General features: G+C 42.8%; 2 protein-coding genes across 11 annotated transcripts; one reads left to right on the forward strand and one right to left on the reverse strand.

The window, feature by feature from the left end:
* Positions 1-3,211: 3,211 nt before the first annotated feature.
* On the forward strand, positions 3,212-83,263 carry RBM47 (RNA binding motif protein 47). 10 transcript variants are annotated; one of them, XM_061993748.1, is made up of 6 exons: positions 3,815-4,172; positions 72,658-72,798; positions 73,406-74,565; positions 76,090-76,296; positions 79,899-80,101; positions 80,494-83,263. In XM_061993748.1, exons 3-6 carry the CDS (start codon positions 73,437-73,439, stop codon positions 80,746-80,748), a joined length of 1,794 nt encoding a protein of 597 aa, XP_061849732.1. In that variant the 5' UTR covers positions 3,815-4,172; positions 72,658-72,798; positions 73,406-73,436; the 3' UTR covers positions 80,749-83,263. The 10 variants fall into 10 exon arrangements, with proteins under 10 accessions (XP_061849728.1, XP_061849732.1, XP_061849726.1 ...); XM_061993746.1 differs by lacking the exon at positions 3,815-4,172 and adding an exon at positions 62,385-62,471; XM_061993744.1 differs by lacking the exons at positions 3,815-4,172; positions 72,658-72,798 and adding an exon at positions 3,212-3,259.
* Positions 83,264-104,967: 21,704 nt separating this feature from the next.
* CHRNA9 (cholinergic receptor nicotinic alpha 9 subunit) lies at positions 104,968-110,988 on the reverse strand. The gene is made up of 5 exons (XM_010198373.1): positions 110,919-110,988; positions 109,736-109,881; positions 108,837-108,991; positions 107,662-108,194; positions 104,968-105,524 (listed from the first exon to the last, which is right to left on the reverse strand). Exons 1-5 carry the CDS (start codon positions 110,986-110,988, stop codon positions 104,968-104,970), a joined length of 1,461 nt encoding a protein of 486 aa, XP_010196675.1.
* Positions 110,989-142,424: the final 31,436 nt, after the last annotated feature.

Raw genomic sequence — 142,424 nt, forward strand, 5'->3', positions numbered from 1 at the left:
CAGTTTCTTGCTGCAGTAAAGTCAGCTCTTGGCAGTAGTGATAAACAACACAACAGGTATTGCACAATTGACACTACAGTAAGCCATATTCAGAAGGAGACATTACAAACTTTGAGACACACCTCCCACCAAAAAACCTCAACATTGCATGTTCATAGCCAGATATTTTTTTTTTATTGCAATTTTAACATTATATTTGGAAGATACCTTCCTTAATCAAATACTGTTGCCTTTAAAGATTAGTGTTCACAGCCTAATCATGCTGCACTTAGCTTAATTTGCTTTGCTATGGACTCATTAAATTATTTTCTTTTTGTTAGAAACCCTACCATGGCTTGGCAAAGGAACAGGAAATCTCTGCTCTGTACTACAAGGTTGTGACTGCTCTTTCATTTTAACCCATAGACGAGAGGGTGCTGCAGCAAATTATGTCTGGGGCATTCTTTCCTTCCTATATAAAGACCTCACAGCTCCTTTAAAACACTCTGTTGGATGAACAATTGGGACATAGAGAGGGAGGAAAAAATATTCTGATGTCAAAAAAAAAAGGCTCAGACTGCCATTAGAGCAACAAGAAATTAAAAATGAAAGTAAGATTTAGATGACCTGAACTCTCAATGGCAACAATCCCTACGACTGATCATACATTTTTGAGGATGCTTTCATCACTGCTCATCTTGCAATGGATCCAGCATTTGGCAGCCAAGAAGAGGCTTTCCCACATGCCACTGTCATCTGAATGGCTGCGGCACACTGAGAAAGGAAGGTGCCCTCCAGGAACAACCTGGCAGTATTGACCTGTTATTTGAACTGGAATCTGTGGATGAGAGAACAGTATGAAATACTCTATTTATTGCCACAAGCAATAGCAAAAGTAGCAAAAGTTTTGCACTACTCTTTTGCTGGCAGCTGTGCAGTGTAAAAATTGCTGTCTTCACCAGAGTTTGGAAATCCATTAAAAGACTGTGAGCACATTTGTCATGGTCATTCCTGTACTTGCAGGGGTGTGCAAGTACCTTGCTATCTCACCTGGGTCCATGGCAGGTGACAGACACAGCAAGCAGTAACGAGTATTTTAATTGTTGGATGATCTATGACCTATTGTTAGCTCTAAATAAAATCCCCACATGCTGTAACACTCCTCACCTGCCCTAAGAAAAATATCAAACTCAGTTTCCTCTCTTTGTTAACTTTCAAGAAAACCTATTTGAATCCTCCACCAGAAAGGCATGAACTGCCTTTCAGATGGGATGCTGAATCTAGTCTGACCAGCACTGACAAGGCTGTCTCATGGTGGGATAACTAGGACAGCTGTTATACGAAAAGAGGAATTTTTTGGTTTTCAATGATATGTCAGTCAGAGGTGAGACCCACAAGCAGATGTGAAGAGTCAGCACAACAGGTAGAGCTACACCTTTAGCAGCATAACTTAAAATAGTTGGCTTTAACACACTGCTGCGGCCACAGGCCTTGGTAGTATAGCTGTGTCCTGAGCACGCAGGACAGTACTTTCACATATGTCTTTGCGTTTTCTATTGTCTTATAGAGACTCTTATTTAGAAGAAGTAATCTTTATATGTTGGCCAAGAATCATTTCTGCCAATAACACCAGTTTTGTTCCTCTAAATGGAGCAAATGGAGCATAAGTGCTCTCTACATGATGTGTTTTTCCTGAGGAATTTATTGGCAAACTTATCAAATGAAGATGCTATGGAAAGGTCTCACCTTGGACAAATGGGCCATGATTTTGAAGAAGAGGATGCTAGAACTCTTAAGAGACTTTTGTATCACTGGGACCCTCATAATTTGTTTTTCTGGACTATTTTTCCTTGAAGACTTTAACTGCATAAAATGTTTGCAGCTAATGCTGAATTAACATTTTAGTTCAAGTGTTTGATGAAATTTTTTCCCCATGATTTTTTGCTTAGTAATACTGGTAAGTTCTGAAAGGTTTTTTATGCTTCGTGCATCCCTTTGTCAACTTTTGAATTATGATAGTTTGGAGGGAACACTCTGCTAACTTGAACTTTACAGCATTTGGCTGTGTGGCTTTATGGATTATCCCATTAGTAGCTTGATTCATTGGTTTCTGCTTGAAGCAAAATTCTCTCATGCAGTCAAGGTGGATTTGTTTAGGGAAAACCTGTGGGATTTTTCTCTACTCGAAAACTAATACAGTAAGATAAATACACTTTTAAAAGGACAAACTGCCTTCAAAAAGCATAGGTAATATAACAGTAAGAAAGCAGTGTGGTGTGTACTCAACTTTGAATAATTATTTTATGAATTAAGAAGAACTAAGAATTCTTCATTAAGAATTATAAAGAATTAATTAAGAATTAAAACAATTATTTTGAAAATTAGGAAGAATTATGAAGAATTAATTTAATAACATCCAATATTATTTATTCTTCAAAGATTTAACTTGCAAGACTACTGTTTGTGGGGGACTTGGTTTGTCAAGCAATCCTAGATGAAGCTCCTCTGTCTAGTCACCAATTACAGATGTTAATTTGGGGGTGCATTTCAGTTGCAGAAACATCCTGCACAGGGAAACAGATGAACAAGACTTTTACATCATTATTGATGGTAAATGTTGTCAAGTATTTGCATATACGTTATGAAACATCACCTGCATTAAGCTTTCCAGAAAAAAAAACCCAAACCAACCCAAACTGCATTTGAACAAAAATGACTGAGGGGAGAAGCTGAAACTTAATTTTTTAACTTTCTTTTTTAGCCTTTTTTTTCTGTTGCATGACAATGCAAGCGGGAATTACTACTTTAAAAAAAAATCTGCTGGTGTGTGCTTCCTGTTCCAGTTTGTTTAGTCACAAGTCTGAATTAGATCTCTCTGTTGGTTGGTTTCATTTACTATAAACAGGTCTTGTGCTTTGTTTCAATACATCAAAGCCCATAGCCAGGCACAGACAGGTAATGTAAAAGGGGGTGAGAAAGTTTACAATCTTGCTTCATTGTTTCTTTAAGCCTTAAGACAACGGTCAGAGGGATCACCCGGAGGTTAAAAGAAGGCTTGGCTCTTGGGGTTTTTTTGGTTGGCTTGTGTTTTGTTTCTTTTTTTTTTTTTTTTTTAATAAACCGGTTTCTCTTTTGTTCCTTTTCTAGAAACCACATGTAACTTTAGGGTAAAATGTGGCACTTCTTTAACCAGCGTTACCGCTGCCTTGGGGTAACTGCATCAGCCAAAGGTGTAGACTCCTCTCCCTGCTATAGTGACACCGGCAATGTTATCCTTCGGGTGAGTACCAGCAGTTTATTTTTTTGTTCCAAATCTCTATCCACCTGAAGGATGCAGATATGTGAGGAGGGTATTTTCTCATGCCTGATACTGCCAAAAAATATCATTGGTTTAGCCCTTTAAAGATAAAAGGAAATCATTCCCTTCCACAGAATTTTTAGTGAAGCTGCTCTAAAAGTTTCCTTCCTTCCAGCCTTTGCACCTCTCCAGGTTTCCCTCTCTTTTTTTTCCCTTTTTTTTTTCTTTTTTAATCTGCCCTCTTAAAACAACAGGAATGCTGTACTGGCCCTTGGCCAGCCAAGGCTCAGTGAGCAGGGTAAAATTTCAGTTCAGATTTACGGGAAGGTGTTGGGAGTAAAAATCTGGTTTGGTGAGTTTAAGGCAGGGAGTAGTCAAGAGACAACCTTGCTACTGTGAATGCAGAGAGAAAGGGAGGAGGAAGGGGGGGGAAGGATAAAAAAAACCTCCCAGGCTGGGGATGAGAGACCAATTTTTCCCCCGTCCGAGTTTCAGTGCCTGTTCTTGAGCTCCTGCAGCCTTATCGAGTTTGTAGGCAGAACGTCAGGTCTGGGAGTGGAAGAGCTGTGCAACACTGACGAGGAGCTCAGCGTCCCGCTCCGCTCAGCGCCCTGGAATGTGCGGCTTAGGGCAGGGGCGAGCAGGGGCTTTAGCTTAGCTGGTACTAATTGCAAGTTTTAGTGCTCAAAAACTCTGGTGAAAAAAAAAAAGAAAGAAAAAAGGAGCAAATAGCCGAAAGAGGGAGTTAAGGCTGGGAGAGCTGTTGCTCCAAGCAGCCGCGAGAAGTTGCTCAAGCCTTCACTTAGCAGCGTAGTAGAAAGGAAAATGTGTTAGGTCGCTGCCCCGAAACGTTGAGGCTGCCGCGAATGGTGCTGGGCGCTGAGGCGGGCTCCAGGTAGGTGCTGTCGCTCTTCGGTTTGCTCCGTCTTCCTCTGTCCTGACCTGAGGTTTTACTCTTCTGTGATTGGATTGACAACGGAAGAGGACAGAAGTTCTCTGAGAAAATACATTATGAAATATTTCTAAGGGAAAAGGGCAAATAGAGAGGACTGCAGAGATTCTCAGTGAAGCTTTGGTGACTCCTTCCAAGCGACGAGTTTGTGGAAAGCTAACAGATGAGAGGTAGAAGCAGGTCTTAAGGACAGAGCGGGCAGTGATCTGCAGATCTGAGAGTTTTAAACTAAAAGGTGTATGTTTCTCCATGTCAAAGAAAAACCACAGCGTGACATGCCTAATATCTTTGGAGTAAATTTTGGAAGGAGTATTTTGTTTGTACGGCCGTTTCTTCTTTCACAACATTTAAACTACTGTAGTTTGTGCAGAATGCAGAGCAATGGCACAAGTGACCGGGAGGTGACAAGAGGGCTCCAAGATAGGCTGCTGTCTGCCGGGCTGTTATAGACATTAGCATAAGAATGGATCTTGTCTGGGAAAAGTTTCAGATGATCCTTTAAAATAGATCAGGAGGTCAAACTCCTCATTCACTCTGAGGTATGTGTGATTAGATGGGAAGTATGAGGGAATCTTTATTGATGTTGAAAGAACAGATGATTTTATTTTTTTTGAGAGAGAAAGCTACACAGCTCATTTCTTCTTAGGAATTTAAAATAAAACTTTGAGCTAAAGCCAGAGTATTATAGTAGTTAAAGATGGGCTGGGACCTAACAGGTCGCAAACTCCCTCCTAAGTTTTATCAGCTCAACTGATAAACTTGACCTGGCAAAGGACAGAGCCTAAGACCAGACTGAAATGAGCCGCCTGAGGCTAACATGAATTGAATATTGGTGCTTTTATGTGCCTTCTAGACTTCACAAATGATAACTTGGACGAGCCTGCAATTACTCTTCCCTGGTCTAGCTGAGTTCACATGATACGAGGGGGGAAGCGGGAGTCTTTCGCAAGAGCGAGGCAGTGGGTGTAGGCAGGCTTCCAACGGCATCGCCGGCAGGCTGTGTGTCCAGTTTGGCCCAGCTTGGCTCGGCTCAGCTTGGTTTGGCTCAGCTTGGCTCGGCTCAGCTCACCTCGACGTGCAGAGCTGAGCCGCCGGTGCCAGGCCGCGGGGGTGAGAGGTCACCCACGGTGTTAAGTGGAGCCTGGTATACAGCTGGAGCACAGGAAGGCAACACAGAGGGGAAACAGAGATAAGGCCAGGAAGACGCTGCTGTGCTCTTCAGCATCCACCTAACTCCTAACTCATAGCACGAGTGCTGAAGGCTGACAAACTGCTGCCTGGGAGAGAAATGAAGAGACAAACACTTTCCTTGTAGATTTGCACTCTCTCCCCCAACTCCCCTGCACATTCCTGTCCCAGGAGAGGTTTTTCTCCTGGCTTGGTTTAAAGCCATGCATCGCACTGGGAGCTGAAGACAGGTGCTCCCTGTCCAGGGAGACTGCAGCTCCCTCCCCTGCTTTTGGGTACCCACCTCTTCTGAGACACAGGCTCTGGGCCCTAGGTGCTGTTAGGGAAGTATTTAGAGTTGGCTGGCATGTAAATACTGTTGCTAGTCATTTCTGTGTGTCCCTGCATGGGCCTGGGTGCGAAATCTTTAAAGTTTTAGAAAGTAAAGGAATGTGCTGCCATCAGTACACCAGATTAAAAGAACACAGAAAACCTTGGAATGAAAGTATTTAATATAAGCAGGAGAGATGACAGAGCCTTCCGGGAACCCTCTTTCAATGGCATTTTGATTCAAAACCTTGACCTTGCATGGCCTGTGCATGGCTGGCTTTGGCAGGGCTCTCTCCAGCACCAGAGCCTGATTTTGAGGCTGCCCACCTTTCGGGGTCTTGGCTTGGCTCCACATGGCAGAATCCTCTCACTCGTTTGCTAGCACTCTGAGAAATGCTACACTCTCTTCTGCAAAAGCTGTGAGACTATCTGACAGAAGACAGAGGGGCTTGTTTTGGCTTGTTAGGACAAATTTTTTTTTCCACTGTCAGCTGATTCCCCCCTGTGAAAATTAAGATTGCTTGGGTAAAAAAGATGGAAATTATGTGTTTTTTGATAGCTAATTACAAGTATTTAATCCCAGCAACATAGATGTCAATTGATGTTTTTACTACTGTAGACTTACTATTGTCTCTGACAATCAATGAAATTTATTTTTGTGTGGTTTTAAGTGTATATTGAAGTCCTAATCATCAGATTGGCAATGACATATTCAAAATGAATTAACATCCAACAGCTAAAGAAGACTGAGAGGTTACTCTGGAGTGGGTGTGCAAGTAACTGTTGGTTTACTCTAGGAGCCCACAGCGCTATTAGGGTGGCAAATTCCAGTGGATGTTACACTACACTTACAGGTGGAACAATAACATAATCTTGGCTTCTTCATTCAAACTATTGACCCTGATCATCTGCACATGGTTTCCTAAATCATCTCTTTCTCTGATTTATTGGTAGGGGGAAATGTGTGCTCTTTGTGAAGCAACAGCCAGATCCTGTTCCTGTTGAAATCAAGAAATCCATGACTTGGATTTGCTTTGTAGCAATGAAGCAGATCTGACTAGGAATGGACCATATCCATACCTGTATATGGGTGTATATAGTTGCCTGTTTTGTCAGGAAGTTGAGTTCTCTAAATTACTGATTACCTAAACCCACAAATCCTTTCTTATACTGTAGTCAAGTCACTTTGAATTTTGTTTCATATGGGGATTTTTAGCTGTAATTTCTCAGGTTGTAAAATGGATCCTTTGAACAAGATATTTTTGTGTGCTGCTTTAGCAGAAGGAAATCTTTCCAGTAAGAGGCCTAAAATAATATTTCTTTCTGCTGTTGTAATTTTTTTCAATAAAATGCTTCTGGGTACACCTAGCTCTTGCCAAGATCAGGAACATCTCAGTGGCCTTGCTGAGACAATGCAGGCTTTGTATAGCTATAACTGGTAGGGTTTTGGTGACATAGTAAACTCAATAGAGCAAAGCAACTTCTTAGTAACTGCAAAGCCGAGTACTTGATATTTGAGGGCATTTTTTGTCCTTTCCAGTCTTTCCTTTGATCACAAGCAAGATTACAATTGAAAAGAAGAGAGAAGTTTTGATATTTTTTAAAAGTGTGTTTTACAAAATATACTTGGAGTCTGGATGTTATCTTTTACCTATCTCAGTCATAAAGCTGAGACTAAATCAGCACAGATGGGCTTACTTGGCGTGAGATGCTAACAAATTACAAATGCATGAGAATCCTTGACCAAGAATCATGAGGCAACAGTACCTTTCAGCTGTTTCCAGAGTGGGCATGGCTTAACCAATCACTGACAACCAAAGTGCTCTCTGTTCTCTTCGCCAATGTGAGAGCCACTGGGAGATTTACTCTGGAGAAGCATCACCTCAGGTTATGTAGCTGATGGTTTGCATTCATGTTTTGGCTGAGTACCCAATGGGAGTGCTTTGAGTTCTACTTTTGAAATTAACTGAAGTACTGCCTCTGCATTTCCACCTTTAATGAGAGACACTTGGCAAGTTCCACCACAAGTCGAAGTGAAGGTTCAGCCTCAGCGAGTTGAGTTCTTGGTGGCATTAAAGATGTCATTAATTATTGCACTGTCATAGAGCTGGGATTCCTGACAGGGGTGTACCTGCACCGCCGGCAGAGCGGAAGGACTATCACCCACACGTGAGGTTTATGCATGAAACACCCGGTGAGAGGCAAGAGGTGGGTTAGACACGGGGTGGAGCACAAGGAAGTAGTGACAGGGGTCAGCTGGGTATTGGGCTGACACAGAAGGCCAGTCTGTTGCAGTATTTCAGCAGCAAGGAAGAGATTTTAGAAGCAACTTAGAAGTGAGTTTCTCTGCAATTGTGACCAGAGAGGCAGTCTTCAGGGAGACATTATGAGAGAAACCAGAAAGGTACTTGATGGGAAGCATAAAGTGGATGTTCAAAAGCTGGAAAAGGCACCCATTTGCCATCCAGCTCTGCCTATCTATGCAAACACTGTTTGTAAGGACAACTTTTATTTTATTTGTTAGAAAATGGAGAGCTGGTCAGCAGAAGCACAAAAAGGAGTGGCACACTAAAAGTATCAGGCTACAAAAATGACCCTTGTAACAGTATTTGGAAGATGAAACAGCAAATCAAGATTGCAATCCTGACAGCAGAGAAAAGGATGTCACTATTATTGAGCTAATGCAAGGGTGAAACCTCAGAGAAGTGTTTTAGCTATGAAGACAGACAGAATAGGCAGCATCTATCATGTGTAACTGGAAAGCATCAACAGATCTTAGTTGTACCTTGAAAACGAGGATGTCTAAGTAAAAACTGAGCCCTGCTTGCAAACTTAGCAGTAGCTGTCATTGCGGAAAAGAGATTTTAGATACCCCTCCCTTGAGAGTGGGGGTATTAGGGACTCTGTTTTATCCACATTGAGCTGGAAGTGATGGCTAGGCATTCAGCAGATAGTCTTTCAGAAGACAGCAGAAAAAGTGAGTCAGGGGCACCAGTTCAGCTCAACGTTATGGGAAAGCAAATTGAAGGAAACTGAAATATAGGCAGAATTTGCAGTCGAACTTGGTAGAAAGATGAGAGTTGAAAGCAAAAGAGAAGTCATCAGGACTGATGGAGCGGAAATGACAGAAAGGCTGATTGGTAGCATAGAATGGGGGAGGCTAATGAATGGTGCTGAATGGGACCACTTGAAGGTCAGCACGGGGAAAATTCAGCAGCACCTGGGGAGTAAGCAGTGCATGCCAAATAAATGGGGTTTATTTCGAAAAATAAAGAAATGAAAAATCGGGGCAGCAGAGGAATGGAATAGGTAAGTTGAACACAGCATGGCAAGGGGGTGACGTGGCTCATCAGCATAAGTCAGCATCAGTGAGATGAGGAAAACAGAGAATAAAAACTGGAGGAGCAAGGTGGTGAACTTGGGTGAAGGGAAGGTATCTGCAGAGCTGGAAAGGGAAGGGAGTAAATGAGAAATGAGGAATCCTTGTGAGGAGGAGGAGGAGGGAGAAAGGGGATAAAGGTCAACTCACTGCGTATAGTCTGATCTCAGTTAGGGAAAATCTGAGACACAGATGCTTCATTAGGGTTTGAAAGCCTTGCTGATGAAGCAACAAGATTTTAGGACATGGAGGGAAGGAAGTATGGAAAGACTGTGGCTAAGGTCTTTAAAGCTGGAGTGTGAGCTGGAGTGAGAAATAGAAGGCATGAGGACTGGGTAGGCAGCATGCAGGATGCAACTGCAGGAGCTCTCAAGTCTTGGGAAGGAGGAAGAGCCAGAGCTGGGAAAGAAAATCACTAAAGGCAAGGAGGGAAGACAGAGTTGAACACGAATGTGCACGCAGGGACATGTCCTCAAGATGTTTATACAACAAAAGAGCACGTTCAGTTCACCTTAATAAAATATTCACATTATTAACAATCACTTTAGGCCATGTCCATGTCATGTGCATGCTTCTGGCAGCAAAATTTCTGTTGGCTGTGGATACTGCAATTTCACCAGAGTTCATGCACTGGTACCCACATCCTAATGTGAGTGCTACTCCTCATAGGGAGCATTTCACTGTTGTTAGTATTCCCATTAAAAGTGGACTAATAAGGTCCCTGAAGCTCCCATGAGCACAGCAGCAGGTAAAGCTGCAAGCAGAGATAGATTTCATGGATTGGTGTACTCAGACTTTTGGGATTGCAGTACATTCAGTGGCTCTTGAAGACTAACTCTGTCCTCGGCTTCTTGAATGAGAAGCTGGAGACACCTCACCCTGGATCAAGGAGATCTGAACATGCCTATTGCTGCTGCCATGTGTGGTGTCTTACTCAATGTTTATGAAGTAAACAGGGTGAGGAGATGCTGCTGACAAGGTTGTCTGCTCACCCTCCTCACTCAGCTGCAGACATACCCAGTGGTACTACACAACCTCAAGGCCCAGGAGCAAGCTTTGACCTGGGGATGGTCCAAAAAGGCCACAGTTGTCCAGAGAGGAGGAAAAAACCTGTTATTGTAATAGAAGCTAGTTGTATTGAGCAATAATAAACAACAAGGCTTCTACGTGCTTCTTCCACATAGCAAAGTCTCAAGGCTCATCTCACCTGTGTGAGTCACGAGTCAGACTGTATGTGTGCAGAACAAACCGTCCCAAGCGCCACGCGGGTGGCAGGGGGTGTCTGGTGTGCTGAGAGGGTGCTCTGCCTCCCAAGGCCTCTGATCAGGGGAGCACAATCTGAGACAGACAGCGGGTCCTCAATGCATCTGTGGCTGCCACGTAGCCTGACAGCCTGCAGCCCCCAAAGCCCTTCCTGATATTGGAAAGTCTTTTCTTTGACCTGTGTTTTACCATAGGTGTTGGCAGGGCCTTCTCTGAGGTGCTGAGAAGATCAGAGATCATGGGTGTCCACAGCCAATTCTTATTTCTCTTGAAATTTCTGTTTTTCTGCAGGTATTTGCCTGCGAGCTTGCATTCCTGGTGAGCAGCAAGACACACTGACAAACAATTTATTTTTTACTGTCTGCTGACCTTACGAGTCTAAGTAAGAAAATTCCTGTTGAAATTCCTGTGCAAATTCCTGGCCATTCCCATGGTCACCTGCCTCCTGAAGGTTTATCAGCTCACTGTCTGGTTGATATATAGGGCACTGTATAAAACCTACAGCTCTGAGGGATGTGGAATGAACTGCCAGAAGCCCTGGCTAAAAGCAGTTAGGTATTGCTGAACGGAAGGCAATGGTGGCCTTTGCTGTTGGTGTTCTCATCAGAATGAAAAAAGCCCAGGGCAAAAGGCTGTTTTGGTCATGGAGCAATTTCAGGGCTTTTCCCCTTGAGCGTTATCTGGAGTTTTAACTGTGGGGTTTTGATTCCTGTCATCTCACACAGATGGGTTTGTGGTGGAATGCTAGCGGGGAAGAAGCACCATTAAAACAGGGCAGGGATTTGAGAGAGGTGTGTTACCTGGGATCATGCAAGCCCTGGGCCATGGGGTTGTTGTGAGCAGGCTGTTGGCACAGCTGTGTCCATCCAATCCATAAAGAAACTCAGCAGAGGCCTGAGCCTGTTCAACCAGGCTCAACTTGTGGCTTTATTGAGGAAACTGAAATCTGAGACAGATCCTGGGTTTTCCATCTGTTGGTCACTGAGCTTGGAGGGAGGGGGAGAAGTTCTTTATATTTGAATATTTATATAAATATGTAAACACGTATCATTAAAAAATATCTATTTACATGTTATTGCCCTCCTTGTGCAAATAGTGGCCACCTTTTACACTGATCTACAGTGATCTCCTACAGTGATCACCGACTTCAGTGAAGTCAGTAATATTGTTCTGTACCTCTGTAGGCTCAGAGAGCAAGGCTTTGGTAGGTCTAACTTTGCAATTGTTGAGGAAATACTTTGCTGCTTCTAAACAGATGTAGGCTTCTCCGTATATGCACAGTAGGTATTCCTTACAACAACATCAACAAAAATTAGTCTCAGTGCTAGATTTTTAATTCCCAAAGCACTGTCTATCAGCTGTCAGTGTTTAGTTACCATCTTTGTCTTTGGTTTAGGGGCATGATCTCAAAAGGATGCAAGTAGTGATAAGGGTGCAACTGCTTCTAGCATGAAGCATCTTTCTATCTTTATATCTCCCAATAGATACAACAGGTTTTTTTAAGTAACTAAGTTGTATAAAAAATACAGGGTGTCCAAATAAAACAAAAGCAAAACTGCTGATGGTACACCCACAGGCAGTGTGATAAATTGATTTTATGAAGAATGCCATGTATCCAGAAGCCTAGAAGGTTACACTTGCAATAAAGCTCCATACTGGACACAGTGAAAATCAGTTAAAGACCATAGGTCTCCATGAATGCTGTGGACACCCAAGGTGCAAACTCCCAAGGAGAGTTGTAAGCTGGGTTGTAAGTCTGTAGTATCTTTGGACACACCTTTGTGTTTTTAATGCTTAAGCAACTGTATGTTCTTTTTTTCTTGTACTCCAAAGTAATCAGAAAGGATCCTGCTGCAGTTTGTGAGCTGCAATTGTGCAACCACAGGGCAGATATGAGCCTATCTGTTCCCATGCATGTAGTCATGCCCTAGGAATACTCACAAATGGGTATACCCACAAACCCTTTCCAGAGCTAAGACCACTGCAAAGAGGATTAGATAAGGTTGGTAGTTGTTGTTGTGCAAGTTTCTTTCAGAGTTCTGGGTTCAAAACAATGCTTGGCCAAAACCACAGGAAAACTTGATGGCCGGGCTCCATCCCTGCGGTGCCACACAGCAGTCAGCGTGCAGCATCTACTACTGGATCTCTGCTTCCCATCCTACAATGTCCATCTTTGCCTTTCAGCATAGGTCACAGAATCACAGAATCTTAAGGATTGGAAGGGTCTCAGCTTCTGAGGCATCCGTACTCTCTGCTTGCTCTGTCTGTGTCCATCAGTGAGTTTGGGCCCATGGCTAGGGATGCCAGAGCAGAATGCGTGTTTGCAAGGATGCAAAGTGGGCTTGGCAGTGGGAGGCTAGTGATTGGACTTGATGATCTTAAAGGTCTTTTCCAACTAAAATGATTCTGTGATTCTATGAAAGTAAGGGGCTGCCGAGCAAGGAATCTGTGAGTGCCAGGGCATATGCAAGCCAGTTCAGAGTGCCACCATAGCTGCATACAGAGATGCTGGTACCATGGAAAAGCAAAAGGGATGAACCCCCTCACTACCAGCATCAGGAGCTCTGAATTACATGCAAGGTGAAGGAACCAGGTTTTCATTTTCACTGTGCTTTTACATTGTTCAAATCTGGGTGGCAGCCATGATGCTAAAATGCAGGAAGGGCTTAGCTTTTGCCTTACCTCTGACAAGGGGGCACTGCCTCTGTGCCTTCTAAAGCAAGCACTGTAGCATGAACAATGTTAGATGGACAGCATTTTTTAACTCACTCTAGAGATCCAAACTATTTCTATCACATTTCCTCTTCATTTAATTTTATCTGTTTTGTGTTGCAATCCTTGCTGTGCTTCCCTATTTCCAAATCAAAGCACAATCTTTCTGCAAAAAAATCTGAGAGCTGCCTCCATTTTGAAATGCAATCTATTTTTTTAAAAACTTGTAAGTTTGTTAATCCTTACCTGGAAAGTAACTGCTGCCAAAATGATTGCATTCCTAAAGCTCTTGGAAATATCTGTCACAAATAAAGTTTTCTTCTGAGTTCACATATACTATTGTATGCATGTGTGCAACAGGGTATAGAACAAGACAGGCAAGATGCAAAAAGCGTATGTATTACTGGTTTTGCAGGAAGAGCACCAGTATAAAGCTTAGGAAGCCTGGGTTCATGTCCCTGCCTTGCCACAGAAAATGACATGGACAGGTCAATGATGGTACAGGCAAGTGGGTTGTTCTTGGTTGCTGTGGATATGTTTTGTGGATATCGGTCTGTCAATAGCTAAACATCTTGTTGGGTTGTGAGGTCTTACAGCAGGATCTGCTACAGCTAATCTGTGGGGAGCTATGGCAGATCTCTGGAATTTTTGGAAAAGCAGTTTGAAATGCAGTGGTAAAGGACCTGTAGCTTTATTGTTAATAAATAGATGTAACTGTTGTAGCCTACTCCAAAAAAACTGTGCATGCAATGTAACTTTCAGTGATCTGGGTCTCTACTCCAAGTGCATCAGATTTTGCATCCCAAAGTTCACATTGTATGAGCAGATGTAAAAGGAAAACAATGGCAGCTCTGATTCATATGGATGCCCTGCATTTTCTAGTAGGAGACTATTTCATTTGCTCTTAATTTTACAAAGCTGGAAGTCTCTTCATTGGAACTTCAGGGCAAAATGCCTGAGGCATACAAATTGTTCTGCATTTGCTTGGATAGAGACTCAAGAGTTGTTCAACCTGAAGTGATTTGCCCGTTTCTGAAAATCAGTTTGAGAATTTTCTTACTTGACTTCAGGAGGGAAGTGGGTCTTGTGCAGAGGTACCCAGACTTAAGCAGGATGGAAATCTTTGAAAATCACAGTTTCCATTGTGTTGAGTGGCAACTTCGGATGTTAACATCCAAATCCCAGAAGCCACTGTTCACACTCCATGTGCTCCAGTCTTTAATTGTAGGTGTGATAGGAAGCTACTAAGCTCTTGGTGCCTGAGCTTGAGAGCAGGTTAGGGGGCACTTGAAGGTAAAAGGAGCAAAGGAACAGGCACTGGTATCTGACTAGGGTGGGGAGGGAGCTAGGGGACAGAGCCAAGCTGGAGTGGTTGGGGTTGTGAATCTGGGACTTTCCCTGGCACAACCTTTCCCTCCAGAAGCTAGAAGAAGCCCCTCTCCCCTGCCTCTTCCCACTCCTGCTGCTAGCAAAGGTTGAGCTATGCTGCTGCCCTGCCTCTGTGCTTTGCTCAGTAACTTCATGAAGCAGAAGTCTGTGCAGTAAATCTCATGTGCTACCCCTCCGGGTGACGCATGCATCAGTAGGGTGCCACATGATGGAATCTGGGGTTGAGTTTCAGTTTGCATTGAAAAACACAACCATAAAAGCTTAGGAAACAGTGCATAGACCCAGAAAAAATATGAAGGGTGTAATTCAGACATCCTACTCAGAAAAAATACGAAGTATGTAATTCAGGTAGTGCCAGATTTCTAGTCTGCGCAATCCTCACTTGCCTTCTGCTTGTATTATTATAGTATGATCCTGGTTTTTTGACACATTCAATTTGGTTGATTTTTTTTTGTAGGATCCTTCCCTTATACCATGTATGAAAAGGAGGATAGCCAGTGAGCAATTCAGGAGTTTTAGGGGTTCTTTTTCTTTTCTTTCTCTGAAGACAGATTTACTCCTCTTTGGGTTTTTAATAGTATTCATCTCCAGTATTTGAATATTTCATAAGCAGTAATGAGACAATAGACGTAACAAGCATTTGATATTTATTTACTAAAAAAAAAGGGATATGGAATTAAGAAGCTTACCATCGTTTTGAGTACAAGTTAGGCTGTCAGTGCCAGGCACAGCTGAACTTTTTTAGTTAGATCATCTTCACTGAAAAACGTGCTTGAGGATTACAAGCTCCAGCTATAGATTTATGTCAAGCTTAGCAGGTTATTTTGGGTAAACAGAAATAAATGTATTCAAAAAAGTTACAGAGTTATTTTAACATTTTCCAAATAATGCAACCATATTTTTTTTAAGGTTTAGAAATTAAATGTTTACCTTGAGGCAAAATACATTTTCTTTTTGTTTTCTTTTTTTTTTTGCACTTCAGCTAGCAGTGTGAATCAGCTGCACTGCCTGCCTTATGACTCTCCTTTCCAGAAAACTTGGTTTTGCTCAAGATCCACATTTTCAAAGTGTGTTTCCCAGTGAGTTCAGTTGCAGCTCTAAGTACTTTTTCCTCCTGCAAGCAAATTGCAGATCAGAAAATGTTCCTACCCCAAAATTTTCCTACCCCAAAATAAGGAATCTGTAGTTGATCTGTATGAAGCTTAGTTTAAATGAATTGGCCAGTGACAGCAGGATCCATGTGCAGAGCAAGGACAGAAAGCAACAATGAAAAGGCCATTTACTTGCCTTAGCTACAAGTTCCCCTTTCTCACAGTGAATCAAGCACTGTGTCTCCTCCAGCATCTCTAGGAGAATGGTGGAGACAGCAGTCACCTCCAGCGCCTAGAGCCAGGTTCTCAGCTGCAGCAGGGCCATCCTCTGCACCCCATGGGGAGCAAAGGAGGCCACCCTCTCCCAGGAAGGTATGGGCAGTGCAGGATTCAATTTGCAGCACCGAGGTCCCAAATATTGAGTGCTCCAGGGAACCTCTGACTCTTCTCAGGTGGAAGCAGCACATTGCAGTGTTCACTTTCCCATGCAGGAATCTGCAATATTCTTCCAGACCCCAGCTGGAAGACCTTTACCTAGTGAAACACAGGGCTGAGAGCAGTGGAACATCCTCACCATCAATAGATGACAGGGTTTGGGGCTGAGAAGGGGGAATCACAACATGTCACGTCTGTGCCATGGCCCATTTCTGAGTTTTATCCACATCCCTGCATGTCCATTAGGCAAAAGAGGTAGGAGCAATGTTCTGCTTCTCATGGGTGGGAGTCACTCATGCTCTGAATTGCACTGGTTTAGGAGCTGTTTTCAGTATGGTTCTGGATGCAATGACTCCACAAACATCCCCGCCGGCAGGCTGGAGAGCTGGTAAGCCCAGCCCAGCAGGGCAGGTAACCAGCATCTTGCAGGGCTAGCCTCTTTCACTGACACTGTCACAGCTGGAAAAACAGCCCACGGAAAAGATAAATGAGGCTGGTGGCCTTTGCATGGTAAGAAAAGATAGGAGGATAAAGAAGGAAGAGATTACAGGAGACAAATAGTGAGGAGGGTGCTGTGGACTGGGATATTGCTCTAGATCTTCTAGCGTTAAATGTTTTCTCGCTTGAGGAATATGTCCACCATGACTCCGACTGGCACATTGCACCTCCTCTAGAGATCTGTTTAACAAATGTGGTTTGTAAAAGCAGGAGTCCAAGGCAGCAATCTGTCCTGTGCTGCTAGGGTGTTTGTCTCTACTTTTCCGGCAAGGTGGTAACTGCAAGTGGTAGTTACCTGAAGTTAAGCTCTCTTCAGGCAAGGAATAGGACATTGGTAGAGAGTGAGATGATGGGACTGTGGACTAACTGATGAGTCTTTAGTCAGGCTAGGGCTGAGGCACAGCCATGCAGAGGCTGTTTCCTCTCCCCTGGAGCTACCCCAAAAGCCTCAATGACCTGAAAAGGTGCAGGATCAAGGCCTGCATGCATTAATGTCCCGGCCAGAATGAACTGGCAAAGACTTGGTTCTTTTAATGCATTGCTCTGAAGAAGAAGCAGACAAGTGAAATATGTCTGTTGCATTAAGTTCACAGAAAGGTAGGAGTTGGAAAGGATCTCTAAAGATCATCTAGTCCAACATCTCTACTAAAGCAGGTTCACCTCAATCAGGTCACACAGAAACACATGCAAGTGGGTTTTGAAAACCTCCAGAGAAGGAGACTCCACACTCTCCCTGGGCAGCCTGTGCCAGGGCTCCAGCACCATCACAGTAAAATAGTTTTTCCTTACGTTTAAATGGAACTTTTTGTGTTCCAGCTTCTTCCCATTACCCCTTGTCTGTCACTAGATACAACAGCAAAATTTGATGCCCCAACCTCCTGACACCCACCACTTATATACTTGTAAATATTAATGAGATCCTCCCCTCAATCTCCTCTTTTCTAGACTAAACAGCCCCAGTTCCCTCAGCCTTTCCTAATAAGAAGGATATTCCAGTCCTCTGATCATCTTGGTGACCCTGTGCTAGACTCTCTCCAGAAGTTCTCTGTCCCTCTTGAGCTGGGAAGCCCAGAACTGGACACAGTACTCCAGATGAGGCCTCATCAGGGCAGAGCAGAGGGGAGAAGAACCTCCCTCAACCTGCTGGCCACACTCTTCTTGATGCATCCCAGGATGCCATTGGCCTTCTTGGCCACAAGGGCACATTGCTGGCTCATGTTCAGTTTATTATCAATCAGGGCTCCCAGGTCTCTCTCTGCAGAGCTGCTCTCCAGCAGTTCGACCCCCAGCCTGTACTGGTGCATGGGGTTGTTCCTTCCCAGATGCAGGACTCTGCACTTGTCCTTGTTGAACCTCATGAGGTTCCTCTCTGCCCAACTCTCAAGCCGGTCAAGATCCCACTGAATGGCAGCACAGCCTTCTGGGGAATCAGCCAGTCCTCCCAGTTTGGTGTCATCAGCCAACTTGCTGAGGGTACACTCTGTCCCCTCATCCAGGTCGTTGATGGAGATGTTGAACAAGACTGACCCCAGAACTGATCCTTGTGGAACACCACTGGCCACAGGCCTCCAACTCGATTCTGTGCCATTGATCACCACCCTCTGGGCTCTGTCATTCAGCCAGCTCTCGATCCACCTCACCCTCCACTCATTCAACCCACACTGCCTGAGCTTTCCTATGAGGATGTAATGGGAGATGATGTCAAAAGCCTTGCTGAAGTTAAAGTAGATGATATCTGCTGTTCTCCCCTCATCTAGCCAGCTGGTTATGCACTCATAGAAGGCTATCAGGTTGGTCAAACAGGATTTCCCCTTGGTGAATCCATTGTTCAGTCCCCCTGATAACCATATTTTCCTTCATGTGTTTTGAGATGGCATTCAGGATGAATTGTCCCATCACCTTTCCAGGGATGGAGGTGACGCTGACTGGCCTGTAGTCTCCCAGCTCCTTCTTCTTGCCTTTTTTTAAGACTGTGATTCTATGATTCTGTGGGTTCCACAGACACAGGAGGAAAACGCAGCCCCTGGTCAACCAGTTTGAAATCCAGAGTCAGAAACAAAGCTTGCAGAGCAACCTCCCTCATGCACAGCAAATTGCTGAAGATAAGGATAAAATCTACTGTCTCAAGCAGGCTGAAACACAGTGGATCACGTGGTAGCCTTCATTGAAAAAGCCTACCTTATGAACATGGTTATGAAAACTAGTGGGTGGATGATTCACAGAGAAAAGGAACAGCAACAACAACAAGAATTTGCACCACTGTGATAGGGGATATAGTGTTTAAACTTTTAACCTAGTGTGGTAGTGGGACATCCCCTTTCACACACACGCACCCACAAACTTTAGCTCTTTCTCTATTCTTCTGAAAGGTCGCCAGCTTTGAGGAGGACTTGCAACACATGGCAATATCTTTGTAATACATGATGATAACTTTTCAAAAAGTGCAGGGCTGACATTATCATTTTGTATCTGCCTGTTCTTCTGTTTATTTAATGGTATGATCATAGAGAATGCAAGCTGCCTACTTTTCATCTTTAAAGCTTTGGTGAGGTCTACAGTTCAAGTGTTGGCTGCCCCAGCTCTGTCAGCCAGATCATATTTACTCTGTCAGCCAGATCATATTTACTCCTCCCTGTTCTTCCCGTAAAACAAACAAAATTGGGAGTCACACTTGAACACCTTACCAGGAAAACCACCTTGGGAGTCTGCAGTTGCACTGGCAAATGCCCTACCATGGAGAGAATTTATTCCACTTGGGAGTGTTGGTCCTGAACAAGCTCTGCTGGTCAGATTAGGCCTATATAGGCTGTACAATGGTAGACTGTACAGGGAAAACAACACCTATGTTTTCTGTGAGCCACCGTACCCTGCAGTAGTGACTTTCCAGCAGCAGCTCATGGCCACCTTGATTGTCCAATGGTGGCAAGGAAGAGCCTGTGTCTGCACTGCTTATGCCTGATTACTTGACACTAGTGAAAATCAGCACATGGTTTCCCATCTTTCAAAGCCAAATTGTCATCATCCTCCTTGGAGATAACGCGCATTATTATCATTGAACAGGTGTTTTTTCTTTTGTATTTAGTCTCTGTTCAGGTTTTGATTTCATATTCTTTCTCTCTCTCTATGTTTTGGTTATTCTGTGTCTTAGTGCTTAGAGATTTCCTGCCTGTATATTGAAAGTTTTTAATGAAGAATTTCAGCAACACTCAGAGTTACCAGTAAAAGCCCTCTGCAGATTTTATCAGAAGAATGAGTTATATGAAATTACTTCTAATCTCTTTATCCTTGTCACACCACTCTGCTATGCAGTAATACACCAAAGAATTTATGGAAAGCAAAGGCTGGTGACTTACAATACCAACCAACTTGGCTGGAATAAAAAAAAATAATGAAAGAACGAGGAGGTGAATTCAATCTGTTGCTGTGTTAGCCAGAGGGATAAAGGAGGAGGAAAAAGTTGAGAGAGAGAAGGCTGGAAAAAGGAAATGCTTTCCCAATTTAATTTTTTAAAAACCTTAAGGCCATTTCCCTCAATAGTTTAGGTCATGTTCTGAAAGTTAAAAAATGAGGCATTTTGGTTGACTTTATCATGGCAGCTATCAATGGCACATTGTTAATCCCTATTAGAGCAGCAAAGCTGCAAAACAAGTAACAGTATGTCCTTGAGTGCACCAGCTCTGTGCCTGACAGGTTTTCATTTTTCACCCCATTGCATAATGCTGGCACGCACATATGACACGTAACGTATGAAACTTTCTGGGTAGGGCTTGATCCTGCCCCCATTCAAGTCAAGGGCAATACTCTTCCAGTTCTCAAAGGAGGCAAGGTTATGGCATGTGCTGGAGCTGACCTTGGCCCAACTGGGAAGCCAGACAGCAGGATTTTAGAGCAGGTCAGCTGTCTCCCACTCTAGTCTAATCTAACAAGCACTTGTGCAAAGACTTACCTTTTGAAATCCCATGGCAACTAATGGCTTTCACCTCTTGCCTGCTATTTTCTCAAATTTATTTCCCTAAAAGAAGAAGAAAAAAAAAATAAGGTGAAAGAAACCCCAACTCTTACTTCCGTCTGAGATATACACACAGAAAAAACAATATATCGACTTTCTTGTTCTGTGTGTTTGTCAGTTTTAGCCAAACATTGTGTGTAGGTGTTATGTGATTAAAAAAAAAAAGATGAAATGTGGGTGGGACTGAAAATGAAGTTGCTATTATTCATCTATTTGTGCCATCATACACGTGTGATCGGGCTGTGATCTTGTGCAGCAAGCCTAGGGAGCTACGGATTTCTTGAATCATCCTTCTGTAAAAAGGCCAGGAGATGCGCTATTTAATCCTTCAACTAGATCAGTCAGGTCTGTATATACTAAACTTGTATTTCGTACCTCCAGAGGACATCAGCCCACACGTGATGAAACATCAGCAGAGAAATTCATACCTGCACTTTCTTCCTTACAATATGCAAGCTCAACAGGATTCCATCTGGGCAGAAAAAGAGTGTAAACAGCATACTTTCCAAAAAGTAAAGCTTTTGCAAAAGTGAAACTATTGATAAGTTTGGGTCGAATTTGCAAAACAATCAGATCTGTGCAAAAATAAAAATGCCAAGGAAAGTATTTCAGTTTCTTAATCGACAACCTTATGTGGAAACTGGGGGAAATTTTAAAGAAGCTTTATAGAAAAAAGATCAAATAGAAATTTTTGTTATTGTTTTTTCCAGGGTCGACTTATTGCAAAAAGCAAAAAGGTTGTTCTCACACCTCTGCTTTTGATACTTTCACCTTCCCAGAAGGGGTGAAGATGTGCTGCTGGCACTTGGTGGCCAAGCCATCCTCAGCTGGTTTGAGTAGGGAGATTTTACACAAGAGTTCAATCCTGAATGCTCTTCCACCTCTGTGGAAACTTACATGTGACGTACGTAGACTACCAAAAAATATTAAGTATAGATCTCTTATCGTGTTTCCACAGGTTCAACTGCATTCCTGCTTCCATAGAGAGCAGTTCTTCTAGCTGCAGGCAGTGCAAACTTGTTGCAGTGCTAATCATTTGGTCATCTGCCTCAGTATTTCCAGATGTAAAAGATTTCTTTGCTTTGGTTGTTAAAGAAGGGTTTTGGTTTTCCGTCTCTGTTCCTCATTAGCTACATCTCTGCTAGTAAAGTAAACGTGTCCAGAATTGCTCCTTGGCATGGAGGCTGATTGCCTCCAGAGGAGGATACTGTCTCACCAGGCTTCACCCAAACTGTATGTTAAAAATGATTCAGAGCTCATCCTAACCCCCAGCCTGTGCCTGGGCTAGTGGCATCTGTCCTCTGGTTTGGACAACTGGTATTTAAACGGTGTGAGTCCAAAGTGCACCTATAAGGCTGTAAGTGATTTCCAGCACTCAGGAACACCTGCTAATGTGGTTTAACTTAATTTACTTCTGTAGAGGTAGTTCTTACATCTCCCCCTTCCTTATTGGCACTGATCAGCACAAACAGCCTCTTTTCAGAGGCTCCAAAATCAGGTGTATGCTTATTATATCCCCAAGCAAAGTATTTACATTCGAATAAAAGTATAATTAGTGCTACCAGCTTTAGCAACTGTTCTAGAATGAGACTGGTAGGGGAGAATGGGGCCATCAAGATAAAACCCTGGGATCCATGGGATGCTTGCCCAGGAAGCAGCAGTGAAACAAGGCAAAATGACAGGTAGCAGCAGATGCTGATGGTGAGGGCTGCTGCCTAGCTCAACAGTCTCACTGGGAATAAAGTCAAGAATTTCTGAGCAGGCATAAGACAAGAGTTTATTTTCAGAGAGGGAGGAGGGATCTGGAGGATCTAGTGGCCTATTTTTTGGTGGGTTTTTTGGTAGGGAGGAAACATTTGTTCAGTGCAAATATGCTATCAATCTGAATTCTTTTTTCCCTAACCTGTCCTTACTAGGGATGTTATTGCAAGTAGTTTCTTCTCAGAGGAAGAAAACAATTGACTTCTGATTCCAATGGAAATGCAAAATAAGCTGATTCTTTATAACTAAGACCTCCCTGGAAGGACAAAAGGTGTAAAATCATTGAGAGCCATTGACTTCCCAACTGGTCAGTGCAACAGGAATGAGACTCACCTACTTTCTCAGTTTAGTAGCAGATAGTTCTACTGATTAAAGTTTGGAGTTACATTGTCCTTAGGCAGATTTTGGTGCTATTTGTATATACCTATGTATCCAATGGTCTGTGGTAGTAAACCTGTAGAATAATAGAAAATACCTATGCTTCCTTTACAAGCAAACTGGAGATCAAATGATTTTAATTAAAGCTGGTTTTGCCTTCTGTATGTAGAACAAAGCCTTCCCCTGTTTCATGGCAATATTGATTTCAAGGGAGACACTTTTTTTTTCTGTGGAATATACCCCGTTTACATGTCATCTGAGGCTTGTTTCACAGATTGTTTTGTTATCCACTCCTTTCACCGCACACACTAGGGTAGAAGTAAAGAAGAAGTAAAAGCAACAACCTTGTTTCTCAGTTATGTCTACTTTAACTAACATCTAATCCTCTTAGATTTTATACCTTCACAAACAAGGATTTGTTTGGCTAAAAACTTTTAATTAGCCCAATCATGTGGAGCAGGTATTTAACAACCCCAAGGCAAACCTGTTTCAGACATCAGAGGTGTCTCACCACCAGACTAGGAGAGCTAATTCTAGGAGACCTTTGCTGCAGGCTGCAAAACTTGAATAACAGGGTCAGTGAGCGGCTGGCACCCAGTTTTTCTACATAAGTGGGCAGCATTCTTTAATGGTAACTTGCTGCCTCCAAACAGTGTTTTGTGACCCTTTACTGCCTCCCTGCCTTTGCTCTCCTTCCAAAGCAGCCCCTTGGTTTGTGCTTGCACAAGACAGGCCAGCTCTGAAGAGAGCCAAGGATCTTCTCCTGGGTTTGGTTGGAGCACTGAAGACCTGGAACAAATAAACACATTAGCAGACTGAGCAATGAGTAATGAACCTGATGAACGTTTGATCCTAGTAGTCTGAATCCAGAAGAAAGACCACTCAAGAAGCATAAGGATCCTACCCCAGGAAGCACAGGGTGACTGCTGTGGGGCAGGAGAGACTGGGGAGAGAATGCTGATGCCCACGGACCCATCCTCCCGCAGCACATGAAACAGAACGAGGAAAGGAGTGGCCATCATGAAGCAGAAGATAGGACACTAGTGAAAAAGCAGAAGTGAATATTTGTGTAATTATTAACTTGAGACTAGAATGGCTGCCAGACCAGGGCTACGACCGTGCAAAGCCCTCCCATGAGTGTACATAAGTGATTCTTATGGCCATTCTCCGACAGTCTCTCTCAGCAGGGATTCTGTAGAGCCAAGTGAAGCATTTAGCACTGGCCCTCAGACAGGCCTTTGGGAAAAAGAAGAACAATTTGGTGATCAACTGAGACTGAAGGGAAAGATTATGAGGGATGGCTAACAGGGATACTGCTTTGTTGCACTTTTCCATCAGTCATATCTTCTTCTGCTGTGTCTGTCACTGTGGAGTTTTCAAAATGTCTATACCAGTGGTAGAGATGCTGACCAAGTCACTCCCCATTGAGTGTGCTACTGTGGAGTTATTTTTGGCCTATCTTCTCACCTTAAACTTACTTTGGAAAAATAGAGTAGATACAGATAAATAAGTAAGTGAGAAATAATATCAGCATCTTCTATTTAACATTGAAGTTGCAGAGAGGTGAACCGTCGGCATCTATCATTTTCAGCCCTGACTTTGCGACAGAGGAGGAGCTTGACTAGGCATCAGCTTTAATGATTGCCAACCAACCTGAGCTATTTGATATATTTATCCCAATTTACTTATATATTTATTAGTTCCTGGCTCCAGTCACTCCTCTTTAGGATGCTAGTGCTGACTCTCAGAGCCAGGAGAAAGGCCTGCATAGTGAGCAGGGCATGACATGCTCTTGGGATGCTTTAGCACACATAGACCTGTGAGGAGTATAGCTGCCCAAGCTGTTTTTCACAGAGGTGGTTACGATGAGCTGCCCCTACTGTACAGAATTAAAAATGTCCTTCTGTCCCAGTATGGGAGGAAAAACCAGGCAGCCATATGGTACACATGCAAACACATGTTTACGTTAAACCATCTTACCTGATTTTAACATCTTTGGTCATGTTCTAGCTAGACAGAAAGTTAATTTGTTAAAGCCAATCTTTTTGATGAATGGATGTAAAATCAATTGAAATATGTTGCCTGAACAAGATTGGGCAGAATTTCCATTACAGATCAGTCACTGAGAGAAGTTAAAATAGGAAAACCTTGAAGAATTAGAAGTTGTTCCTTAGTGAAGGCAGCTTTTTAAAAAGTCTACTGTCTGAGCTCATGCAGAGCTTTTGGCTTTCAGATAGCAACTGGAAAGCTCACAGAATCCAGTCACTTGGGTTCATAGAATCATAGAATGGTAGGGGTTGGAAGGGACCTCTAGAGATCATCTAGTCCAACCCCCCTGCAGAAGCAGGTTCATCTAGATCAGGTCACACAGGAACATTTCCAGGTGGGTCTTGAAGATCTCCAAGGAAGGAAACTCCACAACCCCTCTGGGCAGCCTGTGCCACTGCTCCGTCACCCTCACAGTGAAATAGTTTTTTCTTATGTTTAAGTGGAACTTTTTGTGTTATTTTTGGGTTATTTATCTCAGTAGCATCATAGGCAGACATTTGCAGATAGCAAAGTATATTAGTGCTCACAGTATTGATGATGTTCACATTATTAAAAAGCCCACTTTCTGGCTGATTCCTTTAGCCAACTGAAAGCAAGCTGCAAACCAAATGAAAATGTGGCAGAATGATGTGGTGGAAAGGAGTCATGACATTGGGTAGTATAATTAAAAGCTAATGAATGCATATAAATGATAAAGGAATCTTAGCTTTAACAGCCCAAATTTAGTACACCAAGCAAAGCAAAATCTTTGCTACTTCCCTGAGTATCAGGATGAGAGCAATTGTGTGAATTCAGTGCTCACACACTGGTAATTCAATATTTGGGATCATTGGCCCAAACCAAGCTTTGTGTGATTGTTACGCTCAGTATGTTCAATGTCCAAAGAGTGAGCGTGGAGTGCAGTTCTGCAGTAAGGATGTACAGGGAGCCTGGGCAACAAGAACATTTTAGTAAATTGTCTAATCCCTTAGAAATGAGCAGCCAAAACACAGGTGTGATAGCTTCTGATTGAGTAGGCTCAGGCAAAGAGACCACCATGCAGGTCTATAAAATCCCAGGTGGCATAGAGGGGAGGTGGGATGGGTATGAACTGCTCACTATGTCCTCCAATGCAAGAGGTAGCAATTGTTAGACAAAGTTATGGGAGCTGTTTTCAGGGGAAAAAAGATTTTTCTTCATGCAGCAAATACTAAATCAGTGAAACTCTTTGCCAAAGGGTGTGATAATTGCAGCAGTTTTTGCAGGTGTATAGCAGAAGACTGGGCAAGTACCTGAAAGGGATATCCACCTCTCGGCAAACTGTATCAGGCTTAAGTAGATCCCTCAGCTGAAAATGGTTGGAGGCTGGAAGATTACTCACGGAAAAGATGACATATGTTTGTCCTGCACTTGTTCTGTAAAGGGTCAGTTTGTGGTCACTGCTGCAGACAGGTTCCTCAGTCACATGAGCCCCCAAAAATTTGAAATAATAACACTGTTCCCATTTTTATTTTTTTGCATAGTGAACAAACCTTGTGGAGTTTTCTGATGTGTAAATGAATTCAGTGTGCTCTGTCATCCCATCTGTGCCTGAACTGGAGAACACCGCAGGGAGTATCGGTACCACAGTACCTATGGGAAAGGTGGTCACTCCCTCAGCTGTACCATGGCTGTAGGTACCGAATGCAGAGGAAGACAGTAGGGCTCGGTGGCAGGAACATTGCATGATGGTATGTGTTGGCTGGATGTCCAGTAAGATGCAGGCTAAGCTCTTTGAAGCCATGATGTCCACACGTGCTGTAGTGCTCACAGTTATTTATGCTAGGAAGACTTTTTTTAAATCCTGTTAAACTAGCGTGACAAGATCGACTTAGCCAAGGGCACCCTCTTCTCTGTGTCCTCTACCCTGTCTTGTCCTTCTTTCTCTGCACGGGAAGGCTCCAAATTGAGCTCTTTGCTTTCTTTTATGAAACTAAAATAAGATTTGCAAAGTTTCTGGATTAAAAAATGATCCAAAGTTGTTCCTTTATCCTCTAAATAACTAAAACACCCTTCACAGTAATATAACGAAACTTGTCCTTGCTCTGTTTCCTATAGCAGGAAACATTATACTCAATAGTTTAAATTAACTTGCTTATCTTCACACCACCAGAAAAAAAAAGTTCTATTTATCCTCCTCTTTTATATTGCAGTAATGATGAACACATTGTTAAAGTATATTACAACAGTGCAATGCCATCACCTTAAAGCCTGAAGCTGTGACGAGCAGACTCTGACCAGCTGATTCTGACACACTGTGTTCTGTAGGTTTACAATCTGACTGCTGATATGGCTCAGTATGAGAAATAGATGGTATGAAATTGGATCAAAAAAACCACTCTGATCTTTCTATTGGTTAGGATTTAAAAAAAAAAAACCAACCAGAAACAAAACTTTAAAAAATAATTTTTAAATTACCTTAGAATAATTTTTATAAGCAAGAAAATTGATGGTGGGTTGTTTTGTGCACAGATCCATTCACAAAAGCCTGAGAATTGTGTCAAATATGTGCACAAGTGCATGTCGTCACAAGCTGGAAGTTTCCTTTCTGTGGCTGCAGAGAGTTAGGCCATGTTTCCACATGGCCTTTTTTTGAGGTCTATACATATCTGTACTGCCTGCAATGAAGACTTTTAAAAGAGTTTTATAGATGGTATCTGTATTTTAAAAGTTGTATTAACTGCTATAGGACTTTTAGGGTTTGACTCAAAGGGGACCAAGCAACTTATTCCTGATATTAATCACATTGCTTGAAGCTCTGCTGTACAGCCCTCAAATGACAAGCATGGTATAAGAACATAACTGAAATAGTACAGCTACCTTGACTGTGGGGGAATTATGCTAATCTGATGTAACAAAGAATGCAGACTCATTAGGTTAAAAGAAGTTTTCTCAAATCATAATCTGATATCCCAGACAACTCAGTGGTTTCTGACTGATGTGTTAATTTGCAGGATTGAGCACTGTATCATTTTTCTTTAGGTTAGACATGCAGGCATTTAACTTGGATATTGCTTCTGCATCTTAGCCACAAGGCAAAAAAGACCTTGGAGATACAAGTTTCTAAAAGAATGTCACCAAGTAGTGAAAGCTCTATTTGAGTGGCTGCAGCAGTCCCACCATTTTCTTCTTCACTCAATAGGAATAAAAACAGTATAAAACTTAATTTCTAGAAATCCGTTTCCCTGAGATAAGTGTTTTTAATGAGACCATGCAGAGTTCCTTTCATCTTCTCTGGAACGCCGTTTATCTTCTTTCCTTTCTTGCATATAGGTCTTCATATGAATCTACAGATATCAGGGCGATCATTTTAGCAGAATTAAGGCAATACAAGCCCCTTGCCTCCATTTCCAATTCCAATGTGGAAGGAAAAGAGCCTCCAGAGCTAAACAGATATGTGCTGGCTTGTCCCATATGGCACCTCAGGGATGCTAACCTAGGGTATGGGACTATTTGCTTACTAAAAATGAATTCCCTCAGAATACACAGCAGCAGCTCTGCTGGCTGCAGAAGCCCAGAAGTTTGCAGAGCTCCTGATAACCAACAGGATCAGGGATGGAGGGTGCTTTGTTTAAATAATGATGATTCCTCAGTATAAATCTGCCTCTTCTTCACATCTCCCCCTGAGAGATACAGTAACATAGGTGGGAGATCTACATGCCAAAGGAGCTGTGAGCTTCCACTTTCTTTTCTGTTCCTTAGCAAAGGATGCAATCAACAAGACGCAAACACCCAGAATATTGACTAACACAGTGATGAAAATGAAGTTTCAGCAAGTGTTAATCCATGTGCCATTTTTACAAAAACTCGCTACAGGCTCTGCCCTACAATCCACAGGCTGATTCGTAGCCTGGAATTTCAGGCTCACACATGGTGTGATCCCAGAGGCTTCTATTCATTACTGGTCCCCCTGGTGTGCGTTTTTTGTGAGCTTAGCACCATAAGAAAACGTTGATTGATACTGGTGACTTACTTAAGCACAAGCAAATGAAATTTTATTCAACCTATCAATAAAGTGGCATCAGATAAGAACTAGAAACTGGCCTAGTAACTGCAATTTAATCAATAAGTGAACCCTAGCATTCATCGTAATAGCATCTAAATGTCAAATATGTATGTGAAGACTAGCAGCAAATCCAAAGGGTGCCATTTTTCTTCCATCTGTTATTTATTTGTACTGTCTGAGTTGCAATTGCTTTTTTGCATCTGGGAGTGTTGTTCTGATACAACATTACCTTTTTCCTGAGAGAAGCCTGGTGTGAAACAGAAACAGCTTACCTTTCTGTGAACTGTGCTGGGATTGGGGCTCAGCTTGGCCCAGGACAGTGCATAACTCCCCAGCTGCTGCCACTCTCCCAGCATCTTCCCAGCTGCACTGGATGTGCACACCGGGGCAGGGGAAGGACATCAGGAGAAGGACAGCAGGAGGTCTACCCTGGTGACAGGCTGTCAAACCCAGCTCTTGAACTGGTGCCCCAACCCAGAAAGGAGCTTACCGAGAGGAATGAGGTCAGCTGGAGGTGGTGCCAGCTGGAGGTGGTGCCAGCTGGTAGGGCAGGCTCTCACTGGCTGCCTGCCATAGTGTTGCAAGTGGCATGGCAATAGCGCTTCTTACCTCGCTTCAGACAGAGCCAGGATCTAGCAGGAGACAATTTGGGGTCTTTTTAGTGAAGGAAGTACCAGTGGCAAAATGGTAAATTTGCAGATGCAGCCTTGGCTGGCCCCAAACCAAACACAGCAGAGTTGTTGCTCTTTGTCATGTTGGACTTGTTCTCAGCCTCTGTAGTTCTTCATTTTTGAGCAGTCATGTGTCCCTACTTCCTACGTGGGCAACAAGTGAGGTTATGGAAACACTATTCATGATCTAGACCCCTTATTTATTTGCTGCTAATGCTCTTGGGAACTGTGTTGTAGTTTAGTAAGAAGCAAATCTTCCCTCCCTACGTTTTTAATGAGTAGCGAGCTACTGTGTGAGATCAGATAAATGTGTTCTAGCTCTCAAAACCATCCCAGTGGATGAAGTATTTAAAAAAAAAATCCAATTTTGATAATTTCACTTTGTGCTCTCCTTCAGAGCTGACTGTAAATCAAAGGAGGTGAAACTACTGTGTGAAAATGCTTCAGCAAGTGAGCTGGGATTCCTTCAAGGGAAAGGCTGTGCAAGCATAAGCAATTAATAGCATTTAAAAGCCCACAAGTACGTGACTGTAATATGAAATGCTCACTATCGCTGCACAATACTTTGGGATTATTCCAAAATACCAATCAAGTTTGGGTTTAGATTCAGATGATAAGTTGCAAAAGAAAAAGTAGAGTACAATCAATCATGAAAAAATCCTGTTTTCAGGTTTGCAATACCATTGCCACACTTCTCAGACATTGCCAGACTGATAATGGTTTGTTTGGTTTCAGAATCTAGTGTTTTATTAGTGTTGGGTGACTCTAGCAATCTTTCCTAAGGCCTGTCTCGTAATCTGTTGGGGCTTGGAGTGTTGGTAATCATTAAAATATGATTTGTCATCCCTCTTCACAGTGGTCCATAACATCCATTTAGTTCTCTGAATGCATGTTATCTCAGAGCAATGTTTTCCACACATCTATTTCCCTGTGTTTACCAAACAAAAAAATACAGCTGTCTAGTACGAATGTGCAGGACCATAAAAATGACCCAACTGGGAGTCCACAACACAGGTAAAACTTGACTATTCTTCATTATCCACATGGAATAAATGGAGCTATGTTGAATCAAATCCACCCTTTCAGTGTTCAAATCTTCACTGATTAGGGGATCATTTTGAATCTACAAAGCCAAAGATCTGTCTCGAGTACAGATGCAGCTCAACTCAAATGCAAACTGTTGTCCTCAGGAAGTTTTGTCCTAAGCAAAAGTTCTACAAGAACAAGCTGGCCATGAGAGTCTCTCTGCCTTGTGCAAAGGTTGATGAGAGCAAACTGTGTAATTCCAGTTTTAACATAAATCACATCTAAGCTTCAAATCTGAATTTCAGCCTATGGAAAAACTGGACTGAGACCCAGCCAACCACAAATAGTTGCACCTGTGCTTAAAAATAGACAGCACTTGTTTTTCACTGAAGTACGTGTATCCAAACCCTCTTAGTTGTGTAGTAGTGAGCAGAGTGGGGTTCTGTAGGTCAGATCACAAAATACAGTGTCTGCCTAAGCTGAAAGGTTACTATGTGAATTTTGCAGAATCCAGTGAAAGGTTTTTGCATCCTAAAATCATATTTAGGAGCAAGATGGATTTTATAACTTGAGAGTTTGAACCAGGCTTTTCCCACTAGCCTCAGGATGGCCAGGCTGTAGATCAATTTGCCACCAATCCCAGAAAATACATTGATCTGCTTGCCAGAGTAGACATTACAGATTTTCTCTTAAATTATTCCTTTGCATGGAAAAATAGATGTACTTTGAGCACTAATAGAAGATCTAAAAAATAGAAATACCGTAAAACCACTCTGGGAAACTGATACGCTGGCTAAATGCCGCAGTTTTCTAGTACAGAACATTGTGTTACTCAGTTCTCTAGCTCTTATACAATGGATGGGAACATTACAAGCATAAAGCATTACTGGTTGTGTGTGCATGGGGGGTAAATGGTATATGGTTTTAACCTTTACATAGGGGAAAAAAAAGAAACATAAAGAAACCTGAACAAGTTTAGCAACATACTTTATTTGTGTATGTGGTGTAGCTACTATGGAGAGGGTGTTGCTGGTTTTCCTAGGCTCCTTCTATGAGAAGAAAATCTGCTTGGGGCTATTTTTATCGTAAACAGGAAAAAGGTTCATTGTTTCATTTTTTGGTTTTGTTCAACCATTACCCCTCCAGTTCCCCCTCCTCCTTTCACTTCTGCCCCAGGACCAGCTCCACCACACAAGTAATTTTGGCCCTAATCTCCTTGTTTTTCTGTAGTTCAGTCTTCTTGCACTGTCACCTGTCACTCTTTTCCTCTTTTCTCTAGTTGAACTCTATCTCTTGCACCTTTGTGCCAGTGTGACTCCCCGTGGTCAGTACAGTGGTGACAAATACCTGAGTTGAAAGCACATGATCCGCCAATTCTTCCTTCATCCAGGGACTAGCCATCCTTTTAGATTTGTCCTTTTAGTACAATATTGTTTTGCCTGATTCATTCACATGTCTTTAGAGCCAGCATTGGTTAATTCTGTATTTACTGCTTCCTCTTTCCAACTCTACCCTTATGGATTATATCCTGTAGATCATACGTTTTGTCCTTTTTCACGGGCATTGCTGTATCTCATTACTTGTTCCTCCAAAAACACTTGAGCTCACCTCAGCAGCTGGATTACCCTATCTTTCTTTTTCACTTCACAAATTATGGATTTCCTCTCATCTCTTCTACATGCAAAATGCCTTTCAGCTCTGCCCCGATTTCCTTTCCAGTTATCATCCACCCTGTAAGCACAACTTCTGTTCCTCCTCAACCACACCTGTTAATTCCTGTGATTCTCTATTAATTTCTTTCCAGAAAAATTATCAGATCCGGTTTCATCCTAAGCACCCTCAGTCTTCCTGGCATTTTTGTGGCTGCATGTTTAGCTACAGCTATGTCATAGCCATGTTGCCACCTCCAGACATTCTCTTCACTTCAAGCTGTTTGTGTTTCAGGAAGCCTCCTTCTACCTCAGAGTTCCTCTAAAAGAGAGGAGTGAGAGACAGCCAGACACAATTCATGGGTACATGATAGGAGAATCACAAAGCAAGAGAGCCACTGTGTGGATCAGCCCTTCAGACCTTCATCCCACTCACCTACAAACATCTTTTCTTGTGCCTTAAATTTGATGATGAGGTAGAAAAGATGTCTGTGTTACTAAAGCTGACAGATATTTTTGGTTGTACAGAGATAATTAAGCAGTAAATAACAACTTCTGAATATTTAAGTGCAGTCCTCAGGAACTGAGCTCACAAAGATCCATATCAATATCTCCTCTGAGATTTCCAGTGAAGCAAGTAAGAACAAAAAATATTTAATTCATCTCCTTGGCAGTATCTGTTGGAAAGGCTGATTCAGTCCTAGCTTTTCCATTCAGCTGTAAAATCTCTGTATGTATTAGCTTCTTAAGAATCTTTTTTAAATAGAAATGTTACTTATCTCCTGGGGTTCATTCAAAGTAACTAGCTGCACTTGCAGAGTCTGATGAAGATGTTTCTTTCATGTCATCAAATGCCAGGCACTGAATTAGATGGCAAATGTTTTCTCAAGTTTAACATAAAGCGCTAGGGACCTTGCTAAGAAGACTGCTCATTGCTCAAACGGCTACAGGTTAGTTTCAGCTCCAATGTTAAAGGCCAAAAATATTAATTAAGGCATTGTTAGCAACACATGTATGTTCTTTTCTTAGAAATTTTTACTTTTTACAGCTCCACATACCCATTTGGATGTCCCAAAGCATTGTAAAACCTAATGTGTCTTGATAGAAAGATAGACAATGGATAAAGAGATAGATACAGTCACACAGCCCCTAGATGTTGATTCAAGTACTCTTGTATAAAATAATTGTATTTTTATCTTAAATGAACGTCAGGGAAAAAGAAAAAGTTGTATACCAAGCTGTGCTTATAACTGTTTAATAATTATGCATATTATATGTCTTTAATCAAATAATTAAAAAATCTTAACCGAAATGTTATGAAACCTCTTCCTAGAAATACCCCTTTAAAGGAGGAAATTAGTAAAAACATTATACTGGTCAAACGTTCACATTTTCTAAGTGACAGTCACCAAAACATATCAATATTTAATTTTAGTATATTTTCCACCTGCCTTTCATGGCTGGCAGCCCATTTGTGTAGCAAATATCACTGGCTGCAAGGGACTCCTTGCAGACCTGCCTGGCTGCTGCAGGTCACTTGGCCCTTGGGATGCCCTGGGTCGGTGCCTGCAGTGCTTGAGCATGTTCTGAAAGACAGTGGCTGCCAGGACAACCTCCCTGGGAAACGGTCTGATTTATACTCTTTGCAACGCCTCTTGTGACACCTGTGCCCAGGTAGCCTATGGGGCTCTGCTTTCAGCTAAGGCTTATTTTGATGTCTAAGTGAAAGGCAAGCTCACCTGAAAATAGGGTTCAATGTGTTGTTTTTCTCTCTGAAGCAGTAATCATCTTCCACTGCAACTGAAATCTCTCCAGCTTCACCAAGGTACCTTTCTGTCACATTCCCCAGTGCACTATGGGTGCTGTGATGTGTGCCCAGTGCCATCCCAATGGCAGGCCAGTCACTCCTAGTGCTACGGATGTTCCTGGGACCATCTGCCCTGGACCATTGCCATCCTGCCCGTTTGCTCTTCTGCTCCCAGTTGGCACAGGCTGACATAAGGAACCAGGGTCATGATGGGGATATTGCTCAGGTACCCAAATCGTGCAGACTCCATGGCTGTTTGGGGACAATCCTGACTAAACCAACACTGTCAAAGCTCAAGCCTGAAATTATCCCTGTTCAGTAATTGTCACATCAGGGAAATCCTAGAAACACCATAGCTGACGTACTTGTGCACTAAAACCAAACCCAAGGGGAATGTACATCTGTGATTTTAAACCACCACACTTCCAACACAATCCTTTCCTAAGTGTGACTGTGGGTGGCATCATGCAATGAAGCAATACATATAAAAGCAGTTGAACAGCTACCAAGAAGGGGACATTTGGAAATATTTGTCTGCAGTGAGAAGTTGCTAAATCACCAGCACAGTGTGGTCATACAAAACACAGATAAAGTCAAAATAGACAATTCTCAAGAAATATAGTGGATTTGGAAATGGATATAGTGGATTTGGAAATGGATAATAACGTTTAGAAATACTGCTTTTGCAAACAAAAATCTGCAAATAAGGGAGAGAACAAGAAAGGTAAGATGGACTTGTTTGGTTGTTTTGATTTAAGCCTCTTCTTTTAGGGAGCTTATAGCCTGGCATTGTATGTTTTCCCACCAGCATTACCCATTGTTTGCTGGCCAGATATTTACGAAATCAGCTCTAAAAAAACTACTTGCAAATATTCTTCACCATCAACACTCAGTTTCTCTGCGAATTGTGAGCTAGTCTTCTTGCATATCTCATGTATTATCCAAGGTCTTTTTCCTCTAAGGGGATAGAAATGACTGAAGCTCTACCCATTGAAACCACTAGCAAAATAGCTCTGGGATCTTCTAGTAGAGGCAGTTTGCAAATAATTCCTTTGTTATCTCTTTCCTCTTATCAGTCAGGGAAGCACTTTGTCCAGTGCTGAGAACTCATTCTGCAGTAGATGAAGACCTACAGGGCATTTTACCCTGAAATCTCAGCACAAGATAATAACTTATGGATTAAGAGGAAGAATAGGCATGACAAGGCTGTAGCTCGTGTGCTGCTGGTATGGCCGAGTGGGATTTCTCAGAGCCCAGACCTCCTGACAAAGCCACAGCTGGAGAGATGTCCTCATGTGTGCCACCTTCAGGCCACTGCTGAGCATTCATGTTTCACATCTCTGCTATTTTGCTGTACGATAACAATCTCCTGCGGCCCACAGCAATTATTTTTCCCCTCCCACCTGTTTCTTTTGTAGCAGGCAGTTACTAGTCCTCCTGCTCCAGAGTAGGGGATGTAGCTCCCATCAGAGGCGACCAGTGCTGTTCCAGTATTTCCTGGGAGGTGGTTTCAACACACTGCCTAGGGATGGATCTGAACATATTCCTGACAGCACCTTGTAATCAGATACAGTAGGTTCTTTACTGGGAATTCAAAGGGCCAAAGCAATAGCCCCTCTGAATCTGCCTGTACTATTTTCCAAAGCAAGTGTTGCCATGTAGGATAAAATACAAATGCATCAGTTTGAAAGAGAACAGGAACAAAATTAAACCAGAGATTAAATTCACAGAAATTTCCCCTTTTGTTACCTGATCCTCACTTTTTTTCTTTTATTTGAGCTACGTGTTGTTAAAGCTGCTAATACTTTGTGGGTAAATTGAAAGTTCTTTGCCCAAAAGCCTGTGAATTTTAGGTGCTTTCTCACTCTTAACATCCATATCTTTTACTTTATGTACTCCCAAACCAATCTGCAGTTACATAGTGTCTGTACCAAATTAATGTTTGACTTTGCAGCCCATGTGCTGTACAACCCAGCACCTTCTCCATTGGTGGTAAGTAAATACGCAAGCGTTACGTTGCCCTTGAAACTTGTGCTCTGTGGCAAAGGTTGTGCGCTGAGAAGAGCCGAATGCAAAGTTTCCCTGGGTCACAGTCCCTCCTGTTAGCCCTGAGTTAATCAGAAACCCACCCTTAGTTATCTGAGCAAGGAACTTTGGACCAGGTGATACAGGGGCATCTGTGTCTCTCTCAGCCCTTGACTGTGAAAAACTCATCTCTGAGAGCAGAAAATAAGGAAAGCTTGTGAAATTCAGGTTGTCTAGAAGACAGTCACTCTTGTTTCAGACACATGGGCAATGATATCTGCAGAGCTAACTGCAAGCATAAGACTGTCTTGCTGCGTGACCTTTGGGAAATTACTTTATCTCAGCCTGTGGAAGAACTGAAGGCATCAATACTTGAGGAAATGCCTTGCAATAGTACTAATCCAGTCATTCATGTTCACAACTTGCTTTCAGATGTAACACCATATAAAAATTACTACTTCTATCACTTTCCTACAAAGAAGGATAGAACTCATGGGTTTTGGATTATTTTCACTTAGAGCTTAATCTCAGAAAACCAGAGAGAAGGTTGCACAAGCTTGTGTGAATGAAAGACTGAGTTTTCACAAGGTGGCAGCTATCCAGAGGTATTTAGGGAACCTCTTGTTGCTTGTGTTGATGTTTGGTTTCTGATGCATTATATCGGCCTAACTATAAGGGCAGATTTAGTGGGAGGACCTAGAAAATTGTCCACTTTTATTTGTCCTGGGTGACATGATACAACTTCAGCTGTACCATAGTAAAGCCATAATTTTCCTGTGGTAGCTACATCTGGCAGCTATGACAGATAACAGTACTTTTCTGATGTCCTTTGGCCTCAGTGAGACAACACTACACAGACTTTGACTCTCTTAGGCCTGAACCAGGCTAGTATGCTTCACAGAAGTATTAGCACTGTGGAAAATTAAGTATTTGTACAATTTTCCCATAACAGGCAGTGATCTTACACTGCTAGGCAAACTGAATTTGAGCTGGCTCCATAACCTGAGTACCAGTATGCTGCTCTTCCACTTCCAAGTCTTGCCACTGCAGCCTCAGTTTCTGGAAGCTGGTTGGAAACTGGGACCTGGTCTCTTCCTGGCCTGTGTGTTTGTCGCAGCGCTCTCCCCCACAGGATGGGAGTAGATGCTGTAAAACAGCTGTGAGAGCCTTTTATTTAGAGGGAATACAAGTTGATGGTTGGGGATTAGTAAGGCTCATGTAAAATGCATTGCCAGGTCTTGCAGGTTGTCTTACAGCAGCAGGATTGTGTCTAGCAGCTATGGGGAAGTCCATATGCCTTCTCTGCTGATGACAAGAGCTTGTCCTACCAGGGAGTCACAGGCTGCTGCCATAGTGGCCTTAAATATCAATTCTGTGAGAGATTCCCCTTCCGCCTCTCTTTCTGAAGCAAAGAGGAGTGGAGTGGGGACAAGCAGGGGGGAAAACCACACCTCAAAGCACCCATGGCAAATGATGGCATCTTTTGTGTTGGACACACTGGGCATGCAGCATGGGCTGCAGCTACAGGGCTTGCATTGCTACAGCAGCCTGCCATACATTGGCCCCTGCAGGCTTGTCCTGGGCCTTGGGCTCTGAAGAAACCCCCTCAGGTCAGGGAAGACACTCCTGCTTTCGGTGACACATTTGCTCAAGTCCAGCCACAGCCCATTGCTGCACTGACAAACAGTGTCATATGCGTGCTGGCTGGTGAGCTGGATGCAGCTGTGAGTATTCTGCAGTGTGCTCAGTGGGTAGGGAAAGCCTCTCCAACCTGATGAAAGTCGACTGATGTCCCACAACCCAGCATCACTGTGTGTGGACAACCCTATCCTTGTGCAAGGCCATACAAGATCAACAGCAAACCCAGCACACAGACATGCTCCTTCTTGCACTATGTGGCAGGTTTTAGTAACTAATCTGACTAGCAGAGCAGCCAATGATGCAGATTTTCTCCATAAACATGTGCCTTAAAATATGTACTGCTAAGGTCAGGGATCCTAGATTAGACAAAATGAATCACTCTTCCCCAAGCCAGGACTGAAAGGCCATGACTGACAAGGCAGTATCTGACAAGGCAGACACACAACATAGCCTAGATTTTCTCGTTGCTCCTCCACGAGCATACATGTATACCAGGTCTGAAAAATCTCTCAGGTTGAGACCAGTCACTAAGTCCCAGCCTCCAAATCCTTGCCGAGCTGGGCAGCTGTCCTCTTCTCCTCGAGGAGCAGCAGCAGCACCTTGTCAGCACTGCATTCAATTGCCAGCCTGTTTCAGCTGTCCTCTGTTTGTAATTGTTAACTTAACTGGGAATGAGAAAGGTCTGGTTAGCACAGGTAGAGCTCTGAGACACTCCTGAGAAGCTGAGACGCTGGAGCAGAGTGTCTACCTGCAAGGTAAAATGTTGCAGATTGCCTTGGTCGTTTCTTTCCCCTGTAGTCATATTGAGATTCCCTTTGTTTTGTTTTATCATGTGTTTTCAGGTCTTTTTGTTGCCATTTTCAAGTTTTAATTGTCATTTGAATGATTACTCTCTTATCCCAAAGATTTATTCAGAAATTTATGCACTCCTATAAACTAAGCATTCCCCCTCAGCTTTCAGCCAGGCACTCCTAGGCTTGCATATAGCCTTAGAACAATGCAAAGAAAGGTTATCATGACTTACCTGCCAGAAATTATCTATTAATAGCACCATTTATATATATATATATATATATAAAATAGCACCTTTTTTTTCCTCTCTCTTTTTGGCATGCTTTCCCTATATCCCTCTCTTAGCAGGTTTCCTTTTTCCAATGTACTTTGTTTTCCCTGTGGAGGACGAGATGGGTAGAAGAGGGTCAACAATTCAGTGCTGGCTCTGTGGCTGTGGCCCTGGCGCTGCCTTCCCCACGGGGTGTTTGCAGGGAGGGTGGGACAGTAGGCTGCTCACAGCCTGGTAAAACATTGACCCGGACAAGCAGCCGTGGCCACGGAGGTGCTGGGCTGGCCAGGGAGCCCGGCAGCAGCCAGCACCCACAGGAGCACGACAGCTTCTCCCCAGGTACCGTTTTCCACTTCAATTTTCCTAGCTCTGAGAGGCAGGAGGGCAACAGTGCTTGGTTATATGGTTTACCAAAGGTTCACTCCCTGGAAGTCAGGAGAGAAGTTAGCATTGTTATTTTGCAGTTTGCTTGAGTCGACTGTAGTTGACTGCACAGTGTCATCTAAAGCATGGATTGATTAATCCATGCTCGGTTAGGTCGTTGTTTTCATTTTGTTGTATCATCAAACAAAAAACCAAAACTAATTCACAGTTGCCTTTGGAAACTTCATGGTTTTTCTAATGAAACTCAAAGCAGCTGGCTTCTGTTCATCTCCTAACTAAAGAGTAGGAGCAGAGGCTGAGTCTCTAGTGAAAATGTGTAACCCAATTATTGCAACAGGGATGTGTGTTTACTTACTCATGCTGAAGAATACTTGCTGATTTTTGAAGGAGCTTTGCAAAAACAGGAAAAGGGACTGTTTTGAGGGGTTTTTTCCTATGTTCCAAGGCGGTATACGCAGAATAAAACACGAGGATTTAAGTTCCCAGTATGCATATGTCACTGAGAGAGGTGAAGCTGAATAGATTCAAATAATTGTTTTAAGTTTGCTCAGTGACTGAAAGTTTCCAACACATGGTGGAAGCTGACTCATTCATGCAGGAACCATCCTCCATGTGTGCTTTGCTGGTCTAGATGTGTCTTTATGTAAGTACATATGGCGACTGTCCATAAATTACCCTTTACATCCTAGATAGCTCAAGTAATCCTGAAGAAGGCTCAGTGTGGAGTGATGTATACTCAGTATTGGCAATACATTTGCAGTATGTTTTTGCCTAAAACAAAATGTAGAAAATAGATATTTTTTTAAAAAAATTGTTGCTTCCAGTTTATCAGTGTTGGGGACCCGGGCTATGTTTGCTGCTTGCTTCAATCCTCCCTGATGTGACAGAGATTTTCTTGATATGTTTGCTAACTGGGCTTGCACATAATGTGCTATTTAGAGTTAGTAAATGCTCGGTGGTGTTAGGCAGTACTGAAGTCTGATAACACACTTACTTTATTAAATGTAGTCTTAAGTGTGGCTTCATTTCTTAGCACTACTAAAACTTCTAGAGCAAAGTGCAGGGAAAATATTACCAGAGAACAAAGCAACTAGATTCCCACAAGTATCTGCTTTAAAGGACTGAAATATGATTCAAGAAAAACTTTGGTAAAGGCTGCACTGCAGTTTCACTGTAGGTGAATTTATAGACTTAAAGCACGACTAGGACTAAAGCCTGTGATTTTCATGTGTGTCATAGCTGATGTGTGATTCTTGACCTCTCCTCCCAGGAATAATGTTTCCAGCATTTGACAGTAAATTGGGCTGATGTAGAAGTTTCTTTTGCAGAAACTAAAGGAAGAGGTCAAATCTTATCTCAGAGTTCATGCAGATTGATTTTATTCGTAATAAATATCTAAAAAGAAAGACATTGGTGACAATGTTATCTTGTCTGTTCTCATACAAAGATAGGGTTCTAGCTGGTGACTATAAGAGAGATTATGTGGCTTAAATGGAAGTAATGGGACTGTTGACAAAATCTGTTCAGTCTTTGAGTCTTGTTTGCAGAGGACTTCTTTCACAGTAACACTGACCCCTTTCTGCCCCTGAATCAAGGACTCAAGGAAAAACATAATGAGAGAGAGGTTTCAGAGCAAGGGTGTTAAAACTATCTGTAAATTATGAGCAACTTAAATTGTTTTAGTAAATAATAACATGTTATTATGCACTGAAATGAAGCAAGCAGGTTTAATTCCATGTGCTTGATTTTCAACACATCTCTTTACCAAGTTTCAGTTGGTTAAACTTGTGTACCTATGCTGAAAGGAGCAGCACTGCACACAGACCACAAGGACAGCCTGGTCTGAAAAATCTTTTTCTGATTATACAAGGTAGAACAGATTGAGAATAATGCTTAGACTGGGCTGATTACAGAGTTGCTAATAAAAAAGAAGTCTCTCTTCGCCCTTAAAGGCGGTCCCTGTGACACAGGTATTTTTGCTAGACATATGCCAAATAAAATATCATGGATCCCATAAAGACCTTATAGTGACAATTTTCTGAACTTCCAATTTGCATTTGAACCAGAAATGACCACGTTAAAGGGATATATTAAAACAGGAGTAATTTCTTCAAATAGTTTGAAAGGGAGTGCAATGCTCAATAGACAAGCTGAATATTTGATGGCAAAAAAAGAAAACCTGCCAGATAAAAAACTCTGCAACCAGAATTGCAGAAGAGTAACAGGGACATGGCATAACTCTAATGTTCCCTTCCCAGAAAGTTTCAGGGTTTCCCAGCTTGCCCATGTGCACCAGGCCCCTATGCTGAGCCTGGAGAGGCAGGAGTAGCGTGGGTCCCTGCTCTCCATGGGTGAGTGACACAGCTGTCACCGGGCCAATACCTAGAGAAGCATCTAGGCTGTGCTCTCAGCGACTTCCTGCAGTCCAGAGCAGCTTTCATTTATTTATTGTACTTGTTTGTGTAGCAACCATCACATCACAGGTGAGACTTGCAGACACATTCCTTGGTTCTCCATTGCAAAGACATTGACCACATATCACCTGAATCAGAAGGGTTACTTAAGGTTACCTGCTCTTGATCTCTTTGTTTAAGAACCCCGAGTAGAGACCTTCATAGTAATGTTTTTTCCTCTAACACAGAAGCCACATGGCTCCTGGATGAGGCCATTGCACATGCTTTGGGCTTGAGACGGAACAGCAAGTAGCTCTGTGGTCTCTGGCAAGTCTCCTTCCTTCTGTGAAAATGTGGCTCCCTGTTTTTCTCTGTGAAAAATAGAAAATATTTTCTGTAGCTTCTGTCCATCTGTACAATGTCCACACAACCAGAACAGCTCCTCATTCATGCAATTTAAAACATTAATATTTAAGTAGTTTATATCTTTAAGGCAGAAACGTGAATTTTACTGGGGTTTGGTTTTTGGGGTTTTTTTTGCCTTTTATAGGAGTAAGAGTTTTCTGAGGGAAACAGTTTACTTTTCCAGAGACAGTTGCAGAAGCCTATTTTTGTGACAATAGGCTGATTTTTCCTCTTTCTGTGGCAGTGAATGAAATGATCAGGTGAAAGGCAAATCTTCAAGGATGGTGATTAAAGACAAGCAGACTTACCCTTGCACTTTTCCAGCTGAGCATTAAGTACTAGCAATGCATTGAAACCCCAGCTTTTCAATTTTGCTAAAATAACACAGTGTTAACCCATGAATTGCAGCTGAACATGAAATAGAATTTCTGCAAAATGAATTAACTTTAATTATGTCAATTACCAAAATTATTTTGTACTGAATGCATGTATATGCAGTTCCCAATGAAAAACAAATGCTTAGATCTTGATTCAGTTTTTTCTTCTTTGCAATGTGTACTTTCAATGAGAATATTTCTTTATGCAATTTATTGCTTTCAGTAATAACTTCCAGAACTTTTAGGTCATCAGAAGTCAGATGTTGCCCAGATCAGAGTGCAGTATGTAGTTGATGATTAAACATATCTGTCCAAACGAATGGAAGCCCTGCCCTCCCCTCCCTTGTGCTGGGTCACAATGTTTCCCTTTACTTTCAATATTTAACAACAGCTGTCAATATCAAACAGTATTTGCTAACATGTTGGAAGAAAAAAAAATGAAATAACCAATAATTTTAGCAAAACTAATCTTTTAATGGCTGACACAACAAAGGCTTTCTTCTTGTAGTACAGACTCCTGATTCATACGGATTTACTGCTCTTCTTCCCTGCACTTGCCAGGCTATGAGAGTGAAAAAACAAAAGACACTGAGCAAAAGCTGCTTTGTAGTTGAAAGGAATCAGTTTTGAGAGGTTGCCTCTTTTGCATCTAATTGAGTATTTGGCTAAAAAATGAAAACTCATTGTTCTAACCAAAACCTTTTGGGTGTTGAGTGAGGCGAGTCATGTTGTGCAGACATGAAGACCCTACTGACTTTTCATCTTTTCTGAAGAGCTGCAAAACACCATCCTTATTCCAGTCATTCATATCTCCTGCAAAGATATTATCAGACAAACGCTGTGGCACTATAGCACTGATGTATGGTTTTCAGTCATCTCCAATAAAAAATGCACATTGCTGGAATCTTCTTTCCTCTGGGCAGTTTCTATAATTGCAACTGAAAGCAGCTTCAGCAGCAGCCCTTAGACTGTCAGCTGGGATCACGCTAAACTTTACTGAAGTAAATACTTTCACCTGAAAAATTGGGGATGCTTTAACGGGAAAATTGTTCTGCAAACATTCTGTAATGCATAGAAACAGCTTTTTCCAACCTGGTTTATGACCCTTTTGTTAATGCTTCTCCAAGCAATAGTCTCCAAGGCAGCCCCTCTATCATGATGCTCTTCCAATTTAACAGCTCCCAGAAATGCTCAAGCCACACTTGTGTGTGGGTAGACAACTTTTTTTGTTTATAAATAAAGCTGACACTGAGGACTTTACATTAGAAAATTCATGGATAGGCAAGTTCAGGTTGAATTTAGTGGGACTGGTTACTCAGTCCACTGGTATTAATCTGTGGGATAGGTAGCTAAAATTTTGTCTCTGCAAACCCTTCTCTACCTGGTATGGTGTTTATTCCTGCTAACACTCCTTCTGGGAACTACATTGCCATTGCATACTGCGTACTGAGGGGGCTTCATCAGGCTATGCTTACATGTAAATCCTGCATCTGATAGGGCTGTGCCTGCCTGGGCCTTTAGGTAGACTTAATTGCAAGGATGGCTCTGAATGGAGTTACAGGGGAAAACTCAGTGTGCAGTACTAAAAATTTGTAGGATATGCCTATGGACCTCTACAAGTCTCTTCATGCATCATATCTGCATGAGAAGTGGAAATGGAAGAGCGTCTGGGATTGCTGCATGGAAAGCTAGTTTGGCTTGGTGGTGGGTACTATGAGTATGGATGGTAGGGAGTCAACACAGTGGAGATTACTGGAGGTATTACCACAACTGCATTTTTACTTAGAACTTCTTGTCAATCGGTATTGAAACACAAAGCCTATCTCCGCATCAGCAGTCAGGTAAGAAACCCTTAGCAGGGGGGATGTTGAACTGTGCAATGTTCTAAGTATAGGCGTAATCACAGTGGCTGCAGAAACAGTATTGTAGGTAGGGGTGTGAGATGATCTAGCATATCTACCCAAATAAGCACCACTGATCCAAGAGACAGCATGAAGTGTGAGTTGATGCAGGGGGAGCCCTACTGCTGAGGTGAGGGCTGGAAGGCAGGGAGTGGGCTCTGGGCACCTGGTGTCTCAAGGGAACATTGTGGAAAAATCCCGTGGAGAGAAGCAATATTACAGAAACAAACAAGGTGGTGAGTGAAGGGAGTGAGAAAGCAACAAAAATGGCTGTTGTCCAGCCATCTGGACGTTGAAGGAGCTGCATATCTTGTAGACTTATTGGACCCCTGAAATTATATTGCTGAGGAGCAAGCTTCTTGATTTCTCCCTTTTTTTCCCTCTTCATCTTTTGTCATGGTTTTGTGAGGAGCTTATTTTTCTTGGTAACAGGGGAGGGAGTTGCAGTGCAGGCCTGGTAAAGAGTTCTTGGACTTTTCCCCAGCTCTGAGGTTTGGACCCACCTCCAGCCCAACTGGGCCAGTCTGGTGCCTCTGCCATCACTACTTAAGGACAGGAATTTGAAGTGAGTAGAGGGAGATGGAAGGGAAGGGCAAACTGGAAGTGACCACATGGGCTCTGCAACCAGGAAAAGACAGAAGGAGTGATACCAGACCAGAGGTATCCTTGTAGCCTGCAATGAGAAATAGAGACTCATTGAATCCTGTGGAGTCTCCTTCCTTGGAGATCTTCAAGACCCGTCTGAACATGTTCCTGTGCGACCTGATCTAGGTGAAACTGCTTCTGCAGGGGAGTAGGACTAGATGTTCTCTAAAGGTCCCTTCCAACCCCTACCATTCTATGATTCTATGACAGAGGGGATGAGAGCTGGAGACCCCAGGTCAGAGAGAGCGAGCAGTTTAGAAATCAATCCGGAGAAGATGAATTAGGGTTGCAGTGCCCCATACAGGGCTGCTGGGTATGTGGGAGACACCGAGATGGAGCAAAGGAGCAACTCTCCTCAGGAGTGCAATAAGTGGCAAGAGACATCAGGAAAGGACTGACTGCACCCCTCATTCGCTGACCACGGCACTGCTTATGGGGGGAGGAGGTAATGACACCGGGCTCAGGGCTCTGAGCCTGGGAAGAGAGAAGGGATGGGGGAAAGGTGATCTTAAAGAGTTGGTTGCACTTCCATCATTTGTCTTACTCTGTATTATTTTTCCATTGGATATTTCTGTTTGTTATGTTTTGGTTGGAGGTGGATTCGTTTTCTTCCGCAAGCAGAGTAGCCTTGTCTGTTCCGGGACCATAAATGACAATTAAGCCCTCCCTGTACTTTGGGAGTCCCAAGGTCTGTGGTACTTAAGTCTAATCATGGCCTTTTGTTCCTGGATGGGCCTAAACCACAATATCTTTCTACTTCTGAAAGATCTTCAGTGTCCTGTGATATCCTCTGTACACTAAAACACTAGATGTACCACACAGAAAGGGGAAGGGTTTCCGGAGGCTTACCGGCAATATAGTGTCTCTTTTTCACAATCTGGAGAGAAGGGGAATAGTCAGTAAATCCAACAGGATGCATTTTGACAGGATCAACAGATCACACTCATAGAATCATAGAATCATTTTGTCTGGAAAAGACCTTTAAGATCATCAAGTCCAACCACTATCATAACACTGCCAAGCCCACCATTAAACCATGTCTCTCCCACATCTTTTAAATATCTCTAGCAATGGTGACTCCCTGGATAACCTCAAAACATCCTTCTGGTCTTCAAGAGTTGCCAGTCCCTTTTTCCAGAGGTTGTAAGCTCTCTTATTTTTTCCTGAGCTCCAGCATAAGCTCCCTGTTCAGCCAGCATGGTCTTCTGCCCCAGCAGTTCATCTTTTTGTACATGGGACAGCTTGAGCCTATACCTTTAAGATTTCGTTCTTGAAAAATGTGCAGCCTTCCTGGACTCCTTTGCCCTTCAGGACTGCCTCCCAAGGGACTTTGTCAATCAGCTTCTTAAACTGGTCAAAGTCTGCCCTCTAAGTTAGCAGTTCTGCTGATCCTCTTTACTTCTCTGAGAATCATGGACTTGGTTATTTTGTGATCATCATGCCCTAGATAGTCTTGAACCATTATGTCATCCACAAGTCCTTCTCTGTTCGCAAAACACCAGGTCCAGCAAGGCACCTTCCCTAATTGGCTCTCTCAACAGCTGTGTCAGGAAAATTATCTTCCATGGGCTCCAGGAGCCCCCTGGATTGTTTCCTCTCTACTGTGTTATATTTCCAGCAGATATCTTGTAGCTGAAGTCACCCATGAGAATGAGAGCTAGAGATTACAAGACTTTGCCCACTTGCTTATAGAATCATCTTGGTTGGGTGGTCTATAATAGACTTCTACTATGATATCGGCCTTGATGCCCCTCCCCCTGATTCTTACCAATAAACATTCACCCCTATCCTCACCATCACCAACCTCTAAATAGTCAAGACACTCTCTAACATAGAAGGCTGCCCCTCCAACTCTCCTTCCTTGCCTATCCCTTCTGAAATGTGTATAGCCATCTAATGCAGTACTCCAGTAGTGTGAGTCATCCCACCAGTCCTCTTCCACAAAGCTCCAGTGGGATTTCCCTGAACTGAAGTACATGTCCATTTTGGGCTATGTAGTTGCTCCAAAGAGGCAGAAGAAAGTTTCTTTCTGATCAACTAGAGTCAAAACTATCATTGTGATTCTGTACTACCACCATAATTACAAATAGCCCACATTAAAACTAGAGTCATGCACAGCTAGCTGCTTAATACAGTGCTGTTCTATATACTAAGTTTTTTCACTCTAGGTAGTAATCTATTTTCTGCAGCAGAATATTTTTTTATGTCAATGGCTGGTGACTTAATGCTAATGTTGGATATAAATACTATGACTGTCACTAACTGGAATAATGTCTGCAACTGAGTGTTTTTCAAAGTGAGTGCTTTCTGCACAGAGGTAAAGGACATTTTTAGATGAAGAATGTATTTGTTTCTTTTTAGTTAGTTTTTAAAATGGCAGATAGCAAGCTGAGTAGCCTTTTGTAAACAAAAGCAGGATACATAGAAAGCTTTCTTTTAAACGTCATGACACATCTGCCCTACAGAAGAAAACAGAAGGCATGGAAATGAAATCCGGTTAAGGTATTTCAGTTTATGTTCATTCAACACTCTAGGCTCAGCTCTGCTCTTCATTTGCATTTAAACAAGGAAGTTTCAATAAAGAAGTTGTTGAATTACTTGGGAGTGTCTTCAAGGCAGCATGAAAATACAGTGAAAGCTGTTCTGTATGTTAACTGCGGTGAAGTTACTGAGACCTCTGGCTACATTTTGGGAGAGTCAGGTAGGGTCCACCCCAGCCAGTATAAATGTGATTTTAAATACATTGTAATTGTGTTAATGTAGATGAGATTTAAACTGTTGATGTAGATGAGATTTAAACTCTTTTCATCTACTTAGATACTTTCTTGCATTGGGGATCTAATTAGAGATTTGTTTTATGGAACACTGAAGAACTAGGTTAAAAAGAAGTCAAGAAGGAATTATCTCAAAAATGTGCATAATAATCATTCTCAGTCAAATCATACAACTTCTGATGGACACTAGCAAAACTGGCAAACTCTTGCTTTTGTGAGTTCTCTCCTTTCTTCCCTTATAGAGGTGAGCAGCTATCATAAACTCCCATCTGATGAAGGGAAGGGGCTCTGTGTTAGCACCCTATAGCAGCACTTTATGGTGCAGACCTCCATTAGGCCTGGTCTTGTAGTAGTCTTCAGCAGCCTCACTAGACTTAGTGTCCTCAGTCCATGATTCCTCCACTTGGCAAGTTATTAACCGGTACTGAAGTTTGTCAGGGTGCTGAACTGTGAGGCTTAATGGTTTTGTTCTTGAATATATTGGAGAAGTATGGGGGCAGAGAAGAAAAAAGGGAAAAAAGATGTTTTGAAGAAGTCAGATTTTGACAATGTTTCAGGAAGTCAAATTTTGACAACGTTTTAGGAAGTCAGATTTTGATACTGTTTTGGGAATAGAGTTGTGTTAACGTGCCAAGCTCCAACATATAGGATCTGTGTCTTTTCTTTTGTTTTTCTGCTTGTCCAATCCAGTTCTAGGGAGTCTGCAGTTTTGTTTAAACTCGAGTTTTCCAGAGTTGTAATTATGTAAATTATTAACAGTTAATGTTATGTTTTGTGAGTGGAGTCTAAGCAATTTTAAAAAGGATTATTGTAGCTTATAGACTAGTTTCTGTGTTAAGACAACAGACACATCTTTCTTAAGGCACGTGAAGGACTGAAAACATCTCTGTTTTGTGTCCTTCAGACTGCTAGCATACATGATCTATGAGTTTGTGTAAGTGGGGGCACCTGCAAGGATCTGATAAATAGATTTGCAAGCAAGTTGATGAGTGCAAGCTCCCTCTGCTTCTGTGCTTTAATCTGGGTGATCATCCTGACTCTTGAAGACACTTCATCTGATTTACAAAAACACAAAACCCACTTAGTTGCTTTTTAGTTAAGCAACTTTTAAAATGTGAAATATTTTTAGCTTTGAAGACAGCTTTTGGAGATCTCAGATAAGCATACTAAATTGGTGATATTTTTATGTGCAATAGATTTTCCTGTTTGCTTATAAAAATACTTGAGAGTAGCAATTTTTAGTCATATAGCTAATTTATAGTGTGTATAAGTCACCTGTCAGCTCTGTCAGTGAGAGATAGATGGGGTCAAATATTTGGGGTTTTTGTTAGAAAATGAATGCAGCATTGAGTAAAGAGGCTGGGAGGTGTGGGCTTTTTTTAAGAAAATCATCACTAGAGCAAACGTACCCATCTGGATCATCTGTTCAAGCTGGCTTTCAAACAGGATTTATTTCTGATTCATGAGCATGCTCTATTTCTCATTTATTCTTCTGGCTGCTTGTGAAAAAGAACAGAGACAAATACCAGCAAGATGAGACCCCTTCCCTGGGCCTAAAAGCAAGGAAAATGCACACAAAAGGCCAGGAGAGCTGCAGACCAGCTCACAGTCCCATCTGTCCAGAGGGCAAGTGCACAGTGACTCCATGTCCAGGTCCATTACCAGATAGGTCTGGTGGAAAGACAACAATCTTGTCTTGCTGAGGAGAACGTAACACAAAAACATGACAAGTGCAGACTGGGATGGTACTGAAGGGGGAAGCATTTGACCCTCTGCAGTTTCTCAGATTATTATACAGCAATTAAAAAGCTCCCATCATGTAAAAATGTGCCATCAGGTAACAGGACACTCTGACTCATTAAATGTACCCTTGCCAAAATAATTTCTCGAGGTGTCCCAGTTTCTTGCTTGGGTCACAATGTTAAATCATTGCTTGCACTCCAGATCTGAGCCAGCTACTCACTGGTTGAATAGACCCATAAACACAGCTGTGGCTACTTTTTAGAATGTTTTCTGAAAGCATTTGGTTTGGCTTTTTAAAACAGCCTGTTTCTTTTTCACAGCCTCTCATCAACAGAACATGACCTTCTTGTTGAATTTTGGTAGTGAAAGACAACCTTCCCATTCACCTGCTGGCAGCAACGTGCTTTCTGTAGGAGCTGGGTGTAATAGCACAGTATTTCATTCATGTTGTTTAGTGGTTTGATGCTCTCAGCAGTGGGCTATGCTGTGAGGTGTCTTTGCCTCCTCTGCTTGCCTATCTCTTCCCAGGGGAAGGCTTCTTTTTCAGTCATGTAGGGTTTTTTAAAACCACTTGCAGTACAAATGGCCATGAGAGGGAGGTAGGCATAGGGATGTGTGTATTGTTTTCACCTCCTTCAAAATGCGCCAACATTAGATCCAAGTTTCATCACATTTCTACATGAAATAACCCTTCAGCTGTAGGCATACTTTTCATATAACTACTCCACTTCCAAAGAACCAGACACAAACCAAGTTTTGCCTCACCTGAGCCCAGGATAGATTTTTTCTGGCAGGTTTCAGTAGAATCACACAAAGTTTTATGGAAGTATGACACCAAATATTTGCAGCTTCTAGATTTCCAAATGTATTTAGCCTACTGGATGCTATTTTTGTTTGGACTACCTTCTGTAAGCTGCTGTTTTCACTGTCTCTTACTAACTATGCTGTGTTGCTTAAGGGAAAGCAAAAAGTAGGTAGCAGTCAATTAATTAAGTCAATATAAATTTACTATTTGTATCAGAAGCTGTGGTACTCTGCTAACCTTTCCACAGCAGGCTGGCTCACACAAGATGTATACCAGGTCTTCTCTAGTGCTAGTGTGATGACCCTCCCAAGTTCTAAGGTATAATAATTATTTCTCATATGCTTTTAGTTAGCTGTCAGCTCCTGAAGTGTAGCAGAGCGGTTGTCATGAAACTGAGGGTATGCGTTTGGCCACAGCACAGAGTCACAGAGACACCCATGGGTACAGGGATCCTCTTGGAAGACTGTCTTGCACCAGCCCAGGCAACCACACCTGGCACAGGCTAATCCATTTTGTCTGGCCCTGGAGCCATATCTGGGCTTTGTTCAGGGAAACCACATTGATTATGTCTAAAAGAGGACTCCAACTGTTGATGCAGCTTGGATGCTCAGCAGACCAAGACAGAGGAAGACCTAGAGATCTGAGCTATCACATGGTGTGAGTGTGCAGAGCATATGAACCTGCCCTGAGCTCCTATCATATGGGATCATATGCTTCACCCACTGGGGCAATGGAGAGGGCACGTGTATCCTCCTCTGCTCTCTCACAAGCCAAATGGAGCTGCAGCACAGGCAGTGGTCCAGCCCTTCCTCGCCCAGGAATCTCCTCCTCCTTTCCCTTGTGGGAACAAATGTGATCTTCAGAAAGCAGTATCTTCCGCTCCTCCTCGAGAGACAAGAGCTAAGTAGGAGGTTATGTGCTTATTGAGATGTTTTTCTTAAACAAAACAAAGCATACATGCTGGAAAGAATACATGATTAGAACCAAGAGTGATCAGAAGAACTCATAGTTTCAATTAAATCTTCACATCCAGAATGTAATTGGTGGACTAAACCAAAAAATACCAACTTCTCTAAAGCAGACAGGAAGACAGAGAACCCACCTGAGATGTGAGACTACCTGCAGCAACCTATGTCCTAGCTACATCAGGTGGGGCTTTAGCATACCACTCTCCCACCTAACTGCAACATATTAGTTTTTCCCAAATCACATCTCTGGCTGTCATTTCCTCTTTATGAGCTAAGAACTGGCACCAGGGTTTGTAAAACATTATCCTCCTACCTTGACAAGCACACAGAGAAACTCCTGACAGGTAGTGATGGATTCCCTTTGCTCCCATTATAAACTTTCCCTGCTTTCACACTGTTCCTTATTTTCTTTGGTAAGTCCACCTAAATGTAGTTATATTCATTCTGGTTGTGAAGTTGTGCAAGTGTTGGCTTCCCTGTTCTGGTGAGAATCAAGAGAACTGTTTGATATTAAACAATACATTGTTTTGGTGCTTTTGCTGCTTTTGAGATTGAGGACATGAGAAACAAAGCCCTGTAATGGGAGAATAAATAAACTGGATTTACCCTGTGCTGAAATAAATGCACAGAAGTGCGCAGTACATTAGCTGTCAGGGGTTTCCAAACCACCAGACAGACAACTAGTGGGATTGTTCCCTTATATGTCTTTGTTAAAGGGCATCATCAACTCTTCAGATTTCTACCTGCCCTAGGTGTGTCTTGCTTAGTTTATTAGAAGGTCATCTCTTCCTGAATATGTCTCCTGTGTAGCTATTGACTTAAAATTAAGCACTGTTATAAAGAGCAACTGAAAGATGGAAAAAGATAAGAGAAAAACAATATCTCCTTTAAACCATTCCTTCTGTGCATTGTCCTCTTACAACAGGAGGGAAGGAAGGAAAGTAGCTCTCTCGAGACAGTGCTTCAACTAATGAACTAAAACCAGTAAAACAGCCGTGATTTTCCACACATATCCTCCCATTCCACAACTGGAAAAATCCATTTTTTCTCTCTCTGCTGCAGGCCATGCTTATAGATGTTTGCATCACATCTTCTGTGATATTCCAGTAACTTTACTTTTGTATCTGTAGTACGTACCTAAGTTTAGGGGTTTTGAAGACAGAAGGACCGTTTTAGGATTTTGGTTAATTAAAAAGTGTTACACACTTAATGAAGTGAAAGTCTAGCATAGTCTCAGACATTTGATTTTCACTCAGGGTTGGAATGTAACTGTGTACTTTTTGTGTAATTTTGATAAGGTTTCTGTGAATTGGGAAATATTGTGATTAAAATTTGCATCTGAAAGACAGAACTGGGTTTTTATATGTTGTTTTTTTTAAGACACAGGTATTCAATGTCAGACCTCCCCAGGTCAACATCTAGGCACTTTGATAGAGTCTTCAAAGGCTCTTGAGCATGCTTAGCTCCTACTTATCTCAGCGTGAAATTGACAGACAAGGACTGGAGGATTTAACATCATTATAACCGACTGATTTGTGAATAGCAGAACTTAAGTCTGGTTTTCTACTGTATCGATGCAGGAATGCAGAGTGATTCTAGCTCCATCCCTCCTCCCCAGCTCCTCCCATCGTGCCACCCATTCATTCCTTGCCTCGCTTCTCTGTGCACCCGTTTCCTGCAGGCTGGGAGGCTGCTGGGGGCCACGGGTGCCCTCACCTGCAGGTTGCACAGCCCGGCTGACCACTGCTTCTCAGGGTGGGGGAAAAGCTCCACTCTAACTGCCTCTCTCAGTCATAGACAGACTGAATGTCTTTGAGTTAGCCCTAGCTTTCCTAAAGCTGCATGAGTTCTGAGACCTCTCCCTGTTCACACATGGCTTGGCAGCAGCTGGCCAGCAGGCCCACAGGTGGCGAATGGGGCCAACAGGGCTGGCAGACACGGTGCAAGTTCCTACGCCTGAAGTGGTGTGTGCAGCTGTTTTTAGGAAACCAAGCTAGGAACATCACACATTCAGCAAAACCAGGAAGAGCATGAGAGGACTAGGATGTGCAAACAGGGAAATAAACTCCCAGGCAAAGACAAGGAGTCTATTTTCTGCCTATTTGCTCAGTTACAGTGGTAAATGCTGTTTGTCATTTGTGCCGAAATGCACTCCCTCCCCTTCCAAATTTTGTGGTAGTTTATACCTTTGAGCATCACAGCGGTTTTACTTCTGGAACACCTGCAGTGAGACAGAGTGGCTTTAGTCATTTAACCATGAGCTACTGCTGGACTTTGCTCACTTTGACATGCTGACCTTTGGCCAGCAGAGGTAGGAGAGAAGCTGGTTCTTGGTGAAACACGATCACAGTGTACCCAGGGAGGAACCTTTTGTAAAGTGCCCTTTAATCAGCCACGGTTGTCGCTTAGGGGTGGTAATGATTTAGGTTCCTTTGATAGCTTCAGTAAAAGAGCATTTGAAAGCAGGAGGTTTGTGTTACTGTTTCTCCATGACCTACAAAGCCCCCAGCTGAGGCCCGGAAGCAGCGGCTGCGTGCTGGGGACTCCCCAGCAACAGTGGCACCAGGCAGGGACGTGGCAGCTCAGCAGGACACGAATCTACTGCTGCCAGCCAGCTGAGGAGCAACCTGTTGGTTAGTAACCGTAGTCTTACGCAGTCCTATGATCATGGTTCTGTCTCCTTTGGGATTTATCAGGGATGCAGGCTGTGTCAGAGGGAGCCTGGTCAGCGAGGCACCTGCTTCAGCCTCTTGAGTAGCAGATGCCTTAAAAACACAGTTTAAGCATTCATAGAGGAGGTGGTTATGGAAAATCCTTGTTTCAGAGAAATTTGTCTTCCTAGTCATTAAGTGCAAGAGACCATCATATGCTTTAGATGGGAAGATTGTTTCTTTTGTGAAGCTAACTGTGGTCTAAGTAAAACTGAATGTCTGTGCTAGAAATGGGCAGTCGTTGTGGATGCTTCTGTTCTTCCAAGTGTGTCTTCCTGCCCCACAGAGGTGTATGCAGCATACACAGCCACCATCACATTCTACTTCCCAATTGCAATTTTGATGTTGTGTTTAATCTTTTTAGGTGATCAAAGTCAGACTAAAAGTAACCTTTCAACAAGTATAAAATGTTCTTTTCAGGAGTAAACGCACAAACCCACAGTAGTATATTTTTTTCATCTCTGAAACAATGTAGCTCTGTGACTGCACAAGGAAATTACTCTTTTTTTTGTTGTTGGCATCATCCATATACCTAGGAAATCATGTACAGGCAAATTTAATCCACTAAGGTTTCATTTTTAACAATTATTCCCAAAAGAACTGAGAGTTTCCAAAGTAAATCAGTCTAAAGCCTCAGTGTAAACTTGCTACTTTTCATTGATCTTACAGCACATCTTCAGAAAAATATTTGAATTCATTGTACAAAGGCCAGAGATGAAAACAAGGGAAACCTCACCATCTGATGGCTTTATTTGTATTTTCTGGAATGCACTGTCTTGGACAAAGTGCTAGTTTCATACTGTGAAACATATGAGAAATCAAATTAAATCACTGATGTAACATTGTTCACGTCAAACGTGACAATGTGGCACCAAGAGCGAATTGGCTTCACTTGACTTATACACCAGCAGAACTTCAACCACCTCTTCATATACACCTCTAAGTATAAACAGAACAAAGAAATCCTTGTATAGATAGAAAATTCCAACCTCAAGGTTGATGTGAAAGTCAAAGTATTTGGACCGGTGAAGGTCAGGTGAGAACCTGATTGTTGCCACATGAATCTGTGTACTAGACAGCAATATATTACATTTCCATATTCAGAGATTCTGTGCTAAATCAAGAACTGGTGAATCCCATGGGGTAAGACTGGGATAGACTGGCAAAAATGGCCTCCTTTTTGTTTTGCAATAGTCTCCAGTAGTGTAGCAGGAAGAGACAACATACTCAAATGTAGGTCTCTGCTTACCTCCAGTAGTGCTCTGAAGACAGCACACAACCCTAGAAAGGTCACTTTTCAGCTGTCTTAGCTGCAAGGAGACTATAGCAGCTCTATCTCTGGGTATATGGTAACATGGTTACCTTTAAAATGCAACCTATGGTTATTACCATCAATTAAATGTGCTTCCTTTAGGAGTTTGCTTTGGGTGGTTTTGAGAAGGCTAAAGTTCCTGAAAAGATTTTAACTGTTTCTTTCTAAAAAGGGAGTATCTCTGCAATGTTAAGGTCTTTTGTCACCTGGTTAACCCAGTGACAAGCTGCAATTTCCTGTTCAAGTGCAGATGCCTCCTTGCAAAGATACAAATGCATGGTGAACATTATTTATGCCCAATAGTCGAGGACAGTAGTTCCCACCAGTTATATCTCTGCTACAAAAAGCATGCCAGGGTTTCTTCCCAGGACCCAAAGGCAGCACAGCAGACAACCTTTTAGCTTAAATCTTCTCCTTCACCTGAAAGCAGGTTGGATGTGTTCACAGTGTAGTCCCAAAGTCTACAAGCACTCACCTGGCAGAAGAGAAGATAGAAGAGGTTGATAAGGCAGAGTTGAGAGTGCAAATGCTGCTCCGAAAAGCTCATTCTGTGTTTCCAACTCCTACTTTAGCCAAAGTAAAACGATCTTCCTGTCTCAGGACCTTTTCATGCAGCTTCTAAAGTCTAAACTTAAGGATTGGGTTATTGACAGTTTGGAAATGTCCTTTAGAAAGTACAAACCTTCCCCTAGAGATAAGAAGCGTGGGGCTTAGCTGTGTCCTGAGTGAGATAGACCTCCCAGTTAGGTACTGTCAGTATCTCAAGAGCAGCAAATTCTAGGTCATTGTAGAAACACTTTCTTTAACGAGGAAGAGAAAGAGCAATGTAACTAACGGATTTAATAATTACAGCCATTCAGATCATTCTTCTCATTCCAAAATGTTTCAGCTATTATGGTCCTTGAAATGGCAGACACTTTGCCTGTTTTATCTTGTCAAATATCTATAGAAGTAAGTTATGTCAACAGCACTCTGAGGTCTTTCTTTGAGAGAGAAATGTTTTATAGCAGAAGTGTGGTCCTGTAAAAAAAAAACAAACCACCTTCCTGTGATTATGGAGAGCTGCCCATTAACACAGCCCTTGAGCACTTCCAAGTTTAATTAGGTGGTCTCTACCCCACAGAATGACCTGGGGCAACTCTGGCAGTTGGGAGGATGATGCCTGGGAGCCCTGCACTCATAGTGGGCCCCAGCCCAGCTGCAGCTGCAGAGGTGAAAGTGTCCTTTTACTATTTAAGCATGTTTGGTTATAGTGGGTGGTTTTACCACAGGGTTGCAAAGTTCATACCAAGAGCCACTTATGGTACACTTGTGTTTCTGCAACATGTAGAAGTGGCTCAGCGTAGATGTAGCTCTAGGGTTTGCATGTGCTGTAGATAACAAGCTTGGTGGAATAATAGGCAAACCCATCCTGTTTTCCTGCTGTAGAAGCACACCTTAGACCAGCAACTTAGCTTAACTCAGTACAAAATAGCAGGATCAGCATGGATTCTGGTACAATGCTGGCCACTGAGATGAAGGCTCAGCTGCAGGCAGGTTTGCAGCCCGAATCCTGCCTGCCCACAGCAAAGGTCAGCAGTGGAGAGGGGTAGACAAGTTGCAAACAAGGCAAGAGCATGGAATAGCTTATGCCCTAACCAGAGGTGATATCCATTGGTTGGAGGACGAGCTCTTTCTCTTCATCTTCTTATATTTTACTGAGACCTGTAAAAGGGCAGAGCAATTGGGGGGAGAGAAAAAATGAGGGTTACATGTGCTAACCACTCTCGTTTTCATACCCCAATTCTGGAAACCTCCTATAAATACAAGTTTGGAGATCTTTATCCTCCCTCTTGTGACCATGTATCGCAAAGTCTTGAGATGCTCTTTGCAAAAGAGTCTTTGTGCTATCTTTGCAAAAATGTTCCAGAGGGAATCAATAAGAATGTTGTTTTCTGGAGACCTTTTAATTATCAAAATGATATGGCACATGGTTGGCTTGTGCTGCCTGGATATCCTTGGTAGCCACAAGCAATGTCCACTGGTTGCCTTTAGGTGGCCCGTGGAGCTCACACCACCATGCTGGGCCTCCATCCTTGATTCCTCCAGTACCTTTAGCCTCTCAATACCTGCAGCACTAAAATTCCCTGGCTGTATCCATACTTATAAAGAGTAACAGTTTGCTATTCTACCCTCTGATCTCTCTGGATGGTACAGTGAGCTCCTTGGTGTTACAGAAAGGCTCTCATCTACCCCACAGAGAAACCTGCTCAGTGTTTCCAGAGCAGGAGCTCTACTGTGAAACTAGATTCAGCAGACTTCAAAAGAAATCTTTCCCTTGCATTCCCATAAATTTACTCAATACCAGTGATTTGAGAAATTCTTTAAGCCAACAATGCTGGCAGAAGGACTGTTCCCACCTTCTTCTTCCCCTCTGCCAGCATAGGTGTTCAGGGACTATGCGTGTTCAGGGAGTGTGCCTGTGGAGTGTGCACATGCAGAGACTGCTCAGGGTGGCTGTGGGAAGGATGGAGCATGACCTTACGTTGGCAGCACCAGTTTAACATGTCTGTGGTGTGAAACACTGGTCTTGAGCAGCCACATCAGGCTAGTGAGGGCCAAACTTTTTTTCCTGTAGAGTGTTTTATTTACCAAGGGACTGAAAAGCAATCATAGTATTAACCTCTCTTGTAGATATGTCTGTCCAGAACCCACCCTGTATTTGTTTTAATGGAAAGCAAACATGCTTCAGAAATGTAATGGCTGTGGCCATAAAAAAAAAACCTGTGGGTTTTGCTGGTTTCCTTGTTTTTTTTTTTTAAATGTGCTAATTAAAATCTATTGTTCTCCATGGGTCTATTTAGTATCTGTCGTCTTACATTTTGGAATGTAAAACCTGCTTTCAGGTGTCAATAAAAGCACAAAACTGCACAAGGGGAAACTGAGCCTACTCTCCAGCATGATCCTCTGTGCTGACTTTCATTACAGGATGACAACTAGAGTGTTTGCTAGAAACAAAACAAAAACTTTGTCTAGTGACTGTTAAGGTTATCAGGGGAGCTCTCACTGCCTGTGAACCAGAGAAGCCTAAAGAAGATTAAAAAAGCAAAGTGAGAAAGCCCAAGGAGTCCTTGGTCAAATTTCTTCCTGGTGGGACTCCACCTTCAAGGCTGTGACTTTGTCCTCTCCATGCCGAGAAGGGGGATGTGTCTGGAGCTGGCAGAGCAGAAGGGGTGTCTACCTTTGCAGGAGCATTTACTGAGAATCCTTGGTGATGTGGCAAGAGAAAGGTCAAAGCACTGACATAGTTTACTCATGGAAAGGGTTTTGGTGTGAAAGAACGTGGAGAGCTGTTACCTCCAATTGGCTACCCATGTGCCTAAATACCTCTGAAAATCTCTTGAGACTGTATAGTAAAGCTGTTTTTTGAGACATGTATGTGTGTTTGTTGTATAATCTCCATCTGAAAAAAAACCCCTCAGAACAGTTGTGGTACCTGTTCCAGACTATATATTCCCATGTTCTCTGAAAGACCTCCCCAAGTTTTGTTCCATAATTTATGAAAGTCAGGAAATGACAAATTGTGCTGGATTAACTCACATTGTGTAAGAACAGGTGTAAAATAACATGTTATTCATTTCAATAAAGTGGTGTTGTCCCTTTAAACATTCAAATAGGCAATAAAATGGTTCTACAAACATGTGGGAACCTGTTCGACCAAACACAAAGTGATTGTGTTAAAAAGAGAAGGAAAGAAAGAGAAGGAAGGAAAGAAAGAAAAGGAGGAAAAAAGGCTGTCTGTTACATTATGAGATCCTAAGTTGTGTGGCTGTATTGTAGCTGAGGACAGGCTGATGTGTGAACATACTGATAAGCTGTAAAGGCTTTCTGAGATGGAGAATGGAAACCTTGCAGCTCGCTTTAAAATTCATGTCCTTTCAACGAATTTTTTTACTTGTCATCTTCTTTTCTCATCCACTACAGCGTCTCAGTTTTAAAAGATCAAATGTAATTGTAAAAGCCAACCCACCATGCACTCCTTAGTCTCCTTCTCCTTTGCTCACACATCTGCCCTGTTCCATGACGGTAAGCTGCCACCCTGAAATATCTCCTGGAAGCCTGTTTCCTACCATGATATCAAAAATACTCACTCTCAAACAGATAATGGCACCATTCTGAAAGAGTGATGAGCCTGTGATCAGCCTCCGTATCTCTTGAATCATTCAGGTTCAATCTTTCTAACAGTCTCAGAAAGCAGGTGCAATGATTTACTAGTGCTTGTCAGCACACTGAGGAGCCTGGTGGAGCCGATCAACAGAGGCCAGAAAGTGTGTCTGCTTGTAGGAGAGACAGAACCATGGGAAAGCATGCCTTGGAAGCCTTTTCTGTGTCAGGGAACTTGTGTCCATCCAATAGACGTTAGCATGTTCCCATGAAACTCACTTTTTTGTCTTCAGATGTCCAGTCTTTTCTACCACTGTCTTCAGGAGAATAGTTATTTAGGACAAACCTTTCATGTGTAATCCCACTATAGGAAAGAATAAAAGGAAATGGAAGCTCTATGGGAAACATAGGCATGGACTAGGCTGGATGAACTCATCTCTGCACTGTTCCCTTAGGATTTGACCCCTGTTTAGCAGTAACTCATCAAAAAGAGGAAACAACTAAATATTTATTATATTATTGTAACAGAGAGTGACACTTCATCATTGTATTCGGTCTGTACATTAGAAGAATAGGTGTGTTTATATCCTTACATTAGCACAGTGGATGCTGTATGAGGAGAGGAGTGTGTGCAAGTGTACATAACCCATCCTCTCTGTTGTTTGGATGGCTTTGTCTTAACAGTTTTCCAGTCTGTCATTGGTTTATCACTTTCATGATGCCAGAGTCATCACAGAGAGACGTATAAGAAGTCATATAATCCTTAGGTACGCAGTGTACTTGAAGCCAAAGAGAAGTAGGTGCCTAACACCAGGGAAAGCTGGAGGACACACTTAAAAAATTCTACACAGCTTTCTTTAGTTCTCTATAAAAGAATGGCCTGAAGGATAAATGAATACGTTGTCAGCTTCTGCCATTGGGGATGCAAACACCTTGGAATACCCTGCAGCGGCTTCATCTGCTGATGTTTGTTGCTTTAAACAATGACGGGGACATAACTTGGAAACTAACAACAAGCTGGAACTAAAAGCGAAAGTATAAAATGAAAGTCAAGGGTTTGAGTGGCCTCTCTACATGAGCCTAATTGACATGATGTATTGAAAGGCCTTCTAAAAATGAGCCCATTGGCAAGCTAGCAGTGATGCTTTTTCATTCCACTCACATGAGAACATTCTTCCCTGTGTATTCAAGTACATCCATGATTGTGGCTGATAGGATTCACTTTACAATGCTTACAGTTAGAAGCTTAGTTTGTTTCCCAATAGAAAAAACAAAGAGAGGATGCTTCATTCAAAAAAAATTAATCTAGTGGAGAGGAGTTTTGTGAGCTTGTACCAGCTAAATATTTTATGTTCACTTCCCTATAGATCAATGGGGCTGAGGCATGGACATCATTTTGGCACAATCTCCTAGATTTTATCCCAGGTTTGAGACCGATTCCTTCCATAGCCTTGGGCAAATCACCTCGTTTCCATGCTGCAGCTTCCCTGCCTGCAGAGCAGTACCTACTTCTCTGCAGCTCTTGTAGCTAACGAGTTAACATTTACACAGAGGAATTCTGAAGATGAAAGACCTGTACAGTAGACTTGGGCTGCAGGCATTTTGGGACCAGGATCCGGGCTGCAGGTGTGTTTGTACAGTGCGTAACACACCACAGACACAGTACTACGGATAAACAAGTATAAAAAGCCAGAAGAGAATGACTGCAATCACCCTTTGGATTTGTGGTACAAATAGGATAGCTATCCTTCCTGTTCACTCTCAGAAATCAACACAAAGTTTCTTCTTTTGCCAGTCATTGCCATCCTCCACATTTCTCTCTCTAGCTTGGAGACTTCTAATTTTAGAGCTCTTATCTCTACACCCAGGCACTCCCTTACTCCTCTTTTCTACTGACCAGTTTCTGCCTGCAGTACAATGATGTCTTTAAGATTTATATGCCACTCAGAAGGCAAGAACAAATTATTATGTATGACCATCTGATACAAACTGACAGCGCTTCCTCTGCAGAATCCACTCCTCTACATAGTTTGTGATTGAGAAGTTAAGACACTTCTTCTACACAGGGATGTCCAGTGGCTGCTGCCTGTGTGTTGCTTGGCTGGAGATTTGGACCAAGTTTTACTTTCTGGAAAAATAAAAGAAGAAAGGAATGACTGTGCCAGTAAAAAAAAACCCAAAAGAGGAAAAGGACTAAATGACTGAAAGCTGGAGTTATTTTGCTTCTACAATATGCTGTTTGCTTTTCACCTTCTCTGGGCAGTGTCCTTTCCCAGAAATTAGTTGTCTCCCAAGGCATGCCCTGCTCCCTCTTCTCCCACTGGCTAGTTGTGCAGACTACCTGCTGACCGGGCAGATCCATCACCTAAAGAGTGTTTTGGTGCAGTTTCTCCTCTTGGCTGCTCGAGAAGGTGTGTTGTTTGCTTTGCCTAAGTGCTCCCTGGGCCTAATGCTCCGTTGTTATGTACAGACCATTTCTGCTGTCATGAATCATGTTTTACCACCGCTGTGCTTTTAATTCTGCACCAGGCTCCTTTTTTTCCTTCGAGCAAACACGTTTGAGTTTCCGTGTTTGCTGCTGAAATGGTGCACGCCGGGTATGCGGCACAGGCTGGGTTACTCCTACTGTCCTGCCGCTGACGAGATCAGTGGACCTGCCTATCACTCCAGGACCTTCAGACCATTTTTGTTCCTTACAATCAAAGGTAAATTGGTTCAGCACAGCCTGAAATAATTTTACCAGACACATATAAAGAAAATTAAAAAAAAATTCACTGAAAAAAATCTCATACCATTGAGCAAAATATGCCCTTTTCTTATCTTATCTGTTGTGAGTAACTCAAGCTATTTGCACAACGCCTTGTGCTAGGAAGGAGTTGTTTGTACATGTTTCACTCTTTTTTTTCCCAAGTTTTGAATCTCAAATGAAATCTTTCTCTTCAGATTCCTTCTTCCTGAGAAAATGTTGCGGTTTCTCCTTCCTATTCTTCCCTGAAGGTTGGACCCAGCTCTCCCTCCAAAGATCCCTTCATTGCAGATGGCTTTCTATTAATCTTCAAACCGCTTTGGAGAGCTCTCTGCATCTGGCAGTACTAACATCCCCTCTCCCTCCCGTCCCACCCACTTAGCCTCAGCCTAAGAGCCCTTAACAAATGACTCCCAAGGAATTTAAATGGCTAACGCTCGCTGGCCAATAAAGAGATTCATAAACTGTATAACCAGGTTACACAGCTCTTGCCATTGGGAAGAAAGGTTGCTCAGGCAAAGACGTGAGTCCTCTTAACCTGTTCCACTTCGATTGCGGGACCAGAGAGGTAAGGGAAATCTTGTTTGCTTTGCAGGGCTTTTTATCTGGGTTTTCATTTATCAGGGAGTTGAGATTGAAAGTATGTCATTGTCAAGGTGTCGGGTTTGGGGTTTGCCTTCCTTTGGAGGGTCCTAGGAGTTATTTGAGAAGGAAGCAAGTGCTTCTAAGCTTAAACTATGAGCTCAACTTGCGAATTTACGTAGGAAATAGCAAAGCAAATGTCAGAATGCTGAAAACTCAACCACTGATATTTTAGACAGAGGAAAGCAAATAAAATTGGGTCTCAGAGATGCTTTTTCTACTGTCTTAATTTAATTAAGGGAAAGGCAACTGTTTACAACTGCCTTATGTTTTGTTTTCAGTTGGACTGTCTCTGCTGTTGTCTGTTTATACTGCCTGGTATTTTGTTCTGCTTTTTCGAGAGATTGACATAAAAATCAAGGTTTAAAAAGTGAGTTATTGACTTTAGATACAGAAATTGGGACTTGCGGATTGAAAGTGACCAGGAAGTTTGAGCAAGCAAGGTGTATATGCAATTATTACTAATGAATCTATCTAACTTGTCCTGTGTAATGAATATTTGAGAGCATTTTAAGAGACTAGAGTTCCAATATTATTCTATGTACATTCTTCTTAAGTAGTACATGAAGCATTTAAGGTGTGTATGTGACACAGGACATGTGACGTTAACCTTTTTCACCTTTATTTATTTATTTATTCATTTATTGCTTTATTAGCGTCAGTGGTGATAACAATAGTGAAAATTGAACTTAAATCTGGGGGAAAAAAACAGTTGGAAGTAAAAAGTAAAAAAAAAAAAAATAAAAGGAAATGTTATTATTGTAAATAATGTTTGATTAAAACCAATGACAAAATCATTTATTCGTATATGGACCTGATGCAGCACTGGTGTATAATGGTGCCCTTTCCTGAGCTAGGCAGGACTGAAGCCATGCTTCAAAATGTGTGTGTGAAGTGTTCCTTCTCCCTTCTCACATCCAAGCTTGCCATGGGTGACAGACAGTGTTCAGAGTGTGTGAGGGATGACACAGTGCGACATTACTGCCTTCCCTTGCAATGCTCCATGGCCTAACAGGGTGGGCTGCAGAAAGAGCATCTTTCTCAATTGTAGTATCACAGTTGATCTCTGAAGGCCTTCACACCCAACACAGTCCATGGTGACACAGGTTTGTGTTAGCTGATGAGGTCTGAAAGAGATGTGAGAGCTTTTAAATTAATTTAATTCTGTTAATCTAGCAGAACTGCAAAACACATCCTTTTTGCTTCTCCAGACACTATCACTGCCTATCAAGAGTTTGTTGTAATGTTGTTGATTTGGTTATTTTTCCATGGATTTCTCATATAGCTCTGCACTGTAGAATTGAGATTAGATAATATGTTGGATAAAAATAAAGTTAACAAAGGAAAAGCCATTTTGCTACTCTTTTATATAATTTCTATTTAATTCTGCATTTGAGTTCCATTCTTTGCTGAAGAAATTACATTGAATCACATATTCATTGTCTTCTGTTTTCAGCTTTTAATTAAAAAATAAAATCCTTGTTAAGGTCAGCAAAAGGTGAATTTCAAATGACATCTGTCTCAAATCCCACTCCTTTTCTGAAGTGCACAGAAATTTCATTTCCAACCATAGATATTTCCAACCAAGCTGTAATTTCAGTAGACTTAAATTGCCTTGAATTAACCCAGCACAGGAATGGTGCCTCCTGAGAGAGTCCTAGCCTTGGTTAAACATTTTTTTTTAATTTGTAATATTAACCCTGGGCACAACTAACGAGTGCTGGAAATCTCTTCCTTGTACTTGTAAACCTTGTTTCTCAATTTCAATCTATGGTTCAAAGGTTTGTACAAACTTCTTGGATCAGAGGTCAGGTACAAATTGCTGCACTTTGCAGCTCCTTTCTGCCGATATGACAGAATTTCACAGCAAAGATGATTGCCTTTCATCCCCCTCTCCTCTGCACACAGGCAACACCAGGCAGTTAAAAGCATGATATGTACAAGTCAGCCATTGGTACCTGAGTTTAATAAATAACTAACTGGGTTTCAGTGGTGCAAGGTGCATATTATAAAAGGGGTCAAATGTCAGTGCACAAAGGAAAAAAAAACCCACAACACTGAGCCACTGACTAAGCCAAATGCTTTGAGTTGAATGTACTTTCAGCAGCAAACATTCACATCCCAACTGTGGTTTGCTTTATGCTGATTTTCATTTCTGTGACTTGAAGGGGAAGAAACACGCTGGGCCACTTTCAGCTTTCCCTGAAATATCTGTCTCCTGCTGAAAGCAGGGTTGCAGGTTGGGCCCCAGGTTGTTGCAGTGTTCACGTGGTGAACACAGAACTGAGAATGTTGCAACAAAAAAAATGCACAAGATTAGGGTGAACTGGAAAGTCTGAAGCTATTTTTGTTGTTATAAAATTGGCTGAGTGAGTAGACTTTGTATGGACAAGCATGATGTTTTGTTCTGGGATCTCCAGAAGGGTTAGCTGGAAAAGTTAGAACAGAAAGGCTGGAAAGGAAACTGTAGGTTATAAACTTTATTAGGTACTCCTGGTTGGAACATGTAACTGTAATGTTTATGTAGACACAGACAGATGATGGATAGATAGATAGCTTTCTGCATTGTAGTAACAAAGAAAAATCACAGGCACCTGCATACATATCGCTACTCCACAGATTTCAGCTGAGCCTTTCTCAGACATTTTCAATGGTCAAATCAGATCACCATGTTCATAGATACACATTTTCTTTTCAACTGCAGATTGTCTTTCCTGGCTTTCTTATGGCAAAAGCTTGCAAGCTCCTAGTCCATACTGAATGAAATACTTCTTCCTCTCTTAGAAATAATGCTTTTCAAAGCAGACAGTTAATGAGAAGGATATGCTTATCTGCATCAATATCTCTGCAGAGAACACTAATTAATTGCATGCATTGTAAACAAACACCATAAAAAGCTTTCTATCAAGTACAGCTCATCCAGAATAGGAAAGACTTTTTACATAGAATCATAGAATGGTAGGGGTTGGAAGGGACCTTAAGAGATCATCTAGTCCAACCTCCCTGCAGAAGCAGGGTCACCTAGGTCAGGTCAGATAGGAATGTGTCCAGGCAGGTCTTGAAGACCTCCAAGGAAGGAGAATCCACACTCTCCCTGGGCAGCCTGTGCCAGGGCTCTGTCACCCTCACAGTGAAATGGTTTTTTCTTATGTTTAAATGGAACTTTTTGTGTTCCAGTTTCATCTCATTACCCTTTGTCCTGTTGCTAGATACAATAGAAAAAAGGGATGTCCCTAACATACTGAGTGACCACACTTCACTTTTTTTATGTCACACATTTTCCTATCTGACCATGGTAATAACAGACTTCACTCACTAGGCTGAAGTATTTGGGATGAAAGGAAGGATTGTGTTGTTTCCTGATTTGGAAAATGGTACAACACACAGGTTACACAACTTGTTGGGACAAAGTTCTGAATGACTTGCAGTAAAGCACATTATAAAATAAGGGAGGAGACTTTGTTTTGCTTACCCAAAACTTCCTTCAGAAGTGCTTTAAGCTGAGATGGCTGTTTTGGCACTGCAGTAGTGTAAAAACACACAAGAAACACACATTTCATTGACAGAATTTACATTGCAGAAGCAGGGAAAATAATAACTGTGTTGATAGGGTACTCTAGGTGGTGGTGGTGGTGGTGCTTTGGCAAAATAATAACTCCTTTGTCAGCATTGCTTCATTCTCAGTGTGGGAAAACCATATATGCATGAAGAGAATAGTCACTTGTGATCATCAAAAAGTAAAGTTCCAGGCTCAGAAAAGTTTGATTACTTTATTATTTGACACATCCCCATTGATTATCTCATTGAACACTATTTTTGCAGTTTTATGGCCTGAAGGTCAGGTGGTTAAGGGACCTCCATCCTTGGAATGTTCACTGCTGGGCACTGCTAGTGCTTACGGATAATGTAAGCAGAACCTTTGACAGCCTTTGCAGGATCACACTCCAAATTAAATATGCCTTAGAAGGATGCAAGGGATGTGCACAGAACAGAACAGGCAGGAGGTGTGCACCACACAAAGTGACTTTATTTTGTAGGGGAATCATAATCTCAACTCCATTTTTAAAATTCTATATAAAAATGCTGTGAGGTAAGATTAATATGGCTAAGGGAACTGATGTAATATGGCTAAGAGAATGTCTTAGCCACTGTCCTGTCTCTATAGAGAACAGCACCTGGAATCATAGGATTATATAATGGTAGGGGTTGAAAGGGACCTCTAGAGATCATCTAGTCTTACCTCGCAGCCATTAGAGGTCTTGTAACTGATGTGAGGGGGAATAGTGCTAGATGCTGAGTACTGTTGGAAAGATCACTCTTGATTTTCTGTTTGTTTACGTTCCTTCTTTGAAGACAATACAATCGAAAGACAAAGCCAACAGGTTGTGTTGTGTTTTAAATGGAACCAATCATTTTTAAACTGTTTAGGACGAATTTTAGCATCTGAGAATCATGCACTAAACCCCTCTGCAGTAGACCAACCCTGAAAACTGTTTTTCAGGCCCAGAACACTAATTGACCCTATGTATAAGTGGAAAGTGACTAACTGACCAGAAAGAAATGGAAGTTTAAGCTTTAAATATGAACTCTTCCTCTGAAATCTGTGGCCAGAACCCTGATGACAGGCTCTGGGCTAGGATGCTGAGTGTCATTAGCAGAAGTAGGAATTTTAGCAGTTAGCCTAGGGATTTAGTAGGCCAGTCTTATCCTAGCACTTAGGTACTTTACACTGTTTCTCTCTACATTTAAGTTTAGTACTTCTAGTGGGCAGAGAGTCACTGCTGTACATGTTCATGCCTGAACATGCATTGGAAATGATGTGGTACAACAAATACTGCTTCATGGGCCCATGCAGCACCTGAGACAAAACGTTTCTCCCAAGTGACCCTACTTGGAGATGGACAAGTTTGATTGCCTTAATTCAGGTACATATATGATGATGACAATATGCAGTGCTTTAAGAGTGCTGACAGCAGGATAACTTGCATAGCAGACAGATATGTTGGTGTCAATAAGTAGTGCTGATCTGATCTATGAGATTACTTTAACAAAATGCTCATCAATTCTCTTGCCAGCCAACGTTTCTGCCCTTTCAGATCTGCTGACAAAGTTCCTCACTTTCTCCACAGAGTTTTGCCAAAATGATCTAGATAAGAAAAAACACATTTTCAAAGTGTTTAACGAAGCCTGGGCCAACTCATTCATGTAGTTTAGTTGCAGGTAAAGCAATGTGTCTGACACTCTGCAGACATTATACTGGCCTGTTAACATCAAGTATTGTTGTTTTTGTTAAAAGTCTGAAGACATCATCCATCCCTAGTAACCTTCCCTTTCTTGTATGAAAGGCTTTCAGAAAAGATCCCTGGCCGAAAAGCCATGCTGAAATGCTGTACTCTGTCTTGCACTGTCTCACCACAAGATTCAACTTCAGACATTTGCATTTCATGAGCAATAGCAGGTAGGGAACCAAGCTGTGGTCCAACTCCTGTTGAAAACCACACTGAGGACTACTATTTTACATTTAAAATAGAAATTAATTTGGAATCAGGCAAAGCCTCTGCCTGGATTTCTCACTGAAGACCAGACCTTTTTTTTCACTGCACCTGCTGCTTTCCTGGCCTCTGTCTGCAGTGTGCATGGAGAGGAGCCAAGGACACCACTTACAGCCGGATGTCCCCTAAGCTGATTGCAAACAGAGGGCAAAGCCTTCTGCCAGACAGCTCATAGGATGGCAGCAAGTGCTTATGGTCGCTACATTAGGCACCCTCATAAAAGAGGTGGGACTTCCTGTATTGCCATTACTTCAGGAAGAAGCACCTTGCATGGCTGCAAGCTGCAGGACTGCTGAGCTGTCCCTGGGTCCTTCAGTTGGGCATGCCATGGCTCAGCTTCAGCAAATAGCCCCAAAGATACTGGCTTTGTTCAGCTCATTTATGCAAATAAATTGTAGGAAAAGAGAAACGGTCTTGCCAAGAAAGAGCGATGTATAATGATGCTGTAGTTCTCTTTAAAAGAGGAGATAAGTTGCATATCATGCTGGAAGCAATGATCCAGATTGCCGTGGCTCCAGCATTTTTCTGTTCAGCTGATAAATCTGTAAACAGGCAAACTGGGTTTTCAGCAAGGGCATTTCTGTGGCTATCTGATGTTTGTGATGAAGTTGTACAGTTGTTCTTAGTAATCTGTTGTTGTTGATACATACATTTTATGGATCTAAAGTTGCCATGAGAAAAGGATCAGCTTTTAAAAATAAAGAGCTTTAGTAACAGCCATGCTTCCAGAGCTGCTGCTCAACATCAGCAGCAGGATTACATTTGCTCTTATTATTTCAACTAAAAGCTAGGAAGGTCACATTTAAACCAGTAGCTGTTCTTTCCCTCTGTCAACAGAGTGCATTTAGTTAAAATTTCAGTGACCAGCCTTCCTTCTGCAGCAGCTGTGACTTAAAACACAAAACCACGGTGGTTTCTTGAAGCTAGCAGGCTGTGTGGTGTTGGTGAAGGTGAGCAATACCAGCTCAGCCCAGGTTTGTACAGCCCTGGGGACTGCAGGAGGGGCACAGGTGGCCCCATCCCCTCCTCCCACTTACCACACAATCAGCAGGTCTCCTTGAGCTCTCCTGCTACCTGCCACAGTGCCAGGGGCTGTGTCACTTGCAGAAGGACACATGATGCCACTAAATTTATGAACACAAAACGGGAGGGATGGATTAAGTGCAAACATAAACAACTCCATTTTATAGGAGCATGTGAGTGGAGCAGGCACACAGTTGCTGCCACAAGGACTCTGGGTATTTGTAAAAACCTGGTTTACCACAGCAGGATCAACAGAGGTGCAGGTAGTTGTGTATCTTCACAGGCAACTGCCCTTCTTCACAGGCTACTGACCAGTGCTGGAACACAATAAGAGTTCCTTTAGTATTCTGAGCAACAGTGCAAAAAAACACCCATGTTAAAAATAAGCTAATCAATGTTTAGGGCAAGAACTGTTTACATCCATCCAATTGTTAGCAGGGAAGGAGTTTCATAAGCAAGGGGAAGGGGGAATTTGAATGCTTTCAGTGAAATGTGTGTGTCTAAGAGTTCACCTGTGCAAGGGAGAGTTCTTAGATCAGGTGCTGAACTGAAGGACTTGCAAGTCTGGCTCCTGGTGGGCTGGCAGCAGTTAGCATCCATTTAACCAGGTGTTAAACAGTCAAGCAGACTTTAACTTTTCTGAGAAGAAGTCAGTCTTGTCTCAGTCCTGATAATTCATCATTTAAAATTTAGTTGTCTCCAGAGTACAACCTTTTTGTCTATCTCCCTCTTATGAATCTTTGTAATCAAAATCAGGGCTACCTTCCTCCTCAGAGACTGGATATCAAACACTTGTATTTCACAAGGCAGTGTATTTTAATGTATCTTAAATTTTTGCCTCTTCTAACATTAATCACACTTGGTGGATGTATTGAAATTATTCTGGTTTTATTAAGGCCACTAAAACCACAGTATTAGCTCAGGCCTTGTATATACCCACAACACATCACAGCAAATTTTCATTTCACAGTTTCCTGTGGACTAAAAAAAATGCTTTCCTTGAAAGTGATTGCTTTTCAACATGAAAAGTTTAGGTTGTGTTGGCAGTAAATTTTGTGAGGCTGGCAACAATAGGAGAACTCTCAGACCAGAGATGCCTGCATTTTTCCTCATCAAGGTTGATAATAACTGAACTTTGTGAAGTTGTCAAATGTGTCATGTCGCAATGAATGCTGTTAAGTGTGCATTTGGCTACATCAAGCAGGACTTTGTGGGGTCTGTAATTGCCTTAGGTAGTATATACTTCTGAAACCCATGTCTGTGGAGCTATACAGAAAAAAAATTAGACACGTTTGATCATGAATCTGGATTTCCAGTAAGTTACATGGGGATAAATGCATTTTAGGTTTACAAAGAATTTTCAATTATTCACTGTCACCAATGGTGAATGGTAGTGGTTGCAGCAAAGGTGGCCATCAGCACTTAGCAGCAGCTTCAAGTACAGCTTCTAATACTAGAAACCACCCTGCTGGTGCAACGCAAAGTGTGAAGAACATGCCGGTTCCTGGATGGCCACCAAATGAACAGCTGGTTTCTGGTGAGCAGGGAAGCCTTTACTCTGTCTCTACTCTCTCCACAGACCCGATGGCCATTTGTCACTTTCTAGACTATAGCCCCAGTGAGTAAGCTATGTAGATAATAGAATATAAAGACTTTACTTTTTAAGTCGACCTGAAACTGATGGTATTATTGAAACCCAGGATGGCAATAAATTTAGTTGCCAACAAAGGGCCCATGTAAAAGAAATTATTATTCCCTGGAAAAATGTTTATTTAACAAGATTTTTGTTTGTTCAGGGAAAGGTAAAGTCACTTTTGCAGAAAAAATTATCAAGTGAAAAATGAAAATGTTTTTCTCTGCTGAATTTTTTTTTATTATGTCGAATAATCACCAGGAGTAAAATGAAAAGGCAAGGCTGTGACACACTAAAAACAGGGAACCCCAGAGAAGCATGTTTATCAACAGCATTTCAAAATAAGAGGCTATCAAAACTGAAGCACTTCCATGAAACATCTGCCTTCAAAGAAATTATGTTTTCCTGAGTATTGCCTGGGCTTCACTGCCCTCCATCTTCTCTGCCTCCTCCTCCATTCTCTATATTTTAAAATTCAAATGGCTCAGAAACCCATGTATGTAAAACCTGCAGGATCAGGCCCTACCACAGACCAAGGCTCAGGGGTTTGGTTTCTCATTCCCAAATACGTTTAGGAGCTGAACCAGGCACAGCAGTGTTTGAGTTGGTTGGTGCAAAGGCACCTCTAGAGACAGATGAGCACAATTCTGGCCAGCTCAGGAGATTTACTGAAAGAAGTCTGATGTGCTAAGCTTACTAGGATTTAAGTGAGTTTTGTGGATCATACAAATCAGCCTTAGGTGCCTAAATTTTGCACTTACGTTTCTATGGACTTTATCTTACTGTACTAGTGAAAAACCTGCCTCCATGGTAACCAGTGCACTGAAAATGGCCAAACTGTTCTGGCAAAGGGTGTATATCACAGTCCTTGTGGCACAGAAAGAAGTCTGTGTCCCACCGAATAACACAGGTACATAGAATATGTATATCTGCCTGAAACTTTGTCCTTTTTTTCAAAAATAAACTTGTCAAATCCATATGGGGAGCATTTCTTCTGATGGTTTGCAGTTTCCTACAGGGGCCAGTGCTTTTTTGGCAGTTCTGTTGTCAAATTAGTCATGAATGGAAATCGTGTCAAATAAGTTGGTGGACAATGCAAAGGCTGATGGAGTTGTAAAAAACAGTGAGGACGAGACAATGGTACAATGCTCAGCAGGTAGAATCTACTCAAAAGGCAGATGGGATAGGGCTGAACACAAGGTTGTAGCACGTGGGAATAAAAAGCACAAGGCATGCCTGCTGCATGGGACATAATCCCAGCAAGTGGTGCTTCTGGAAAGCAGTTGGGGTTAGATTTGACAAAACAAAACATGGTTTGTTAGTAAGAAGGTGTGGAGAAGGAGGCCTTGGTGATACAGGCATGTGATGAGAAGAAGAAGGGATGATCTTCATCCCCATATATAGCAAGACTCTTTAGTCTATCAGAGAAAGGTTTAAGAAGAAATCGCAGACTGGAAGCAAAAGCCAGACAAATTCTCCTAAGAAGTACAGCACATTTGCTTCTCTGAGGGAGTGATTAGCAAACAAGCCATAAAGGGAAGTTGTGGGGTGTACAGCTCTTTCATTCTTTAAAATCAAGGTCCTTCTGGAAGATACAATTTACTCAGATAAATGGTTTAGGACTAAATGTGCAGATAACAATAAAATGTGATGGTCTGTGTCATATATAGACACTTCTTATTAAATGGCCTGATGGACTCTTCAGCTTTAAAAGTCAATGAATTAACTACTCTCAGAACCACAAAGTGTCTTATTTAATTGTGCTCCGAGAAGCAGCCACTGTCCTGTAGTTGTGATCATCCACATGGTCATATCCTCCTGTATGTCTGCATGTACTTCTCTCTATCTGTGTTTAAAGGCAGAATGAGGTTTCTGACATTTATCTTCCTCTTGCTGGCTTACAGGACTGTGCTGGCTGTTTACTCTAAAGCAAGTTGAGAGATACAAATACATCAGACATTGTACCACAAGCAGCGGGCAACTCAGAAGCTTACAGATCATCCTTTGCACAAGGGAACAAGAACTCATCCCCACAACGCTAAAGTGTATTTATTATTTCCTACTTGCCACTACTGTGAAGGCCTAGAGGAGCAAGGGGCTGTTACCAGATGGAAACCATGCCTGGTGCTTGTCATGCATTTCCTATCTTTTATTGCAGAGTATGACACTTCCGCTGTTCGGGAGTAGCTGGATTAACTGAGGAATGACTGAAAGGGAAGATAAGGCTCCAGAGACAGGAACCACTGGCGTCATGGCATTATCTTCCCTTTCCCAATCCTGTATCAGCTCCTTCTTACCCTTTCAAAGAGGAGACAAGCCTCCCTAAGGTCTTAAGGTTTTGAGGTGCTTGGTGACATCCATTCATATGGCTTCAGCCTTCTGTGGCAGCACCTCTCAGTGCTGGGGTGGTACAGGGAGGTGATCCTCAAACACCCGCCTCAAAGAGGGACTGTGCCTACATCCAGCATGCAGTGTCAACGTTCAGGCTGGCACAGCTCATTCATCTGCTTTTCTACAGCCTTAGTCCCAGTTTGAAAAACAAAATTGCAGAACAACTACAGGAAGACAAAAGAGAGGGGTGGGATTCTGTTAGTGGCTTCTAATATTCTTCTAACAACTTCTAACAAGTGTCCTCCTTCTTCCTTTGCCCAGGCTTTATCAGGCTGTGAATGAGTTTGACACCATGACTGCAGAGGACTCTACTGCAAGGATGAGCAACGATTCCTCCAACATGGCTACCACAAAAGTCCCCGAAGGCGTTGCTGGGGCGCCCAACGAGGCAGCTCTCCTGGCCCTCATGGAGCGCACAGGGTACAGCATGATCCAGGAGAATGGGCAACGCAAGTACGGCGGCCCTCCGCCCGGCTGGGAGGGCCTGCACCCTCCCCGAGGCTGCGAGGTCTTTGTGGGCAAAATCCCCCGTGACGTCTACGAAGATGAGCTCGTCCCAGTGTTTGAGTCTGTTGGTCGCATCTACGAAATGCGCCTGATGATGGACTTCGACGGGAAGAACCGTGGCTACGCCTTTGTGATGTACACGCAGAAGCACGAGGCGAAGCGTGCCGTCAGGGAGCTCAACAACTATGAAATCCGCCCCGGCAGGTTGCTGGGCGTATGCTGCAGCGTAGACAACTGCCGGCTCTTCATTGGAGGCATTCCCAAGATGAAGAAGAGGGAGGAGATCCTGGAAGAGATCGCCAAGGTGACAGAAGGTGTGCTGGATGTCATCGTGTACGCCAGCGCTGCAGACAAGATGAAGAACAGAGGCTTCGCCTTCGTGGAGTATGAGAGCCATCGAGCAGCGGCAATGGCCAGGAGGAAACTCATGCCGGGAAGGATCCAACTGTGGGGACACCAAATTGCTGTTGACTGGGCAGAACCAGAGATAGATGTAGATGAAGATGTCATGGAGACTGTTAAAATCCTCTATGTGAGGAATTTAATGATTGAGACCACAGAGGACACCATTAAAAAGGTCTTTGGGCAGTTCAACCCTGGCTGTGTAGAGCGGGTGAAAAAAATCCGTGATTACGCCTTTGTGCACTTTACGACTAGAGAAGACGCCATCCACGCCATGAACAACCTTAATGGTGTCGAACTGGAAGGCTCTTGCCTGGAGGTTACCCTGGCCAAGCCAGTAGACAAGGAGCAATACACTCGCTACCAGAAAGCAGCAAAAGGAGGGGCCACAGTAACACCTGAAGTAACTCAGCAACCTAATTATGTTTACTCTTGTGATCCGTACACACTAGCGTATTATGGATATCCCTACAATGCCTTGATTGGGCCCAACAGAGATTATTTTGTGAAAGGTTAGTAAGCACAAGTAGTGGATATGGTGGGCAGGTTTGATCTCAGGCTAGTGTGACCCGAGGCCTGCCTGAGCCAAAGGACGGCTGGTGCTACGCACTTTTATCTTAAATACTCTTTTATAGGTCTTTTTGCTGTATTTCTGTTCAGTCTCATTCTAATTTATGAGTATAACAGAGTGTATTTATTTATAAATAGTTGCCAATCTACAAGCTTGTATGAGGGAGGCATCAAAAATATAGTTAAGAAGGAGCTAATGGACCAAGCACAGGACGGGGAAGAGAGGGATCTGGTTTTTATGAGTGCTGCCCTAAGTCTGAGCAAGTCCAAGGAATCTGGCTTCTGATGCCTCCTTCCAAAGAGCTGGATCCTAAGTATTAGAAATTGTGACAAAGAGCTCCCTTTGCCTTCTACTGAAGTTGTAGGTACAGTGACCTGGTCATCCAAAGGAAGGGATGACAAGGAAAGCTTCAGTTTGGAGCTCTCCAGGTTTCATTTGCCCTCCACGTTAAAATGACAGTAGTGTCGTGTCCTTTATAAAGTCATTTGAGAACTGTGTACAGAAGGAATCACGTGAGTGAAAATTAGCCATTTTATTATGAATTCTTTAATTAGTGATCAGTTACAGTCATTAAAAAGTAACCAAAAATCGGTTATTCATAAAAAACCCTAGCAGCTACAACTGGTGTTATAATTACAACTATCCTGTACTTGCAGGAATTACAGTTTCCTAAAATTTACCGTGTATTTCTATGTAGCAGGGGGTTTAGCATGAATATGTTGTTAAAGCATCCATGTAAACCAAGAAATATTTTTAACCCTAATTGATCAAGAATTTCAGTTCCTTCTCAGTCTCCAGATTTGAACTTGCAATGAACTAAAGGAATTATTTGAGATTCTAAATATTCAATTAGCCCATCATAGAGTACATTAATACTGCTATGTCCAAAGTACTGTCATAATGTGCCTGGCATCACTAAGATAAATAAAGGCAATGGGTTTCTTGGAGATGGGGTATATTCACATGACTAATAACACAGCAGAGAAAACAAATAATGCTAGTGAAAATATATGCAATGGTGGGACAAAGTTGGTTAAAGGTCAAGTACAACTTTGGGCCATCTCTACAGGGTCCCATCGAGGCCATCAGAGAGGCTGGGTCTCCTCTGGAGGACAGCTGAGAGCAGAAGAAGCTGTTCCTACTGTATAGCAATCACCCTGGAGGAGCCCCTCTCTCTCTGCTGGGTGCATTATACCCATAACTCCGGCCACAAGAGCTGCTTCAGTGCAAATGAGTAGTTAATGTATGGTCAGCAACACTGAGAGCAAAACTCAGGCTTATGAGGTGCTTCTAAGGATGAACTCTTCTGTTTTCCTAAGTGAGGTCACTAAGACTCAGATCAAACTAACTTCAGTACCGTCATTTCTAAGCATTTCCTGATCTTAGCCTGGGGCCATCTATGCTTCCCACACAGCTCTCTTTTACTCTCTGTTATTCACCATCTCTTCTATGTCGTTATCATAAGCAGGCAGCATACGAGGCAGAGGGCGAGGTGCAGCTGGGAACAGAGCCCCCGGCCCCAGGGGCTCCTACCTGGGGGGATACTCCGCTGGCCGTGGCATCTACAGCAGGTACCACGAAGGCAAAGGAAAGCAGCAAGAAAAAGGATACGAGCTGGTCCCCAACTTGGAGTTACCTGCGGTCAGTCCAGTGGCCATTAAGCCCGGTGCAGGTCAGTATGTGCAATGAGGGGAGGAAAGCAGAGGTGGTGGGCAAGCCCCTGCTCCAAGCCCCATGCCAGGCACACAGAAATCCCTCTAGGGCCAGCCCATGGCTGCAGCAGTGAGGACAGGCCCAGGGCCAGGGCTCAGCACTCCTCTGTACCCAATACCTCCTAGCCCTGGCAAGGCTTTCTGCAAACGTGAGGCACACAGTAGGACAGGGGACATCATGAACATCTGGGAGCTGTTTAGTCTTAAAGAAAAAAGAACTGAAGCTGTGCCCACCTCTCCTGCCTCCTCTTGCACCTTCTCAGGATGCAGCAGACTTTCCATCTAGTCATGTACACACGAAAAGAGCAATCTTCCGCTCTTTTAATTTCTTCAATGCTAATTTCACCCTGGGAGATACCCACCCCAGGTTTCCAGCCAGGCCAGAGCTCTCCCCTGCTTTGTTGGTATTTCTCCAGTGCTACAAGGCTGACAAAAGGAGCTGGGGCTTTCCTGTTGCAGGAAAGTCCCTGGCAATCTCTTCCATCATGTAGCAGGATGGTGAAGTAGCAATGCAGGAAGCCCTTGAAGTCCAGCTTGAAGCAATGTGATGCCTACAGGAAAGCTCTCAGCTCTGCTGGGCAGTGGGAAGCCAGTCCAAGATCCAAGGCATGGATCGCCCACTTCTGCCACATCCTTACCCGAATAACCACCCCTTCTCAGGTGAAGTGAAGCCCTGCAACTCCTCAAGATCCTGATTGGAAAGATTTTAGTTGGAACAGTAACTTTGCAGGTGATGGGGACAAGCTCTCTTGCAAAGGTCCTCAGGTTTTTCCTCCATACCTCTCTCCAAGTAAACTGTAACTGCAGGACCCAAGTGGTGTTTAATAATGGACCTCCAGTGGTTTCCCAAAATATGCTCCATACTGTCAGTGGCAACTAACCTTGCATCTAATGAGGGCTGTGAAAAGGCCTTCATAATAGCTGTTTCAGTCCATGTGAGCAGAGGTCTAGAGACAAAGGGAGGCTGTTAAGATTAGAGCCATTTCCAAAGGACATTCAGGCTTTGTGACAAAACTATCCACTCACAATCAGAAAAAAATAACCATTACGTGTGTTTGTGAAGATACTTCAGGGATTCCAGCTCTTACTAAAGGATGCTTGAAAAGCAGGCTTTGAAATTCATGCCTGTTAGTGGTGTCAGTAATTCACTCAACTGCCAAACAAAAGCCTGGAGCTCAAGTCTAAGTGTTTCTATGCTTGAAGCAAGTTGAGATTCAGATTTTTTTATTGGATCTTCCTCTTTTGTATGGTTCCAGCACAGGCTCTGAGGACAGAACCACCCTGTCTGTTTTCCCCAACCAGATCAGAATGTCCTAGTAAGAGATACCATGTGCAAGACTTACCTTTCTCATGAAATGGGCATGAGTGAAAGTACATTACTGGAATGGAAGGGTAGGGATGTACCTGCTCTGCGTGAAGCCTCTTACTTTTCAGAACAACCTTAAAGCTCATTTCTCTGCAAATGAGAGGTCACACAAAACTCCTGAGAGGTCAGTGCAATACCCCAGCTGCCTGTTTCTGCTTTTCTGCCAGAAGTTACTGCAGCATGGAACATGTGAGTGCTCTGCCTTTTCTTCAGTGGGGAATTATCCAGGTTATGTAAAACAGTGATAAAACCAGTTTGAGCTGATCGGGTGGATTTGGTGTAGAAGGATAACTGGAAAAACTCATGAGTGGATGTCTGTGCTTGATGAAATAGTGCTTGTCCACTGATGGTGGAAACATCTTTGCCTGAAAGATATCTGATCAGATCCATTGTTGCAGTCTCCAAGATCAAAATGAGAGAATTGTTTGCCAGCACTTGTCCTTCCTACAGGTAGAACTGCACACTTTCACACTGCACTTTCATCCCAGTGAAAGAAACCTGTGTGCAGGTTTGGCTTCATTTCTGACTGACTGCACCTCCCATAGATGCCAACATCAACTCTTAGCCCATCATTTATTGGTTACTCTGATTTTCTTGTGAATAACCTTACAGCTGAAAGGTTCACAAGTTGAATGCTGAAGTGTGCACTACAAGGCAACGATGGAAATCATAGAATCATAGATTGGTTTGGATTGGAAGAGACTTTTAGAGACTGTTTAATACAACCCCCCTGCCATGGGCAGGGACATCTTTCACTAGATCAGCTTGGTTAAAGCCACATCCAGCCTAGCCTTGAGCACTGCTGAGGACGGGGCACTCCAACTTCTCCGGGCAACCTGTTCCAGTGTCTCATCATGCTCGTCAGAATATTATTTTCTTACGTCCAATCTACTTTCTTTCAGTTCAAGGCCATTATCCCTTGTCTTATCACTACAACTCCATTATCCCTTGTCCTCTACTTGTACCTCTACTTTCTTATAAGTCCCCATCTTTCTTACAAGCCCCCTTTAAGTATTGAAAGGCTGCAATAAGATCTCCCCAGAGCCTTCTCTTCTCCACCTGAACAACCCCAAATTTCCTGGTCTTTTCTCATAGGAAAGGTGTTCCCTCTGATCGAACGCCTTCTGAGTACTTTTGTGCTCTCCTCTTGATGCAGTCCAACAAGTCCTTATCTGTCTTGTGCTGGGGACCCCAGAGCTAGAAACAGAACTTCAGGTGGAGTCTCACAAGAGTGGTGTTGAGGTGCAAAATCACCTACCTCAAGCTGCTGGCCATCCCTCTTTTGGTGCAGCCCAGGATGCAGTTAGCTTTTGGATCTGTGAGCATACACTGTCAGCTCATGTCCAATTATTGTGATTGTTTGAAATGTTCAGCAAAGCACATTTCTTCCCTAAGCAGTGCCATGAAGCTACATTTTGGGCCATGTACAAACTCAGTTTCCAAACACCATCATTCTGACCAGCGTATTTTCCTTTTGCCTGAAAGACAAAAAAGCTCTATGATTTTGCTTTGTCCAATTTTGGCATGAGGGAGAATTCTCTAAAGAGATATTTATGGATTTTTTAGATTGATCTGTAACAGAGATGGCATAAAATGTATTTAGCCAAGTTAGTCTTGAGAAAAACATAATAGTAACTGAGCTGATACTTTGTGGTGTTGGCCAAAGAATAGAGTATAGCCTGGACCAGTCACTGCCTGCAGCTTCTGCAGTACAAAACACAATTTCCTTTCCCAGAGTAGCTCTGCCTATGACAGCTACATGTCCCCTGATCCCAACAGCTGGAGCAGAGGCCACAACAGGACAGTATGCACTCCCATCTGTCCCTGTGCTGAAGCCACACTCTTGGCCAGGAGGAAGGACAGTGATGGTTAGAAGGGGCTGTGTAAATCCAAATGACAGCTCCCAGTGGCCAGCAGGGCTTTGGTCCTGGCCTGTTTCCTGTGCTGGAAACATGGAGGAAATGCTGGGCAGACTAGGCAGCAGCAAGCTTATAACTGTGCATGAGCCACAGTGTTCCTAACTGTGGGGATGGCAGAGATGCCCCAGATCCCCCACTGGCACATGAGGCTACCTACCCTGATGAAAGCAGTGCAGGAACACTGAGGGGGAGCCTGCACGGCCAGGAGGGAGAGCTCTTTGATACGAGGTCCTGGAAACTCTCTCCCAACACACCTGATGTGTCTGGTCTCTCCTAGTGGCCATCCCTGCCATCGGTGCCCAGTACTCCATGTTTCAAGCTGCACCACCAGCCAAGATGATGGAAGATGGCAAAATTCACACTGTTGAGCACATCATCAACCCTATAGCCGTCCAGCAGGACCCAGCCAGTGCGGCAGCCGCTGCAGCAGCCGCAGCCGCAGCTGTGATACCAGCCGTCTCAACACCTCCCCCCTTCCAGGTGAGTTCAGCACCTAAGTCCCGCTTCCTATGCATCCTGCTTTCCATACATGCTGCTCTGCATGCTCAGGGAAGGGGACAAGCCTGGCCTCTTGCTCAGCTCATGTTTGGGAGATGTTGCCAAGGATGTTACACTGCCCAACAGCACTGCAGAGTTCATGTGACCTGTCTTAGATATCTGCATTTTGGACAGCTGTTCTCCCTGCTATTAAAGGACCAAATCTGGGAGGAAGAGAACAGCATCCATATGATTTGCATTCAATAAGCACATGTTGTCTGCCACCCCGTTGCCATCTTCCTTTCTAGGAGGACTGCCATTCAGGGTGTGGAAATAGGATATTACAGCCATTTAAGCCCTTTTTCTGAGGCCCGAACCCAATGCTTTCCTTGCAGGGCCGCCCCATCACGCCAGTGTACACCATGGCTCCCAATGTGCAGCGGATCCCCGCCGCCGGCATTTATGGGACAAGTTACGTGCCATTCGCGGCACCGGCCGCGGCGACAGCGACGATAGCCACACTACAGAAGAACGCCGCTGCCGCTGCTGCCGCAGCTGCGGCCTACGGCGGCTACACCGGCTACATCCCCCCAGCCTTCCCCGCCGCCACCATCCAGGTGCCCATCCACGACGTCTACCAGACATACTGAGACTGTCGGCAGAGGAGGGCGGCGGAGAAACACACACTGAAGGAACACTTTACTATTTATGAAGAAAGAACCAGCTGCAAAAGAGTAAAAGATTGGACTCGGTAAACCGAAGCGGGAAGTGAAAAGAACGTCAGAGAGAAATGTGTTCAAAATGTTTTCTACGCTTGAAGTTTTCACTAACTTTTTTAGGCTGTTTTTAAAATGTAACGTGCCTGTATTCATACATTTCTAAAGGACCTCGGTGCACCCAGCCCACCGCTGAAATGCATTTATACGCATCCTAGTGGGGGTCGCATAAGGTCTTTGTTTTGGGGTTTTTTTAGCAGTTATATTTTCAATATATTTGTGGTATGAAGGTTATTTTTTAGTAACTTCTGCACTCCAGAGATGTCTATTTTGTAGTGCCTTTAATAATATATCAGCTATATATTAAAAAGCACACCTGAGCAGCTAGGGAAAGTTTTAACAATATATTTTGAAAAATATATTCGATATTTAAAGAATACATACCTTAGGTTTTCCTTTTTTTTTTTTTAAGAAAAAGAAAACAACAAGTATCTTATTTAAAAAATTATACTGGAAAGTGCAATTTGAAATATGTGCAAGACCTCTGCCTTTTTGCGTTGGCATTAATACAATCTGCTCGTTCTTCTTTGATATCAATAACTGATACACGTGTTTGGGAAAGAGAGAGGAAAAGAAAGCCTTCTCACACAAACCTCTTCACAGTGTGATTTGCAGGTTTGCCTTAAGCAAAGGCTCTGAGTTTTCCTTAACAACTGGATTTTCTATTTATTGAAGCTACTCATAGTTGGAGCATATGCAGAAACAAGTAGCCAATATTTTGCGTGAGGTGTCTTGACTTAGATCTTCATCCAGTATAAAGCCTAGACTTTTTTTTTTTCAGTGCTCTTTATTTTATTCTTTGAAGTAGATGCTGTAGTGACAGAGAATGTATGCTGCTGCCGGCGAGAGCAGGGGTGCTCGCGCCGAGAGGATGCGCAGCGTTACTTACCCATCGCTCCATCATGTTCTGTGAGAAATTTCTGAGGTACTAGGGGTGGTAGTGATACTGGAATTAGTGAAACAGGGCTAGCCTCCCTCCCAGCCTCCCTCCCACACTTAGTTCCCCCTTCTCTGCAACTGGAGTTGTACGTGCACATCAGGGGTGGGAGCAAGTGGACTCAATGATTTTATGACATAGATCTTGTAAATATCTTTTAATATACATTTTTAAAGTCATTTTATGTTGCAAACTTACATGGTATGTGGTTTGGCACAAAACAAAAAACCTTTTATTGTGATGTTATAGAAAAATTTGTTTTATTGAGAAGTAAATATATTATTGCAGTGTTTTGTGGCCTGTTTAAAGGCTTTTACTTAGTAGTGCGGTGAATGTAAAATATAGTAAAGAAATATCTGGCCCATTGTATGAAGTGTATCATCCCTGCAAACACAGCTCCGGTGACACGAGATGCAAAGCAGGGAATGAGTAAACAGCTTTCTGTGGTATAAATACCAACAAAGGGGGTTTCCTATGGAGTATATTTTGACAACTGAACCACTTCCAGAGCACGTCCAGCTCAGTTAAGTGACCTTTTAATACACCTTTTTATTTCCTTGCCCTGAAATCGAGTGGTTGTTTTTTAGGTGCTCTTGCTCAGCCAAGCTGAGCTCTCGTTAACCCTGTCAACCTGTAAATGAAAGTACCGGGAGGTTAACCATTAGGCTGGACTCTGCCCCTCTGTGTCTCTTCCCAGGAGACTTTCAACGGCTGTCCCTGCAGTTCTGAAAGTACACTCAGACCTTAGCACCAAGGCCCTGACCCCTTTGTAGGGCAAGAGGAGGTGATTTGGGCAAAGCCCGCAAAGGGCAGACCAATGTTGACTCCTCCAGTCCTCTGGCTGAGACCTTGCATGGCTCAACGTTAATTGCTGCTGGGGGTCCCCGGGCCATTGGGTGGGGAAACGGCAGTCTAGTGTCTTGGGTCCCTGCCAGCCCCTCTCCAGCCCCGTGCCATGGCTGACCCACAGAGGAGGGATGAAGGGTGATGAAGTCCTCTCCCTACAGGAAGGACAAGGGACCTGCTGCTTGCAGAGGTGGCAGGGAGTGAAAGGAGCCGACGAGGGCAAACCCTGAGGTGTCCTAGGCCACAGGTGGGTGTTGCCTGTGAGAAGGCAGGAGTGGGCAGGACATGGGGACGCGGGCAGGACAGGGGAAGGTGGGCAGTTGGGTCACGCTGAGCTTTCTGCCTGTGCTTGACTTTTACACTTGCTTCTAAACCATTTCATGTACACTACTACTGAGGTAAGTCTGATAACTTGAAATGTGAACATCTCTAGGTTAAGAACAAACTATTCAAAGAAAAAAAAATATTTAAAAAAACAAAGTTAGTGTGGCTTAGTCTCAAAAGAGCTGATAGTGTAGGTGTTTTATTGTATCTCTCTTCTCTGTACGGCCAGAGCCTCTGAGTTTATTTAGTTCTTGCTCCATTTACGGTACATTTCTAGATGTAGTGAATAAAGCATTCTTTAAAAATGGAGACTGTTATTTCATTGCAACATCCAGCTTCCAGGTTTGGCCATTCTGCCAAGGCTGTGCTCCCCTCCAAGCTGGAGTGTGGCTGCTGGGGGCAGGAGGGGAGCAGGGCGCTGCAGCTGCCATCCCAGCAGGCTCCTTCAGGGAAACATCAAATCACACAAGAAGATTAACACCTTCTCGGCAATTTATTGCTGATCTTTCTACTCAGTAGATGTCCATCTGCATTCACTTGGAGGAGAAAGAAACCATCAGCAAACCACTGCCCTTTACAGGTGTTTAGATGTGTGAGGCATGTCCTTCACAAAAAGCAACGTTTTACGAGGGAGGTGAAGAACTGCGTTGCACTGAAACATTGTCTGGCCCTTTCCTCTTTCCCTTTACACAAGCACTCAAGATTAAAATGAATCTATGCAGCTTGTTCTAAACAGACACTTTGCAATATAATATTTTTATTTTCCTAGACTGCTGGCTTCTGGCTTTGGTTTTGTAAGATCTTAATTAATGATTAATCCATCATAAGGTTGAAATATGCAACTTGGTCTCGGGATATGAACGTAAACAACACCAGAGAAATGCAATTGTCCTTTCAAGATGACCTTGCTGCCTTGGGAATGTCAGAAGTTCTGCCGAGGCCTTGGGCACTGTGACAACTCAACACACTGCCAAGTCAATCCCATTCCCTTTCCACACGTCTTTCTTGATGATCTTCAAGAGCACACATGCAATTCCCTGTCTGATATCGACCTAAATCACTAAAAACTTGCTTTGGCTTTCTTCAGGAAACACCATCCATTAACACAACTGAGATGCAGCTATAATATAAACAGATTGCCAATTCAAGAAATTCAAGTGGATTAATATCACTCTGACACTGCAACATTGCATTTATATAAGCAGTGGGGTTCAAAAGTATATGCAAAATGCATTTTTTATATGTCTGAAAATGTACATGTGGTACTCCATCTCCTCCTCTGTGGCTGGTGTTACACTCCTAACACCTCTGGTCTGGCCGGGTCCTGAACATATGCCAAGCTCTCTGCTGCCCGTACACCTATCAGACACAAAACTGATCCATCATACTGACCTGTAGAATAAACACCAGACCTACTGCACAACAAGGAAAACTATCTCTACTGTGCATCTAAAAGCCAGCAAATCAGGTTTAATGCTTCAGCGTGTCAATTAAGCAGTGAATCACATTTGACTAAGTTTCAGGACCAAGTCTTGCCTGGCAACAAAATGGTCAGGGGGATGTTGCAGGGAGAAGCTGTAAGCTAGGGAATAAAAAACGATGGTTTTATGGCACCAAGTCCTTTCTTCCTGCCACAAAGGCAGGCTGTACCATGCAATTATGACTGCTTGAGATGCCAAAGACTAAAGAGACTGAAACTTTTTAGAAATGTAGTATCATGGAAGCACTTCCATATAAAGTATTTCCTGTCAACCTGATGAATTAGATCACATATCTTTTTCCTCCAGCCAGAAGACCAGGACTGGAGTTCATTGGTTTCCTAATGAAGAAAGACAGAAGCTCTGCCTCACACACCTTGCTTGGGCAAAACTGCAGATCCTGCATGTAAGAGGTGAGCAGGCAAGGACTAAATCTTCATCAGAAAACTCTATGGGTAAAATCTTCAGGCATGCTCAGGTTTGTCCCACACACATCAATTGGCCATGTTTTCCTGACACAGTGACAGGTATCTCCATCTAAACAGGCTGTTCTGGTAATCCTCTGCCCCAAGGTGGGCCCAGGAGCTTCACCTCCTTCCACCCAAGGCTCTTTTCAGCTGCCAAGGCATTTGAAGAGGCAAGATCCACGCCCACAAAAGGCAGAAAAACTTGGGTCATGGATTTGTGCACACCCTGAGCTTTCCTGTTCTTCTGCATGCAGCTGGTTAGCAGGGTGATCGCCACACCAAAGGAAGCTGTGTCACTTTTCACGGTCTGGTTGCCCACACTTGTAGTTTTACTTTGAAGCAATGTATGCTTTTTGTTCATTGTTTTTTACCTCATTCCAAACACACACATGTAATCTTTGCCAGGCAGGGTGCACTTTGAACCCGTCCTTGCATGCTTTTGCAATGTCACTGAAGTTCAGCATTAGCTCAGCCATTGCATGCTGGTGGGAAGCAGGAAGCCACAGGTAAGCCAGAAGATCTTCTAGAAGCACAAAAAAACCCCCCCTGCAAACAGCCTACACAAGCCACAGGAATGACCTCAAGCTAACCAGCAGAGAGAGATATGCATTTATATTGGTCAGAGGCAAACCAGCTTACACTTAGAGCAGTTCCTTTGTTCCAAAGCTTTGAAGCAATAACTACACTGAGCAATTCTCACTTCTGTAATAAATTTGTAGGATGTGGACCAGAGTGTTTTGCAGTCACTCAGCAGGGCATGCAATGGCAAGGGATTACTTATTAAACTTGTTATGCATGTACTGGGTGTACACGGGGCATCCTTAGTTTCTCTTGTCTTTGGTTTTCCAGCTGCTGTCCCTCACAGGAGGGCTTTCTGGCTACATAGATAAGCTAAGGATTTCCTCAAGGCTTGGCTTTGTTTCAGGCAGGCAGATCCCTTCTTTGTGCAGAATGTAGAAGGACTCAGTCCTAGTCAGCAGCTGCAATGCTGACACCCAAGCAGTGCCATGAAGACATTTGCTGTCCTGCAATTCTCTAAGTAGCAATGGTGCAGCTGTTGAGAGCCTGGCAGAGCCCTCAGGAGGGCTCTGGCAAAGTGTTGGGTGCACCGGCACCTTATCAATGATCAGGTCACCAAGGACATGTCCAAGCAAGAAAACATCCAATAGCCTTGTCCTTCAGCATCATGTAAGCTTCCCCTTCACTACCACTAGCTTGATAGTTTCTTGCTAACACCTAAAGTATAGCAGTAAACTTCCAAAAGAAAGAGTCCATCCTTGTACCCTCACAGTGGAGTGCTACAGCCTGAGAGGACTGTGGCACGCTCCACCCTCTGTCCAGACGTACCTCCTCCTGCAGTGTCCCAGCAGTGCTGTTGGCCATTCTCTGATCACACAGTGTACAGCAGGCACTGGAGCATGCCCAAAGACTCCCATGATATATATTAGCCCAAGAAACATGAGTTGAAGTACATCAGGCTTTGCATACATGTCAAAAATGAAAGATAAGGAAGAGCATTATGTCTTACTCAGATGTACAGCCTGAGTCATGAGGTGTAAAGGTACCTGGAGAAAGCACTGGGGACAGCATTCAGATAGGAAAAGTGTGCTAATGGGGTGGCATCCTGAGGTGTCAGCTTGTGGCAGGGAAGAACTGGGGTTTGTCCTTAATTTGGACCCACTGGAGTTCCCCTTATGGAGGTGTGAAGAGTAAGTCTTCCCCAGTGATGCACCTGGTTGTGTTCAGGGGCTTTCCTCACTATTGGCTTGCAAATTGAAGACATTGGCTGTGTAAATCAGGCAACATCCACAAAAGGCAGAAGTAAATACCTATATCTGTCTTGTTTGCATTCCTTTTTTGCACATCAAGAAGGGCTGTGACATGAGTCACACACACCCCTCTTTCCTCCTAGCACTTCTGAAGGGAGATGCACAGAAGTTGGCCTTGCTTCTGCTGACAGATGCTGCATTCACCTTCAAGCTAGCACTGGCCAGAGCACACAGAGGGGAAGAGTGGGCTGGAAATGGAAACAACTAGAACAACTCCAGCCCTGTGTCTGCTCTCACATGGGTGGTGAGGATGGTAAACAAAGCTGACCTGGCTGAGACCTCCCACTCCATCCCACTATGATACACACCAAAGAAAGGCCAATTCTCTCCAAGAAACAGGAATAGTCAAATACATATATGCAAAGTGACTGAAAATCAAATTATGGTTTTGTTGTATATTGAAGTTGGAGGGATGTTTTTTAAATGGCTGTGACGCTGAGCAGTCCTGTATCAGCAAGATGACCATTATCATCATCACCAGGAAGGTTACAGACATCATTATGGTAGGCATCAAAGGTGCAATATTAAATGCATCTCAATTTAGGAAGAAGATTCCTTCTTCCCCATAGACACTACTGGAAGTTCACTCAGAACCTGTCACCTGCCTTCCCCCAAAACAGAGAGCTCTGTCTGACAAAGCTGTTTTCAATTGTACTTTTTTTTTAAGTAGCTACACACTAACTAGAAATGTGTTTTTTCCTGTGGTTTCACTTTTTTCTCACACAAAGCAAAAGAGGATTCCAGCAGAGCACAGACCTCAGGCTGGATCCCACAACAGAGATGAAACTTTAGCAGTAACTAACGTTGAGCAAGGTATCGGCACACCCCAGCATTCACAAGCACTGCCACTGTCCAGAAGCAGTGGATGAGGACCCACCAGCTGCCAGGGTTAGCTCCAGCCAGAGCTCTGAAGCAGTGAAACACCAGCAGCTGCTTCAAGAACAATTGACACAAGCCTGCTGCTCATGGAAAAAGAAATCACAGAAATAGGCTAGAATTTGGAGCTGGGAAATAAAATCAAGTCCTATTTGGCACTGTGCTGCCTCGGAGCTGCAAACTCCTACACCCATCACCCTTTACTCAGGAGCCAAATTCCCAAATGCAAATCCAACCCACCAACCTCCTCATCCCTGACAGGTGGGTTTTTGCCAGGTTCAGACACTTGGCTGAATCCCCAGCCCAGCTCCAAGGGCTGTGTAGGTACCCCAGAACCACAGGGAATGGCATGGCTATTTACACAAGATCGTATGTGCTACACAAAGGTCTCCTTCTGAGCTCACTGGCCATTTCTTAATTTCACTGAGGGGACACTGAGATCTGGATCCCATCCCTGCAGCAAGCTGTGCTTTTTGAGACAACTCTGTTTTAAGTGACTTTGTTCTACATTTTGGCTTCCGTATGAGTTCTTCTTAGGCTCTTTCTTCTGAGGTTGGGTCTTGGACATGACCAAAGTCTTAAAAGATTAGATTGAAGAATAACAAATGCAGCTTTAAATTTCTATATAAAAAAAAAAAAGTCCACTCCCTGAGAAAGCAAACTTCCTTGTCTTTCTGTGGCGTCTTTGTGAGCGATAGGAAGGGAGGGAGAATACGGAAATGTACAGCACTTGGCATCAGGTACACACCAAACTAGTTTTTCAACATTGTACAGCCAGCTCCTGCCATGTGACCTACGTGGAAAGATAAACTGAGAGACATTGAATCCTTTCTCCTTTTTTTTTCTTTTTTTTCCCCACAAGGAAGTGATTTTTATGTGATTGTGATCATTAAATTACAGTAAACGATTTGCCCACAAGAGAAAAGAAAACCCAATAGAGTGGTTTAATGTAGGGAAGGCCAGGACAGTGGAACTCTTAGTTACCAAACACCCGTCCCTAGCTTGAAAACTCTCAGTGAGCTTCACTATTTCACCCTGGCTGTGGTGTTTAGGGACATGTCAGCTCATTGCAGATGAGGATTGCCCACCATCTGCTTTTGCAAATGGAACTAAAGTGGCAGCAATTACCTACATGTAAATCATTACAAAGTTAACACCACACCACCCTGGAAAGCAGCAAGCTCCTCAGCTTTGGTATCAACTTCAGAATATCATCAGCTTTTGAAAGGAAAGTTGGGTGCCTAGTGAGCTGGGCATTCTGGTGTATTGGGATTAGCAAAGTTGATTCAGTTCAAGCAGCAGCACAGGGCTGCCACCATCCTGGATCAGGAGCATACTCCCACCATTTTACAGGCAGTATGAATCACACCTCAGGTGAACTCTGGACCTCTCTCCTGCCAGAGCATCCCTGACGACTAGCATTCAGTCCCACAGTGACAAGGCCTGCCCACACCTCTCAGACAACTTAGGCTAGCTTATGAGTAGGGAAGCATCCTTGGTGAAGCAATGGTTAGTTGGCACTGTCAGCCAAGATGAGGACACAGGCTGGGAAGGTGTTAAAGGAAGCAGAAGATGTGCAAGAAACTCTGCAGACCGTGCCCATGAGTTGCCCCCAGTGTGGTCTGTCCTGCCCACAAGGACACACATTGCCACTAACCTGTCAGCACAGAGAACCACCTCATAGATGACCAACAGGTGTGACAGTTACTGTCAGAGTACCAGTCACTGGAGATTGTCTTCTGCAGCACTGACAGTGGCATGCCTGGTGATTTCTGACAAATGTGGCTTTTTGGGTTTGGGTTTTTTTTCTGTTTGTCTGCACAGCCATGCACTAACACATACCAGTGTTTTCTTTAGAGCAACATTAGTCTGACTATTTAATAGCTTTTTTGCTGCAATCTGCTCAATCCATGGAAAGTTGGCCTAAGCAAGATAATGGCTGTGATTGAAAAGGACCCTTGTAAATTTACAACTGATGTGCCCTGGAACATGCTAGCTGTACATTAGCACAGGCTAAGGAGGGGTTTTCAGCTCAGGTGCTACAGGAGCATGAAATCCAGTTTGCCAGAGCAGAGCTGGCTCTACTTTGAGCAGCCCAGAGCAAAAGCAGGTGAGCCACCAATCCCCAGCACCTATGACCATCCTCCAAGAACTGCTGCTGCCAGCCCTGGCACTGGCTCTACCAGCATGGGCCGAAGAGGAGGAACAAGGTCTTCTGTTTAACCAGGCTCAGCTTCCTGCTGCTGTCTGCCATATCCTCACATGAACCATTGCACTGGCAAGGGCAAGAAGCAGAGAGGGGAGCCTGTGCAGCCCAAAGGATCTCCCCAGGAGCAGCCCAGCATCTGCTCCTGTCTCAGCTTGTCTCCATCCATGGACTGATGGCAGAAGCACATGAAAAACACACAACTAGCGATGCCCCGGGCAGGTGAGCACGGCTGAGCAATGCAAAAACCCCACCTGTGGCACAGAAAATACCTTGTGGATGAAGCTGGGAAATGCCGCTTCTTAAAAATGCACTGCAACTCTTTCCGTGAGGCTGCTGATGCTCAGCCTCAATATTTCCTGCTATGAGTCATTTTTATTCACTGGCATCTCTGCTGCTCCCATATATTCTTCTGAGTAGGATTTTTCCAAAGAGAATGCCTGGGCCCAGTGCAGCCCCAGGCTCCCTGCCAGCAGCCCCGCTGTGTTTGCCCCAGGGCCTCCTCCCCCAGTCTCTGCTCATCTGCTCTCCTGACTCTCTCCTGCAGCCTGAGTAATGGTGTTATGCATCTTCACAAAGCTTTAAGAGAGGCCCTAGGCCTAGCAGCAAGTGCCAACAGCAAGATTAGGGTCAAGCCCTCATTACCCTTTCACATGTTGCTGCTTGCCCCAGCTTTCTCCTGCCATCCTCTTGGGACCCTGCCGATGGCAGTGCTCCCAACACAGGCACCACAACCATCCCCTTACCTTTAAGAGGTTTGACTCCAGTTCACTTGAGAAATGAGTTTTCCTGTCTGCAAACGGGAAAAGCTGCAGGAAGGGCTGACCTGGCCATTGTGATCCTCGGAGTTTGCATTGCCTTTGAATAGGGAATGGACAAAAAAATATTAATGAAAACCAAAAGGAGAACAAGTTTCCTGTGGCATCACTCCTCCATGTGTCTGATTTGACTGGTGTAGCTCAGACTGCACCTGCACAGAAGTATTTTCTTCTCATCTTACCACGATCATGGAAAATTCCTACCATGAAATATTTTTAAACTTGACTTTCACAAAACCTAGGAACATCCTGTAATGGCCTGTGTGAGATGAGTGACACATATAATAATCTTAAATACTCAATGGCTGTGGCTATTTCAAAACAAGTCTTTAAGGAGAGACTATTAAAACCTCCTGGCACCACATACTCTGCTGCGAAAAAGAAAGAAGATGCCTGCCAGAAAGATATTTCATAATAGCTTTCTGATAGATCATTACAAACTTAAAAGCAATATTATAAATTACTCTTGGCCAGCTTTCCTAGAGCTCCATTGGATTTTCTTATTGTTGACTCCAGTCTCACCACAACAGTCTTTTTCCTTTTTTTTTTTAATTAATTGTTAGCTGTTTATTATCTGTGTTAATCCATAAGGCCCCAAAAGATTTAAATCCCATAGTGAGTAGAAGGTGTGGGAGTACACTCATTATCTGACAAAATTGTGTGCACATCCAGAATGATTTTCCTTAGTCTGATGTCACAGCCTCATGTGATGGGCAGGCCAATCTCATGGGGCTGGATGGGGCTTTGAGGTCTCAGGTTCTTACTCTCTGCAAGTTTTCCACTTCTGCAAGTTTAACGTGAAAGCAACACAAAAGGGCCAGCACATGAGTGCACATGGGAACACACAGCTCCTGCAACAAAAGATGAAAGCTACTCTTTTAATGAAACCAGAAGGAGGAAGAGAAAAAGTGAAGGTAGAGTGGAAAAACTTGCAAGAGGTAAACAAGGGAAACAAAGGGCAGCTTTATGTAAGCAGCTATTCCACCCCAGAAACAGCAGAGCTAAGGCACTGCTGTCTCGTGGTTTTAATACAGAAACTTAGTGCCATTAGGGCTTGCTTTGTATCAAGAAGGTAATGGCATCTTACTGCTGTTTAATAGTAGATGAGGCTTTGGGAAGATGGATAAGACAGAATAGACTAGGAACAGGACTCTTCTTCTCAAAAAGTAAAAAACTGCTAAGGAAAAATCAATCCAATTCCCTATAGTTTAGTTTTCCATTTTGATCAGACAGAACAAAAGCTTTTGATGATTGTTACAGGCTATTGATTAAAATGAGAGTCAGGTCTAAACAAGTTAATAACTCTAATTGAAGGGTAAATAAAACAGCTTATCATTTTCTAGTAAGAAAGTGACTTTTGGGCAACTAGTGACTGGCATAGTCACTTTTTCCCCCACACACAGAAATGCGAGGCTCAAACAGGTGAAATCTAGAAATAGGTACATTTAAATAGACACAAAAGGATCAGTGTCAAGGATTAACTGATCCAGGAATTAGCAAATTATAAAGCTGGGGAAACCACTACAAGATCTCTGCCAAAAAGCTGTTTAGAGGCATCTGCTTGAGCTGCATCCCAGGCAGGACAAACAGGCACAGGTCGAGCAGTGCAGCTTTGGGCCTCTGTAGGGTCAGCCCACACACTGCAGCCCTGGCCCCTCGCTTCTGCTCCTGGAAGATGGTTGGATGATAGCTTACTAGCAGCCTGTTGCCAAAGCAACTGTTCTTATGGAATTTGGGTTTTTGGTTGGACATTCTCTCTTCATGCAAAGGCTGTTCTGGTTCTGGTCTGTTCTGGTCCAACACAGTGCGTGTTGGTCTTACCAGAAGAGAGACAGCTGTGCCTACATTAAACTCTTTCATTTCTGCCCTTACTCAGCCCAAACTGCAGAGTAGCTTGAATTGCTACTAACATGCTTGCTACTACGAGGAATTCTATGAGAGAAGATGGTGTTTGGTAGTAGCCCAAAATGAATGTTTTAGAAGAAGTAGAGTGATCGTTTGGTCTCTCATAAGTCAGAACTTACAGGCGGCTGTGCTGAGTCTGATGCAGGATTCGTTTAGCCCAAGATTTAGTCTCCAGCACTGCCAGAAGTCAATAGCCAGGGAAGAAAAAGAACAAGGGAAGTTTATCTACTATGTCCAAGAACCCCTCCAGTCTCCAGGTACTTCCAGCTCAGGGGATTTCTGCAGGTGAGCATAATTTCTGTTTATTTAGTAACTGTCAACTGTCATCTCTGTCAAGTACTCTCTCTCAGATCAAACTGAAGGCAGCTATATCAGGCAGCTATGTCAGCCATCCTTCCTTTTTATTTTGCATAGGAACTTTGCACATCCTCCTTATTTTGTCATCTAAACCATATGTGACTTTCCTGGGCCTGAATAATATCTCATTGTGTGAAAGGAGCATTCACCTTTGGAGACAGTGTAGTTTTACTCTGACGAGATGAGCTTTCCAGCAGTGTCTGCTCTGCAATTCTGAAGAGTGAGCCCTCATTCTGGTGCTTAACCAAAACCATTTTTCTGAGTCGCTAAACTCAGTTTAGAGTGATGTGCCCTGAAAAACCTCATCTTGATCACTTCTGAAAATGTTGGTATTTGCTGCCATTGATTTAAGGGAAGGAGTTATGGATGAAAGAGCTAGTTTCCACAAGGCAATTCAAGATTAGCATATGGAGAAACAGCAGCCACACTCTGCCCGCAGGAACAATTAAAGCTTACGACATACCCACTATTGCAGAAAGTGATTTACATTGGCAGGTAGATGGCATCTTCAGTGCCAGGCATTGCCATAGGTGTTCAGACTATTCAGATCATGCCTGAACACTGTACTGGTTAGGAATATAGCCTGACAGCTGGCAGAAATGAAGCAGATGTAATAGACATACTGGGCATAGTACTGCTCATGTATTCAGTGTGTCCTGTGCACAAGGTGAAACAAAGGCTGGCTTCAGTGGGGAACCAATTCTATCTGAGATTAACCAGCAAGGACATGCTGCAAATGATTTGCAAGTTGGTAAATGATAGAGTAGAAGAGCTGGGAAGTTAGGATTTGGAAAAATTACCTGCAGTGAATGAGTGAAAAAGAAGACATGAGGACTGGATGTTCTGGAGAGTGAAGGTAGGCAAACATATTTTTTTAAATTGCCTTTAGATTTTGTTTAGAGACTCTTTTTTTTTTCCTAAAACTGCCCTAGCTGCCTGTAAAGCTGCTTTAAGACACATTTAATCATGGAATTCATAATCTGCAGGGACTTGCAGGGAGGAGAGCAACCTTGGGTCTGTCCCGGGGCTGCAGCAGTGGCACTTGGTAGAGCACACCCAGAAAAACCAGAGGCCCAGCCCCTTGGCCCGAGCAGGGCTACACAACCAGGGCACACACCTGCTTTGTTCACTACTGTAGTACAGAAATACCTGCAAAGTACTTTGAAGGTAAAAAACATTCACTTTGTGACTTATTTTCGATGAACCATCATAAGCATTTTGTGACTTTCCTATTTAATGTAACGGATTGCATCTTGCTTCATGATTTGTACAGCCACAAAGGTACTTCACTGCCTACTTTGAAACTCATAAGCTATATTTTATAGGCAGCATGGTGGCTTTGCTGCAGCATCCAAGAGAAAGGCAGGAAAGGCAAGGTTGCAATGCCAGTCTGTTGCATAAAGAGGAGAAAGCTCAGGCTTGCACATATCCTTGGGCTGACTGCCTCTGCAGGTAGTGGTCTTCTCCGGACAGCTTTCTAAATGTAAATAAATCTCTAGCCCACTGCTACAACCAGCTCTGGAAAAGCTGCAATACCACCTTTTGCAATGCTATCCACAGTGATGAAACTATGTAGGAACACCTCGGAAAAGGTGAACTGAAGGGGACCACATACAGAAAGGACCGGGGCAAACAGCTGCTTCTGTACATACTCCCCCTAGATGCGTTGCCAACAGTTTACCTAAAAAGCCATTCAATCAGGATTTGGGATTAACTTGGCTCTACCTGCACTGCTGGGTTCTGCTGGTGTGACTTTCAGAAACCCAGCACAGATACAGATACAGCCCCATGCGTTTCAGTGTGAGGGAGCAAAGGCTAACCAGAAGTGCCAGAGGGAAGGAGCAGAGTGACTCCAGGTTTCTATGAGTATACTCCGGTACCAATCCCTTCTTGTTTCCTCAAACAGAAAAGCAGGCTGGTTTAGGGCACTGAATTCCCTGTTTATGCACAGGTGGGACTTTGGAAAGCAAATCTGACCCTGACAAACACCCACTTTCATGAGCAAATTGCCTGCAGGGGTAGAGTGAACACCCAGTGCTGGCTGGTGTAGCTCTGGGCACCACCACACCATTGCCACACCATCTCAGGCTTTGCTCCAGTTTCATCAGTTTGGAAATGTTCCTAGCAAAGGCAGAAAGTGTACAGGGAAAACACAAAAGCAATAGCATGGTTTCCAGTCTGAAGAAGCAAGAGAAGGTACCTGTGCAGCACACTTCAGAGTCAGGTTTACTCTGGCAAAGCTATTTCTACCATTGGATTGCACCTCAGTAAAATCGGAGGTTCCTAGCCAAGCCTGAGATGTCATGCAAAGCTTAGATGGAAGTGAACTATAAAGGCAAAATAGTCTTTATAATGCAACCTCAGAAGAGTAATTAATTTCATCAGCAGAATTCAGCACTACCTTTCATAACCTGAGATGCACCATGAGGCTAAGATATAGAGGCCAAGTTATCTTTATGACCTTTACCACCAGGAAAATTTACAAATGGTAATTAGTAGAATCAGAGGCAAAAAAAATCAAATGAGATAGAAAGCATGTAATAAACCTCTGGTGAGTCTGAGTCAGGAAAGCCAAGAGAGAAGCTAGGCTGTGCTACAGCCACTGACTGCAGCAAAAGGAGTTAGCACTGACCTTCTCACAGGAGAAGGTTTGCAAAACATCACATGGCTGTTACAGACTGAGGTCATAAAACTGAACCCACTTGTTTCATGTGGGATCTAAAGCTGTGGGACAGTATTTAAGGGAACAAGAGCAAACTGCGACTGTATAGATCCCCGATAAGATACTTTTTCACTCAGTCTTCCAGTGAACCTTGGAACTTCTAGCTCAGTACCAGAGTGAAACCCTTTTCTCTCAATAGCATGCAATTAGGTGAATTACTTGTTATAGATATAGTCACTCTTTTACAGAGAAATATTACTTACAGGGAGACAGGACAATCCATAGGGCTGATAAAAAGAGGGCAGGCTCATGTACTAGATAAAGAGTAACGAAAATCTAACAAAGCTGGGTGGTGTTGGTGTGCCACACACCCCTCCTCCCCAGCCTTTCCTGGATTAAAGTAATTCTCTATTCCCTTTCTCCACAAATTTAACCCATTCTAAGAGAAATCTTTAACTCTGCAATACAAGTTGCCTGTGTTTGTTTATCCAGCAATAAGACCTGGGTGCACCTGAAGGGTCAACACAGGAGAAATGTAGAGCTGTAGGTAAGCCCAACACATCTTTGGGATATCTCCAAAGCAATGGTCTTGCTTCCAGGACATGAAGTACCCACAGATGCCTAGCAGTTACCCTGTCTACAAGTATCATCTCCACTTTTCAAGAAACACTTAATTTCAAAAGAAGAGAAAAGCTACAGTCATTAAGTAGAAGGAATAGAGAAATCACCAACAATACACACTGCCCTAGCTAGGCATCTCCACTGAAAAAAGTCGGGCAATAAAAAAACCCAGTATGCTTCTGTGTCACGTCTTATATGCATTCCCATCTAGAGCAATTTATTGACATATCTTGCAAGAAAACCACAAAGCCCTTGGCTTGCTGCAAGGCAAGACACAACAGCAAGCCTCAGTTCCAGCAAGACCAACAACAGCAGGACCACGGCCCAGAGATATAACGATATTTCAGTGCCTCATTTTCAATATCCTAAAGCATCTCATCAAATGTAGCTGTCAAATAACTGTGCATCTGCCCATTGTCTCTCTCTGGTCTATGATAAAATTCCATTATCCATGTGCAAACCCTCCAATTTTAGGTCCAATTGCATCCCTGCAAGGCTTCTTTTGAGTTCACCACTTGCAACCTTTCAGATGTCCTGCATGGCCAAGAATTTCTAAAATCAGTAATTGTCCCATGCACCTTCACTATAGGCAGGGCTTGATGTGTTTAATGGATTTAAGCCAATACTCCTTCAAACCTGGTTAATAATTACCTCCTCATTCTGGCTGGTGTTTGCTTTCTTTTTAGGTTTAAAGAAAATACATCTTAAAAAATACCAAGGTAACAGCCACAGCTGTAGCACTGTGGAAATGAACGTGACATGTTTTTGCTGCTGAACAAAGAGGAATTCCTGCTCCTCAAGCCGACCATGTCATCATTCAAGCAAATACACCCAGATCAATGACAGACTCTGGTAGTGCTTCCAGCCATTCTGTCTTCTTAGTGATATTGCCTCCTGCCTTCTGCCATGTGCAGGGAGAACTTCAGGTGAGAGCCTCTCTGAACTGAAGAGAGAAAGGGAAGGAGACAGCCACCTAGCTGGGCTCAGGAAGATCACTTCCAAGGAGTAGAAACAGGTGCAATGGAAACAGTGTCCTGGGGGAAGGTTAGAGTATAGGCAAGGACCAGGCTGCAATTTAAGTGCTGTAAGTCACTTGAATCGGACCAAATTACCTTTGACACAGGCTTATTACATTCATTACCTCCAATGAGTTGCAGTCTCCACAGTCCAGGAATCATCCAGAGGATTGCAATCTGATGCTATAGTGGAAGTTTAAATTGTCATTTTGAGAACCATCGTCTTCAAAATCAAGTTCAGGCTTGGATTACAACAATGAACCAGCCAGAACACCGTTTCACTTGTTTTCTTCAGAAGTATTACAAATTGGTTTTACCAATGTGTCCACCTTCTGAAGTGAAAGCCATCTATGGAACTGCTGAATCTTCTCCTCAGTCTAGCTGGCTTTCTATATATAAGGCTGCAGAGACAGCCTTATATAGAGAGAGGACTCCTTTTCACATTAATAGGTATTTGCAGTGAGGAAAGTTTGAGATTACTTCTAAAGTAAATCACCTGTGTCAGGGATTTTGCCCTATCCAGTCAACATCTGTGGCTACTGAACTCAAGGAGATAAATTTATGGGTCATAGGGAACAGTAACAGGATGCTGAAGTGTTTTTTTGTAACTAGGAATGGTCATAATCTAGGGCATAACAGAATTCTTTCTATTCTAAGAGAATACTAAAGAAGGAAAGAATCAAGTCCCTCCTGATGTAGCACCAAATGCCTTCAGCAGGCATTTTCTCTTGGTCCAGTGATGTATCAGACTGTCCTGACCAGGTGTAGGACCAGTCTCTGGTGCATGAAGCCTTCAATCTGCAGTACTTTGGATACTAACAGACTATCTCAAATCAGGCCCCGGATCACGTTGTAAATGAAAGCATGACTTCTGAGGAAGCTGTGGAAAAGCTTTTCAGAGCAGCAGTCTTTGTGCTGGCCTAAGGGACACAATTCTTCATTTAACTAGACCTCAATAAAAGATTAGCAGGAACAACCGTGCTAACAAGGCACCAAGTTTACATTGCTTATGGTACCTTGTTTGAAATCAAAACATTCAAGTTTAAGAGCAGTTTTCTGGGGTTTTTTGATATTAAAGTGTTGCCTGAAAGCACTGCCTTGAAGTACCCCGGCAACTGAACAGCACTCGTATGACCCCTAGAGGTGTCAGGATTTAGGTGACGAGGAGCTTTGCAAGGTGCTGGCTTTGACAGCTGACACACCTGGGTCCTGGACTCATTCTCACCACCACACTTCACCTCACCTCTTCTCCACTGGGGGAGGGACCTCCAGGCTGATTTGCTGCTGAAGCCTCAGGAACTGAGTGATACAGCAAGTGCTGTGTCAAACAAGCACTTGTCCAGCCCACTCTGAACCATGGTGTTGAGAAATGCTCCTTTTTATAGCACTAACCACCTCCACAGAGCATTGAGCATGGCATTCAAAAGCAGAACTAAGGCAACAAAGGTGGAGGTGACAAAGTTTTCCCCATATCTGAAGACCAGATCCCTGAACTCACTTGCACTACGCTACTGGTTCAAGCAAAGGGGTGAGGGAACAGTTCACCTTTGTGTTTGGATGTTTGTGTCAATTGCTTATGAAAAATTCCCATCCTTTATCTATGAAGAAAGAGATTGTCTCGTGACCACCATTCTCTTCCCAGCTGTGCTAAAAACATTAGAATAAAAGCAACACAAATTTCACTCACCACAGGTATCTTATTGTCAGTCACCTAAAGCATTAATGTGCTGAGCAAAAGTGGGAATAACAATATATTTGAATAACCAATTCTAAACCATGTCAGAAGTGTGAGGAATTTATGACTACAAAGTAGGTCAGAGGAAGCCAACCTTCCAGACCATGTAGTTTTCACACTGAGGGCCACCAGACACCTTTGGCAACTGAGCAGAGAGATGGAGGAGGGGGGTGCAGGGAATAGTTTACCAGCTGCTGGTGACAGTTGCTCCTCAGGGTCACACCTTTCCCTCATAAGATTGTGCAAGCTTGAACACGCTGTCGTGGCTGGACCCTTGTCCCTGACTGAGCCAGTAACCTCAAGCCCAGATCAGCCTCACTGCTGCTAGGCAGCCTCAGGGCCAGGATTGCGTTTGGCTTGCTGGCAGTCCAGCCCTGCATGCAGGCTGGCCTGTGAATAGGATATGAAATGGAAGCAGCTACACTACAGCAAGAACATGTTCTAGTGAACTAACTCAGGGATGCTGCTGAATGAGACTCTTGGTAGTTTTACATCTTTCACCTCATTTCTAGTTAGTTTTTCGCCTTTTCTTTCTTTATCCTCATTTTGCCAAAGCCATGTAGCACTATTTGGCAACACAGATGAGTCTGCTGCCCTCCTCTAACCAGCTTTCACATTATCAACTTCATCACAATTGAACATGGACTACACATTCTAGACACATGCTTTACCTGTGAAGAGCTTTTCTAACCTCTGGAGGCTACTCTATACAACATTACCATTTATTTAACTTGCTAGTTAGAGTTCATTTTTGTTTCCCTGAAACACCAACAAAAGGCACTCCTGCCACTGAAATACAGCAAGCAGCATGGTGGTGTTCACTGGAACTGAAAATAGAGAATGATTAAAAGGGACAGATCACTTACCTGTGGCACGCTAACAACAGAACCATAGATACACATACATTTATCACACTATCATTCTTTTTTTTTGTTCACACTATACTGGCTCAATAATGTCCTGCTAACATATCCTTAGGCATGCTAACAAAACCAGAATACAAGGTTATTATACAGTATTTAAGATGACTATTGATCAAAGTTATCTGTTAGTGGTGGGTGACACATAGCAAGCAAATACTCAGTGAATCCCAGTTTACTCATTTTATTCACCGAGACACTCTGCCTACAGCAATCTGTGCTTGGTTTACACAATTTTTAAAAATGTTATTTTGTGCTCTAACACTGTTCCTTTTACAACTCATGGGCTTTCAGAGTAAACTGAAAACAATGCTTCCTTCAAAGCAAAGGGTAATGCAAGAGAGACTTTGTGGAGTGCAGTCCTCAGCAACTCCCAATACTACAGATAAAGTCTTGTTCAATGAAGTGTGACATGAATAAATGTAACAGCATCTAAAAATCTGTTTCAAATTCCTTTGTGACAGAGGCGAAAATGTATTGTGAGTCACTGTGTAAATATCTCAAGGCACAGAACATGGTAAAGATAAATGCTCAGAATGGCAGAGGAAGCAAACAACAATACCTGCCCCCCAGAAAAATCCTTAATTCTTTACTGGTTATTTAGAAGGTAGTACTGAATCCCTTTTCAAATAAATATTTGCAGATATTAGAATGGAAAATCTTTTTTTAACCATTTTTCAGTCTTGATTTGCATTTTCTGGATGCTTGCTGGATTGACATCTACTCTGAAGCAAAAGCAACCAGAACAGATCAAGGCACACAAGTTCTATGCAAAAACTGCATCTGAAATCAAGTACAGAACACACCTTGCCTGCTGCAATCTCAGTTACTCTTTACCAAAAGCAATGTAAAAACAGCACTATTCACTGACACCATGCAGAGAGGTTTTCCAAAAGGTATCTGCAGACAATGAAGCTCTAATTTACACAACTCATAGAAGATACAAACTCCTCTGCTAGGTCTTGTTCTTTCCACATAGGTAAAGTTGTCTCTAACAAGGAAAAAAAGATTTCTCCTTTCTAGTGTACTTCAGAATCAGAAAAAGAGATATTCAGCTTGCTCTTCTTTAATTGAGCTCTAGGTTATTCACTCTGCCTGCAAGAACAAAAAAGGTGGTTGCACACAAACTCTAGAGGCCACCTTTGATCCTATATCCCGTCGCTGATGAAAAGAAGAGTTGACATATTCTTTTCTTCAATAAATAACAGAAGTTTGTAAGAAGAAAAGATGGATTCTTCCCAGTTCTATAAACAGAATGAAAGGCATTCCCTCTCAACCCACATTACAGATCTTCTATCTCTCAAACTGGGATAGATATACACAACCTTCTACACTCCTACACTTCTTGAGAAACATCTCTCAAGACACTTTTCATACTTACAGCAAGGTCAGAGAACAAAGGGTTGCTAATGAGAGGATGAAACATGCAGACAGTTGATGATATAAAACCTGAATTCATGAAACATGAGGAAATGCACTTCTTTATTTCATTTACTGTCCAGGATGTCCATCTTAGGTTTAGCCTGAACCCTCAGGCTGCAATTTCCACAAGTAGAAACAGATTTCTTGAGGTAGCTAAGAGCATCTCCTATCTCTCTCTATCAAGGGAAACACGACACCCCAATATCCCATCACACTTCATCTTCCGTAATCCTGCTGGTTGAAGAGAGCACAATGAAGGAATCACAGGGGATATATTTCTCCTCATTTTAACACTAAAGTGACCCAACAAAAGAGGGTACTGGTCATCTCTTGGGCAACAGATGGTACAACAAAAAAAAGGCAGCTCATTCCTCAAAGGCCTCTGCGGCACACAGATCTTAACCAGTGTTTTTACAGCATCACTGTCCTCAGTAATATCAAGTCACCCTGCTGCCTTCACGTTAAACCTGCAGAGTTACTCAGACAAGTGCATAAATAGTTATTTTTCTGTTACTATAATCACGGTCATTCATCATCTCTGGACTTAATCTTCCTCAAAGGTTACTGGATCTAAGCATGAGATACACAAAGCAAAGAGGAAGAGATCAGAACAGAACAGATAGAAAGAATTAAACATTCCTGTGTCTCCACTCAGCACTAGAGTTGATACATACAATTCCGACTGCTAACCCCCTTGGCTGATTTAGAGCAGGTGTTTTCTTATTGAAATAGCTAAATATAGAGACATACAAACTGAGCACAAGACTCTGGAGGGATGCCCATAGCGCTTGGCTAGAAAGTCCTGAGCTAGCTTTAAACCAGCTAGCCCTTGTACGGCTGCAGTAGCAGGGACCTTGGGTTAGTCCCGTCACCAGAAGCATGGTCATGCAGCACCACGTTGTGTTTTTACCTTGGAAAACTATTAAGTCCAAAGATGTGAATCTGAAGGTCCTAGCATGAGGCTTCACAATAACAATTCAGGTACTAACTTATACCTGTTCCCATCATCTGCTCCTCACATTCCTTATTGGATCTGGCTCTTATGAGCAGAAAAGTGTTTGTTACAAAAGCAAGATGAAGATTCACTGTATATAAATAAATACTTGAGAATGCCTGCTGACCCAAAGAAAAGCATAACAGAAAGGAATAAAAAAGCAAACATAATAGTTAATAAATTCAAATAGTTAGCAATAATTTTCAAATCATATTCTTGCATGGGAAATTATCCCTTAATATTATCACATCTTCACATAAAACACACTAGGGAAGCGCAAAGTAGGATTTCAGCATCATTATCCAACCACGTAGCATCCCAAGGAGCACCAGCATGATAAAAAGGTCCACGATCTACAACTGCAAACTTTTGCTTATACATGGGAAGCCCACAGCTGCATGCACACATCCTGCAGCTTGTTTAGAGTGGCATGGACACAATCTGAACTAAGGAAGATATGGAGTCAGACTAAAGAACTGTCTAAACCTGGAAGTTGTCTCCAATAGATGTCACCAGTGAGTTAAAGAGCATGTAGTCAGGAATCAGTAAAATATTGCTCCACCTTTCAATGCTTCATGACTGTATTTAGCAATATGCCAACAGATTTTTTTTTTTATTGCTTTCCCCAACTCTTTTAATCCCAGATAAGATCTCAGTATTCACAAACCCTCTTGCAAGGAGTTCTTCAGCCTTCCCACACATTGCTCAGACTCCACTTCTGTCACACACTCTGTATATTGCAAGTACCCAGTTCCTGCGTTGGAGGGGACAGTGAAAAGCAACTCTTTACTTTCTTTATGCCACCCATAAGCCTTGGACAGACCCTTGGTCATCGGTTTTCCATGCAGAAGACTCATGTTATGAATATCTCAGTCTTATTTTTAAATACCTATCTCCCCAGGCTTTTGGGATCGTTTTTTTTCCACAAAGAACAAATCGGTTTCCTCAAACAGATATTGTGACAAACCCTGAACCCCATGGCAAATGGGTGCAATTATTTTCCTGCACAGTGAAAGTGAACAGTTTGTCTTCTAAAAGAGCTATTCAAAGTTATCCTGGTTGACTGGGAACTGATAATATACAGGGAACACACTTGAGACTTTTTCCACACACTGAGTTTATTCTTGGCTAGCCACTCAGTTTAGCTTTACATTAGAAGCTGAATTTTAAGGCTTACATTATGTATGAGAATCCAGATAAGCTTACAGCATTAATTATTCCACACAAAAGAAAATCTGCCATTAGCAATTCAATGTATCATTTACATCATAATAATTATAAATCACCTTCTTCAAATAAATTTGGGCATAACAACTGTATCACTTTGCCATTTTGACTCCTCATTCTTGAGTTACAGCTTCACAGGTAGCTTCTATTAACTGCAACAAAAATGAAAATGAGCTTTGTCACATGAACTTTTGACTGGGATCCATTACAGTGTCACTGTGCCTCTCCCAGCCCATCTAGAATATCATGGTTTCAAAGTTCAAGGTGCTTTGCAAAAGCAATTTGTCTGCCACAGGCATGTCTTTACTGCATGAGACATTTTCCAGGGCCCTACTAGCCCAAGAGGGTTAACAAAAAATAATAGACAGAAGAGGGGGTTTTGGTGGTGTCAGCAACGAACACGTTCACATAGACCTAAGTATTAAGGTACTGAGCAAGGCGTGTTGATTATGGCACTACTTTAATGAGCCTGTAAGATCATGCCTTTTTGATAAGTATATGCACAGAGCAACTGTAAAAAGTTTAAAATTTAAATGTGGAGGATGTAAGAGTGGGCAAGGGACACGTGGAGCGAATGTTGGTGAAGGCCAATAAAATGAGCAAAGACAAAATTCACAGGCTCCTATTTCAGCAGTCTGAAGTAGCACTTAAAGGCCCATTTTGTACCAATTCCCAGGGGAATGAAACAACTAGGAAGGACAGGAGAAGCCCTTCCTTTTATTAGGCTCATGAGGAAGAGAATGGAAGAGAGGTCCTCTGGCCTGGTGAGGACAAAGTCCTGGGAATATGACTGGAGCCATGGTGACAATGGGGCAATACGCCACAGCAGGGATTAAGAGGAAGATCAAGGCAATCATCATATACAGTAAGCTCAGTGGTACTGGAAGTGAAAGGCACACCAGGCGGCAGATAGACAGGTAGAGCCTATGAAGTGATAGGAACAATGATGAAAAAGCCATAATAAAAGGATAAGTTAAGAAGTCAAGCTAAAAAAAAGAAAACAATAAGGCGCTGCCATCAAGGGATGATTTCCAGGAATTACCACCATGTCATAAAAATAATTTCTTACCTGGAGGAGAGAAAAGGCTGGCCAAGTTGCAAGGTGCAAAGACACAGCCCTGTGAATACAGTGCTCACTGCTAAGCTCTCTGCCCCATCACTGCAACACTCCACTACATTCAGACTGAAGTCATGGCCACCACCCACCAGGATGAAGAACAGAGTATCTACCCAGCAGCCTGGTCAGGGCTCAAGTACTAAAAGGCAAGGAGAGTCACCAACAAAGCCCTCAGCTGAACAATGTCCAAATACACTGTCACAGACTATAGAATAAATTTGTTTATTGCTACAGAATGCGAGACAAAGATCTTGAAAGCACTCCTGTCCTAGAGCTGCACCTTAACAAGCTAATGGAGTATATTCGGATTTACAACATAAGTGTGTTCTTCTTCAGTTAAGCTGCTTTCCCAATGATCAGCACGCTCATGAAAAACACCATGACAAAGAAAATCCACATGAAAAACCTGTCCATCACCTTTGCGACTTTTTTCCACTCAATTCCTTTGGCCCGGTTTGCTTTATGGTCTCGAACACAATTAGCAATATACTCGATATTTTTAATCAGCATTTTGTAACAGGAGCAGCAATTAACAGTCTCCCTAACATTTTCACCACGAGCTCCATAGCTTTTATTCAAATTTCCATTCAGCTTCTCCTTAAGATCACAGTCATCATTCCTATTGGAAAGGAGACTCCTTACCTCTTTCTGCCTCCTCTGACACCCATCACCTTCCTCTAGCTTACATTCTTGTTCTTTCTCTCTTTTTGGACTTGTGCAATTTTCACCCACATCATAAACAAAAAAGATTTTTGACATGTAGTCCAAAATAACCACTCTGGCCCATTGTGGAACAGGCTTTGCTTCTGAGCCACAGTGATGGAGATTCATTATAATGATGGTCAATGCAGTGGAAGCTGTGATCATGGTCATAGTTGCTATGTAATACTTTCCTGGAACACAAAATAAAATCATATTGAAGATGTTACCATAAAGTAACATTCAATGCAGAAACAACAATGTGACCACATAGTACTAAACATAACTGCGAGTGAAACCGATTTTTTTATGACCCTGATTCTCTGTACTTAGATCATGCAATTTACCATTTCAAAACAAAGATTAAAGCCATTAAAGTAAAACCTCATATTTGTTACTGGCATGCCTTTATCAGATGAGTTGGTGACTGTGGTATTAGCATGCTGAATTCTTCTGAGTCAAAACCTCTGATTTCTTGAAATATATCTATTCAGAAAGCAGCTTAAAAACATGTATCAGGAGCCTTTCTCTTTTCTTGTTGTCTGCAAAATCCCAATGTTGATGGCTTCACCTGGCACATTAGAAATCTCACTTGCTGATATATTAGCAAAAGGAACTCTCAATGTTTTGTTGGAGATATTGATGTACCCCATTGCCAGCAGACAGATGCCTCGGTGTTCACACAGGCCACTGAATATCCAGACCTCACCGGTATCCACAGCTAGTGTGCTGACAGCTAAGGGGCCAGGCACAGAGCCAAAGGGAGGCTCTGATGTCTGTTGAGATTTGTTGCCTGGATTTTCTTCAGACTCTACACATTTTAACATGGCTGGTCCAAACAAAGGCAAAACTCATCCTGGCCGGGAACAGATAACAAATACAAGCTGTGCCCCTCAGCCACTGCCTTTCCAAACTGAAGCACATAGCTGACCAGCTAACCTACTGTGGCTTGTGCCTGTGCAGAGGGGTAGCTCCAAGCCCTGCTCGGCTGCCATGCAGATTCTGCAGGAAAAGAGAGCTGGCATCAATGACACAGGATGTACCAGACTATTAGGATGTGATCCCAGGTTCTATGAAAGGATAGCAAGGGAGAGAACACAGACTGAAGCTAGGTCCTGGCTCCTCAGTTTAGTCAGCATGATAGGAAGGCAGTGCTGCAGTACAGCAACACTGTGTTCATATAATCATCATAGAGTAACAGAATGGTAGGGGTTAGAAGGAACCTCTAGAGATCATCTGGTCCAACCTCTGTGCTAAAGCAGGTCCAGCTAGGTTAGGTCATGCAGGAATGTGTCCAGTCAGGTTTTGAAAACCTCCAGAGAAGGAGATTCCACATCCTCCCTCTGGGCAGCCTGTTCCAGTGCTCCAATTACCCTGACAGTAAAGAAGTTTTTCCTTGTGTTTAAGTGGAACTTATGTTCCAGCTTATGTTCATTATCCCTAGTCCTGTCACTGGACACTACAGAAAGAAGTGTCCCTGCATCCTCTTGACATCCACCCTTTAGGTACTTATAAGTGTTGATGAGGTCTGCTCTCAGTCTTCTCTTAGCTAGGCTTCCTGCCTATGCTCTAGGGAAGAATACTTGCTGCTGATGTGCAAACAAAATGTTCAACATTCAACAGTCTTATTCATTGTCAAACGTTTTGTCTCAGCCATGAAGTTTGCCATAGACACAGTAATGTTGAGAACAAAAATAACGAGTTCTGAATTGTCTTAATGAAATTAGAAGGCAGTGTGGAGGCAGCTGGGTACCTAGTCCTCCAGAAATGCCACAGGGGCAGCTGGGCAGTCTCATGCCCCAGAGACGGCAGATCAGACAAAGGCAGGAGGAGTGTCTGAGCAGAAGGCAGACAGGACAGTGCTGAACACCATCCTTTCACTACACATCAACTCCTCTGAGTTCAGCATAATGGATTGCCAGGCACTTCAATTCAATGTAACAATTGTCAGATATTATGTCAGTCCTGAGTCCTCCAGACAGGCCATCCAACCATCTGGATCTGAGAAATCTTGAAACAGTCTGACCTTGTGCTCTTGCTGACACTTCAAATGCTGGTTTTAAAGGTATTTTCCATTAATAGCTTTATTAGAAGGAATGATAAAATAATTCTAAATGTCTAACTGTATTTAATTAACAGAAAACAGCTAATATACAATTTTAAATAAACACAAAATAACCTTAAAGGGCAGCAGCACACCTGTACAATTTCCACACACATCTGAAGTATTTCACCTGTATCTTCCAAGAAGCTGCTAATTAGCTGCTGTTTCCCAGACACACAGCTCTGTGTTAATAAGTTGTGTTTGAAGACAAAGCACATAAAGCTCACCTATCAATGGCACACTTTCAGAGGGAGGCATGATCTCTGCAACCATCAGCTGGAACACAGTCAGAGCAAGAAGAACTGTAACACCCAGAGACACTTTTTCCCCGGAGTCTGCAGGGAGATAGAATCCCAGTGGGGCCAGGAAAGAGATCAAAATGCATGGAAGCAGTAAATTAAATATGTAGAAAGAAGACTTCCTTTTCAAAATCAGCGTGAAGGTCACATCTGGATAAGGCTCAGAGCAGCAGCCATAAGTGATGACGTTCTTAACTGCTGGCATACCATGAATCTCCCATTCCACATCTTCTACAAAGTCAGAGAGATCACCACTATCAAGAGAATTGGTGATGTCAACCTGATTACCATTATAGGTCCAAGACCCAAACGTAAGGTTGCACTCCTGGCTGTCAAAAGGAAAATAAGATACATCTACTACACATGAGCTCTTTGTGATAGCAGGTGCATCCCAAGTGATTTTTCCATCATATCTCAACACAACATTAGTATTCACTGGTTCTGAAAAGTCATCATCGGCCCTAAAAGACAGAAAAGTCACAGTCAGGACTGACAAGCAACATCTAGAGTCTGGTCCAGGAAAATAGGGGACAAGGGGGAAGACTCTCACTTGCTTCTGAAGTCACATTTATATTTATACTGAATCTTAGGAACTTACTATTAACTATTATTTACAAATACCAGTGCCTACTAAAGACAAATGTCAGTGTTGCTAAATTGTCTTGGATTTTTTGGCCATAACTTTTGCAAACATGATCTCCAAGAGGATGTGGCAGGATAAGAATCCATTCAAGGATAGAAGTCATCTGCTCATCACTACTGGCCTGGGACAGCAGACAAGGAGTGCAGCCTTTGTGTACCATCTTTTTGTGGACAATCTTCCAGAGCTCTTCACAGCAGCCTCAGCAGAAAGCCCTTCAGACTGCTAGGGTACTCAGTTCCCAATGTAGATCAATTCAGAACAGCTTTGTTGTATATCATGATTAATTTCCAAATCCTGTCTATGGCTTTATCACAAAATATTTAGATGAACAACAACAAATGTTAAGACAACAAACATATCCCTTGCTAAGGTAAAGTAATTAAAGTTTGGACTCTGTGGGTCAATTCCTCCTTCAACCCCCTCCCTCCCCTCAAAGCTGATTTTCTCCAGCCACACTCACTTGTTATATAGGACAATATCTGGTCTCCAAACCAAATTGCTTGGAATCCTGATAGAATCCAACCCATCATATTTATCTTTGTCCCACTTGAGGTATGCATCATACCAGCTTTGTCGAATCCATAAGTAAGCTGACAAAATTTGGTTCCTTTCATCCTGCATAAAAATGCACAATTATTTCTAGCTGAAGGTAACAAAATCACATCTTAGATGCAGATAGCATTTAATGTATAATTTTAAAGTAGTGCCCAAAACAGGCTACAAGAGTACTTCTCAGATAGGTACATATGCTCATACACTGTGCAAGTGGCATATTTATTTGGACTTGCCCTTGTTCAAACCTCCTTTCTCCTGCACCCTCCGTAGCTTCAATCATAGTTGTCTAAGGCTTACAGTATCTTAAGAATTCCCTTTGGTGAGCTTCAGAATACCAAACAGCTAATAGACCCAGTCTACCAAATTCTCTGAAAGCTTAGTAAGACCTTGAAGTTGTAATTCAGAAAAGTGATTTTCTGTTCTCTTTCCAGACATGTTTTCTTTTGCCTCAGAAGTATGTCTGGCTGAACCAAAATTGTTTTTAAAGGTTACTGAAGGCTAAAACAGAGAGTTTTTGCAGAAATTAATTGCATCTTAGAACAGACATTTGCTCTTTCTATTTAAAACTTAACAAAAGTTGCCCAGAGGGTGCAATACCAACATCTAACTACAAAATCATACTTAACAATTCAGGAGTCGTACATTTGAAGACTTACAATGGATGTCCTAGCATTGCAATTAGATGAGAATCTAAGAAAAACTGGAGAGCATAATCCTCATGAAGAAGCATTACTGAAGGTGACAACAAAACATAAGTTTCTTTTCCCACTCCAAGCAACGTTCTTGTAAAAACAGTGCTCTTACCATATCCTTAATTTGAGACAATGTGATCTGAAGGGTGACATTCAGTACTTTATCTGTGTCTTCCACTGGTCTTAAAGCATTCGAGTAGTCTTCAAACAGTTCATTAAACAGCATGTGAGCATATTTTCCTTTGGCTGATTCTACAGCTAGATAACATAAATTTGTTCAGTACATTGGATTAAACACTGAGCAGTATCATAAGGTGTCTTCTTTCTACAGCTTCAAGCAGTATTTGCCATATTTATCACTTATACTGTAGAATATCAATTAGTATAGAAACAGAACTAGACCTGATGAAGCTATTCAAACAAGGACAGCATTCACCTGCAGTAAATGAATAGTTAATTATCTTTTCACATCTACTGAAAAAAACTCTGCATCCACAGATTCCCGTCTTTTTTAAGGGAAATATCATTACCTTTAGTTTAGTAACATCTTTCATAGGCAGAGAGATTATTGACTGGCAGTCATATATCTGCCAAACTAGAATTAGGATCAAAGTCTGAAGTAAAATCTGCTCCCAGCCTAATGACTGATGAATCTTCCTAAAAGCAGCACTGATAGATTCATATTACTTCCAGAATTTACTCTAAGTACCACCTAGAAAAAGTCTGAGCTGCTTTTCTTCACAAATTGGCAATTGCATGATGTATGAACACATTTTTGCACTAGCATCTTGTCCAAACCATGTATTTGGAGACGCTTCTTGCTATCCAGACTTAGTCACCAAGGATAATTCACTGAAACTTTAGATTTTAAATGCCATTTTTGCTGTTCCTCACTCTTTTGTGCATGATAGTGTCTGTAAGCACTCTCTGTATTATGTTTAGATAAATTCACACATTTCTGCTAGCAAAGGGCAAGTACAGTAACACTCACAAGACTTGCACAAATGCCAGCTGGCACTACGTAGGAAGCAAGTGCTTTTGGAATACTTTGACTCAGAGTGACTTCCTGGATTAATAAGAGTTCAAAGAAAATCTTCCCGATTAAAAAGAAATCCTAAAAGCTTCACAAAGGGCACTTAAGTTATGGCAGTACATGATCATTCATTTTGTCTACGTATCAGAGAAAGTAAAATGAAACACATGAAAGGCTTCTGGAGCTCAGCTGCCATCAGGACGCCAGCTCCTGAGTAAAATAAACATCAATGCAACATTGAACTATCAAGAAGTATTCTCACCTTGAAGCATCACTGCTGTAAACAACAACCAGAGAGAGATGGAAAAGGAGAACACGCTATTTCTCTTCATTTGAGAACCTTAAATAAAACTGTTCACTCAAGGGCACAAAAACATTTATCACCATTCAAAACTAACAAACAAACAAAAAAATAATCAAGTTGCACAGCAACATAAAATGCTGAGGCACTGATGAGCTGCTGGAAGCAACTCAGTCCTCCCTCAGCAGCTGTCAGGGTCCTAGAGCAATTGATGGTCTTTGTCCCTGCCACTGTCTGGGGCTCTGAGAAACCCTCCCTCTTTCTGTAACCTGAGAGCTGTCTGCTCTGAAGCTAACGCCGAGGGACAAAACAACTGGATGGGTTACCAGTAGGGTTTGCATTGCACTTTTGACTACAAATGTAAGATTTTGAGCAGTTTATTAAGAACCTTTTCACATTTCTTTGGTAGGTAGCTTATTACTGCACCTTTGTTCAGCAGTATTTTGTCCAGAACCAGTTCTGTGGAACCTGTAGACCCTCACAAAACAAGTGATCTGCCTCAGTAGTTTAATTGGTATAGTCATGATGTGCATCACACATCTGATGCATCGCACAGTGAAAAAACACACAGCCTGCCTAATCACAAGGTTTTCACCTACCAGGTGGGGTCACATGAAAAGGATGTAGCTATACCAATGTCAGAAAACACAGGCAACACTTGCAGTAGCCCAATATCACTGTGCAAACAAGAACTTCCATTGGTGTAGATAACTTTGACACCAGTGCTCAGAAGCAAAACTGGACTCTGCAGATAAAATGCCACTCCCCATTACGGTACAATTTTTCTACAGGTGAACTTGACAAGACTTTACAAAGAGTTAATAGTTATTGGACAGGCCTTACACTTAGCCAAACCACTTACAGCAAAGAAATATAAATGTGAAACGATACCACCTCTGGCCTTCCATCTATCCCAATGGTCAGGATTTCATTATCTCTGTCACTCACTGTCATGGGCTTGTGTGGATAAACTTTTTGCTTGGTAACAGGGGAAGGGAGCGGCAGTGCTGTCCCCATAAATGCTTTTCAAAGCATTCCCCAGCTCTGAGGTGGACCCACCTCCAGACTAGCTGGGCCAATCTGGCACCTCTGCCATCATTATTTAAGAAGGGAAATCTGCAGTCAAAAGGAGATGGAGGAGTTGTACAAGATGGAGGCCACCATGTGGACCCCACAGTCAGAGGAAGGAAAGAGGAGCGCCAGACCAGAGACCACTCTGCAGCTTGTGGTGAGAACGCAGGCTGTGCCCCTGCAACCTACAGTTGAGGGCAATGGCTGGACTGAGAGCCACCAGTAGCTCCAGGTGAGCACGCCTGGACGAGCAGGGGACTGGGTGAGGAGGTGGCCATGGTGTAGGCTGTGCTGGAGAGCCTGCAGGCCACAGAGACCCACATAGGAGGTAGAGAGGAGCTGCAGCCCTTGGGATGAATGCACATCAGAACAGCCCATGCAGGGCAGCCCAGCATGTAAGGTAACCTGTGCTGGAGAAGGGAGGACTGAAGAGGAGGCCATCTGCCTTGAGGAGAGAAATGCAACAGGAGTCATTGGGAAAGGACTGATTGAAACCCCCATTCCCTGCCCCCATGAGCCATTCGGGGGAAGAGGAAGTAAAGACACCACAACCAGGTGCCTGAGCCCATGAAGAGGGAAGAGGTGGGGGGAAGGTGGTCTTAAAGGGCTGGTTGTACTCTTCGTCATTGTACAACTCTGTGTTGTTTTCTGTTTGTTATGTATTGGAGTTTTATAGGTTTGGTTGGTGTCTCCTTTGTCATTCTTTCAAAGTAACAGAAAACAGTCACTGAAATAGAAAGGTGAAAATATAGAACAAACTACCAGCAGAAAATCATTCTAAAATAGTTCTGAACCACATAAAATACAAAATACTGTTGCTTTACTTCTGTGTAGTCTTTTATGCAGAAGGAAGCTGATCCCTCCATACACATAGTTCTGTACCAAAGTGCTCCTGGCACTCACTGTCTAATGTTTGTGCTTTCGTGGTGTCTATAAATCAACAACATTTATGAACAGGTTTGATACATAAGCAATAAATAATTTCAGTCAAAGCACTTGTAATGAAATCCATCTCCATCATTTCATTTGCTGAATTGTCAAACAGGGAAAAAGTGGATAACAGTTTAGAAGTCCAAACGGCCAAAGCAGCCCATAGGCAGTGTGCAATAACCTGCTTTTTCTGTGAGAAGAAGGTATGTGCTGTTAGAAACAAGAAAAATCACAGGTGATAGATGAAAGGTTTTTTAATACTGCCAGATCAGTGCATTCTCAGGCAGTGCCTTTTGCAATTTTGCCATTGTGTCAGCAACTAGCTACTGCTTCACTTCTCTAGCTGTAACAAGAGTACTGCTTTAATTGCACTGCTATAAACATTACTGGAACCAAGGCTAAGCTTGCTTTGCTACAGGTTTGCGGCAATCTTGTGATTTGTTACATCAGCAGTACATATCTGCCAAGGAGTGCAAACTGATGGACTTTAATTTGTATAAGATCACGTATAATAAAGAACCCTGCACCTTTTTGTAATGACATCATCTTGAAGGGGAACTGCAGGTTCTCAAAAGACAAAAATCAAGAAGCATGCTTACATGTGGCATTTACACACTCATACATTCCATATGTTATTCACTATAAACTTGCAAAGGCATATATCAAATGCTCTTATAATCTACCATATTTGCAGTCATCAAAATACGTCCAATAATTGCCACATATTGGGCACACAGACAGGCAAAAACAAGCACACATATACCAGAACACGTTTGTTATGTTTGTAACACTGCACTGTGCTTGTAAAAACAAAACACATCCAAAAGCCGTTTCAATATTAAAGAGAGAATAAATTTCATAATCTTAGTAAGCCAGACTATTTGTCTTCTTTATGTTTGTTCACATGACACCTGATCTGTGTATTTTAGTCAAAATGTTGTCCCTGATGTAAAACATTTTTTGTGAAGAGTGAGAATTAACATTAATCGTTGTTCTCTGATCTGAGAGGTTGATCTACAAATCCACGCTTCCTCAAGCACATAGTTTTAAATTGTGGCATAATCTATAGCAATGCCACTCCTAAATCAAACATCCCATTTAACATTTGAATGGAGCTTAAATTTATTGTTAAGTAGTTCTCTTATGTTTACAACAAGTTCTGTTGCAAAGTCAAGAATCAATATTAAATACAAAGCAACTTACAAAGATAATTTAGGAAGAATCACGAGTGTTTGGGAGTTAGAGTCAAGCCATTAACCTCTCCCAGAACTAGAGCGGTCGCCAGCGAAGCCCGAGGTGCTGTCGGAGCTGTTGCTGCCGGCAGATGGCCCTGTTAGCCAGCCTACGTGGCTACCCGCAGACTCAAGGCGATTTTTGTGTATCACTCGGAAAAAAAAACCGCATCGCCTTGCAATCTATTTTGATTTATTTCACTAGTTATTTGCCTTATGCTTGATAAAAGTAGAGACGAGATGTTCTTTTAAAGAAAAAAGATAAGCAAAAGGAACAAAAGCACTGAGTGCCTGACAACAGCTCTCGGGCCTACCGCACACAAGACCATTCACGAGAGAGTTTCAGGACAAGAAAATATACATCATTGTCAACAACTGTGCAATACAAAACCCTATTTAGAGCACAGGCCGCTTCTGTTCTTGCAGAGAACAGTTAAGGCCCACAGCACAATATCCACCTCTGCTTCCAAGTGTTTTGTTCAAAATTTCCCTTTGTGAGAATGCATAGGGCTATTTATGGAGCAAAACATTGCTCGTGCTTACATTCTGCGGCACAAGAGTGTACCCGCTCATTGCGAGACAATCATGACCCATGTAACTTTTCATAGTTCTAGACAAACACACATGCTGTAATCAGGACAATATCCCCCCAAAAAATCGGAATTCAGTGTACTAGTGAGGGAAGTTTGACTTCGCATGAGCTTTAAGGACAGACTGAAGTGGAGATGACATTGGAGGGATCTCTTTCATATTAAAAACTTCCAACTTCATCTTAGCCAAACCACAAACAAAGTGGGAAATAATTTAAGAAATATTTAACATTTTGTTCTTTCAGTTAAACAAAACTTTTCACCCTTGCCTAAAATAACAATTTGCCTCTGAGGCTGAGGTTTTGACATGTACATTTTCAGAATTTTTTTAATAGATTCATACCTTTCTTGCATAAAAAGCATTAAGAGTTCTTAAGGCTCCAACTGGAAAAGCTACAGATACTGTATTATCACAGGCCTCAAAGCCGTCTGTACCATTTATAATCCATTCCTTCATCAGAGAATAAAGAAGAACAGATTGGTTTCTAAGCACAGTTTGTAAGAAGTGTCTCACAGTCTGCTTCTATTTGCCTTCCTGCCAATTTTTCTCCACAGAAGCTGTTGCGTTCACATTCTTCACAGCATTTGCTACATAATATTATCTTGTGACGGGGTCAAGCAGCAGAGTCAGACTTCTCTCCTTAGACTAACTGAAGTCTTAACAGAACGGGTAACAACAACTCTTCTTACTAGTAGAATAGCCTCACTGTGCCTGCTCCAGAGGAGAATAAAGCATTTCATTTAGATGTAGCTTGTTTCAATCCACTCCATTTTTTTTCCTCACCCACCTACTGCTTCATCCTTCCTTCTTTCTAAAAATCCCCTAGCACCTGAAACCAGCACACTCATTCATATTTTCTTCCACCCTGTCATACACGTGGAAGATAGGAAATACGTTAGGAAGCATTCACAATATCAGATAATGAGATAACGTAGAATATTAGCCATCTTTTCCAGAGGTGGGAAATCCTAATTTATGCGTCACAGTTTATCAGTTTTTCTGATTATAAACTTTATCTGTGTCCACTTACACAGGCAGCTCTGCTGACCACCTCCAAGCACCTGAAGTAAAGAAACTTTTTGCCCCTAGAAACCTTATATTATTAATGTGATCAAAAATGCAGCATGACCATCATTTTTCACCAGAATGCTTGCCTGCAAGCTTACTAGTATTTTGTCCATCCTTGATACGCATTCAGTAACTGGTGGGGTTAAAAGCAAAGCTATTTTATATTTTTACCTATCAGAAAGCTATCTTACATACAGCTGTTTCTAATTGGAATTATTTTCAGCTTTGTATCGTGCCTTTAAATGGCTGATCACAGGATCTGTGATTTTCACAAAGACAACTTCTGGGCCTAGACACTGTTCTAGATCACAGGTTTGCTCTGACAGGCAGCCTGATACTCCAAAACAAACTGGATTGGAGAAACATTTCTATTCCATTACGAGGATGTAGACTCAAGCATCTTCCTCTGCCACAATCACTCTTGAGCCATAGAAGGCAGCACACTACCTCTGTTTTCAGAGGTAGAGGGAAGCCTCTCAGCTACTAGTGCATATTGAAGACAACTGTATGTTTCTCAAAGTAATTCCTTCAGCTTGCATGCACATCACCAAAAAAAAAAAAAAGATTAAACTGACAGCTGAAGAAGCAAGACTGAAGTGCAGCAATTTAGATACTAATTCAAAACTTAAGTTTCACGCTTTCTAAAATTCAAAGCAGGGGAAACGTCCATTTAAAACACTACTGAAACTCTAGATCACAAGTGTATCTGCAACAGAGGGTCTAGTATCCCCTGAAAACATCTGCTTTCCTGATAAGCTCACATCCACTTTGCAACACAGAATATTTAAACTTCTGTGTCATTATCAGTGTTCCTCAGAGTTTAAGTGTTCCCTACAAAGAGCTAAGACTAATGCTGTGTACTAATACAGTGCAGCTGGCTGAAAAGGCAGGATGCCAAAAGATGAAGACAAAAACAAAATGCAGACCATAATGTATCAATCTAAACTTTAACTGTTTTCAAGGAACTCACAGAATTCCAGTTGGAAGGTGACTGCTAAAACAGTACCCATACATGCTACCTCATCAGTGCTGCATACAATGTTACTTATATTGCAATACAAATGTCTCTGAAAAAAAGATACTAAGCAACCACTTATATTGCAAAAATTGTCATTATCTAATTGTCTCTTCTCCATCTAGTCACATACATCAATCTACTGAAATTATTTCTCCATGCTCCTAGAATTTAGAGGAAGAAAACAAAAATACTGCTTTACTCATAGTGTGAAATACTCACCTTGGCAAACCATTCTAAAGACGAGTTTTTTCTAAACCAAATAAGCTTATTTCTAGGCTCACAAATATTGCAGAGCTCACCACTTAAAAAATATCAGAGCATCTATTTAGGGGAAGACAATTCTAAATTATCACAACACATTTATGTCTGGAAAAGCTTCCCTGTAGGATAAGGCAAGCAGCAGTTACTCATCCCTTTGAGGAAGAAAGGGTTTTTGGCAAATCATGGGTTTAGCTACTGAAGCATTTTATGGTACCTGGGAACTGACATTCTTTAGAATATCCTAGCATGAACACAGCTACATTATGCTACAGACTGAGAAAAAAATATTTCCTCTTAAGCAAAGTATGGTAGTAAATCTGAAGTTTTATTCAAACTCTGCAACCACAAAGTTGCAAACTCTGGCACAACAGAGTCATTTACATCTTGAGGACAAAGCACCACCATCTCAGCAGAAGACAGCATCCCTTGTCTTAGGTGTTTCTAAGCGCAGTGGCTGCAGATCAGTTCAGGGACTCTGTATTCATACTGCTGGTTTTCATCTGCAAAATTCTAAGCAATTGTCCAATGGCAAGATACCGGTTCCTTCTTTTCAACCCACAACAAATGCATTGAAATGAAAGCTTAATACTACCAAGGGAAAAAAGTTCAAGTGTTAATATAGGGAGTCATCACCAAGAAACATCCTTTTCTTTGGTTAACTGGGCTGAAAAAATTATTTCGTCCATAAAGACAAAGGATGTGCCATCTAGAAATGCTAGCCTACAACACAGATACGAATCTTACAAGCTTAATAACTGCTATTTTTCAAGCTCTGTGGAAGGTTATATGAGGAATAAAAGCTGTAAAGCCAAAAAAATATTGCTCTGACATTAAAATGCTACTATAACCACGTATTATATACATGGTTGGTTAGTGTGCTTTGGTAAACATTTGCTGCTTGCCTGACAGTAATTGGCAAGGGGCTGTGAAGCATCTTTGCCAATTGCTCATCTGTCTTTAGCTTAAGGAAGGGTGTTTTATTCTGGACCAGAACCAAGATGTAGGGAGAAAAGCAAGAGAGATTAGTACACAACTTACATCCACAGCAAGAGCTATGAGAAGACAGACTATCCTACAATCATCCTGCAGTTATGGCTTTTGGGAAATTCACGTAAAAGTGCAAAAGGCCAATTCCTCAAACTAGTATAAGAACATTGCTAGGATTTGGAACTACTTCAGCAATAAATCTCATATTGGCTTTACTTCTGGGCTCTAACAAAAGCAGCATATTACATTGCCATTTCAGAGAACTGCTCGTAGTCCAATAGCACTAATGACTGAGGTATGGTCAGGTCTGAACTCTGGTGGCTAATTGGTTTGTTCTTGGTGGGAAGCTATACTTAAGGGAAAAAAATCATGGGATTTGTGATACATGTTGTTCCCTGTCTCTTTCTGCCGGTACTTCAAGTCAATATAAGTAGTAAATAAGATACTGGTATGCTTCAGCAACATGCTGCAGTGAATACACAGACAGCCTCAGAGAATAAGATGGCAACACATTATGACACCTCATGGGAAGAGATGATTCAGTGGACTAGTAGCAATTGGTGCATTCTTTTCTATACTAACACTTCTAGCCAAGCTTGCATCACAACACATAAAACAGAGCCTTCCTCACCTATCTTGACTGAAAAACAGTTTTGTCTTTAGATATCTTAACAAATGTCTTTTTAATGTCTTCAAGGCTTCCAAGTTTGCAGCATCAGCAATTACAAGTCTCTTGAGGAGTTATGAATTAATATGAAATGAAAATTCTTCAACAGAAAGACAGAGCAGGGTAAACAGAATGCTGGCATGTTGTGTCCAGCATACTGCTCTTAGAGCTGTTGCAAAATGTCAGTGTCTTCCTTGCTATGGAGTAGAACAATCAAGTCTCTTCAAAGTAAACATCACAATTGATGTTTTATACATAAAATAGAAAGATGTCAAGGTGACAAAAAAAGACATCTAGGTACCAAAAGGCATCTTATGGATGTTTCAAGCAATAAATCAATGGATCCACTTAATCTTTAACATCTTCTTTTGCTATCTACTTCCCATCCAGGTGCTAGTTGCAAACAAGAAACAGAAGTATGTGAGATACAATTGCTGTGTTTGCAGATTGTCACTAAAAGTCTCCTCAACACTTTTTAAATCACACATAATTCTCTATATAACCACTGAAAAGAAAACCCCAAGAGTTTTAAAGGCATTTGCCTCTTTATCCTTAGCTTTAAGGACTTTGGTCTTTGCTATCAAAGGATGAATAAAATTTCATCAATTTCAGGAACAAACTCTGTGGTACAATTTCAAAAATGAGAATTTTAGCTGTCTAAGGACATATACTTTATACTTGATTAATTAGTACTGTAGTAATTAATAGGTAACACTATTTCTGTCACTTAAACACAACACATTTGATAGAAGCATCACAATCAGATTAGAATCAATGCATAACACCCAAGTGTACAAAAAAGTTTGGGTTTTTTTAATATTAAAAATACAATTAATTACTTCCCATTTAATCTTAAAAATAGTCTAATTACTTAAATTCAACAATTATAAATTGCAGACATGGGAAGAGTTCAAGCTTCCAAATGAAGTAATGATTCAACAGTGTCTCCATTTAATACAGTGAATTCCCACTGCAGACAGTGATCAGTAGTACAAGAGCAATTTAGCTCCTTCTGGAGTCAGTATGCTTGGCCTTTCACCCTCAACATGATAAAAATGTGTGAAATCATTAATTAACATTGTATGAAAGAATTGTGAGTTCAAATAATTCCCCCCTTGTGCTTCTATTCAGGGTCTTTAAAACAGCCAAATGGAAAAACCTTGCAAATCTTAATTTGTTATAGAGATAACCACTTTTGGATTCTGAGATGATGAGATGTGAACGAAACATTCCGGAGAAAAACAGATATAATCTACTTACCAACTGTCTCAGTTTTATTTGCCATGTAACAGGAGACCTATAGCTCCAACACGTAATTACAGATCAAGCACTGCATTTATAACTCTCTTATCTGAAAATATGCCAGCCTATCAAAACAGGGCTTTTCAAGAAGCTAATTACCTCTGTGATGGCTCTTCCTTTAAAACAAATTTCTCCTTCTTGATGCAGGGATTAGAATTCAGCGAAGTTGATAATTACAGTTGATTCTTCATCATGTCTCTAGCTGCTTCCTATGTTTTACTTCCACTTAGGGGGTCATGAGACCAAAATCTCTGGCTACAGCTATGGAACGTAGGTAAAAATAAGAACAGAAGTAATTCTGTCTCCTGCTTCACGTATCACATAGACATAGAAATTGCAGATAAGACAGACATCCATTTCCCCGGCATTGTACAGCAATAACCAAGGCATTCATTTGTCAAATACCAGGTTCCCCAGAGCATAGACTTACCTCCAAGCTTTAAAAACAGCACATATACTAAAGCTGCTGGCCATTCTTGTCTTAGAAGAGTGTCCATTTAAATGCTAAAAATATTTACAGGGCTTTCCTGTCTCCCCATTTGGGAAGCACCATTTATTACTGAGATCAATTAAACAGGAGAGTCCTAGCAGGGAGTTAAATAGCCAGGCACATCCATTCAGCTGGTTTTGTAGTGCCATCATTTTGATACCTCTCAGTTCCCTAACATTGGTGCAGCTACTTTGATCTACTTGTAAAGAGGGCTAGAGGCAAGGAGATCACTTAATTACTGTCACAGGGAAAACAAAAATTATTTATTGCCAATTAAAATATTTGGCTATTAGGAAACAAAAAAAAATGAACTGGGAAACTCCTTGTCTCTTCTTCCAGAGGCCACTCCTGCAGTTCCCCCCTCCCTACACTACCAAAATGATGTCATGTATGCCTGCTGTGTAGACTTTTCATAGCAATGCAACAGACAGTACTAGGAGCTGGTGTGCCTAGGTATAGCACAAGCCAGTGAGCAGACACAGCACGTACAGAGGGGACAGTAAAAATTCATCAAAGCTTCCATAGAGCACAAGGTACTTCTTTAAACAGGTATATTCCACACGTCTGCTCAGCCTCACCGGCAGCTGCCAGTGGACACTTCAGGGGTAGATGCTACTTTTGCATCACATTAAATTTATTTAAGCTTCTATTTGATGTAGAAACAGAAAGTACCATGCAAACAAGCATTTCCAGTGAACAAAGTCACACAATTTTAAAATAATAAAAAGACAGCTTTTAGCTGAATTGCAGCAAAGGTCTCAGGTATGGTCATAACCACAGGCTTGCTGCACTGTACTTCATTCCCACAGTGAACGCAATGCCATCCTCAAAGAGCTGCAGATTGGTGCTGCCCTATATCTTGCTAATTTCTACTAATCAAAAGTCTCAGAAATCAAGATTAATTACCAACATGGTGATGAAGCCAGCATCACATTTCAACTAACTCCCACACTTCCATAACCCAGATATTTATTAGAAATGGGCATAGGGAAGAGTTATACTCAAAACTACCCTGCTTAACAATAATGATAGTCAAGTTTTGGAGCAACATGAGTAACAAGGGTGATTGAAAGGCTCTTAACACAGTTCTCAGCCAGAAGACTGTGTTAATCACCCATTCCAGACATACAGTTAAAAAACCCCACATTCCACTGCATGCCACCAAAGTACTACAAATGCTACAATTACAAAATCAGAAGTACTCAGAGCCTAATGGGCTTGGGTTATAGTTGAGAAAGCCTCAATTTCAAAGAATTTTTTTTTTCATAGAGCAGGTTGAATTAAGGACAGCAAGCATCAAATCCTAAAGAAATCATTAGATGTTAAGCAAACCACGTGCTGTTCTTGTTATTTAAAATACTGATTAGGCTAATTATGCTCAGAGGGAATTGGGTCTGGAGGATTAAAGGAAATATTTTCAGAGGCAAAGTTGGCTGAAGAGCTGCTGTGCCCCATTTGAACAGTACAAGTCATCACTTTTAATATCTTGTGATTATTGACATTGTAAAAAGCTCATCCTTTGGTGTCTGTTATTGGGGTATACGCAAGTAAAAACTTCTTCCCTGTGAGAATGAGGGAGCCCTGGTACAGGCTGCCCAGGGAGCGTGTACAGTCCCCTTCTCTGGAGGTTCTCAAAACCCACCTGGACACTTTCCTGTGACACCAGATCATTGTGAATCTACTTTTAGCAAAGGGTTGGACTAGATGACCTCTAGAGATCCCTTCCATCCCCTAACCATTCTGTGATAAGTTGTTGTTAAAGTGTACAGCTACACTAAAATATACCAGAACTTCACTACCCCTTGTTTTACGGTTATCTTCAATGATAATATTTGAAGGAATCTGATTGTCATTCATCACATTTAAATTGAGGGCTACAATTTCCTCTGGGTAAAGAGCAACTAATAGAGAAATAGCCTTGTTAAAAACAAAACATTTATTAACTCATGTAAAACTACCTGCGGACTTGCTCTGTCAAGATAGACAGACAAGGTCCATACAGCAGGTTTGACACCCCTCCACCCTCACCACTACAGGTTGCATAAGCAGCAACTATGAGTGAACCTCAGAGGTAATCCCACATTGAGGCAGAAAATTCATTAAAGGCATTAAATTATGGCCAAAGATTATACAGTTTTAACTATACAGTTAAAAGCCAGCTCTACAGAAACAAGGTAATTTATTAGCTTCTTTTCCCGTGAATCTCCATGGCTATAATCTCTGCAGGAACACACAGGGCCACCTTGCCAGGCGAGTGACTTCCTCGCCAGGGTAGCCAAAGCGTGCAGCAGTGATAGCAGTCCCCAACCAGAAGGAATGCACTCCATACTGCTCCGGGGACAGCCCCAGCAGCTGCAGGGCTCGACGCAGAACCTTCAGGAACTCCCTCTTCGTTATGGTTCTGTTATCTGAGTGTATGAAGAGTGGCCCTCGCAGGCGTGAACGAGCTGCCAAGTAGCTCTGCAGGGCCAGAACAGGGCACACCCATGGCTCTCCAGACAGACCGAGGCTGATGACATGTTTCTCCTGACCCATGGAAGAATTAGGCAGAAAAAACACGGCTCTCCTCTCTGTCAGCTGGAGGTCACTCAGGTACAGCAGCTCAGGCTGTAGTACATCACGGTGATTTGCCACCAGCTCTCCTACTCGAAGAGCCCCAAAAAAGGCTACAGTAAATAATGCACGGAAAAGTAAGCATTCATAATGAGTCTCGCACACAGACTCCAGGACTCCTAAGAGAGATCGCAATATCTCAATTGTTATAGGCAAGTATTTATCCCTTCGGATGCCCAAGCGACGTTTCAACCCTGTTGCCATACAGCGGGTTATAGGATCTTCCAGAGGATCGTGGTTACCAGTCAATTTTGACAAGTAAGACAGCGCTGCCAGATCCAGTAGTGTCTTTGGTGACAAAGAGAGAGATTCTGCAACCAAAAATCCTCTAAATTGCTCCTCCGGAATTGGCCAGGCTGCAGGCATTCCCATGTTTTTCCTAAAGGCAAGGAATTTCTTGAGCCCTTCCAGGTAGGCTTGCCAAAGCCTAGCATTCCCTGTGCTCTCCAACAACGACAAAGTCTTCAGAGGCAAAGGTCCCAAAAAGTGAACCCGAGGACAACTGAATTCCCTTCCTGCAGGAGAGGATCCACATTAGCACACGCTGACAATAGGCACAAGCATGATACCCATAGTGTTCTCAACGCTATCTGTACGCTAGTATTTGGCAATAAAGGGAATCCCCACACACATCCAGAGCCATTAACCACCCAAGATTTTTAAACGGAAACAAAAAGTAACATATAGGGCACAACTCAAGCACAAGACCTAGCAACACTCTGGGAACATACATGTCGTTACCAAAGAGGTAAAAAAGAAAAGCTTTTTTTTAGTGTATCTTGCACAGATTACGGCTGCAAAGCACACAGCACAATGGAGCAGCACATGCTCCCTCCAGTACCTCTGGGCTCCCTCAAGAACTCGAGCAAAACCAAGGAAAGACTGCTCAGCAGGAGCCACAGAAGCCACCCCCCAGCCTGCGCCAGAGACCAGCCCGCGGCCCGGGCAGGCGTCAAGCACGGAGCATCACTTACCTTGCTCTTCGCGGTGCCCGGAGCCGCCGCCGCCAGCCGCAGCCTCGCTCGTAGGCGCTGCTTCTTGACTGCTAGGGGACGAGGGGTCCGGTTGTGCAGCAAGGCCTTGCTGCAGCCACTCCATGCCCGGCTCCTGGGCCAGGAGGGCCAGCATCTCCCAGAAGGGTCCGGCAGCGGGCTCGGACAGCGGGGGTGCAGCGCAGGCCATGTCAGCAGGACACACGCAGCAGGACACACCTCCAAGCCCCCGGTACCAACACGGCGACAACCGCTGCGCCCGCGGCCTTTTGTAGCCGCTGAGCCGGCGGCACGGCCCGGCGCCCATTGGTTGCCCGCCCGGCGCCGTGTGAAGCGGCCGTTAGCGACGGCCAAGGCGTGAAGCGCGCGGGTGCTTCCCACGCCATCGCCTGCCCAGGCGAACACCCCAACGGCCTCTGATAAGATTAGACAGGAAAGAGAAGGACCGGCTTTATCTATCCATTGTTCTCCAGGGCTCCCCAAGATGTGGCTTCCAGGCTTTCTACAGAGAATAGCTCAGGGCAGGTGGCTCCGTTCTGAATGACTGATAAGCCATTCATCGCTGTTAATTGCAGATGCTTACACGTAGCTATTTTGTGCACCTTGTAAGAAGATAGCCCCCCATCTCGGGCACCTAGCCCTACTGAATCATGAGAAAAATAAAAACCAAGCAGGCTCCGCAGCCAACACCTCTTGGCTTGGTGTTTTCCTGTGCACCCTCATCTCCTTTACAGAGACTTTTCACAGACCCCCTTGCTCTAGGGAGAGAGTTACTCAGGTGTGTTACTGTAAAAGTCTACAGAGAAACTCTCTAAGACTCATTTTTGAGTTTTAGAAAACAGGTATTCTTTACTGCAGCACTGTCCACCCAATGTGCACACAAAAAAATGAAAGCACTCTCCTTATATACATTATAGAGAAATGAAGCAAGTATCTCATCTCCGAACACTGTGGTCTTGATAAAACCGCTCTGGAGTTACTACTCCTTGGTCGTTCCCAGGCTGATAGGCTCCCTCTCTCTCTGTCTCTTCTCAGGCTGATTTCAAAGGCCACTGGTTCCAGGTGTCTGGACAACAGATGAGTGGATACTGGCACTTTTAATGATTTTCTTTCAGCTGTATTCCTGATTGCTTTACAGTCCTCTGCTACCCTTTTCATTTCAGCCAATTGCTTTTGTAAATTTTCAGTTAACATTTGGCATGTGAAAGCAACAATGTTCCCAATCTGGTTTTAGGAAGCCACATACTTTCTGTTCTTTGACCATGAGAAAGCCTAAAGCAAGTCTGTTTTGCAAAGTCATTTTTATGTTGGCCTGAACTTATCTACTAACAATTTGGAATCCTTTTTCTGTAGCTTTGGAGAGGGTCTCTACTTGCCAAGTCAGATTTTCTGTTAATATTCTATTTTCCAAGGCCATTATGCCTCGTAGTAGGAAACTCTCAAGTTCCCATCCAAATTCTACTGCTGTCGATGATCCGTTCCAAGAATCTTCACTGGTATCTCTTTTAATCCTATCCCAATATTTTGGTTTGATTGTCCACTACTTTGGTTTGATCTAGTCCACTTGATCAATGTAGGGTCACTCAGTTATAGACCTCATGAAGAATCTTGCCCAAAGCCAGCAGAGGTTGTCTGAGAATTTGAGATCCCTGTAGAAATAAATGTCCAGGAACAAAAGGCAATTCCTAATGTTGCCCATACATCAGTTCATATGGACTCATACAATTTTTTTCCTGATTGTATTTGTATTCTTAGCAAAGTTACTGGTAAGGCTTGTAACCAAGTTAAGAAGGTTTCTTGGCATATTTTATTCAATTGTAACTTAAAGGCTTGATTCATGCTTTATACTTTTCAACTAGCTTGAAGTCTATAAGGGGTATGTAAATCCCACTTAACTTCCAGATATTCCCTCACCTCTTAATCACTTCTGAAACAAAATGAGGACTTCTATCTGAAGACATTCCTAATGGTGCACCAAACTGGGGTACTATTAGAATTAGTATTTGTTTCACTACTTCATGTGCCATATTAGTGGGATGGGGGTGGGCCTCTGGCCATCTACTAAATGTATCTAACAAGACTAGGAGATACTTAGCCTCCCATTCTTGATAGTTTGTTAAAGTCTATTTGCCAATATTCCAGAGGAGTCATTCCTGGTTTTGTCACCACTAAGATGACCCTCTTACCTGTGTTAGGTCACCTTTCAACTACTGATTTTACAATTTCTGACATATGTCCCTGTCATGGGTTTGTGTGGAGCCACTTTTCCCTGGTAAGAGGGGAAGGGAACTGCAGTGTTGGTCCTAGTAAGCAGTTCTCAAAACATCCCCCAGCTCTGGAGGTGGACCCATCTCGAGCCCAGTCAGGCCATTCTGACACCTCTAGCATCATTATTTAAGAAGGTAAATCTGAGCTGGAAGAGAAGATAAAGTAGTACAAGATGGACTGTGGACCCCACAGTCAGAGAAGGAAGAAGGAAGGCGGGACCAGAGACCCCTCTGCAGCCTGCAGTGAGAATACAGGCTGTATCCCTTCAACCCATGGAGGGCAATGGCAGGACTGAGAGCCACCAGCAGCTCCAAGTGGGCAGGAGACTGTGTGAGGAGGCGGCCATGGTGCAGGCCATGTTGGAGAGCCTGTGGGCCACAGAGCAGACACATACGAGAGGCGGAAAGGAGCTGCAGCCCTCAGGATGAATGCACATCAGAGTGTCCTGTGCAGGGCTGTCCTGATGATGGGAAATGTATTTAATTTAATTAATTTAGTTTAATTTCTTTAATTCAGCCCGGTGTGTGAGGGACCCTGCACTGGAGCAGGGAGGACTGGTGAAGAACCCTCCTGCCTTGAGGAGAGACAAGCAGCAGGAGTCATTGTCAAAGGACTGACTGAAATCCCCATTCCCTGCCCTCCTGAGCCATTCAAAGGGGAGGAGATAAAAACTCTGGGATCAGGGCTTTGAGCCTAGGAAGAGGGGAGGGATGGGGAGAAGGTTATCTTAAAAGACTGGTAGTGTTCTTCATCATTGTACCACTCTGTGGTGGTTTGTATTTGTTAGGTGTTGTTGTTGTGAAGGCAATAATCACTCAAAGACATAGAGGGTCTAAGTAATGCACGTGCAGAGACGTACAGGGGCAACACAGTACAACCACCAGAGCTGACTCGAAGCCACCCTTCCTTTGCTAGCTACCTCCTTATATGCTGCTTCTGCCCATGAGATCACCCAGGGCCCAATTGATTAACTTGCAGCACCTGTTTCTGAAGTAGCATGCCAGCTGCATTAACTTATCCCTACCATCTTTATTCAAGCTGGCTGGTCCAAGCTACGTCTGTGCCTACAGTTAGGCTTTGAGGTTTTATGGTTTTAGTTGGTGTTGGATTAAATTAACGTGTTTTTTGTTTCCCCAGACTGAGTAGTCTTGTCTGTTTTGCCTGGGACTCTAAGTGGCAATGAAGCCCTCCCTGTCGTTAGGGTATTTCAAAGGGCCTCGATACTTAAGGCAGGTTGTGGTCCTTTGTTCCTAGACAGGCCTAAACCACAACAGTCCCCAATGGGTGGTTTCACATTCCTTGTCAGTTACCTCTCCTGTTAGACTGGGGGTGAGGATTATTTGCCTCTGAGGGGTTGCCAAGCTGTCTTTTTGTTCCTTTGATCCCAAATCACTGGTAAACTTTCTATCACATCCATCATAATGCAGAATTTAGTCCAATATCCTCAGTATTTTTCAGAGATCAAGGCTAGAATTTCAGTTTTGCCACTTCTTTTGCTGTTTTGCCAGTTAATTGATTTTTAAGGCTATAAACTCAGTCTTTGTGTAGAGACATTTGAGAGTAGCACCTGTGCCTGTCTTCCTTACTCTGTTCTGTATGAAACTCTTTCCATCAGTATACATCAGTCTGCATCCAATAGTGGTTGTTTTAAATCCTTTCTGCTGGAATAGACTTCTTCAATGATTTGCAGACAATTATATTCAGGAACACCTAGAGTCGAAGAGGATAAAAAGTGCTATATTGGATTAACAATGGCAGTTGATTTCAGATTCACACCATGCTCTAGTAAAGCAACCTGGTATTTCAACATTCAACTTGGAGACAGCAGTGTCCTGTCTTTTATTCCAGTGCTACCAGTACCGAATGGGGGGCATCTAACAGTTATTTTCTGACCTAAAGTCAATTTCTGGGCCTCAACAACCACTCTGTTCAAGCTCTAAAAGTTGGGTCAGAACTTCAAGCTCTACCCCCTGCCTTTTGTGTATAAACAGTTCAAAAACCTTAGTCGGGTAAATCCAAAGCTGGGGCAATCTTTCAACAGCTGGTACAGCAGCTTTGCTAACAGCCCATAATTAAAACTACAAAGATTGACTTTATCCGACCATTCTCAGAAAGGCACATAGCTTGTGTGGAGTTCAGGGAGTTTACAGATAGTTTGCTTTCTCTCTCAGCTCAAACTTCGGTGTCCTTGGTAAATCTCAAATCCCAGATATAAATCAGTTTCTTTAGCTATCTGTGCCTTTTCTTTTGAGACTCGATAGCTGCTTAGTCCAAGAAAATTCAGCAGGTCAATCCTCATCTGGACACACCCTTCTCAAGTTTCTGTTGCCTCTCATGTATAATCAACATACTGCAACAACGTCCCTTTTGAATTAGTCTTCTTCCAATGTGCCAATTCTTTTGCTAGTTCATTTCCAAAAATAGTAGGGCTATTCTTAAATCCCCGGGGGGCACTGTCCAAGTCAGTTGTGCTTTGCAGCAGGTCTTTCCCATTCAAAGGCAAATAATTGATGGCTCTCCCGACTGAAGAGAATACAAAAGAAAGCATCCTTTAAATCAATTACTGTGAACCACCTCAATTTTTCATGTAAAGAACTACTTTTATTAATTGCTCCTAAATCCTGTACCGACTGGTAATCTTTCCCACTAGCTTTCTTTACAGGCAAATATTGTATTATACATTCTACTTTGTACTGTATTATATGTAATATATTATGTATTTATAATAACAAATATATAATATACTTTATATTGTATAATATATTATACTTTGACCGAAAATTGGTTTGCTAGAGGTTTGAGCCCTCTTTTTGCCTCTATTTTAACTTAATCTTACCGGCTTGGCTCCCTGTTTTAGTTGAATCTTTACCGATCCTGATGTCTCTGACTATCCAAGTATTCTTACTTGCCCACACAACAGGAATCACAACGTTCTCTGTTTCACCTGGAATGCTAGATACTATATTGTCAATAAGGTAAACAGTGGCTGCTTCTAGTTTTGATGGAGTTATATTAATAGATATTTCTCTCTCTTTTTTTTTTTTTCAAACTTGATCTCTACTTCTAACTTTTCCAATAAATCCCTTCCCAACAATGGCCTAGGAGAATTTGGCAGATACAAAAATTGGTGTGTTACCTAGTGTTTTACACTTTTCCAGAGCCACTGTGGCACCAATAACAGACACTTTTGTTTACTTAAATTGTCTTTGTGACTATTTAAAACTGAATGTAGCTCCAGTATCCACTAAAAATGTTACTTTCTCATTCCCCAGTTTTATTTGTAGCCAGGGGCTCAGCTGGGAGTGGTTCTCCCAGTCCCCTTCATGCCTCAGCCAGAGTCACACAGAATAACTGAATGGTATAGGTTGGAAGGGATCTTAGAGATCATCTATTCCAATCATCCTGCTAAAAACAGGTCCACCTAGGTCAGGTCACACAGGAATGGGTCTGTTGCAAATCTACTGGGAAGAAAACTTATCTCCACAAAGTTAAATAGGCAGAGAAGTCCTTTATTTGACAATGGGCACCGGGGACATGGGACCATTCCCAAAGAATGTCCATCAAAGCATGAAAATTAACAGATGTTTACCTCCAGCATTCTTTTGTTCTTTTTTACTATGCATATAAAGCTGCTTACAATTGTTCGTTAAATTTGCCCTTTACGTTTACACATTACATTACTCTTACTTGTTGGTCCCTTATTACACAAGTTATACATATTCATATACATTACAAGATCACTTGGCTAACTTAACTGATTTAAGCTATTAATTCTTTGGTGTTCTGGACCAGAATGGTACTAATTATGTGATGTTCTGGACCAGAATGTTATGAGGGGTTCAACTTAATGGTTAACATTAACATACAAACCCTTTCCTTCTTCCTTTGAAGCAGTTACTCCCAACATTGTTCTTGGATGTTTTATGGCCTGCAGGTTCATGAATCTGAACAATCCCCCTCGTTATCACTCTCATTCCCATTGTGCCTGGTTTCTCATCCATGAACTTCTCTTTGGGAGTGACTTCACCAAGGAAGCCTAGTTTTGCTTAGCTATGCTACTTTACTTATAACTTTTGCTTAAAAATAACTATTCAATGAAATATATTCAATTTTCATACCTTCTGTAACACATCCAGGTGAGTTCTGAAAACTTTCAGAGAAGGAGACTCCACATCCCCCCTGGGCAGCCTGTGCCAGGGCTCCCTCACCCTCACAGTAAAGTTTTTCCTTATGTTTAAATGCAACTTTTTGTGTTACAGCTTTTTTCTGTTACCCCTAGTCCTGTCACTAGATATAACAGAAAAAAAGTAATGCCCCAACCTCCTGACATCCGCTATTTAGATATTTGTAAATATTAATGGGATCTCCCACAATCTCCTCTAAATTAAACAGCACCAGTTCCCGCAGCCTTTCCTCATAAGGAAGATATTGCAGTCCCTTGATCATTTTGATAGCCCTGTGCTGGACTCTCTCCAGAAGTTCCCTGTCCCTCTTGAGCTGGGGAAATCAGAATCATGAATCTTGTGGCATGTTTGGCAATGAATCCACCAGTTCCCTCCACCTTTTTGGACAATCCTGTTTCAAATATCCTCTTTTCCTTCCAAATAGCACACTGCTCTTTCACAAGGCGGGGTTGCAGAAAAGGAGATGTCTTTCTTCTTTCTCTATTTCCTTCTGTCTAATATTAAAAAAAATCCACACTATTTTCAACATTTTTCCCAAATGAGGACTCTTCCCTCCTAATTGTTGAAGTTTCTTTCCATGTTTGAGGCAAACTGTCCGACAGAAATAGAAGCTAATTGAACAATATCTTTTGGTTGTTTGGGTTTTTTTTCAGAGTCCAGATTATTGTATTTCCTGGCTGTGGCTTTTAGCTGCTGCACGAAGGCAGACAGGAATTCATTTAGTTCTTGTTTAACTTCATACAATTTGGATCAATCAATCGCTTTTGGCATAGTGTGCCTTATGCTGAATACTATCTATGATTTTATTAAAAGCCTCTGGGGTCCCAGCTGGTTGAGATCCCACACCCAAGCTTTACAGCAGGAAAATTCTGATTTATTGTTCCCTGCAAATCCTCATTTGCACTTGTGGCATTCCATCAGAAACATACACATTCCATACTTCTACAAAAACAATTCCTGCCGACCTTCTCCTCTGGATCTAAATCAGTTAAATCCGAGAAGGAGATTTACAGTGACGTTTTTAACAAATCATGCGAGTATAGTATTAGTTCCTGAGTGAACTCACTCAGTGCTGGCAATTGGATGTCTGGAGACAAGAGAGTGTGAGGTACACGCACACACATACACACACACACACACACACTTGCTGCCAATACATTTTCATTATCAAAATTCTGGAGATTTATTGCCCCATACATTAGCAAAGCCTGCTGCAATCTTACACCACAGCTTCTGACTAGGTTTTGGACTTTAGTTCAATTTACTTTGGTTTCTTTTTAAACTCTGATCACACATATCAGATTTTTAACCATTGTTTGACAAATTTTGTTTATCTGTTTGATTATTATAATCCCAATTAGAGTCGTTTTGAGGATATATATATATTTTTTTTCCCTATAGAGGTAATCCCAGATTCCTGTTAATTATCTTTTCTTTCTCTCCAAACAGAACAATTTTTAATGACAAGTTAACATCAACTTTAGATTATATCTTGAACAATATTAAAAATAATGACACACATATAACAACAGAATGGGGTCAAAACCTTTCACACAGGCTCACACACTGGTTGTGAAACATTTCACATAGACACAGTGTCTGTAAATACAGGGAAGAGAGCAGAGGGGAGGATGGTGCAGAGACTGGCTCTGCAGGTGCCTTCATTTAGATTAGACACAATTACCGAAAAAAATCTGTTTGGGGTTTTTTATATTAATTCCTGACCATCTCTATCTGTGGTTCCTTCTCAGGAAAGGTTCCTGACACTGGCCTACTGAAGGCCCCAGAGTCTCCCTGGATTCGCAGGAAACATGGCAGAGGATCCCATGTTGAAGTGCCAAAATGTTACTGTAAAAGTCAGCAAAAAAACTCTCTAAGACTCGTCTTGGAGTTTTAGAAAACAGGCAATTTTTAGGGCAGTGCTGGGTGCACAGGGGATCACTGCACACAGAAAAATGAAAGCATACTCCTTATATACATTATAGATAAATGAAGGGATGAAGCAATTATGTCATCTCTGAACACTGAACACTGCCCTGAAGTTATTCCCAGCTCATTTCCAGGCTGATAGGCTCCCTCTCTCTCTGTTTCTTCTCAGGCTGATTTCAAAGGTCTCTGGTTCCAAGTGTCTGCAAAACAGATGAGTACTGGCACTTTTACACACTTTTAACTCTTTTCTTGCAATTTCAACTAAAATGATGCTTGTAAAATAGCAAATTAGGTTAGGGATTTACGATAAGTCTCCCAAGTCTCTGATCACTGGTGTCCCCAACATCTGACCCAGGCTCCCTCTGAACAGAGCTGTGTAGGAACCCCACAAACACTATCCTCAGGAGCTTCCTTGTGTGAGCTGACACAGGCAGGGGTGCAGGAACAACCACACAAACACGGACAAGAACAAATTTATTCTCATGATTTTGTGATCCACGGCATCTCTGGGCAGAGGCACACAAGCAGGGACACAGCACCCGCAGAGCTCAAGCCTGCCAGCAGCAGAGCAAAAAAAGACTTCAAACTTACTGCTTTTTGCTTATTAATCAGGGATAGGCTTTTAGGCATAATTTTTCCACTGTGCTTTTATTTTTCCCACAGCAGGGCAGGAATCACGAGAACGTCTGACAGATGCCTCTGAGTCCATCACAGGCCTATGTGATCTAAACAAGGATGTTATTGCTAAGCACACGGGGCTAAGCAACAATTAGCATCGTTAATACATGTGATTATTGATACTTCAGTTGCAGGTCAATTGAGCATGTTTGCAATCCTCACCAGTCCTCCCACATTCCTCTGCCTCCAGGTTTGATGGACCTCTGCTCCTGGTTTTCACCTGGCCCTGGGCCATGTACCTCCACCTGCTCACATCGTCCCATTTTAGTAACAAAACCGCACAAGCTGGAGGCGAGGGAGGAAGAATCCCACCAAGGGCCAGGGAGGCTATCAGTCAGCAAAGGCACCATCACTATCCTTCGCACCTCCTCCTTCGCACCCCGTTGCAGCACAATGAGGACAATAATGGGCCGATTATCTGCGGGCAGTGGAACCCGCATCTCCCGGCCCCCTCCTCCGGGCACCGCCGAGGGCCCCACTGCCGGCCCCGCCGCCCCGCGCCCGCTCCAGTTGGCCGGAGGCAAAGCCGGGCTGTGTATAAAAGGACAGCGCATCGGTGCCCCGCAGAACCCGGTCGTCTGTGCCTCTGGATTTGGCGTCCGTGCGTTGTCGGCCATGCAGAACAGTAGAGTCGAGCAGCCCAGCAGCCCTTCACCCTTCTGGGCACTGGTGGAGCTAATGTGGCAAGAGCCTGGCGTGGGGTGCCAGCTGCAAGCAAGAGGCAGCAGCACCGCGCCGTGGGGTCCCGGCGCAGTGGACGCTGGCAGCCAGGAAGAAGCTGGTAAGTGAATGTGGCTCTGGAGGATTGTCTGGCTGTGTGGTGAGGGAGATGGGCAAAGGCGTGCCAAGGTATTCTGCGGGGTTCTGGAAGGCTTATGGGACCTGTGTGCACTGATGAATCTGTTAGTAGTTTGTGGTGGCTTTGTCACTCCCAAATCCTTGTGCCCCTTGATGGAGGTCTGGGGTTGCAGAAACCTTACAAGTAGTACACTGGGTCCACAAAGCTTGAGGTATTATTTTAAAGAGAAAAATCATCAGGGTTTTATGAGTTTTGAGGATCCAGTCCTTCTATTGTGCTCTGCCTTTTAGAAGCTGTGCAGATGAGAATCATAAAAATGCACAGGGACAGCTTTTTTTTAAGAGAAGCTCAAACAAAAGCTGTGTTGTATTGAAAGGGAGGAAAGTTCTGTCAGCTTTATTGGCCATGAGACAGCCCCGGTTGCCATTGCTAACATGTATTTCTTTCAACAGAAGAACTCAGCCAGGTTCCTGAGAAGCATCCGTTGGGCCCTTGGCCCCTGCAGGCTCTGCTGTTGCTGGAGGACTCGGGAGATAGCCACTTATGGCAGGTCTACCATGAGGGGCTGAAGAATTTCCTTGCCTTTAGAGAAGGCATGGCTATGTCTGCGGTCTGGCCAATTCCAGCGGATCAAGTGAGAGAGTTCTTGTCTGCTATGGAATACCAGAATGTGCCTCCCACAAAAATAATAACATATATGGAAGGGCTGTCCTTTGTCTCCAGAATGGTAAATTGTCCCGATCCTCTTCAAGATCCTGATATCTGTCACACAGTTTCAAAGTTGAAACATAGCACTGACCCTTCCAATGTTAAATATGCTCCTGTAACTATTGAAGTTTTAAGATCTCTCCTGGGGACACTGGAATCTGTGTGTAGTTCTCCTTATGAGTGTTTATTGTTCCGTGCTATGTTCACTGTTGCTTTTTTTGGTGCACTCCATATAGAAGAGATGGTGGCAAAGCACCCAAATGCAGCACAGCCAGAGCTCCTGTACTTCCGTGACCTTCATCTGACTGAGGAGAGTGCAGACCTTTGTTTGCATACATCTCATATGGGCCCAGGGAGGCATCTGATCCATCTGAGATTATCGAGAGAGATGTGGGTATGTCCTGTTGAAGCTCTCCGTATCTATGTGGCAGCACGGCCACAAGGAGAAGGGCCTCTCTTTGTGCACCTCGACGGCACAGCTGTAACAAAGAGGGAGTTCCTGACCATCTTCCGCTGGGCTCTTGAGCTTGCTGGACTTCCTCCAAATCAGTATGGTGTGCATTCCTTCTGGGTGGGCACTGTATACTGATGAAGCTATTAAGACAGTAGCAAGGTGGTGGAGAGGACATGGTTCTGTCTATCTGTTGAGCTTCCATAGTAGAGGGTATCTTCTGCAATGCGGGAATATGCACTTTATTCTGTATATAGTTACAGTGGAGTCACAAAGTGACTCTTCCCACCTGGCATGTTCTTGGCACGGGGGTGTAATAGTTTTAAAACTTTTGTAACTTGGGGATTGGTGTGCATGCCACTCGGTGTTCTAACTGTATTTTGACCTTGTGTGATGTTACATTAAACCGCATTTTCTTTGAAGAACTTCTCTGTTACACCCTGGTCATCACAGTGGGCACAAGATAACTTCATACAAGCTGTCCTGGTTTAGGCCCATCCAAGAACAAAGGACCACAGTCAGCCAACAGTTACTCCTCCTTTTCCTGAGGAGACAGGGAAGACAAAAGTAACCAAAGGCCTTTGGAACCCCCTAAGGACGGGGAGGGTTCACTCACCACTTATGTTCCCAGGCAAAACAGACACAATTACTCACTTGGGGAAGAAAATGAAACAATTTAATCTGTCATCAACCAAAACCATAAGAAACAGAAATACTTAATCAAAAGCAATATAGAGTAGGGCAATGATGAAGAACACAACCAGCCCCTTTAAGATCCCATTCCCTTCACCCCTCTCCTCTTCCCAGGTTCTGGCTCCTGACCCTGGTGCAGGGTCTTTAAAGAAGTGCAAAAAAATCACTGCTTCACCAGTCCTCTCCACGGGATGCAGAGGAGTCTCTGCTCCAGCACACCTCCTCCTCTCTTCCCTCACTGACCTTGGAGTCCACATGGCCATTTCTCTATGTCTCCCAAATCCTTGCACCACCACCAGCTGGAAAAGAAGGAAGGACAGAACAAAAAGGAATAGGAAGCAACCTCCTTCTTCTTCTTAAAAGGTGATCATGGAGGCCCCTAATTGACTCAGCCCCAGAAGTGGGTCTGACTCAGAGCTGGGGAGAGTTTTGAGCAACTTTTTACAGGAGCCATCTTTAGAGCCCCTTCCCCATTACCAGAAACGGCTCCACACAAAACCATGACAGGCTCCTTCACTGAACTCTTTTCCAAAGATGTATCAAACCTGGGTACTAATCAAAAGCAGCCTTTAGTTGAAATGTGGCTAGCATATGGAAGATGACCTTGCTCAGTTCAAAGGATCCTTCTTAGTAGAGAACATAAGAGATAGCTAACACAAATAACCCTCATTCTGTAGTTGAAACACTCATCAAAGAAAGGTTCGTAACACGGATTAAATAACGCGTCTGTGAGACGCAGGATTATAAGAAGGTTGAGTGGCATCTTTCGTAATGAGGGTGTTTGATGTGATGGCATGCCATCAACATTGTTGTGTTCAGGGGCTACCTAGGTGACAATTCACTATTCAGAAAAGAGACAGCAACATGCTGCACTTTTCAATACCCAATCTACTGTCCAAGAGGATCTTTAGTTACAGAAAGTTCTTGCACAGTGCAAAGACAGAGCTGTGATCTGTTAATTACCTGGCATTCATTTGGTAGCTCCCCTTCTACAACTTTACAACAAGCTGTTGCAGAATTATCACACTCTGGTGCTGATGCTGAGTCCCAGTTATCTTGTTCATACTCATGAATGTGAAGTGATATGTCAGAGTAACTACAACTCTTTTGGTGACTGCAAAGTAATTGGCTTAGTTAAAATACCCACATGAAAAGCGTGCCAGAGAAAGCAGAGGTCTTGGGTGATGAGAGAAAGGTTTGTCTCACTAGCCTTGGTTATGGAGGGAAGGGAGGGAGAAGGCTCACCTGAGGAGTGAGGGGTAAGGCTTGGGTTTGTTATGAGAGTGCAGAGAAGTTCTCTGAGTCACAAACTAACAAAGCTCATCTGAATGCCACCCTGCAAAGCAGCTATCCCAGGATGGTTCCTCAACAGCTTTGCAAGCAGTTTGAAATGGCAACAGTTACTTTTTTTTCCCAAGAATGAAAAGAGCTCCTGAAAAAATGCTTCAGACCCTGCTGGACCTACAAGTTCACAAGTGTTTTCTCTGCAGTAATACCAGCTTACCATAAGCCCCGTCTCTTTCTCCACTGTTGATTCCTTCTTTGTGCAATCTCCCTCAGCTAGTACACCTTGCCTGGCAAAACCTGGAGCAAATATACAAACAAACACAGACTAAAAACAAACAGATAAACTTTATCATGTAGATTTACAAAAAGCTGTGCTGACTCAGCTGAGGCCAAATAAGAAAATGTCATAGGTTGGTTCTCTTGCCAAAAATTTTTCATCAAAGTATGTCCTAAAACATCTCTTTAAAGCAGTCTTCCTGGGGCACTATCTTCCTCCTGTGCAACCACCCAGAGTTTTAATTGCTGCACACCTCAAGGCTAAGTTACTGTAGCAACAACTCCTGGATAACAAAGCCAGGCTAAGGAAAGGAAATTACATCAGTTTAACTGATGTGTTTTTAAAACTTCCAAGGAGCTTGCCCTGAAGGGTTGCTATTGAAAGGGTGAAGTTTTGCATGACAGCATAAAAAGTTCTGCAGTGCTTGGGCACCACAGTACTGAAATGCAGCCAGTTTCTAATGAAGGGGAATCCGTTAACAACTCAGACAAATTTAACCTTGTTTTACCCTAGCATTGTGACTAGACAGATGCAGAGAGATACTTTACCGCTAAATATGTGTTTCTTCTTTCCAGGCTTCATCTGTGATGGGGTGGGGTAAAATCAGGTGTAAACAAAACTCTCAAAAAGTAAAGGTAAACTAACACAATAACTGGAAGTAGTACATAAACTCTTTATAGAGATCAGACTCTAGACACCATATACTGCAGTTTTGGACTTGTTAAGCTCAGACCTTAAAATTGTTAAAGCCTTTTGTGCTATTTAACACACACATTCTACATTGAGCATTTTTAAAGGCATCTAAAGCTCTTTAGCCACAAATTTCAGCAGTGTTGCGTAGGCTGGACCCCAGTATCTGTTACAAGCCAGTCATTTAGATTTACTCAGTTCTTTACTTCCTGGCACGTTGCCCTTGTTCCTTCAGAAACTCGGATTTACTTGAAGACTAGGTCAATCTTTCTGCCACTGAGGTCACATTAGTGTCAGGGCATTTTCATTTTCTTTTTCCTTTTTTTAATAAATATATTCTTTCTTCAATAGATATTTAAGTCTTAACCCTGGTCTTTTCATGCTTATGAGATGGCTGCCAAAGACTATTTTTTTCGCAGGTGTTTCTGGCACTCACCACATAGCTCACAACATGGGTTCTGCAAATGCCTTCACTGCACTTTTTTGGCGTGTTTTGTCAGCCTCACAAAAGCACACCTACTGCAAACCAAAAGGCTAGAAGATGTTCAGGAGACACATCCTGAGAACTGCTCTGCACTGTATGGTTCTCACAACAGGCATCAGCATGAGCTGTTGAGGATACAATAGTCTGTAAATCGATGCCATCCTGCTGTCTCAAGCCTGCTCAGCCCTCAGAGCCATCACTTTCTGTAAGACTTACCAACTGCAGTCTCCCCTTACAGACACTTGAAGGGATTTAGGGATGAGACCAAGTGATAGTGCATAGCAATTCAGATCCTGCCGCAGCCAAGCACATTACTTGCTGCTTTCATGGTCAAGAATTGGTAAGCTCAGTGAACTGCAGACCAATATTGATCTGTGCATCCATGCATGTGGTCCTCCCTGTGTTCAGGTATCCAGGCATCTATTCATCCACCCAGACGTGTGGGTAGGAGATAACATTGGACTAGGAGCCGTCTGACCCAGTTGGGCTTACAAGACTCAAGGAGTGTTTGACATGGGCCATGGATATTATCCTCAACAGGATGCCCAGTGCTAGAACTTATTCCTGAATACTGGGTAAACAATAGACATGGAAAATGTACTAGATTTAGGCAGCATTCCTAAAGCCACCTGTCCTTTTACTTGGCCCATTTTAGTAAAGTTTAAAAGAGCCGGGATGACTTTTTCCCTGATCTTAACATTTAAATGTGCCCCAGCTTGGCAAGCCTCCATTTTGACTGAAGAGAAATGCTGACTAGTAGGGCAGAAGCAGCAAACCGTGAGCTGCCAAAAGGAGGAGGAAGCAAAAAGATGTTACTGCTTGACTGCTGGGGCATTGCAGGTTGCCTCTCCTGTGCAGGCTGCACTTGGCTGGGCACGGGTGCAGGGCCTGCTTGCTCCTATGTTGGGGCTGTCAGCTGCCCTGGGCTTTTGTCATGCAAACCATAGGTCAAAGAGTTCAGAGGGGACAAAAGCAGTTGACTGCTCCTCCTCAGGAAGCACCACCAAGCTCTCCCTTCAAGTCAAAGAAATGCAAGGTCACTACTTTGATGGAGGGCATGGTATCTCTTTTTGGGGCATGGAGGGACCAGGCCACCCCGGGGCAGAGCTAGAGCAGTTCTGTTGCTGAAGGACTGTGTGTTTGGCCCTGGCACACAGCACCCCCTCCATGACAGCAGGGCTGTGGGAAGAGCAGCTCATGGCATGGCATCACAGGCCGCTTGTACTGCAGCACCGGGCCCCGTGCTGGGGCCAGCAGCTCCACAGGCAGGGCCTTGCCTCCCAGGGTATGAACCACACACCATCCTTCTGTTTTAATTCATTTTTTCCAAATTCTTTTTGGCCAGCAGGTGAAAGGCACATCATGGCCAGCTGGCCACGCACTGCCCGTTGCACAAAGTGCCTTTCTCAGGAGCCCGTTGCCCCGTACCCCCACTTTTGCTGTGCACCTGGTGAAACGACACAGTGAGCTGCCTTGAATTTAAACTGGTGTACCGATTAATACCTCCTGGCCTGCTGCTGTGTGGCTGGAAGTTTCATTTGGGGCTTTTCTTCGTATAACCCGAATGAACACAGCTTTTTTGGCAGGTGTTTCCTGCTCTGAAAGAAAACAGGCCCCTGTGGTTAAGCGGCGTATTTTACTTTGGCTCACTCACCAATCGGCGCTGAGCGCAAGTGGCTCCCCCACCTTATCTGAGCCCCTGCAAAAAAACTCCAGAGTATTTTAACACCCAGCACTAACCTCATTAAGTACTACTTAATGTTACCCGAATAAGGTAATTTTAAAAAAACAAAACAAAAAAAAACCCCAAAACCAAACAAACCACAATTTACTTGGTTTTCTGTGATGATGGCTGAAAAAGCTGGGCTAGGGAAGCAGTGTGGCAAGTGCTGCCAGCAACTGTCATGCCCAGAAGCTTCACAGCCTCCCCCACAGGGCCCCTTACACACATTCCCACCTCTTGATGTGCTCATCCTGGCCTGAATGGAAGTGTGGCTACTCTGCTGCTTTCCACCAGGGAGGCTGAGGCTCTATAAGGAAAACTGAGCAGCAAAATCAAGCTGAAAAACCCAGTGATGGAATACGTGGGAATACTCCCATGGGCAGAGCAAAGTCAAGACCAAAGTGAGTGCAGGAAGCAAGGAAAGGCTTCCTTGGCCAATGATGTGGAGGCATGCCTATCTAGATACCTTCAACCATGAAATAAACGTTGAAATGAGTCTGTATTTTTTCATGTTCCCCCAAATTTCTCTCCCTAGTCCTGCAGAAGCAAGCAATAGTGTTCTTTCCAGTTCTTTTTTCTTTTGTGGCTAAAAAACCCCGAAGAAGAGATTTGTGTGCCTACCAATTCTAACCAGGATGTTGACACCTGAGGTGAAGACTCCACCTTGAACACTCCAGCTTCCATTTTTGCCACTGGTCCCTTCCCTGTCTGGTTCTCCAGGGCAGACCTACTGTGCTGCCTCTGAGTCAGCGCAAGATGGCCAAGACTGAAGGGAAGACTGCAGGCAGTCATTTTGTGGCCATAAGGTTTCTCAGCCACTTGATTTTCTTACTACATATCATAGAAGCAGCTTTGTTTTGACAGTATATCTTCCTCACACCTCTCTTCACCCACCATCCAGAAACAGGGTGTTCCTCTGTCTAAGAGCATGGGCACATAAAGAAATTAATTGACGGTGTGAATTTACAGCATGTCATTTATTCCATGGTAACTACCCGTGCATACACACTCCTACTCATCAAAACACAACGAAGAAGGTGTAAATGACTTCATAATTCATCAAAGAGCAGGAGCGTTAATGCAGAAGTATTTTAACCAAGTAGTTTACTCCACAGTGAGCTTTGCCGGCCTAATTCAGCCCAGAGCCTGTCTCTTGTTTCTGGTAACTAGCTCCGCAAAGACAAAAATTTTGTTGTCCTTTAATCAAATTATCTGTCCCTATTTTAGGTTGTCATATTTGTGTTGTGCAGTAGAGGATAAGAGACCTTAACTCCTTTTAAAAGATATCATTATCTGTCAGACTCACGTTGAAAAGGGCCCATTATCTCCTGCTAAGTGGGAGATAAAAGGGCCCATTAGCAAAATGCCTGTTAGTGCAGGACAGACTTTCACAGAGTTATCTAGTAGGTTTATTTGTATGATGACGTTTCTCCTCATCCTAGGTAGGAACCAGCATTTAAAATTCAGAAGATAAATGAAATTACAAGAGCTCTAGCCTTATCTTCAGACTTGGAGGCGTATACTTGCAGTTGATCACGCTGAGTCGGAAACTTTCTGGTCACTTCAATTTACATGAAACAGCCAGTTTTTGGCCATCTTGAGCCCAATGGCATCTCAACAACTTCCCAATGGCACTAATCTGTGGAGGGGGCAGCGGGATGAAAGATGCTGAGAATTCCAATGATAAACCTTTCAACTAATACTTTTTTTTTTTTTTGTCCTGAAATTCCCATCCAAAGAATACTCCAGGAGAAGTTTTACTGCAGGACTAGTGCATGTTAAAGGGCAAAAATGCTGTAGGATATACTGCATCCCCTCTCAACAGAGCTCTCAGAGACCACAGAAAAGGAGAGGTGCACAGAGCTCAGTGACTGTGATATTCCTTAGTCTAGCTAACAAAGAGACCCAAATTAATACAGTGTTTTAACTGCATACTGGACATAAGTTTATAATTAAAAGCATTCCCAAATCATAGCAGCAGTGCACTGAAGTGAGAGGGAGGTTTGCCTGATACTGAAGGAGGGATTGTGCATCTGAGAGCTTCTCCCTCCTCTCTCATTATGTTGTTCTGATA

The sequence above is a fragment of the Colius striatus genome, chromosome 3 (assembly GCF_028858725.1).
Source record: "Colius striatus isolate bColStr4 chromosome 3, bColStr4.1.hap1, whole genome shotgun sequence".
NCBI lineage: Eukaryota > Metazoa > Chordata > Aves > Coliiformes > Coliidae > Colius > Colius striatus.

Coding starts and splice junctions, on each gene's coding strand:
- RBM47 (XM_061993742.1), top strand. CDS start 4,144: ATGGTGCTGGGCGCTGAGGCGGGCTCCAG. Junction 4,173..73,405: donor GGCGCTGAGGCGGGCTCCAG/GTAGGTGCTGTC, acceptor TCCTTTGCCCAG/GCTTTATCAGGCTGTGAATG. Junction 74,566..76,089: donor CAGAGATTATTTTGTGAAAG/GTTAGTAAGCAC, acceptor CGTTATCATAAG/CAGGCAGCATACGAGGCAGA.
- CHRNA9 (XM_010198373.1), bottom strand. CDS start 110,988: ATGAAGAGAAATAGCGTGTTCTCCTTTTCCATCTCTCTCTGGTTGTTG. Junction 108,992..109,735: donor TGTCTCAAATTAAGGATATG/GTAAGAGCACTG, acceptor ATTTTTATGCAG/GATGAAAGGAACCAAATTTT. Junction 105,525..107,661: donor TGAAAGTGTGCCATTGATAG/GTGAGCTTTATG, acceptor TTTGTGTTCCAG/GAAAGTATTACATAGCAACT.